At 36.9% G+C, this 138,654-nt stretch overlaps 19 protein-coding genes and 5 non-coding genes across 25 annotated transcripts; 6 read left to right on the forward strand and 18 right to left on the reverse strand.

Annotated features, from left to right (window-relative positions):
• Positions 1-10,667: 10,667 nt before the first annotated feature.
• LOC116116095 (40S ribosomal protein S15a-5) lies at positions 10,668-13,799 on the reverse strand. The gene is made up of 3 exons (XM_031402202.1): positions 13,636-13,799; positions 11,181-11,341; positions 10,668-10,993 (listed from the first exon to the last, which is right to left on the reverse strand). Exons 1-3 carry the CDS (start codon positions 13,763-13,765, stop codon positions 10,895-10,897), a joined length of 390 nt encoding a protein of 129 aa, XP_031258062.1. The 5' UTR covers positions 13,766-13,799; the 3' UTR covers positions 10,668-10,894.
• A 932-nt stretch (positions 13,800-14,731) lies between these two features.
• On the reverse strand, positions 14,732-24,072 carry LOC116116098 (zinc protease PQQL-like). Its single transcript, XM_031402206.1, has 21 exons — positions 23,687-24,072; positions 22,965-23,211; positions 22,768-22,893; positions 22,047-22,184; positions 21,819-21,953; positions 21,432-21,689; positions 21,187-21,324; positions 21,027-21,096; positions 20,710-20,923; positions 19,132-19,237; positions 18,812-19,045; positions 17,794-17,958; positions 17,559-17,708; positions 17,386-17,477; positions 17,158-17,239; positions 16,949-17,032; positions 16,751-16,867; positions 16,539-16,649; positions 16,239-16,319; positions 15,161-15,355; positions 14,732-14,849 (listed from the first exon to the last, which is right to left on the reverse strand). The coding sequence occupies exons 1-21, from the start codon at positions 23,893-23,895 to the stop codon at positions 14,772-14,774; spliced, it is 3,030 nt and encodes a 1,009-aa protein (XP_031258066.1). The 5' UTR covers positions 23,896-24,072; the 3' UTR covers positions 14,732-14,771.
• Positions 24,073-24,429: 357 nt separating this feature from the next.
• Positions 24,430-27,723, forward strand: LOC116116096. The gene is made up of 7 exons (XM_031402204.1): positions 24,430-24,944; positions 25,028-25,113; positions 26,261-26,339; positions 26,447-26,506; positions 26,650-26,771; positions 26,930-27,001; positions 27,428-27,723. The coding sequence occupies exons 1-7, from the start codon at positions 24,630-24,632 to the stop codon at positions 27,528-27,530; spliced, it is 837 nt and encodes a 278-aa protein (XP_031258064.1). The 5' UTR covers positions 24,430-24,629; the 3' UTR covers positions 27,531-27,723.
• A 1,069-nt stretch (positions 27,724-28,792) lies between these two features.
• On the reverse strand, positions 28,793-31,791 carry LOC116116080 (histone acetyltransferase type B catalytic subunit-like). Its single transcript, XM_031402188.1, has 8 exons — positions 31,600-31,791; positions 31,352-31,420; positions 31,172-31,210; positions 31,015-31,091; positions 30,806-30,893; positions 30,061-30,142; positions 29,773-29,933; positions 28,793-29,627 (listed from the first exon to the last, which is right to left on the reverse strand). The coding sequence occupies exons 1-8, from the start codon at positions 31,777-31,779 to the stop codon at positions 28,986-28,988; spliced, it is 1,338 nt and encodes a 445-aa protein (XP_031258048.1). The 5' UTR covers positions 31,780-31,791; the 3' UTR covers positions 28,793-28,985.
• A 1,117-nt stretch (positions 31,792-32,908) lies between these two features.
• LOC116116079 (histone acetyltransferase type B catalytic subunit-like) lies at positions 32,909-37,129 on the reverse strand. 2 transcript variants are annotated; one of them, XM_031402187.1, is made up of 10 exons: positions 36,943-37,129; positions 36,813-36,854; positions 35,716-35,747; positions 35,468-35,536; positions 35,288-35,326; positions 35,131-35,207; positions 34,922-35,009; positions 34,177-34,258; positions 33,889-34,049; positions 32,909-33,743 (listed from the first exon to the last, which is right to left on the reverse strand). In XM_031402187.1, exons 1-10 carry the CDS (start codon positions 37,019-37,021, stop codon positions 33,102-33,104), a joined length of 1,311 nt encoding a protein of 436 aa, XP_031258047.1. In that variant the 5' UTR covers positions 37,022-37,129; the 3' UTR covers positions 32,909-33,101. The 2 variants fall into 2 exon arrangements, with proteins under 2 accessions (XP_031258047.1, XP_031258046.1); XM_031402186.1 differs by having other exon boundaries at positions 35,716-35,825; positions 36,943-37,128.
• A 4,699-nt stretch (positions 37,130-41,828) lies between these two features.
• Positions 41,829-41,920, reverse strand: LOC116116110. The gene has a single exon (XR_004125765.1). It is a non-coding gene; the product is annotated as a small nucleolar RNA R24 (small nucleolar RNA).
• A 42-nt stretch (positions 41,921-41,962) lies between these two features.
• On the reverse strand, positions 41,963-42,054 carry LOC116116109. The gene has a single exon (XR_004125764.1). It is a non-coding gene; the product is annotated as a small nucleolar RNA R24 (small nucleolar RNA).
• A 168-nt stretch (positions 42,055-42,222) lies between these two features.
• On the reverse strand, positions 42,223-42,314 carry LOC116116108. Its single transcript, XR_004125763.1, has one exon. It is a non-coding gene; the product is annotated as a small nucleolar RNA R24 (small nucleolar RNA).
• A 137-nt stretch (positions 42,315-42,451) lies between these two features.
• Positions 42,452-42,544, reverse strand: LOC116116111. The gene has a single exon (XR_004125766.1). It is a non-coding gene; the product is annotated as a small nucleolar RNA R24 (small nucleolar RNA).
• A 951-nt stretch (positions 42,545-43,495) lies between these two features.
• TRNAP-UGG lies at positions 43,496-43,567 on the forward strand. The gene has a single exon. It is a non-coding gene; the product is annotated as a tRNA-Pro (tRNA).
• A 791-nt stretch (positions 43,568-44,358) lies between these two features.
• LOC116116076 (F-box/LRR-repeat protein At4g29420) lies at positions 44,359-47,378 on the reverse strand. Its single transcript, XM_031402177.1, has 2 exons — positions 46,873-47,378; positions 44,359-45,844 (listed from the first exon to the last, which is right to left on the reverse strand). The coding sequence occupies exons 1-2, from the start codon at positions 47,327-47,329 to the stop codon at positions 44,952-44,954; spliced, it is 1,350 nt and encodes a 449-aa protein (XP_031258037.1). The 5' UTR covers positions 47,330-47,378; the 3' UTR covers positions 44,359-44,951.
• Positions 47,379-47,458: 80 nt separating this feature from the next.
• On the forward strand, positions 47,459-49,428 carry LOC116116077 (60S ribosomal protein L31). Its single transcript, XM_031402178.1, has 3 exons — positions 47,459-47,581; positions 47,756-47,873; positions 48,929-49,428. The coding sequence occupies exons 2-3, from the start codon at positions 47,791-47,793 to the stop codon at positions 49,206-49,208; spliced, it is 363 nt and encodes a 120-aa protein (XP_031258038.1). The 5' UTR covers positions 47,459-47,581; positions 47,756-47,790; the 3' UTR covers positions 49,209-49,428.
• A 372-nt stretch (positions 49,429-49,800) lies between these two features.
• LOC116116094 lies at positions 49,801-52,630 on the reverse strand. The gene is made up of 7 exons (XM_031402201.1): positions 52,345-52,630; positions 52,070-52,131; positions 51,897-51,980; positions 51,415-51,469; positions 50,444-50,579; positions 50,283-50,333; positions 49,801-50,193 (listed from the first exon to the last, which is right to left on the reverse strand). Exons 1-7 carry the CDS (start codon positions 52,451-52,453, stop codon positions 50,094-50,096), a joined length of 597 nt encoding a protein of 198 aa, XP_031258061.1. The 5' UTR covers positions 52,454-52,630; the 3' UTR covers positions 49,801-50,093.
• Positions 52,631-55,566: 2,936 nt separating this feature from the next.
• Positions 55,567-58,966, reverse strand: LOC116116085 (asparagine--tRNA ligase, cytoplasmic 1-like). Its single transcript, XM_031402193.1, has 7 exons — positions 58,692-58,966; positions 58,170-58,618; positions 57,462-58,052; positions 56,520-56,776; positions 56,313-56,442; positions 56,127-56,185; positions 55,567-55,951 (listed from the first exon to the last, which is right to left on the reverse strand). Exons 1-7 carry the CDS (start codon positions 58,693-58,695, stop codon positions 55,768-55,770), a joined length of 1,674 nt encoding a protein of 557 aa, XP_031258053.1. The 5' UTR covers positions 58,696-58,966; the 3' UTR covers positions 55,567-55,767.
• Positions 58,967-65,501: 6,535 nt separating this feature from the next.
• Positions 65,502-65,969, forward strand: LOC116116068. The gene has a single exon (XM_031402166.1). It carries the CDS (start codon positions 65,502-65,504, stop codon positions 65,967-65,969), a length of 468 nt encoding a protein of 155 aa, XP_031258026.1.
• Positions 65,970-80,722: 14,753 nt separating this feature from the next.
• On the forward strand, positions 80,723-81,672 carry LOC116116102 (40S ribosomal protein S30). Its single transcript, XM_031402211.1, has 3 exons — positions 80,723-80,816; positions 80,947-81,084; positions 81,430-81,672. Exons 1-3 carry the CDS (start codon positions 80,813-80,815, stop codon positions 81,474-81,476), a joined length of 189 nt encoding a protein of 62 aa, XP_031258071.1. The 5' UTR covers positions 80,723-80,812; the 3' UTR covers positions 81,477-81,672.
• A 423-nt stretch (positions 81,673-82,095) lies between these two features.
• LOC116116093 lies at positions 82,096-83,365 on the reverse strand. The gene is made up of 2 exons (XM_031402200.1): positions 82,870-83,365; positions 82,096-82,787 (listed from the first exon to the last, which is right to left on the reverse strand). The coding sequence occupies exons 1-2, from the start codon at positions 83,272-83,274 to the stop codon at positions 82,740-82,742; spliced, it is 453 nt and encodes a 150-aa protein (XP_031258060.1). The 5' UTR covers positions 83,275-83,365; the 3' UTR covers positions 82,096-82,739.
• A 388-nt stretch (positions 83,366-83,753) lies between these two features.
• Positions 83,754-88,044, reverse strand: LOC116116091 (IAA-amino acid hydrolase ILR1-like 4). The gene is made up of 6 exons (XM_031402199.1): positions 87,551-88,044; positions 87,288-87,413; positions 85,346-85,660; positions 84,593-84,721; positions 83,938-84,404; positions 83,754-83,884 (listed from the first exon to the last, which is right to left on the reverse strand). Exons 1-5 carry the CDS (start codon positions 88,037-88,039, stop codon positions 83,997-83,999), a joined length of 1,467 nt encoding a protein of 488 aa, XP_031258059.1. The 5' UTR covers positions 88,040-88,044; the 3' UTR covers positions 83,754-83,884; positions 83,938-83,996.
• Positions 88,045-89,773: 1,729 nt separating this feature from the next.
• On the forward strand, positions 89,774-92,721 carry LOC116116084 (vacuolar protein sorting-associated protein 32 homolog 2-like). Its single transcript, XM_031402191.1, has 8 exons — positions 89,774-89,912; positions 90,062-90,172; positions 90,796-90,895; positions 91,093-91,178; positions 91,258-91,349; positions 91,943-92,057; positions 92,175-92,370; positions 92,496-92,721. The coding sequence occupies exons 2-7, from the start codon at positions 90,101-90,103 to the stop codon at positions 92,364-92,366; spliced, it is 657 nt and encodes a 218-aa protein (XP_031258051.1). The 5' UTR covers positions 89,774-89,912; positions 90,062-90,100; the 3' UTR covers positions 92,367-92,370; positions 92,496-92,721.
• A 952-nt stretch (positions 92,722-93,673) lies between these two features.
• Positions 93,674-94,013, reverse strand: LOC116116070 (arabinogalactan protein 41-like). Its single transcript, XM_031402169.1, has 2 exons — positions 93,889-94,013; positions 93,674-93,799 (listed from the first exon to the last, which is right to left on the reverse strand). The coding sequence occupies exons 1-2, from the start codon at positions 94,007-94,009 to the stop codon at positions 93,726-93,728; spliced, it is 195 nt and encodes a 64-aa protein (XP_031258029.1). The 5' UTR covers positions 94,010-94,013; the 3' UTR covers positions 93,674-93,725.
• A 327-nt stretch (positions 94,014-94,340) lies between these two features.
• LOC116116101 (meiotic nuclear division protein 1 homolog) lies at positions 94,341-98,747 on the reverse strand. The gene is made up of 10 exons (XM_031402210.1): positions 98,638-98,747; positions 97,828-97,908; positions 96,433-96,549; positions 96,115-96,153; positions 95,890-95,997; positions 95,724-95,786; positions 95,585-95,636; positions 95,447-95,491; positions 95,259-95,338; positions 94,341-95,153 (listed from the first exon to the last, which is right to left on the reverse strand). The coding sequence occupies exons 1-10, from the start codon at positions 98,638-98,640 to the stop codon at positions 95,067-95,069; spliced, it is 675 nt and encodes a 224-aa protein (XP_031258070.1). The 5' UTR covers positions 98,641-98,747; the 3' UTR covers positions 94,341-95,066.
• Positions 98,748-104,532: 5,785 nt separating this feature from the next.
• On the reverse strand, positions 104,533-105,530 carry LOC116116107 (transcription factor RAX2-like). Its single transcript, XM_031402215.1, has 3 exons — positions 105,353-105,530; positions 105,138-105,267; positions 104,533-105,047 (listed from the first exon to the last, which is right to left on the reverse strand). The coding sequence occupies exons 1-3, from the start codon at positions 105,486-105,488 to the stop codon at positions 104,537-104,539; spliced, it is 777 nt and encodes a 258-aa protein (XP_031258075.1). The 5' UTR covers positions 105,489-105,530; the 3' UTR covers positions 104,533-104,536.
• Positions 105,531-112,637: 7,107 nt separating this feature from the next.
• On the reverse strand, positions 112,638-114,092 carry LOC116116087 (zinc finger CCCH domain-containing protein 20-like). The gene has a single exon (XM_031402195.1). The coding sequence runs from the start codon at positions 114,041-114,043 to the stop codon at positions 112,931-112,933; it is 1,113 nt and encodes a 370-aa protein (XP_031258055.1). The 5' UTR covers positions 114,044-114,092; the 3' UTR covers positions 112,638-112,930.
• A 10,398-nt stretch (positions 114,093-124,490) lies between these two features.
• Positions 124,491-126,450, reverse strand: LOC116116069 (inositol oxygenase 1-like). Its single transcript, XM_031402168.1, has 11 exons — positions 126,432-126,450; positions 126,215-126,320; positions 126,046-126,127; positions 125,759-125,963; positions 125,592-125,651; positions 125,435-125,487; positions 125,191-125,313; positions 125,031-125,100; positions 124,865-124,943; positions 124,611-124,692; positions 124,491-124,517 (listed from the first exon to the last, which is right to left on the reverse strand). The coding sequence occupies exons 1-11, from the start codon at positions 126,448-126,450 to the stop codon at positions 124,491-124,493; spliced, it is 906 nt and encodes a 301-aa protein (XP_031258028.1).
• Positions 126,451-138,654: the final 12,204 nt, after the last annotated feature.

The raw sequence follows: 138,654 nt of genomic DNA on the forward strand, positions 1-138,654 counted from the left end.
ATTATATTTAAGATATAATTCTTTTACTTCAGTATGAAACATATAAGTGTAGAATGTTTACGTCATGCTAACATATAGGTTTATAATTCGTCTTTGTGGACTATGACCGTTATTATTTTATATAAACATATAGTTCTTTTACGTCAGTATGAAACAATAAAGTGTAGAATGTTACGTCTATAATAACATATAGGGTTTACGATTCGTCTTTGTGGACTATGACCGTTATTATATTTATATTAGATATAATTTTTTACGTCAGTATGAAACATATAAAGTATAGAATGTATACGTCTATGCTAAACATATAGGGTTTACGATTCGTCTTTGTGGACTATGACCGTTATTATATTTATATAAAGATTAATTCTTTTACATCAGTATGAAACATATAAGTGTAGAATTTTACGTCTCTGCTAAACTATAGGGTTTACGATTCGTCTTTGTGGACTATGCACCGTTATTATATTTATATTAAACAATAGTTCTTTACTCAGTATGAAACATATAAAGTGTAAATGTATACTGTCTACAAACATATAGGTTTACGATTCGTCTTGTGGACTATGACCGTTATTATATTTATATTAAAGATATAATTTTCTTTAACGTCAGTATGAAAAATATAAAGTGTAGAATGTACGTCTATGCTAAACATATAGGGTTACGATTCGTCTTTGTGGACTATGACCGTTATATATTTATATTAAGAATATAATTCTTTTACGTCAGTATGAACATATAAAGTGTAATGTATACTTCTATGCTAAACATATAGTGTTTACGATTCGTCTTTGTGACTATGACCGTTATTATATTTATATTAAAGATATAATTCTTTTACGTCAGTATGAAACAATAAGTGTAGAATGTTTACGTCTATGCTAAACATATAGGGTTTACGATTCGTCTTTGTGGACTATGACCGTTATTATATTTATATTAAACATGAGTTCTTTTACGTCAGTATGAAACATATAAAGTGTAGAATGTATACGTCTAGCTAAACATATAGGTTTACGATTCGTCTTTGTGACTATGACCGTTATTATATTATATTAAAGATATAATTTCTTACTTCAGTATGAAACATATAAAGTATAGAATGTATATGTCTATGCTAAACATATGGGTTTACGATTCATCTTTGTGGACTATGACCGTTTATATTTATATTAAAGATATAATTATTTACGTCACTATAACATATAAGTGTAGAATGTTTACGTCTCTGCTAAACATAGGGTTTACGATCTCTTTGTGGACTATGACCATTATTATATTTATATTAAACATATAGTTCTTTTACGTCAGTATGAAACATAAAAGTTGAATGTATACGTCTATGCTAAACATATAGGGTTTACGATTCGTCTTTGTTCAAAACATAAGGTACGTTTTGTTGGATATTCGTATAAATATTATAAATTTATTCCCATAATATTTCTTTGTTTTAATTATTTAGCAAATATAGTATTTTTTTTAATAATTTTAGACCCATTAACGATTAATTTCATTAATACCGCCTGAGAAAGTTTCAAAGTAACAAAAACACCCTACCCACCAAACTTCCAGATTCCAGCACCACCGCGCTACAACACCGAAAATAGCCGTAATTCATAGATTGACATTTTTCGGCCATAATCCATTTTGTGGCCGAAAAGGCACATCGGGCCGTCATCGACTTTCAAATGAAATGGCTAACGTTGACGTCAACGACGGCCACAAATCTTGAGCATCGTTGACCGAAACGATGGTCATATCTTGGCCGTCACAGACGGCCGATGTCCCATTTTTCGTCCACCGCCCTATAGGTCGTGATCTGGGCTTTTCTGGCCACATCCGTGGTCGATGTGGCTGAAAAGCCCATATCAATGCCCTATCAGCACTGATCCAGCCGCAATGCTCGTAACCCCTTTCCCGGTAGTTTCTAGCGTGGTGGCCGGATCTGGGAAGTTAGGTATGTGGGGTGTATTTGTCAAATTTTCAAATCTTTCGTTGTTCGATTAAGCATCGTAATAAAAGGTACTTCGTTTCACAGGTCGCTTAGCGATCATAGAAGGGTGTGTGGAGGACAAGGGACGGGGTTGAGTAGTTACTCGCCATCAAATCATCCACACATCCCGACCAACATCGGGACAACACCGTAATCACACTACCCGATTCCACACACAACCACACCCTGGCCCGGTCCACAAATCAGTCTATCTATAGATCTTAAATCGCCTTAGGGCGTTCTTTACTTTTTCAGTTGGTCGATTAAGCGATCGTGGATCGCTTAAGCATCATTGATTGACAGAACTCAAATCGCCCAGATGCATGATCGCTTAAGCGATTCTTCTCTTTTGTCTTCGCGATTAGGCGATCCTTTATATCGCTTAAGCGATCGCGCACTGGGCAGAATCAAATCTTCAGGTGCACTATCGCTTAAGCAATCTGAGATATCGCTTAAGCGATTCTGTCTTTTTTCTGGTCGATTAAGCGAACGTAGATCGCTTGGCGATCGTGCCCTGGGCAAATCATCTGCCTAGTTCCCATCGCTTAAGCGATCTATATCGCTTAAGCAATTCTTCTTTTTGTCTTTATCGATTAAGCGATCGTGATCACTTAAGCGATCGTACACGTGGGCAATCATCTTCCCAGGTGGACGATCGTTAAGCGATCGCGATACGCTTAAGCGATCCTGTTTGAAAAACCCTTAGTGCTGCTTAGTGATCCTGTTGAAAAACCCTAGTCACTTAAGCGATATACTTAGTTTAGCGATCATGGCGATATATATTTTTCCGCTTTCTCCTGAATTTTGACAAACTAAAATACCAACACGTATTAATTCCATACTTTCTCCTCAATTTGACAACCTATTCCAAACTAAAATCAACACAAATATTTAGGCCATGTAAAAGAATATAAAATATTATAACATCAATAATTGAAACAATAACTCATCAACGGTTGGCCTTGGCAACTCCTGAATTTCATCCTTCTTCGAACCTAATTTTTGGATGCATGTGATTGCTTTTGGCAACTGCTCTCTTGTGCCAGGTTACTTGAAATTGAGCACTATTTCCTTCCGGGAACCTCAAAGGCTGATGGATACACTTAACTCTTTTTCTCCCTTTCTTCTTCTTGAATGGCGGTGGATGATAATGTGCCACCTCTGCGCACTAGCCATCCTCTTCTGGAGCACTATATATCTTTCTGAATAAGCCCATGTAGTGATCTCATATAGAGAGGGAGCACAGTTCCATGTAAATTCTTAACCAAAATCCGGCTTCCGTTGGTGTTTCAGTGCTGTAGTGCATGAGGACAAGGTAAACGTTGATGTCAACACTTTACAGCTCAAGTTTTCTAACAAGGTTAACTAGGCATCGGACCTAGCGCGCACCATGAACTCTTGACATTAAGAGGATGAGCAAAAGTGCATTTGACAGTTCCATACGTTCTCGCAATAATTTTTCACGCTGACGGAACAAGGGTTGTAGTAAAATTATCTGAATCCGTACAATGCTCATGGAACCACCGCGACAGTTTCCTTTGGATTGCATCAAAAAGTGCAACTATTGGAAACTCTATTTCTATTAACAACTTCGAATTTATGGACTCAACTATGTTCGTGGTCATGACATCAAACCTTCTTCCATGAAAGTAAGCTCTACTCCATTGCTCGAAACCAACATCATGCTCAAGATACTTAGCAACTCTATCATCCTTGATTCGGATTTGTTGGAACTGCTCCTTGAACGCATCAACCTGATAAGCTTTTGCTGCCATGTAGTATGTCTGAAGGAGGCCAGCACACTTAAACTTTTGTTTTATGTTCTCACCAAGGTGTCTCATACAGAATCTGTGATGTGCTTGACGATAAATAGTGGCAATCCCCTTCTTTATAGAGTTATGCCTATCGGATATTATGCATAACTCATCCGTGTCAGGCACTATCATACGTAACTGCTGAAAAAACCAAGTCCACGACTTGTCATTCTCAAAGTCAACCACACACCATGCAACAGGATATGTGTGATTCTCGTTGTCCTGTGCAGCGGCCACCAACAATGTACCTCCATACTTTCCCGTCAGAAAGCAACCATCAACAGCCAACACCTTTCTTATGTTTACAAAACCCCTTATAGCAGAACTGTAAGCAACAAAAAAATATTTAAACATCATATTCCTATCCCACTTCAAAGCCGTCTTGTTACCTTGGTTTGTCAACTCAAGCATATAACGGTACGCTTCTAATACTGCGTACCCGTGCTTCGGCGTGCCCCTAACAAAATCTTGTACATGTTGTCTCCCTTTCCAGCATTTCCAGTAACTAACAGCACATCCCAACTCTGTGCGCACAAGTCTCTGAATGTCTTTAGGAGATGGACCTTTCCCTTCAACGAACCGACTTTTGACAAATTGTCCAATAACATCAGCGGACGCTTGTCGATGCTCACCTGAAATATGTCCCAAACCACAAGTGTTCTCACGGGTATATGTGCTAAGCATAAATTTTTTCGACTCCGCCAACCTTCTACAATAAATCCGCCACTTGCACTTTCGATCACGACATACAACCGTCACAGCCAATGAATTTGACTTTTTGGTGATGAACTCAAAATTACCTCTCACGGCAACAAGTTTTAGCTTCCTCACCACTTTCTCTTTGTTGTCAAATAAATACCCTATGTGTAACTCCGATCCATCTGTAAAAACATGAGCTGATTCACTATTACCTCCAATTGCCCTCTCTGAACCTGCATAAACGACCATAGTGTTCTCTTCCTCACAATCTACGCATTCTGCATAATCTGTATTTAAAGAATCTCTACATCTGTGGGAACATCTACGGGGTCCTCCTCCTCAACATTTTCATTCTACCCCCCATCACCATCCTCTTCTACAGTGTCCTCCTCACCACCCAATTGACCGTCTACTCTTGATTTTTCAACTAACAAATCATTGGCCTCGTAGTTCAAATTAAAACCAGGCAAATCTCTGCCTACTTCCTCGTTATCCCCTTCCTTTGAACCAACTTCGAACGGTTTTTCTACAAGAGAAACCCTTAAAATCGGCCTCTAACCATTATCGGCCACATCAATCATATATAACTTCACACTTTCATCCGACTTTAATATAACAGGAGGTACCTTATAATTTTCAGGAACTCTGCTTAAAAGATACTTCACAACTATATCACTACGTGAGCAACTCAAATTACCTCTTCTAATTAATTCATCAATCAACTCATCAAAACTAACCTCTGTGCTCCAGCAATTGGTATAGCTTCTTTGCTCTTCCCAATCCATTGCCAGCTACGTGCTCCCTCCACCCACTCACCAAAATATTCAACACCCAAAACAACTTGTCCCATGTGTAATAATAGCCAACTACCTGTAATGCAAGAAAAAAAAAATTCTTAAATGTTGTACTAAGGGTTCAAATATTTTAAAAAGAATTTGCATAGTGCTTATATGGTCTACTGTATTGCTAAAGTGATCATGGTTATTTATACTGGATCGCTTAAGTGATACAATTGATCGCTTAAGCGATCCAGTATAAATAACCATGATCGCTTAAGCGATCTTATGCCATTTACTAATCGCTTAAGTGATCTGCTCCTATACACCACACTTTTACCAGATCGCTTAAGCGATCTATTTGCTGCATTACCAGACCTACCAGATCGCTTAAGCGATATATCAGATTGCTTAAGCGATCCATCATACCTAGAACACATTTTCTGTCATCTCCACCTACAATTGATTCCATCATACCCAGAACACATACCCAGAACAAATTTTCAACAAATTTCACTCCTTTCAACTTGCATTACATCAAACACAACCCAACAACCTAAACAACTAAATCAAAATCATAACCCAAACCCCATCCATTATTAAATCTTTGTAAGTCTAAATATAAAATGTAAAAAGGAAATACACATACTTAGAGGAAATGTCGGGAGGAGGAGGAAGGGGATCTTTGGCGGAGAAGATGTTAATGGTGGAGGAAGAATAAAGTGTTAATGGCAGAGGAACAAGAAGATATAGAGGAAGGAGGAAGAAGAAGAAGATGCAGAGGAAGGAGAAGATGCAGAGGAAGGAGGAAGAAGAAGAAGATGCAGCGGAAGAAGAAGATGTAGACAAAGCTAAGAAGAAGAGAAGAAGATGCAGAGGTAGAGATGCATTAATGGCGGGAAGGTGTTTGGGTTTGTTTGCAACAATTTCAAGTTTGTGGGAATATAGTATAATTTTGAAAAGATTATATAATACTTCATTAATCCTAATTAAGCACTAATTACCCTTAATCAATAATATGGCTATTGAGTTAACACTTTAAAACTTGATAGCCTTTTAATTAAATGCAAACTTGAAATGGCCTTTTAATAAACTGCCCCGGCTTTATGCCTCTCTATGTATATGCTGTTAAGGCCTGAGGGGTTTTAGACACGTTTTCTTTTCTTTTTTTTAGCTTATTAATCTTCTATTTATTTATAGAAATATTATAAATACAAACAAATCCTACAATATTTACCCTTTCATTCATTTTGTGTCACGTCAATTTGTATACAAATCTTTGTAAATTTTATTTAAATATTTAGTATTATTGTATTTATATATATGATAAAAAATGAACAAAACAAATAAATATGATGTGTTTAACCTTTTATATTCACTCTTCATCTTTGTAAGATTTCTTTTGTAGGTCTAAGAGCATCTCCAATGATGCTCTTTATTTTAAAGAGTACATTTCATATAAATAAAGAGTATTTTTATTTATTTCTAAATATAAATAACAAATTTTTTATTCAAATCCAATGGATTCTTTAAATTAGACTTAATAAATAGGAGAGAGACTTAATATGAAAGATGATTAATAATAAAATGCATGAAAACTTGTAATTTATTAAATGAAATTGAGATAGAGAGTGAAATTTGACTCTCTAGATATAGAGGGTCAAACTCACTCTTTAATTTATATTTAAAGAATAAAGAATATGTTGGTCTCTTGTTTTTATACATAAACTCTTTAAGTTCATTTGGAGATGCTCTGACATTGTTGATTTATTTAGGATTAATAACATTGACACCCCTTAAGATTTTAATGCTTTCCAAGTGCATAGAAAATGTCATTAGGTTAACAGGTAAACCTACTCAGCTAGTGTCCGTTAAGCCACATTTAACAAACAAAGGTCATTTAGGTAATTTGAATTAAAGATATTGAGACCATAAATTAGAAGTTGAGAAATTATAAAATTTTGAGTATGTTCCATACACGTCTAAGAAATATGTTAAATAAGTTATTTTTGAAATGATTTGTTATTGTTATAGTTGATTAAACTTATATTTCAATGGTTATGTTGAAAATGGGTGGTTTAGGCGTAATCTGGGTAGGGTTTCGGTTAACTTTGAAGGATTCAAACAAAAAATTAGCTAAAGGTTGAAGGAGTTTTGGCCGAAACCCATATATTGCTAGATTCGACTGGATTCGACCATTTGGACAGAACTTGTCTTGACCGAATCTAGCCAAATACCTGGGTGTCAGCCAAAACCCGAGTTCTGCATGTATTGTATACTAGCCGACATCATCCGAATTCTTAGGTATTTGACCACATTCAACCTTTTGGACAAAACCATTCCTGACTGAATTCAGCCAAATTCGAGCGAATACCTTGGTGTCGCCAAAGCTCCAAGTCCTATATATATTGTATACTGGCTGAATCAATCCGAATCTTGGGGATTCAGACGACTTCGGTCAATACTTGACATTGTCTAAATTTTGAGGAAATCTAATCTATGTTTTATTTTGTTATATTTCAGGAAATGAAAGCCTTAACTCGAATTCTTGTAAAGTATGGAAGACGGTCAGAGTCTTAAAATGATGGTTCATACAAGTAGCAACCATCCAAAACAAAAGCACTCCTAATACCTTCACATTTGAAGCATGAAGGCTCATTGCAGTTGTTAGAGCATCTCCAATAGTGTTCTTTATTTTTAAGAGCATCTTTCATATAAATAAAGAGTATCTTTATTAATTTTTAAATATAAAGAACACAATTTTTATTTAAATCCAATAGACTCTTTAAATTTAATGAAGATACTCTTTATTTAAAAAAAAAAAAAAAAGACTTAATGGGAGAGAGAATTAATAAATAAAATGCATAGAAACTTGTAGTTTATTAATTAAAATTTGGATTGGGAGTAAAATTTGACTCTCTAAATATTGAGAGTCAAACTCACTCTCTAATTTATATTTTAAAGATAAAGAACTTATTGGACTGTTGTTTTTATAGATAGACTCTTTATAATAAAGAATTCGGGTCATATAAAGAGTCATTTGGAGATGCTCTTACTTGAAGAATTGCTTATTGAAAACAGTTGATATACGTTGAAGCTGATTGTGAAGTACGTCACTTACGGATATGATGAGCCTGTTGAAATCAACGAGGTTGCATTTTTTATTGGCACGTGATTGGAAGAGCCTACCTAATACCTTCCGTTGCATATTACCAGCAAACACATTTATAATATTGAAGGTAATTCAATAATGAATGAAGGGTTGGTAATGAAGTTATTGACCTGTTTGGGGTGACATCGTTTAAATTACCTTTGATCATTTAAGCAATTGTGTATTTGAGAAGGATTATTCTAAGTACAAAAGTAAATTACCCTTGATCGTTTTAAGCGATATCGACTCTTGCTTAAGCGATCCTATACAGATAAGTCATGATCGCTTAAGCGATAGCTTACGTCGCTTAAGCAACCAAGGCCAATTTTCTTTGTACTTGAGTATTCCTTTTCAAATTTAAGATCACTTAAGCGATGTCAATTCTCGCTTAAGCGATCCTGTACAGATAAGCCGTGATTGCTTAAGCGACCAAGGCTAATTTTATTTGTACTTGACATTTCCTTCTCAAATTCAAGAAAATTAGCTTAAGCGATCCTATATTAATAACATCTCAATATTGAATGAAGTTACATGCACAACAACATCTCAATATTTAATTAATTTAGTAGCACAATAACAACTAAATATTGAATGAATTTAGTAGCACAATAAGAGCAACAATTAAGTAACTAGAAGCATCCTTACTATCATCTATTCAAAACTTCAAACAAAAAGATATCCAATTGTCAACATAAAAAATTGAAAACAACAAAGCATTCATAACAAGTTCAGGAGACAAAAAATGTAATCTCATAAAGTAATCATCAAAACCATTAAAATTGTTTTATGATTCACTAATAAATCTTCAACGGTTGGCCTTGGCAACTCTCTCGATTTCATCATTTTTCTTGATGGCATAGCTAGAAATACAAGGATATAAAATCAGTTTAATGCACCACAAAAGATTGACTTACAACCAAGAGAAACTAGTGAACAAGTAAACGAAATAGCATCTAGCCACTCACCAAAATAGTCAACACCCGAAACAACTTCTCTCATGTCTAATAATAGCCAAATGCCTATAATGCAAGAAAAAAAAAAATTATTAACCGATATATTAAGGGTTGACAAATTTTAAAAAACATCTGCAAAGTAGCTTAAGCGATCTGGTGTATCGCTTAAGCGATTTTGTATAAATAAGTTTGATCGCTTAAGCGATCTGCTGTCATATACCAAACTTATACCAGATCGTTTAAACGATCTGCTATTATATATCAGACTTATACCAGATCGCTTAAGCGATATACTAAATCGCTTAAGCGATCCATTAGCTCCAGAATACATTTTCAATCATCTTCACCTATAATCGATGCTACCACCCCCAGCTGCCCACAATGCAAGAAAATCATCAACAAATCTCACTCCTTTCCACTTGCATTACATCAAACACAACCAAAGAACCTAAGCCACTAAATTGAAATCATAACCCAAACACAATCCATCATTAAATTGTTTTAAATAGAAATATAAAATGCAAAGAAGAGATACACATACCTGGACGAAATGTTAGGAGGAGGAAGAGGCAGATCTTTGGCGAAGAAGATGTTAATGGCGGAGGAAAAAGAAGGTGTTAATGACAGAGGAAGAAGAAAATATTAATGGTGGAGGAAGAAGAAGATGTAGACGAAGAAGAAAATGCAGAAGAAGATGCAGAAGAAGAAGAAAATGTAGACGAAGCTTAGAAGAAACAACAACCAAGGGAGGGATGCATTAATGGCAAGAGGAAGAAAAATAAGGTGTTTGGGTTTGTTTGCAAAAATTTTGGCTTTTTGGCAATATTATAATTTTTAAAAGATTACACAATACTTAACCTTAATCAATAATAAGACTGTTTACTTTAACAATTTCAAACTACGTAACCTTCTAATTAGATTTGAACTTAATTTGGCATTTTAATAAAATGCGCCGAATTTTGGTTTGAACTGGTAGATGGTGATTTTAAGGGAAGCGCAGTGTAGCATAGGCCGCAGAATAGATGGTGGAGAGGTTAATTAAAAATTAGTATTTCCTTAATTTTCATTAGTGACTTGATTAATGGAAATTACCAAATGGATTTTTGATTAATACTTGGTTAATTTTCATTAGTGACTTGACTAATGGATTTTAACTACCCATATATTACAGGATGGAAATTGGCCTGGTGCATCTGTTGCAACGAGATTTTTGAGATTTTATTATATTGCCGCAGAACTTGGCTAGAGTGTGTTTTGCACACTTTAACATGCCAGAAAGATGCAAACAGCACGAATCAATCATTAGTGTTAAATGTATGGAAAACATTGCATCGACAACCAGACCTGTTCAATTATGCTCTATCATTTATCGAATTCGACAATTGATACAAAACCCAGATAGATTTGAACTGAAAGTTTAACATATTCTTGCTGGTGAAGGTAGGCCGCCCGCTACTTCCAAACTATTCCCCACCCAAATGTTTTCAGATAGACAAGAAGGTTATCTAATGAAAATAACCAAGAACCTGACCACCTACATTTCGTCTTTGAGCCTCTTCATGATCCAAAACACCATCCGGAGTTGTTATCACAACATAACCCCACTGCATTGCAAGAAATCAGAAAAAGAAAAAGCGCACAAGATAAGTCCAGGATATAATCTTTTTTTTTTTTTTTTGGAAACATGTTAGGTTTCACAGACACACCCGGTAACACAGCATTTCTTACCAGTAAACCATTCCCCCCTAAACAGGCACTTAAAAGAACTTAAAAGGAGACATCTGAACAAACCTGACGAGTTGGAAGTGTACGTGTTGTGTACTCTTCAATATTTTTCGCCTTGATATCCTGCCTGTAAGTGAGCGCCCGGCAATCTTTAACCCTGCCTAGTAGTTGAACTGTTATCCTCCCCACCCTATGTGGATCATAAACTTGAAAATCCTTGATATATCCTAAAAGGAGAAAAAAGGTCAAGTTAACAAACTATAAGTCACAACAAATTGACCAATAGACTAACTACTTCAAAGCATGTAGGCCACAAACAAAATAGGATAAGAAAATGTAATGCACTACAACAAAACGTACTAGTTAGCTAACACAAGCCCCTTTATTTATCAAAAAAAGATCATTAGAGCAACTTCAGAGAATAATGTTTAAAATCCACTCCAGGACTTGGTGTTGGTGGGCATGCAGCCTAAACAAAAGCCAGGAAGCAGCCAAAAGATATAGAGCAATTTGCAAATTACTGATCTTCCCCAAGCAATTAGATATGGCCTAACAGATATACATAATAGGAACATTCATACGTCATAAATACTATTTCTGGAATCATACTTCATTCCAAAAATACAGGTACAATGTCAACCACTTTAAAGCAGCCAAATCTGGTTCTAGCAAGAAATACACATTAGTATAAAACCTTAATCAAATCTGACCCTTCAAGAAAGAAAAAAATCTATTTTCCACCATAAACTATGAAGAGTTAATAAATTTTAAAGCATGTCAACTCCAGTTATCATAAGGATCTAGTTATTACAGAGAAATCCTCGGATTTCCAAGATAACATTCATCTCCTCTCTAGTTAACAAACAATATTTAAGACTTTCCTCTGTCAAATCCTTTAAATTGAGACATTCCAAAAGATATTAATAAAATCATTATTTCATATACACTTCATAGCATTTAAAAATGATAAGCTGGTAACAGTTTCTCATAATAACAATAATAATAATTAATAAATAGCTCATCAGGAAGGCCCTATTTTATTTGCTCACATTTCTTTTTACTGAATACAGATATAGCCGAAAATAAATCCAAGCATATGATAAGTATATTTAAGAACGCTCAATAGCAAAAATTTAAGACTAGCAGTATTACCATGAGGTTTTGAACCCAACCACACCCATTCACAAAAAACCAACCACTTAACCCTTGAAAACTGCTCAAACATCTATGATAATAACTTCTAATACAGAAAACGCAAAATTTATTTGGAATGAACTGTAAGTGATTTGTAAATATGTAGACATTTCGGAAAGGATGTCATCTAAATTGATTTGATACTCATGTGGTAAGAACCAAAGCAGAGGCTTAGGCTGTACAGCTAGGAATTTATCTCAGCCCAAGCTAAAATAAAACTTCTTTTTCAACAAACCGCTTACTCATAAATGCAAAATAGAATTTTTTTTTTTTTTTTTTTTCTTTAGAGAACTTTCATACCACCTAAATTTGACTAATAAAAATGAAAATAAATTCCCAACTCTCTATATGTATATACTAAAAATTATAAAAATGATATATTGATAGTGTTTTACCAATTCTTCATAATTAGTAATGTCATTCAATTTTCTCAATGAAAATTAGGGAATCAATCTCAAAATTAACTAGAAAAATCAATTTAATCTCATGGATCAAGCAAATTCTAATTTCAAATTTAAAAAAGATGGAGATAATTGATCTTCACAAAATAAAATCAAAACAACTAAATTTCATAAAGAAAATGGAAAAGGATCTACAGTCTACACAGCTCATGTCAATATAACATACATACAAGTTAATGTTAACAGAACATGTTACTTAACATTGCGAGTTGGAAAGCTAATATGTTATCATGTGGAAAATCAAAGTTGGTTTCATTGTTCATAAAGAAAATTAATGAAGTCTATGAAACAGAAAATGATAACCTGGTCTTGACCATTATATTGCTTTTCAAGAATTTTACAAAGATTAGAGAGAATGTGATTAAAAGAGAGGATTACATTTTTCCAAAATTTATTTAGAATTTTTTATTTCGTGATAAAAATAACCAACATCTTTAAATTTTTAATTTTCCCAGAGGGCTAGCCCAGGCTACAACCCAGGTTAGTCCTCTAATGGATAAGCCCCTGAACCTGAACCAGAGCTATAAGCATGATGAGATATCTAATGTTTCTACTGTTGAGCTCCAGATCTTAAAATGGAAAAAGTACACCTATCTCAGCCATGAGTATCAACCCTCCTAATGAAAATTAAGTTGCATCCTTAATAAAATTAAAAAGAGTTCTCGAAAATATGCAGCATAGTAATAAGGTTTAGTTTCAAACAGAGATTCATGTAGCACTCCTCTTCCTCCCACGTATAGATGTTTGATAAAGTTTTATCCATGAACAAGGGGTGTGGTCTCTTTTTCTGACTATAAACACTGAATTAAACATGGTACATATACATCAATTAAAAAAGTGTTTAAGGGATAGAAGATTAGATTTACCTCGATATTTCATGATATTAAGAAAAGAAGACATCACAGTGGAGATTGGTTTCAGCTCTACATTAGATTTGCCTCTCCTCTCTCCATTCACTATTGACCGCAACGCGTCGTTTAATATCCTCCTCCCCATCTCTTTCTCTTTCTCTTTCTCTCTGCACTACAAAACCCCAAAGGCTGGCTTGCTCAACAAAAGGGTTTTTTGTCATAGAAGTGGCATTTTAGATACTTAAGGTAACCACTAGGAGCATTTTCATGCCCAACAGCTTGTCGGGCTTTTGTTATAGCTAGTTGGGCCTTCACTTCTGCGCCTCGTAGGCCATATAACATTATTGATGTTTGTAATATGAAAGTATTTTTTTTCAAAAAGTAACATTTGCGATATGTAATTTAAATTAAAATCCCCTTTAAAATTTAAAAAAGAAAAAAGTTGATTTTTAATAAGTCTTATTACATCTGAAAAATTATTCGTAAAAATATCCTGATTCAAACGTTTTTTTTCGTAATAATATTTGTATGCCTCGTTGATGGACACAAAAAAATATATATTTATCCTGATTGAAATCAAACAGCCGTCAGGTATTGGGGAAGGAACAGCAGTAGGTGCATTTTTCAATTGACATAATTTTGTTCCGAAAAGAAGCACGCTCCATACACGACAAGAAGAGTAGACAGTTGTTAATGCTAGTAAAATGAAGTCAATTTTCCTTTCTGTTTTGCGCTAGATGCCCAAATACATTAAAGGAAGAGAAAACAATGGCGGCGGAGCACTGGTCTTTCTGTTCGGAGTCAAAATATTCCTTATTATCAGCAGTGTTTTAAGTCTTTTTTACTGCTTCAATTACAAGTATAGTTCCCCATAGTATGATCAATAATACTCCACAACTTACATTTAAAAAATAAAAAACATCTCATAAGATCAGAAGACAAATATACAACGATGTGAGAAGTGCTTGCTAGGGATTGGGGAACAGCAGCTGGTGCTTTTATTGTTCTTCTTAAAAATCAACTATTTGGGAGCTAATGCCTCTTCTATCGTTCTTCATATCAGAAACAATGTATCCTAATTCCTGATTTCTTCTCAAGTATATTATCTCTGCTATAAAAAAAAAAAAAAAAAAAAAGAGCCTCCAATTATTTCAGCCTTTCAGGGTTCTCCGAGAATTTCTCCACAAACAAAGAGCTACAATCGTCAAACCAGCAATGCCTGCCAAAATCTGCCACAACCAACAACACTTACGAGTTATATAAATATAGCAAGGTAAGGAAATATCTTGAGTTTCAGTAATACCATATTGTGCATACAGAGCCCATGTAATAAGCAATCAGTGATTTTGCAGCAATAACAGCACTGATATATTAAGTGTATTATCAACAAATTATTACTTCAACTCAGTAAAAATGATGCAGAGCTCACTGAAAGCAAATTCACAGATTGGGGAGTTATAACAGCTGCTGCAATGTAAGAAATGCATGCTTCTTCATTGTGTCGTATACACACTAGTAACAAAACAAGCAGACAACTAACCTTTGGATCTCTAAAATTAATGGTCTGAGTGGATTGAAAAAATGATCCCAATAACTTAAATCGAGACGTCTGAGGCATCAGAATCACTACTGTGTACTGTCTATTGCAAGAATAAGGTAACATCCTTTGCAGTGCTGACTGCAATGTTGATGACGTCAGAGATGTTCTGACTTTTAATCGTGCTTCATCTTGAATCTGCAATGGAAACAAATTCAGAACTTGATAATCACTGAAATTCAGAAAACAAACAATTCAATATTTTTATGTTACTAAATCAATAAAAGTGATGCACAGAAATGAGATGCTTGAGTATGTTTCTGCTTTCAAAGCTTTAAAACATGAGTCCAACAAATGAGATAGTTGAAAAGCTTGAGAAATTGCATGCTAAAGCTATTTATTTTCTTTTCTTTGCTCTTATCCTTAACTTTAGAAGAGAAATGATAAAGGCAACACGGTAATTTTGAAATTAGGATTATCTAATTGCTGCAATTTTTGCTGCCAATGTCATTCATATGCTGAACTCTGTTCCAGTTATATAAAGTCTCAAAAGACGCTTGTGTTGAGAGTAAGGTTACCTCCAAGACAAGCACTTAGAGCACAAATCATAAAAATCATACTTGGACGCTTAACAAGGTAAGAAAGAAGAGACTGTACGAATATTGAACTCAATGACCAGACCTCTGTACTATATTGCATTACTATTGCCAAAAAAAAAAAATCTTGTTCAAAATAATTTTAAACCAAGAGAAGCAATAATTCGGATCAAGCCCTTGTACCAGACGATCAAGCGCTATCACACATCACTGAAAACACATCACAGGATAGACAAAATTTGCATGAGTTCTAAAACAACACATAGAGACAAACTACAGTTTCACAATGGTAGAATGATAGGAACCCACTCCAATAACTCAACAATTTGGGCTGGGCCATGGGTCTTTCATGGGCTTGGGTAGAACTCTCCTTGGAAAACCGGCTTGCCAAGGGAGGGTGCCCAAGCCTTTATAACCCACATGCCCACCCTTTTCCCTTTCAATGTGGGATCCCAACGTAGAATAACACAGTGAGAGCTACCAACCTCAAAAGAAGTCCCAACATTTCCAGAGTATATTCTTGACTGGTAGCTGCATAAAATTCTGTCCAGCCAGTGGTAGTTCTCCTGAAAGATCAGTAGCAATCAACAACAAAGATTAATGGCAGGGAATAACATTCATTTCTCATGTCAATGAAACTAAAATATTAAGCTTGATTTGAAGTATCACTAATACATAGGGTTCAAATGGTAGATGTAAGGTTCCAATGCATTTCTTTCCTTTATGACTTGCATTTGGCAACCAAAGGACCATAATTAGACACAAAAGAAATAGAAAATTTTAACCTGCAATCCATTTTCATGGGCTCTTTGCTCGAGTTCGAGTATGGTTGAAACATCCTGATCTGAAGGCCCTTCCTCTTGAAGATGTAAGATTTCATCCAAGGCAAGATCAACCTGTAGATAGATATTGTACAAACAAAAATTGAGCGGATAGGGTAATCGGCTACTATCATATTAACATTAAAGATGAAAAATGTACAACTATAAACACTTGCCAGCTTTGGAGAGATCTCTGGATCACAAGAAAAATTTATGCTAATATCACCACGTACATCACCAGTTCTTGAATGTTTATTACCACCAAGGAATACTGAAACACCAGCAGAATAGATCTGAAGAATAAAGAACATTAACAAAATTAGGCCAAAGAATAAGAAAATTAATAAAAACAAAATATAAGGGAAAACACATACTTGCCCATGCTTGAAACGAAGAACCTGCATCATCTTCGTTTCAAGAAATTTGCTCAGGAACCCAACATAGTTAATCTCTTCCACCTGCAATTTAATTTTTTCAAACAGAAATTCACATTAAAAATCATCAGTAAGCAACACACATGAAAGACCTCAGGATGTTACAGGACACCATTTATTAATTGATAAATCAAAAGAGAGCCACAAACCATTGTTCCATTCTTCAGCTCAACAGGAAAGCATAGTTGGACAGAACATTGTGCTTCAACCATGGGGCTGCGGACCACTTGCCTGCAAGTATACCCAATGCATTAGAGATTATGGATTGCAACAGAAAAAGGAACATATATCAGTAAATTAACCAAGATGGTATATACTAAAATAACCCCAGTAACTGCTAAAAGTGTCTAACCCTCTTGTAAATATAGACCACACACCTTATTATGGATGTTGGAAAGGTAAAAGGTAAGCCTTTGAGTTTATCACGGTTAAAATGGAGAACAGGTTCAGGAGGCTTTGGTATCCCACCCTGCATGGAAAATCACACCACAGATTAACATAAATTTCAAAAACTCTAGGCATAGATAGGTTAACAACAGTTTCAACTCACCAGATACTGCAATATCAGAGGAATTGCAATTGTAGGATCAATGTTGCCAACAATCACAACAGTGAAAGTTGATGGATCCTTAAAACAGCTGTTGAAATAGTCACAAGCTTTTATTGGATCAACTTTTTGAAGGTCCCTTATTTTAATGGGCTGCATTTTCAGACAAAAACCCACGTAAGGAGGGCATATCCATCATAAAAGCATCAGTGAATTTAAAACGGAAAATGATGCTTACCCTAAAAAAGTAAGAGTTTCCATAGTTGATCTCCTTCACCCGATTTGCAAATGCAGTATATGGATCTCTCTCTTGAGCATGAATTGCTTCTTCTGCCATTTGCATCACTATTTTGACTTCTTCTTCTCCTGGTGTTACATTTGTTGTGAATAGTTGATATACAAGCTGCCAGTACAATCACAATTAAGAACTGACAGATTGAGACACCCTTACAGTTAGATTCTTTAAAATATAGAATGTAGGCAGCGAAAAAGCATTTAGCATATTTCCAATGAGACAAAAGTGCAGTGGTTGCTTCAAGCTAAGTAGTAAAATATAGAAGAAGGAAAAAAAAAAAAAAAAGAACACTATATACTCAGCAATTAATTATAGCAAATTCTGAATATTCTAAAATGATTCCCTGGCAACAAATGTGAATAATCTTGGGGACTTCAAATCATTTAAGAAAAATTGTTCAGCCAAGAAAATTGGGCAGATGTTAATATTATGATCTCATTCCTTATGATGCACCTACAGATTTCTGTAGGGTGCTCAAGTCTTTTAAAAAGCCAACAAGGACCAAGAAAAATTATAAACTTCAAGAAAACATTTTGGCAGGAATTTAAGAAACACATCTACATAAGCATGGTGCAGCAAAGATGTTTGGAACACATGGACCACAGGATCTGAAAGGACAAATCAAATAGAAACACATACATCGTCGAGTGGTAAAATACAGCACTGCAGAAAGAAACTTGGTTATTCCATGTAGAAAGAAAATAGTAATTAATAGTGCATATGTAATGCATAAGTGACCTTATTTTTGGGAGATCAGAAAAGGAAAATGAAATAATTATAAACACTAAAAATTATTTACATACATAAAGCAAATATATTTCTTTTATTGGTTTTTACTATGTTATCAGAAAATATATTTCTTAAAGTAGATATTAGTATGTTACAATCTTATAAAATTTCAACCTCTAAAAGGAGACTATAATAAGGAAAATTTAAATGTAGTAAATCCAGAAAAGCAAACCTGCAATGCTGTTTCCAGGTCTGATGGTGAACAATCACCAGAAAAGGTTCTCATGTATGCTCCAAGCTTTGTACCAACTTCAACTCTCTTTCCAGCAAGCATATCCATCAGCACTGAAGGTTTATGACCAAATACACCTATTTCTCCAGCAATGGTTGATCCAATTGAGCACGAAACGTACTCCCTTTCTGGGAGTTCAGATAAACCCCCATATGAAAAACCTGTAAAAAGAACCTGTTCAAAGAAAGAGTTGATAAGAGTTCTATGACTCATGAACTGACACTAATCAAGGATTATACAAAACTTGCATGCCCATGTACCTGGTCATCAAGGAAGTCTGTACATTTATAGCAAACTCGCATGCCATTGGATAAAATCAATTCAGTAGCCCCAATATTTTGATATTCAAACCGTTGTACAATATTCCTGAAGCAAATCATTTGACCTAGCTTAGAATCATGTACGTCAAATAACACAAGATGTTTATGCACACTGATTATCTGGACCAATTAAGAATGCAGAAAGAAGACATAAGGTCATAAAGTTACCAAAAATTATTTGAAGTCGAAAGAAAACCAATTGAACCAAACACAGAAGAATAGTTCATTCAAGATAGAAGATGGAAGACATATCATACTATTCCCTAGCTGAGATAATTATCCATAAAGTAAAATGGAAATCTAATTACATTAAGTAATAATTTGACAAACTCCAATAATACCTTTCTCTAACACTATTTAACTGTTTTTTTTTTTTTTAGGGGCAATATTACACTTACAATCCAATCTCACAAACTTTCTCTCACAACTCCAACATGGCAGTTCGCAATTGGTTAGCTCGCAAATAGGTTTCATCTGCTTGCTATGGGTCATATCTGCCCACTTGTAAGCTAACCAATTGTGAGCTGTCATGTCTGGGTTGTGAGAGAAAGTTTGTAAGATTGGATAGTGAGTCAATTTTTATTGTTTTTTTAATAATGAAATCGCTATCGTATTGGCTATTACTAGGGTAAGTTTTCATCCTTTGCAACATATTTTTGAAGCCAATGAGCATCTCTTGCACCTTACAGAAAGAGAATAGACAAAAGGGTAGGCATACAATTATCACAAAATGAATTAAGAGAAGGAAAGATATAAGTATGCTGAAGACTAGAAATAAGGACATCATAAGAGAAAAGATCTAATAGGAAGAAGACAAAAGTTGGATTCTAAATATGGAATATAGATCACTAAAAATAAGTGCGTGCCAAAAGCAATTATTGATTTTCATGTCTAATATGGAGCATTCATAGTGCTATGTTGACACTTGCAAAAATATAACCAAGGAACTAACCAATTTTTCAACTAAAACTAAAGCCACCTACACTAAACTATATAGCAAAAATGTTCTAAGTGGTTTCTATTACAATTCAATCACTATAAATAATTTATGTAGTAATCACACTCAAGTGACAGTCAAACCCATTAAGGTTAAGAGAAGAAAAATCTACATTACAAATAAAACATAATGATCCAATAGATTTTAGAAAAATGTTATCTTTACAAAGACAATACAAAGAGGTCTACAAAGTTATGTCAGCAAGAAGGGAAAAAGAAAGAAAGAACGGAAAAAGAGAGAGACAGAGAGAGAAATCATGAAGATCAAATGTAGCAATTGTCTTTGTATGCCCCTTTTGTATTTGTCTTTATAAGACTAGCACTGCTCTAGATTTTATGACATATAATGCCTAGATTTCATTATACTGAATCATGCAACACTGAAGATTTGTGAAAAACAAATAGAATCTAAATAGGCAGCTAAGCAATAGAAACTGCGATGAATATCACAATCCTAGGATTTCCACAATGCAATGACTTAAATATGGACAGGTATTACTGCAGAAAAGGACCCAACTTTACCCTGGACTGGGTTTTGTACCAACAATTTCTTCAGGTATTTGTTCATCGTCCCAAGGAGAAATGCGCTTTTCATCCTCCAAATTATTAATCTTTGACATAATACTTTTCAAATCATCAACTTTTGCAAAAGTTCGAGGTTCAATTGTCTTTATGACACAACTGCATGATGTTCGTAACTTCTCTGAGTATTTTGATACTTCTAACGCCGATATCTCTATGGACATGAAACCCATTGTTAGCACCATGATATGTTAGGTCATCCTTGATTCATTAAAGTATACTAAACAAAGTATGTTTAAAAAGACATATTTACTCACGAGGTAGAATAGTTTTCTGGAGTCGAGCCTCGTGCTCAATCCCAATAACAGGTTCATTGCAGAGAAAATGCTGTAAAATGGAATATAAAGAACTATTTAGCAGGCCCGAAGAGAAGTTTCTTATAAGTAATTGGAGAGTTAAGGAAAGCAGCTAATATACTTGCAAAAGTTCATCTCTCAAGCTTGTTGATTGCATTTGATCGCGCTCCAGATAGGCGGATTCGATTTCAGACATCAGTAATGCCCGAACTACAGCTACTTCACGTTCTGAAAACCCATGTAGTCGCACCCTTGCAACCTAACACAAAATGCATTAGCAGCCATGTGTTTGTGTGCATGAGAGAGCGAGACAGACAGAGACAGAGACAAAGGCAACCAAGATATAAGATTAAGATAAAAGCACACCTCAATAAGCACTGACTCTAGGGCCTCCAAAGTCCCTCTTTCTTTACAGGCTGCAGATATTATACAAGCCTTTAATGGACGAACTAGATCATCAGCAGTAGCTGAACATGAGAAATAGGGGGGATCCTTTCTGCGAGATATTTTGAAGAACCTCTGGTTTAGAGCATGTAGGAACATGGATTCTGTAAGCATTTCCTTATATTCTTTTACAGTCTTCAACTCATTCACTGCCATCTTATAGCTAATCATCACAGCAGACTGGTAAAAGAAAGATTTAAAATGATAATGTTAGAATTGGAAATTTCCATGCAAATTTTATAAAACATGCATATGTTGTTAATTGGGAAATGTTATCATAGAAAATTATAAGACTCGAAGTATACTAACCCCGGCAGCTTCAGACTCAATAAAACTTGAAAAATGAGGCTCCTGATGAGATGGAACTGGAAATATTGGTAAAACTGGAGGATCAGTTGCTGAATTTTTCTGCCCAAAGTGAGTCTTTATCAAGTCCACTACACTCTGCATAAAAAGAGAGAAAATAAAGAATCAGAAATCTTGATTACAATTCATACTTGTAACTCAAATAGGAATTAACATAGGACAAATACAAACCTCTGTATCAGGAAAGTCTCCAATTGCAATCACTGCCATGTTATGTAAATGGTACCACTTCTGGTAAAAAGATTTCACAGTCTCAGAAGAAACTGTCCTAATTACTTTCTCTAATCCAATGGGTAATCGCTCAGCATACTGCAAAAAAAATAAACATAAAATTTATTGAAATCCTCAATGTAGGAATGACAATTCAAAAGACAAATCAAACTTATTTCTTACACTATTTGCAAAAACGCTTGGACACACTCTAAAAATGAGCCAAACTAGACAATTCTCCCACTTATAACCAAAGTAAAATTCTTATAGTAGAAGTCTGATGCTCAAAAGGCAAAACAAAAATACTCCAATCACGGTTACTCAAAAGAAAAAAAAAACTCCAATCACACCCTTCCCCCTCATTTCCTGGCATACACATATTATACCCTCCCACACACCATATTATAGATGGTACTGAAGTAATTTAATTGTTGGCAAATGTCAAAAGGCACAACTTAGAATGTGGTATGCACTATATAAACCTATACAAGAGATGATTGGGCACAAAATTTAAATAAAAAAAAAGGCCTGATCAAGTTAAGAAGGAAAGATACCTTAATTGTGATATATAACACTATAGCATAAAAGTGATATCTACAAGAAGAGACTAACAAATATGTAATAAAGTAACTAATAAATGAATATATGCAACCACTAAAAAGGTTTAAGCCAATAGCAGCACCTTTGATCCTTCAGTCATTAAGACCCAATGTGCATCTTGCATCCTTCCAGTAGCGTTTCGGTTGCCCCTGTACTCTTCCATTACAGCGCCTCTTTCTTTTTCCAAGTCATCTTTTGAGACTCGGACCTGTTTTTGCAAAAATAATTATCCTAAAAGCACACAATATCAGCATAACCAAATAAGGAGTTATTTGGTACCTCCGTACTGAATTCTGCCAAGATTGAAATGGCCTGAGATAATAGTCCAGGCTTGTCAACAGGAACAAACAACTCATATACAGTGTCATCAGCAGATGTTACCGCATTCTGGCAGGCACCAAATTCTGCTCCAACACTTTCTAGAAATTTGACAATATCATGATTTGTGTATTTCTTAGTGGCACTAAAAGCAAGATGCTCAACTATGTGAGCAACTCCTCGCTCATCCTCCTCTTCTAGAACTGAGCTGCCAAGAACCCAATAAGTTTAGCTTCATTCCAATATACATCTCTACGAATGCTATGTGGTTGCATGTAATAACCTCAAATAAGTCCAAAAGAAAAGTTACAGAACTTAGTGGAGAATAGGAACTCAATCACCACACCACATCGCCTAATTAAATTTAATAATGAACTCCAACCTAAAAGCAAGTTTGCGAGTTAGCCCTAATAAAGCATTCTGCAAAAGCAATGTCTACTAGTAATTGGCAAAGGAATTAACAGATGTTTTCAACCATCAAACAGGCCTTATTGAAAACAAGATTCACTATACCTCAATATCACTCTCTCCATTTCATAAGAAGTTAGATTTATAGGTTATCACAGAGTCATCAAAGGTAACGGCGCCTTGACAATTGACAACTTATCCCTTAAATTGTTTTGTTACAGCTGAATTGAATTAGACAAAATATGATGGTGAAATCAGAAATGTAAGTTGCATACCCGACTTTGACAGCAAGAGCAAGAGCAGCTCTCATTCTGGGCTTACAGTTACGACGAACGTAGTAAGAGAGGCCATTGTGAAGCCTGCCATAGTCCACCCCGTACGGTTGTTCGACGAGAACTTCGTCCAAGTCCACGCTCACCAATTTAAGTGACCTGAACCTCTGCTTCTTCGTGATCTGCGACACCTCACCCGCTATCAATTCCATCCTCCTCAATCTTTACTCTTTTTTTCTCCCTCAATAATCCAAAACACAAATGACGTTAGCTTTTGTTTTTCTATAAGTATCCAACCAATTAAATTCAATCACGATGGTGAATGGGTAGTTTCGTTTTAATTTTGCTTGATAAAGGTCCTCCGACGTAATCAAAGATACCGTTTGTCAATAAAGACAGACATTGTAACAGTGATGATAATAACAAAATAGTAATAATAAAACCAAAAAAAATAAAACATACAGATGATCGTTTTTTAATCTATCGCATCCAATTTTTTTCAAAGTAATCTGCAGATATTTATGACTGGAGTTTTTGCAAATTAATGGTGAATTTGAAGGCCTATTACAATAATTATGTTAGAATAATTTTTAATTTAATCACAGTAAATAAATGTCAGAATCTTATCAGGACCGTAAAGATAGTCGAATCGCTTTGTATAATTACGAATATAACCTTTACTCATTATGAGATAAAATATCTGGGTGTAGATGATTTCATTTCATTTTCAATAGTTGAGATTATAATTTATAACTATCAAAGTGAATTTGTGGAATGACTCGTAATTTGCATAACTCATTTTCATAGCGCTAATCAGATATGGCAAACCCTCCCTAAAACCCTCTCAAGGCGCACGATTACGAGCAAACTCAGTCGCTGACAATCCAAGCTTTTAACTGTCACTCTCTGCTTCTTCCTAAAATACGCCCATTCTTTCAATACTACAATGCTTGTCCTGCACAACTACGTACCTGCTCTTCCATTCACCCAAATAACCCGCCATTCCACCAACCGTTTGCCGCTATTTTCGACCGTTAAGCTCTCCATACAGAGCAACACGCCACCCAGGACTTCGGTTTTTTTTACGAAAGGCAAAAAATTGCAGAGCGAGATAGATAAAGATGAGGAAGAAGAAGAGGCTGAAACGGTGTCGCCTAGAGGATTTAGAGGGAAAGAACAAGAGAAGGATTACGATAAAGACCCTGAATTTGCGGAGATTTTGGGAAGTTGTCTGGACGACCCGCAAAAAGCGCAATCCAAAGTGAGTTAATAATTCAATGGATTTTGTTGCTTTTCAAGTTATCTGTTGCTTATAGTATGGAAATAACTTTGTGTTCTGTTTAGATGGAGGATAGAGTAAAGAAGAAGAGAAACAAAATATTGCATACAAAGACTGGCTCAGGGACTCCTGTGAAAGTGACTTTCAACAAGTAAGTTTGTGGTTCAGGACATTTGCGCTTTTGTTTGCCGTTAGCTGTAGATAGAAATTTGGAAACGCTTCTTTCAATCTTTTTAATTAATTTTGGCGCTCGAACGATAATCTGTGCTCACTTATATTATCTTTGAGTTCTTTGTGGATTGCATAAACGCCAAGCTTATAGGCAATTAAACAAAGATGTATAAAATGTGGAAGTGCTCAAACTTAAAAAATCAGTTGTTCGACATCTTTGTCTGATCTCGATTGTCTTGGCAAGGCAAGGGAAGTCATTTGAAAATGTTGTGACTTATACTTTCGTAGGAGTGCATAATATGCAATAATTCCATTTCAAATTGAGCTTGTCTAATATCACTCAAGCTTTCACATACCTGATGGACTCATACTAATATTAACTTTCATATGTAGTCTGAAATCTATAAATTGGTTTTTGTGGTGGCATTGGAAGTGGGAGGAGTTGTGAAGAAAAAAAATAGCTTGTTTCATGTTGTAAATGCACATGTTGACACTTATGTAGAGCTGTTTTCCATGATAGAAAGACACATATGGAATTGCAAGGAATCATGTACTTCGGTAGTCTTCAAAAAGTTTTGATCTGTCAAGTCACAGGCACTCCAGAAAATTTGTATGCTTTCTATTAAGTTTTATTAAACCACTGATTAGTTACACCCAAATCTGAGTATGTTTATCTAAATATAAAATTCAAAGTAAACACATGGCATATGCAACTGAAATTTACAGAGCTGATCTTTCTTGCTTTTGGGAAGTATATACCTCTTGATGTTAATGTAGACTTAAATAGGAGTTATCAGTTGCATCTAGCTGATAAATTTACTTGATACATTTCTACATCTTGCATCTGTGTTTGACTGAAATCAAGTTGCTTGTTAGCTGATTCTCAATTTCCTTGAATGGCCAAACACTCATGAAGTTCTTTCTCTCATCTTCTCTATCTTATCAAATGTTAGGTTATTTTTTATTCCAAAGCCTAGAGTAATGGCAAGTTTTTAGCATGATATGATTTAATTGCTTTCATTTCCTGTTTCTGACATATGTTAAGTTTCTGTTGGATTTTTTTCTTTTCACTTGGAAGCAGTTCATTAATTCTCTTGTTATGTTAACTTGCTGTTATGTATTGCCAGATTTGATTTCTCAAACTCATACATATGGTTTGAATTCCACAATCTTCCGTTGGAGAAAGATATTTCCTTAATTTGTGATGTAAGTAACTTCTCTGAAACACAACAAAAAATGATATTCACAGTTGAAATCCAGCAATTCATTATTGAAAACATATTTGGATGATATCACTGGTTTGGACTTTGCAGGCAATTCGAGCATGGCATATCATTGGGCGTCTTGGTGGATGTAATTCCATGAATATGCAAGTAATTTTCCTGTTACTCATTTGAACTGCAAATAGGGACTTTTCATGCCATAATCCTGTAGCAAAAAAACTGTTGAGCTACATATCTGGTTTAGTTTCTGGATATATACATATGTAAATCCTAATACTTATGTATCATTGCAGTTATCACAGTCTCCTATGGATAAAAGACCCAGTTACGACGCTATTGGAGGAGCCAATGCAACACCAACCACATTTTACAACATTGGGGATCTTGTGATTCAAGAAAACTTAGCACGTATATGGTATGGAACTTGATTCAGAGGTCCAGTAAATGTGTTCAAGTGTCTTTCTCTTTTCCATTTCCGTATGATGCTTAGATTTTATGTGCCCATGCTGTATATTAATTAGGAACAGATAATTCAAATATTCGTGCTAATGATGTGATCAAAACATTAAACAGGGTGGATATTGGGACCACTGAACCACTGCTTCTGGATGTTTTGATCAATGCCTTGACACAGATAAGCTCTGAGTAAGCTCCCACATCTCTGTTTCTCTTGATAGTTTATTATAACTTCTTGAAATCTGTAGCCAAAAGTTATGATCTGAATTAAACATCTCCATCCATGAATTTTTGAAGCCACTCCAAATGGAAAGTGGCTCAATGTGGGCTTCCCTGGAGGATACTATCTGAAGGCTGCCACAGTGCATTGTGCCATCTGGTTCCGTTATACAACATCTAGTTGTATGTTTATGTAAACACTACATTGATAGCTGGTATTTGCCTATGCAGTTCATGTGCTTTTAGCTCATTAAGTGATTTTGACGTTGCTTTTGGACACTATGTGTTTCTGGTGGTCTTTTTCAGTAGTTTTTGTTGACCCTAATTTGTGTACATGCAGTTTTGCTTTCTAAATTTATCTGCTGACTGTTGGACATTTGATTTTTCATCTGACAGCCATGTTGGAATAAAGCAATTGGTGTTTGGTGGATCTGAATTTGAGAATTGGAAGGAGAACTTGACATCAGAAGATGCAGGTTGCAGCGTTCACAAGATTTAAGCACTTGGAAAGACGAGATCGAAATGCTGAGACTGATAAAGAAATCTTGCAGATGTTTGAATTGCCCGATGATGGTTTAGGATGCTGAAACTGATAACCAATTCAAGGATGTAAGCACTATCTAATTAGTTTGTGAAACTTGTGATCTGTAAATTAATATTTTTGATTCTTTGGTAGGATATTTTTTTTTTTTTTTATTTCAGCAGGGTAGCTCTTACCCAATTTTCCAGGTATGAAATTGAAGTAGTTTTAGTAGCGTAGGCTCCCAGTCCCAAATGTCTTCCAGTATGAAGCTCATTGCTATATGATTATGACCATAGAAAAAACGAAACTTGGAGCATTTGTTGGAATTTACAAACATCGTCACATTGACACATGGTCATGAAATTAAGGAATGTATAACTTAACTGTATGAAAATGAAAACAATAATTGCTAACACTATTGTATGACCTTATGATTTAAATGGTAACTGTAGTCTTGTGGATGAAGAAGAGAATTAGTAAAATCTACTACATTTTTTTAGAGTAATATTAGTCTTACAAAGAGGCATACAAAGAGTCATACAAATAGTCAAATCCAGTTCTCCCTTTTTTTAAGGGTTGGATTTGACTCTTTGTAAGGCTAATATTATTCTTTTTTTAAGGATGAACAAAGCAGTGGTATAATTGCAGTAAAGATAATGCAGCCAACAGGACTTTGTAAGGCTGTTCGGCATGTGAATTTGCATTTGAATGCACCCAAGCTGCTACATTTGAATGCAGTACATGTACTATGAAAGATTACTTAAAACATGACAAGGATCAAGTCTAGAATTCAGTCTGATATACCAGATTTCGGCAAGTAGATGTAACTGTATTCCATAAAATTTATACCAATGGACCGACCGTCAAATCGTACTTTTTAATCTGTAACTTGGAATTTAGATATAAAATTCATACTATTATTATCAACTAAGATTAATCAGCCTATCTAAGAAAGATCACCAGGATCAAGAGAACTGATAACAAGTCTCAGAATGGCCAGAAGAAGGGATCACTTTTACGAGAGCTAGTGATATTAACGATAAAAAATACACTAACCACCTGAAACTGCTTGTTATCTGCTTTGCAAGTATCCGGCCTTCTAACGATGAGCAAGTTTGAAGTCACTTCCAAATTTGAAAATTGGGAATTTAATATGAAAGTCGCCAATCTCAATCCAATCCTCTTTATGTAACATGAGCGAAATAACAATTGCCACCAGAATTGAAGAGGAAAAAAAGCAGGAAATTAAAAATAACTAATAATTAAACCATTGCATTGTAGAAGTTTGGATGATCGCAAAGTCAGTAACTATTCTTAACACAGCAGTAGTGCAAGTACAGGTCGATGTTGGTCGTCGTTTACTTACAAACAAGTCTTGGTTCATGTTAACCTACAAAAGGACCACAAAGACTATTCTTTAGCAGTGACACTTCATGCACAGGGCGGAGAAACCTTCTGTGCAATTAACTTGATCTCTCTGATCCTTTCATCAACCAACTCTTGCAGCTGCTGTTCTTGATTTGTCTGAGTTGTATCCATCTGGACGCTACTAGGTTCACCATCCTTTGACCTGAACATGACAAACGACATATCCTGATCAAAAGTGGTAGGGACATCAATCACTCGTTTCCCAGCAGTCCCAGAATCTTTTCCTAAGATATCAGCCCTCACACGATTTGAAATGATGGTAAAGTAATCCTCAATACACTTGTCAACAGGATGAAGGCTAAGATATATCAAAATCTCCCAACACTGGAGAAACTGTTTCTTGTTGATTTTCAGTGTTTTCCGGACATCATCTACTGCACTGAGGGGTGGCACAAATCGAGGGGCACGGATTTTCTTGGAAACTTTTCCTTCCTTCAGACTCAAAACAGCTGAATCAATTGCAGGTTGGATTGGTTCAAAGGCAAGCAGGTGTTTTATGTCAACACAAGTGCGCACATGCTGAAAGGAATCTAATGGCTCTTCAACTGTAAAATCGTAAACATTTTCAGCTATTGCAATGTTGCTGAGCACCTCTACAAGGTAACTGCCATAACCCTTGCGTTGGTAAGGAGGCACTATCAAAATCTGCAATCAAGGACGCAATTCATTATCTTGCTTAAGAAACATTTATTAGCATGCAAAATATCTGAGTGCTTCAGAAAAAGAGACCAATTGGGCTCCTTCATTATGCTTCCAAATTGACTGAAACAGAGCAATAAGAGAAATGAACCTGACTGAGACGAATGCGTGTACTATCAGGATAGTGATAAAAGCGATATAATGCTGTAAATCCAAGTAGCCTATGTTGAATGTCTCCTTGCTGATCCTCTGTTTTCTGGATCAAGAGATATAACTCCCATCTTGGATCAGTAACATCAATAGGATTGCTTCCTAATTCAGATAATAAGGATTATCAGAAATCAGAGTTAAATTCAGACTACAAAAAATAGTAAGAATAAGAATATAGAAGAATGCAATAAACATTGCTTTCCTAAGCCTGTATGGTTGAGAAATTTACCATCAACAAGAAGAAGAACAAGAGGTATCAAGCGACTGTAAAGGTGTCCTGTTGCCATATTGCCCACCACCATGCGAACAACCTGACCCAGATTAAGGCACATCAATTGATGGAATTCATTTACAAACACACAATCCTTGCAAATGAATATGCTTAGGGCAGAAGAAAGAGAAACTAATTGTATCATGAACAATAATCATGTCCAAAAACAAAGCACATCTAACCAAAGGATCCAAGAGCCAATAAGCTGAAGGCTTCCATTAAAATCATTTTTCAAAAATCCCCAAGATCCCTTCTCCAACATGTATATCACAGTGAGTTGATCATCAACAACAGCATCCCAACCCTAGTACCCCACCTCCAAAAAGCCACACAAAATAGGGAAAGTAAAAAAAATAAAAAGTTTTCCAGAACCTCACTTTGCGGTGATGCTGCCAGATGGGACTGAAACTGGTCACAAACTGACAACTTTGATCTATATAAGGGCAGCTGTGCTCCCCATGAGGTCAGTTCCAATGCTTCTTTTGAAACTTGACATAATGGACTAAGACCACCGAATTTCCACATGGGGGAACATTGTCATTCACAGTGGAAAAAGTTTAATTATTAATCACCAATGTCTTCGAAAGTGTAGAGAAATTATGAACCAATTGCAAAGTAAACACAACTGGCAGTAGACGAAAATCATCCTAGAAGATTTTTTTCTCAGAATTATAAAACTTGAAAAAATATTTATATCAATTACCTCCAAATCAGAAACAGCCTCTTCTAAATGACTAACGTGTCCATTGGAAGCCTTGTGTTGCATCACTTCCCCAGTTGAGACGGCAGATCTGATAATAGCAATATGAGGAAATCTCAACTCACAAACAAACCACAAAGCCAACAACAAATGAACAAAAAGATAATTGATATTTGGGACCTAGATAAGCAAAGATCTCCAAGGCACAGTACCTAATAAACTGAGTCTCTGTTGAAAATGTTTGAAGGAACTTATCTTTACTCTCAACAAGTGTCTCAGCAAAAATGCTCTGCGGAAAATCACTATTTTATAAAGACCCAAGGATATAAGCAATCAAATGAAAGGTTTAATTAGGAAATGAGCACATACCTGAAGAGCAGATTTCAAATCCGTAATCCCTTTGCCCCTCTAGCAATATAAAAAATAAATTTAAAGATTAAAAGAAACAGTAAAACACTATCAAAAATACACAAACAAGCAAACCGAACTGAATCAGACTTTAAAAAGTAAAACCAATCTAGTTGGCCATGGATAAATTTCAGTACTTACATTAGATGTGCCCTTAAACGTAATATCAGCATATGAATGAAATGATATAATGTTAACCCAAACGGTTATCTACACAAAAAGTATCAAAAAAGAAATCATGTTAGGAAATAAAATTCATGACAGAGAATTCATCAACTCATTAAAAATTGATACAAAATGATAATTAACAATAAAATTATTAAAATCGTTATAATGCAATGCAGCATGTATAATACCAGTTACTTCAGGCTGAGAAAAGTATTAGTTACCTTCAACTCTTGGTAACCATATATTTTCCCATCTTCATCAAAAAAGCTATTCAGGTCAACTGGATCAATGCAGAAACTGTCTGAAACACCCACTTCTTCTTTGCTAGACACTAGGATTTGAGCAATCAAAATAAAAATATGTGCCAAGTCAAAACTTTGACAAATGAAAAGGACCATCATCAGAATATGTACGAAAATGCAATGAAAAAAGCAAATTAACTCTTCATCTTGTGCAGCTCATTAAAAAATGGTTGAATTAGCAAGCTAAAGATGGCTAGTTGAGAATCAAGTATTACTTAAAGTGGTGTATTTCTTTAAACCAGCACGAATTAGTGCAGGGGGTCCAACTGAATTCTTCCGTAGACAGACCCATGAGTTGAACCAAAATTAACTGAATTTAAGATTGGGTACATGACATATTCAAATAGATCTTATTGGTGGCAAGTTATGACACTTGTTTACCCTATACAACTAATCCAAATAGCTTTACGAAGATTAAGCTGGCACCAAACTTGGAGAAGTTAAAGCAATGTATAAATACCCAGTAACCATAACTTCTCATTGGCACTAATTATTCCGATTAAACAACTTGGAATCGATTAAAACTCAACCACTCCTATCTTAAATACCTATACATATTACCTTAGAGGAGAAACAAAGTCGGAAATAAAAAGTTAGAACTCAATTTATCTCAACAATAATGCGAATCATCCTTGCAGTAAAGATAATGCAGCCAACAGGACTTTGTAAGGCTGTTCGGCATGTGAATTTGCATTTGAATGCACCCAAGCTACTACATTTGAATGCAGTATATGTACTATGAAAGATTTCTTAAAACATGACAAGGATCAAGTCTAGAATTCAGTCTGATATACTAGATTTTGGCAAGTAGATGTAACTGTATTCCATAAAATTTATACCAATGGACTGACCGTCAAATCGTACTTTTTAATCTGTAACTTGGAATTTAGATATAAAATTCATACTATTATTATCAACTAAGATTAATCAGCCTATCTAAGAAAGATCACCAGGATCAAGAGAACTGATAACAAGTCTCAGAATGGCCAGAAGAAGGGATCACTTTTACGAGAGCTAGTGATATTAACGATAAAAAATACACTAACCACCTGAAACTGCTTGTTATCTGCTTTGCAAGTATCCGGCCTTCTAACGATGAGCAAGTTTGAAGTCACTTCCAAATTTGAAAATTGGGAATTTAATATGAAAGTCGCCAATCTCAATCCAATCCTCTTTATGTAACATGAGCGAAATAACAATTGCCACCAGAATTGAAGAGGAAAAAAAGCAGGAAATTAAAAATAACTAATAATTAAACCATTGCATTGTAGAAGTTTGGATGATCGCAAAGTCAGTAACTATTCTTAACACAGCAGTAGTGCAAGTACAGGTCGATGTTGGTCGTCGTTTACTTACAAACAAGTCTTGGTTCATGTTAACCTACAAAAGGACCACAAAGACTATTCTTTAGCAGTGACACTTCATGCACAGGGCGGAGAAACCTTCTGTGCAATTAACTTGATCTCTCTGATCCTTTCATCAACCAACTCTTGCAGCTGCTGTTCTTGATTTGTCTGAGTTGTATCCATCTGGACGCTACTAGGTTCACCATCCTTTGACCTGAACATGACAAACGACATATCCTGATCAAAAGTGGTAGGGACATCAATCACTCGTTTCCCAGCAGTCCCAGAATCTTTTCCTAAGATATCAGCCCTCACACGATTTGAAATGATGGTAAAGTAATCCTCAATACACTTGTCAACAGGATGAAGGCTAAGATATATCAAAATCTCCCAACACTGGAGAAACTGTTTCTTGTTGATTTTCAGTGTTTTCCGGACATCATCTACTGCACTGAGGGGTGGCACAAATCGAGGGGCACGGATTTTCTTGGAAACTTTTCCTTCCTTCAGACTCAAAACAGCTGAATCAATTGCAGGTTGGATTGGTTCAAAGGCAAGCAGGTGTTTTATGTCAACACAAGTGCGCACATGCTGAAAGGAATCTAATGGCTCTTCAACTGTAAAATCGTAAACATTTTCAGCTATTGCAATGTTGCTGAGCACCTCTACAAGGTAACTGCCATAACCCTTGCGTTGGTAAGGAGGCACTATCAAAATCTGCAATCAAGGACGCAATTCATTATCTTGCTTAAGAAACATTTATTAGCATGCAAAATATCTGAGTGCTTCAGAAAAAGAGACCAATTGGGCTCCTTCATTATGCTTCCAAATTGACTGAAACAGAGCAATAAGAGAAATGAACCTGACTGAGACGAATGCGTGTACTATCAGGATAGTGATAAAAGCGATATAATGCTGTAAATCCAAGTAGCCTATGTTGAATGTCTCCTTGCTGATCCTCTGTTTTCTGGATCAAGAGATATAACTCCCATCTTGGATCAGTAACATCAATAGGATTGCTTCCTAATTCAGATAATAAGGATTATCAGAAATCAGAGTTAAATTCAGACTACAAAAAATAGTAAGAATAAGAATATAGAAGAATGCAATAAACATTGCTTTCCTAAGCCTGTATGGTTGAGAAATTTACCATCAACAAGAAGAAGAACAAGAGGTATCAAGCGACTGTAAAGGTGTCCTGTTGCCATATTGCCCACCACCATGCGAACAACCTGACCCAGATTAAGGCACATCAATTGATGGAATTCATTTACAAACACACAATCCTTGCAAATGAATATGCTTAGGGCAGAAGAAAGAGAAACTAATTGTATCATGAACAATAATCATGTCCAAAAACAAAGCACATCTAACCAAAGGATCCAAGAGCCAATAAGCTGAAGGCTTCCATTAAAATCATTTTTCAAAAATCCCCAAGATCCCTTCTCCAACATGTATATCACAGTGAGTTGATCATCAACAACAGCATCCCAACCCTAGTACCCCACCTCCAAAAAGCCACACAAAATAGGGAAAGTAAAAAAAATAAAAAGTTTTCCAGAACCTCACTTTGCGGTGATGCTGCCAGATGGGACTGAAACTGGTCACAAACTGACAACTTTGATCTATATAAGGGCAGCTGTGCTCCCCATGAGGTCAGTTCCAATGCTTCTTTTGAAACTTGACATAATGGACTAAGACCACCGAATTTCCACATGGGGGAACATTGTCATTCACAGTGGAAAAAGTTTAATTATTAATCACCAATGTCTTCGAAAGTGTAGAGAAATTATGAACCAATTGCAAAGTAAACACAACTGGCAGTAGACGAAAATCATCCTAGAAGATTTTTTTCTCAGAATTATAAAACTTGAAAAAATATTTATATCAATTACCTCCAAATCAGAAACAGCCTCTTCTAAATGACTAACGTGTCCATTGGAAGCCTTGTGTTGCATCACTTCCCCAGTTGAGACGGCAGATCTGATAATAGCAATATGAGGAAATCTCAACTCACAAACAAACCACAAAGCCAACAACAAATGAACAAAAAGATAATTGATATTTGGGACCTAGATAAGCAAAGATCTCCAAGGCACAGTACCTAATAAACTGAGTCTCTGTTGAAAATGTTTGAAGGAACTTATCTTTACTCTCAACAAGTGTCTCAGCAAAAATGCTCTGCGGAAAATCACTATTTTATAAAGACCCAAGGATATAAGCAATCAAATGAAAGGTTTAATTAGGAAATGAGCACATACCTGAAGGGCAGATTTCAAATCCGTAATCCCTTTGCCCCTCTAGCAATATAAAAAATAAATTTAAAGATTAAAAGAAACAGTAAAACACTATCAAAAATACACAAACAAGCAAACCGAACTGAATCAGATTTTAAAAAGTAAAACCAATCTAGTTGGCCATGGATAAATTTCAGTACTTACATTAGATGTGCCCTTAAACGTAATATCAGCATATGAATGAAATGATATAATGTTAACCCAAACGGTTATCTACACAAAAAGTATCAAAAAAGAAATCATGTTAGGAAATAAAATTCATGACAGAGAATTCATCAACTCATTAAAAATTGATACAAAATGATAATTAACAATAAAATTATTAAAATCGTTATAATGCAATGCAGCATGTATAATACCAGTTACTTCAGGCTGAGAAAAGTATTAGTTACCTTCAACTCTTGGTAACCATATATTTTCCCATCTTCATCAAAAAAGCTATTCAGGTCAACTGGATCAATGCAGAAACTGTCTGAAACACCCACTTCTTCTTTGCTAGACACTAGGATTTGAGCAATCAAAATAAAAATATGTGCCAAGTCAAAACTTTGACAAATGAAAAGGACCATCATCAGAATATGTACGAAAATGCAATGAAAAAAGCAAATTAACTCTTCATCTTGTGCAGCTCATTAAAAAATGGTTGAATTAGCAAGCTAAAGATGGCTAGTTGAGAATCAAGTATTACTTAAAGTGGTGTATTTCTTTAAACCAGCACGAATTAGTGCAGGGGGTCCAACTGAATTCTTCCGTAGACAGACCCATGAGTTGAACCAAAATTAACTGAATTTAAGATTGGGTACATGACATATTCAAATAGATCTTATTGGTGGCAAGTTATGACACTTTTTTACCCTATAAAACTAATCCAAATAGCTTTACGAAGATTAAGCTGGCACCAAACTTGGATAAGTTAAAGCAATGTATAAATACCCAGTAACCATAACTTCTCATTGGTACTAATTATTCCGATTAAACAACTTGAAATCGATTAAAACTCAACCACTCCTATCTTAAATACCTATACATATTACCTTAGAGGAGAAACAAAGTCGGAAATAAAAAGTTAGAACTCAATTTATCTCAACAATAATGCGAATCAATAAGACTACATTGACCGACTGAAATACCGACTGACATATCCTGACTGACGTGTCAGTCTACGTGGCATATGCCACACGTCAGATTCGCGCCCAAAAGCTTAAAAAAAAAACTGATACGTCAGTCAGGATATGTCAATCGGTATTTCAGTCGGTCAATGTAGTCTTATTGAATGCGAATAACAAGAGAATACAAAAATTTAACTCCACCCATTTAGAAAAATTTAAACGAAAACAATTTGTGTGGTAAAAATGTAAGTGATAGGTTCAAAGTCAAACGAAGATAAAAAAAAAAAAAAATGCCATGAAAAGTAAAAACATATTTATCTTCTAAGCTTAAAGAAGGGTTTGTAATTGTAGTATTACTGTTAATTAAATTAAAACCGTACCCAGATAAATTTTGATGCAGTCTTTAGCCTCAACTCCAGCATCTATAACAGAACAAGCAGCAGAATTCAGCTAAACCCCAAAACAGCATTTTTGCAAATAATAAAAAAATTTTGAGGCTAGTATACTGACCAACGTCAGCGATGTCGACACGCCTCCTCTTCTTCGGTTCGGCGACGGGATCGGTGGACGGTTGCTTCTTTTGGCCCATATTTGGAAGAACTAGGGTTTTGCAGAGCGGGAAATGAGAGAAATTGAGGCGGGAAATTGTAGTGTACAAAAGGAGATAACTTAGAGCTAATATATAGTGGAGTTATGAAAGTTACTGTCTCCATTATGGACCACTTTTCTGCTTCCGGCCCAACCTAGTTACATAAAGCTCTTCATTTACTTTCTAAAAGAAAATTATCTTTGTAGGATTGTTTATTATGAGATATATCAAATTTTTCAAAAATCATTAAAAAAAAACCCCTTATAATTATTAATACCCTTAAAAGTTAAAATCTTATGTTATTAAAAATCTCACTCTTAAAAGTTTCAATAATTATAAGAGATTTTTATTAGTTTCCAAAAACTAAAGGATTTTTAATAGTTTCCAAAAACTAAACGTGTGCTTAAATTAAATTATAGGGGTTTGAAATAAACTTTGGAACTATCTCTAGATGACCGAATTCGATAGGAGCTTTTAAGTATACTACTCAAGAGGTTCTAAGTTCAAATCCTCCTTAAGTGCTAATAAATATATACACTAAAACTCTTACCTGATCGATAGTTTCAAGATTACGAGAGATTAGTCGAGGTATGTGTAAATTGTCAAACACCGTAGTCATTAAAAAAATAATAATAATAATAAACCCTGTTCTAAATAGGAAACTTTGGTGTAATTTGAAGGCCGAACGAACATGCACTCACCCATGGTTTATCGTAAAGACAAATTGGTACCCTCAAAGTTTGGAAATGATAAACACCAACCTTCCGTTAATATTTGTTGTTAAATTTAACTGAATAAGGTTAAGATAGTAAATTCAAAAACAAATGAAGGGTAATCATGTCATTTTATCCCTTTCTTATTCTGTTAAACTCACATTTCTTCTCTCCTCTTCATCTTCCACCTTGCTTCTTCAAAGCCTCCGCCGCTGCCAGCATTCTTGCTGCGGCTTTCTTTCCTTCTTCCTTCACATTTTCAGTTGATCTCACCTCCCATCACCATCCTCCTCCATCCCCAGCCGGATTTGACCCATTTTTGGCTGAAATTTCCTCTTTGCCGTAACCCATCTTCACCCTAGCAACCGCTGGATAATTTCTTCTTTTTCATTATACCCTTTAATAATTTCTTCTTTTTCATTCCCAAAAAAGAAAGAAAGAAAGAATTTTCCATAGAACTTCCAAGAGAGATTAAATTATAAACCGCATTCATAGCTTACCCTCCAACACCAGAGAAAAAGACAGGAACAGGAGCCAGATTCTTCAAAGCAGACATGAGACGAGAAGCAAAGGTGTCCCTAAAGACCTTTCCTGCTACTAGGAAAACTCTTAGTTCCCCATCTTTAATGGCCATGTCAACTACACTTTTGCTTGAAGTTGACATCCATTTTCTCTGTAATTTCCACAAAGCCGTGGTAGTTTTACTGCTCCTACTAAATATCTTGTTCAATATCATCTCCAATATTCCCCGATCGAGAGGAACACGGTACCTTTTGCTTGCTTTAACACAGTGCAGGTTCCTATTTCTTCTCGTCGAAACTGTACTAGTTCAAGCCTCTGAATTCTCTAATTTGAGTTTGGGCTGGGCTGATTGTTCATTATTATTGGGGTTGAATACGGCGGTTGCTAGGGTGAAGATGGGTTATGGGAAAGAGGAAATTTCAGCCAAAAATGGGTCAAATCGGGCTGGGGATGGAGGAGGATGGCGATGGGAGGTGAGATCAACTGAAAAGGTGCAGCAAGAATGCTGGCAGCGGCGGCAGCTTTGAAGAAGAAAGGTGGAAGATGAAGAGGAGAGAAGAAATGTGAGTTTAACCGAAGAAGAAAGGGATAAAATGACATGATTACCCTTTATTTGTTTTCGAATTTACTATCTTAACCTTATTCAGTTAAATTTAACAACAAATATTAACGGAAGGCTGGTGTTTGTCATTTCCAAACTTTGAGGGTACCATTTTGTCTTTACGGTAAACCATGGGCGGGTGAATGTCGTTCGGCCGTAATTTGAATAGGAAACAATACAGTTTCTATTTCCTACTTAATATTATTCTCCTTCAATAAGGAGATTTGATCCGGATCCTACTCGGTCAAAACTTAAACTTCTGTATACATATATAGCAATGATTTCTTCTTCAAAAATCATATACCCCGTTTCCCTGGAAGCCTACGTTCTTTCTTCGACCTTCTTCTACCTTTCTTTCTTTTCTTTGACCTTCCACCTTTCTTCGGCCTTCTAACTTTCTTTCTAATCAATAGTGAGATTGTCACAATGTCGACTCATCATATCGGAGTTGGTATGATCTCTGAGATTCTGTCAGACTGTCACGCGGTTCTTTGCAAACAATTGGAAAGTGGAGGCTTCTTTCCAAAGAATACAATAGTCCCACCTATGAATCAATTTTTTACACAACTTCATTCTCTAAAAGAACCAAAACAGTACGTTGATTTTTTATTCGAATTAGTGGAAAAGATAAATACACTTCAAAGTTTGTGTCGATAGAGAGCCCCCACATTCTAAATTGTCTCTTAATTTCTTGCCCCATCCCCTTGAGATCTTAGCGTCCACAAACCAAGGTCTTCTGTTATGTAAGAGCACAAATTACAAACACCGCCGCATACCCCGATTTTACGTTTGCAAGCATCTTACAAAAGAGTGGCAACAGATACCTAATCCAAAGACTCGCTATTTCACTGAAAGAATTGCCATGGTAGTTACAAAATCATGCGTATATCAGATCATAGTAAGTATTGAATGCTCGTAAGTTATTTTAACGTACTATGGTAGTTTTCGGTGTGACATCTTTGATTCAGAAACTTTGAAGTGGAAGTTAACGCGTGAAGAAATATTGACGTTTAGACCAGCGATATCAGTATGCGGTGCATTTAATTGGCTTACCAGTGAAGACAATATTTTTGCATTCAACGTAACTGATGAGACATGGACAAAATGGTTTCACTAGCGGAACATCTTGATGTGAAGAATCCAAAGATGGAGCTACCTGAGTTCGAAGGCAAGCTTGCCCTTGTGTGCAAGGAGAGTGAAAACTATGATGGCATGGAATTGAGGGGTAATGGATAACTATAGTAAAAGAATTTGGAAGAAGAGACCAATGGCAATGGTGATTACCAAACCTCTTGAAAAAGAGTATGATTTCGTTCCTGGGTTTGTAGCTTTTTGTAACGCGGATGTTACATTCATGGGAGGGCGTATATTTTCAACTTTAAAAAGGGCACTTATGATGAGGTAGAGGTGGAGGATATGGGTGGTTATTCTGAAATATTTACCTCACAATCGGACATGGAACCAAGCAATTTGAGCTTCAGAAGATTAGAGAATCAATCAGGAAACAAAAAACAGCAAAAAGTAAGCAAAGATTTGGTACTACTGGAAAATTAATGAAGTTGATAGATGTTTATATTAACTATGAACACGATTACTTTTTTAATTTATATTGAGTCTCTGTGCATCTTTTATTCACTGAGGACCTAATCAATGACCGAATGTATAGTAATTGAAGTATGGATATCTGATGGGAATGGAACCTATCTATGATATAGACACATGATAATGTTGCCTTGCTTGTAATCCTTTGCAAGTTTATTTTTCGGAATTTATATGGAAGGAAAATGTGGAGATGAGCTTAAAACCTATTCAATTGAAAGAATTATTGAAGATCAAGAAACGACTAATAGAAGTGAATTTTAAGCTGAAGAATAAACGTTGGTATTATTCAATCATAATCCCATTGAAAATCATAATCTGTGAACTATGCCAGTTCATTTTCATACGTTCAGCCTTCAGGCAGTCTTTCATTCATCAGTTTACCAGAGTAGAAACCTTCCATAAAACTTAACCACTCGCTCGCAATGCCTCAGCAAAAGCGATGATTTAATGCAAAAATTCTTCATAATACAGTATTAGGAATCTGTGATTTGAACTGATTTGGGCATCCCAAACTTCCTGGCTGAAATTGCACACAACAGATATATCCCACGCATTAAAATTAGAACTAACGTATCCTTCAATATATTTTTGAAGAAGCAAAAATAGAAAATACTACAGTGAAATACCAAATGGGCAGAACTCATTTTGTTCAAAAAACACTGAATTAGATTGAAAAATAGCACACATTCTCGTATAACAAGATAAAGGCCCATTAAACTTAAAACAAATATAAGTCAAAATCTAGATTCTACCCTTCCCAGCATAGTAGAAGGGGATAATCTCTCCAACACATTGATAAATTTAACATAAATGAAAAACTGTCTTTTTTAGCTCTAAAGACTAAATAAAAACCATCTGACGAACAAAGACATCCTCCCGCTACATTCACTTCCTACCACTGATCTTCACAGCCTGTCTGTTTCTCTTTTTGACACCAGATTTCGCAACCTTGAGGCTCCTGTTAACGGCACTAAGCCTTGCAAGGGCTGCCTTCTTCAAATCGGGCCTGTAGTAGTTATTAGCAACCTGAAATATTGGCAAGCAAGAAAAAATTAATAAAGGCAGCATAAACCAGACACTTGGCAAATTAGTTACAAGCACATAAAACTCAACTGCTTCTCATGCAACACAATACATCAGACATTCAGATAGCGTAATCCTTCAGGTAAATAATGAATCCTACTTGAAATTAGACAACATTCAATCCTCCGAAAAGATTACAGTCTAAATTTCAACGGAACCAGAAATATAACTTTTCTATCAAATCTATCTACTTCTGTTGACTTCTAGTTCTAGGTAAACTGTATATGCCTCTTCAGGTCCTCAGAATACTAAGAACTGATGCTCAATCAAAGGAAAAAGTCCATAGTAAGCTCAGAAGCCAAGCGTAACAAATTATATTTCATAGAAGATCCACAAAAAGAGGGGTCTTCTTGCATGTTAACTTCTCATCATAGCTTCGAAGTTAAATTTCAGTAATTCCCCATACCCAAAGAATTCTTTAAAGCTCAGAAGCCAAGCGTAACAAAGTATATTTCATTGAAGATCCACAAAAAGAGGGGTCTTCTTGCATGTTAACTTCTCATCATAGCTTCAAAGTTAAATTTCAGTAATTCCCCATATCCAAAGAATTCTTGCGTGTCAATTACAGCTCAGAAGCAAATCATAATAAATTACATTTCATTACATCTTAACTCCTCAAACTGGTTTGAAAGTTAAATTTTGCGTAGCTCTTAAATCCATAGAATACCTAAATGCCATGTAAAGCTCAGAAGCCAAGCGTAACAAATTATATTTCATTGAAGATCCACAACAAGATGGGTCTTCTTACATGTTAACAGCTCATCATAGCTTCAAGTTAAAATTTTAGAAATCCAAAGAATTCATACAAGCCAATTAAAGCGGGTCTTCTTCCATGTTAACTTCTCATCATAGCTTCAAAGTTAACATTTTAGAAATCCCCAAATCCAAAGAAATTCATAAAAGCCAACTAAAGCTCAGAAGCCAAGCGTTAACAAAATATATTTCATTGAAGATCCACTGCAAGAGAAGTCTTCTTACATGTTAGCTTCTCATCACAGCTCAAAAGTTTAAATTTTAGTCTCAAAAGTTAAATTTCAGTACACTAAATCCAAAGAACCACAACATAGAAGCCGCCCATCACGCCCAGTTAGCCAGGACACTTGTCTCAAGTTAGTAGTTCATTTAAAAAAAAAAAAAAAAAAGGCAATAAAAAGTAGAAACATTTTATAACAATTAAACCAATTATTGCACAACATACTTAACACGGACAAATAATTCTCAAAAGCAAAAAAATATAATAAACCAAGATATTAAACACACGAAGTAAAGTAACCTGTTTCACCGCCTTGGCCATCCTAGGGAACTCCTTCCTCATGACGGTTTGTGAAGCAAGCGAGCAGGCTTGTTCTGCTTCTTGGTCTTAGTGGTACTAGCACCACCACAGATCCTTGCCACCTGGCTGAATAGACACGTTTTGCGGTTGCCACCCTAAGTTCATGTAAATTAAACAAATCAGCAATAAAATCTAACAAAAACCGACGCTTTGAACAGCTAGTTGTGGGCGTACCTGAGTGCTTGTAAAGTTGAGATTGTAAAGGTTATTTGGTTCCTTGCTGAACCGACGCCGGCGTGCCATTGCCGAACTGTTTCACCAAGAAACAGTTGTTCTTCTTCACGATCTCCCAAATCAACTGCACTGGAACTGTCGCCATTCCTCTATATTCTCCGTTACACTACTGAAAAAAATAAAACATCAGATATTGTTAATCATATAATAAATGAACAACATCATATGCTAGATACAAGATCATGATATGGGAGATTTAATCGTTAGATAGCCTAAAGAGAAAGATCGACCTACGGTGGCTGAGAGAGCGAGAGGGTTTAGGGCTGCCAAGAACTGCATAAGCTCTATGCCAGTTATATAGTGTTAAACCCTAATTACACTAGTGAACCCTATCAATTTGAGAAATAAATTAAAAAATTAATTATTGATTATGAAAGTTAAAAAGTGGGCGTTTGGTCTAGTGGTATGATTCTCGCTTTGGGTGCGAGAGGTCCCGAGTTCGATTCTCGGAACGCCCCAGTTTTAGTTTTTTAATATTTTAATTTATATTTTTCACGATTTTATTTTAACAATCAATTTTATCTAATCATAATCCTCAAAGATAATCAGCTATAGTAACTAAATGTTTAATTTAAATTCGTGCTATTAATAAATAATGAACTAATGTAAATTATTTTATATCAATTTAGTAACCCTTCAATCATTAGTTTAGTGTATTATATGGATAAATGATCTCACAAATTTCTGTTTACACTTTTAAAATAGAATTATTTTCTTTATATATATATATATTAAGAGTTTTCAAATGAATGTTATTTATAGTTAAAATATGAATTATCATAAAATAGAGAAAAATTACATTTTATAACCACATAATTCAATAATATTTTAAAGTATTATAACCAAAATTTTCTATTTACTAAAGGGTAAGGACATGGCATTCTCAGTAAATTTAAGCAATATAATCAACTAAAACTTAGTTATAACTACTCTGAATGGTTAAATGATTTATAGATTTTTGTTTATTATTCAAAAGATCTTAAGTTTGATATTTAGACCTTGAAAATTATTGAAACATTGATATACATATAAATTATTACTCTTTTGAAAAAAAAAAAAAACTATGAATTCTGTTTTTCCTGAGTCTTAACTTGAAAAAGAAGCAAAAGAAGAATGAAAACATTAAATTACTAATAAATTTTGCTTTCTAAATAAAATATTTGACAAGGTATACCGTGTGATTTTTAAACCTTACCATGCCAATGTCAATTCACTTGGTTAACTACACAACATATTAAACAGAGAAAAAGAAGATTACATTGTTTCAGTATTTAATATATAATTGCTACAATCAAAATAACATCTTCATTGTATGTTGATAAAACTACATGAAAGGTAATAACTAGGAATATATAACAAATATACAACTATACAAAAGTACAGAAATACGACAACCTTTTGGTTCCTTTTTTACCTTTATCTTCATCCACTCTCTGCAAAAACTGCAAACAAATAACAGTGAGGCATACAGTTGAATCATTCATATGGCTCCTTTAGAGGCAGGATGCACTGTGCGTGAGGGTTTCGGACATAGATGTATATGAAAAAGCCAGTAAGAAAGCATCCATTATCTCTAATTGCTGGTAGGAGGCTAGATATCTTCCCAATCATCAAATACAATTTCCTTCTCCAAGCATTTGATTATTCTCACGGCCATATAATCCATAGGTCTTTCCAGGTCAACTGTGATTCAGCCAATTGTAATGCATTCAGGGTTGCAGAACACTACTCTAATCAATTCTACTGAAACTCCTAAAATACAGATACCAGAAGCTGAAATATAAAGCAGCTCTAACAGATGAAGCGTCATTCATTTTCGTCTCATAGAATCGAGATGCAAAATCAGATGTCATCAGAGAGCCAAGTGTCTTCTGTTCCTTCCTTCCACATTCCCCATTTCCATCTAACTTGTGGATAATCAACTGTACACCTAGAGATGAACTTGCTAGCAGTGATGGAATCTACTTCACGGTGGATTAACAAGGCCAAAGAAGACAAGTTGGTGCATTTATCCAAAATGCAGTATATGATTGACAGTGACACATCAATATCATCTATCACCAAGTGTGCCATAATTTCTTTAAGCTCCTTCATTTCCGTCCGATTTTCTAAACCTCCTTTGCGAAAGCAGGTCTCCACTTCTGACCAAGCCCTGGGGCCCAAAGAAAGAGAGTTCACATTTGGAAAGACATTGAACAATGCCCCCAGGTCAAGTTTTCTTATTGTCTCAGGCTCAGTTGATTTCAACAAGTCCACCTTTAACTTCTTAATTGTATTACCAAGAGGAAATGCATCAATGATGCTACAAAAACTTGAAGATTCAAGCTGAAGGTTCTGCAAATTCAGAAACTCTTTTACTCTAACATTACCTGCTTTCTCAAGTGAAAGATGGAAATCGGACAACAAGGGAGTTTCAAGAACAAGGAATTTTGGTTTTATACATTTAAGTTTCAGTTCAACGAGGTTGGGTGCAAATATAGACAGCGAAAGGGGAGCATTTGATACTGTCCACAGACATGTTTTAAGGTGCAAGAGATGAATCTTTGGTTCTTTAAGTCCTCCAACTCCGACCAAACTGAGAACTTGTAGACAAGGGAAGCATTCATTAACCTTGTTTAGGTCCTTGTCTTCAAGTCTTACAAATTCCAATGTCAAACTAGTAAGCCTGGGCATAGGATTTAGGCCATCCACTGAGAGCCAAGCATTTTTCACCTCAAGTTCAAGAAGCCTATGGCCTGAACATGCATAATTTAAAAAACAATAGTATACAAGATAAAAATATAAATCAGAAAGAAAACCTTCAAAGCAATAAACAATCAAACAGAAGCCTAGTTGGATGGTCAATAGTAAATCCCTAGTTCATAATGAGCAATGCCCTAAGCTTCCATGAGGAATACCCATAGCCAAACAATTTATTTCCCCTTACTCTTTCCTTTCTTTTCCTTTTCCATTTAGTGATCATCACATTAATTATCTTCTGTATGCAAGGAATTAAACAAGTCCTTAAACTTAAATTTCAGCTGCATTCTACAAACGATTAATTTTAGACATCTACATAATTAAAAACGAGAAAGTCTTCTAACCGTACATATGTTTGTGCAGGAACTCTAGCCCAACTCATCAAATAGGATTGAATGTAATTGCAGAATTTATACAGTAAGTTTATGTGTCTTTTCAACAATTATTACATAAAAAAACATTTAATCTGTATACATAAGGGTTCTTTCACTTCAATGGAAAATCAAATAATATTGACATCAATGATCCAGTAAATGCAAGAAAACAATCATTCTCCCACCATGCTAAATAATTTTGCCCTCTTCTCAATAATAAAGAGTGAAAAGACCCATGGAAACTGCTCCAACATCCTTAAAAGATGATCTATATCCAATTTCCCACGAAAAATCATATACAATCTTTGCTGTAAAGCTGTATTAGCTCCTTATTTACTAAAAGCAAGGCCCCTTCTGCATGGCTAACACAAGCCAGATTAATAATGGAAATGGATTTGACTTCAACGCCCATACAACAGGCATAATACTGAGCAAAAACTTGTTGATCAACGGGATCTAACTTTTACTAGTTAGCAAACCTACTTTGTAACAAATAAACATAGCGACGCATCATTTCCGTAGTTTCAGCATGTTTAAACCAGCAAAAATACACATTTAATTTCACAAGCAAAAGGCAGGTCCAGCTCTGGCAGCCAAAACAACAATAAAAACACTTCCAAAAGATAGAAAGCACGAATCCGAATACTCACAGCAGGAAGAAATCAAAGCCAAAACCTCGGACTTTCTCCAACAAGACTGAAGCCAAAAATCTGAAATAGACAAAAACCTCAAGTCTTCACAAACCCTAGGCAACCAATCCTTCACAAATTCGATATCGTTCATGTAAAGATCATCATACTCGTCATCCAAGTCGTCAAACGCGATTCCCGCCAACGACCTGTCCACACCAATCGATATGGACTCGAGGCGCCTGGTATTTTGGACGAGTTTGCGAAAGATCGTCTTGAACGGTGTGACTCGGTTTCTGCCCTCCTCTGACCGAGATTTTTGGTAGCGACATAACGTGCATATGAGATTAATGTATTGTACATCTTGAGCGACAGAGTGTAAGGTTTTGGAGGCGACTTGGCACCGAGCAAGATCGGAGGAATCGGTGAGTCGACTCAGGATATCGAGAATCAGAGAATCTGGGAGATACTCCCCCATTTTGATCTAACACGTGATCTCACGTGCACCTCTCGGCAAATGTTCCTTGTGATCTCTGAAATACCTAAAATGCCACGCACAAGAAATAAATAAAGTCAAGGCCCAAAGTTAGCCCAGCCCAACTAAACGACGATTATAGAGCTTTATTAGTGTATGCAAACTAGGGTTTTGTCCTTCATTTTTAGTTCAGCTTTCGTCTCCACATTTGCCTTTCTCTTCTCAGTGTTGAGTTCCTTCAACTTCAATTCTAAGGTCTTTGTCTAAGCTTTGGTTTTCTAGCACTTAAAAAGCTTAATCATCTGTTTATTTTTTTGGCATAAGATCTCTCAGAAAGCATGTTTAACTATTGAAAATACGTTATTCTAATTGATGATTACGTGATGTTTTGTGGTGATTTTGATGTGACAAGTGGGTGACTGAATGCAGGTACGTGCAGTTGAAGAGAGAGAAGGAGAGTGAAAATGGTGGAGAAGGTCAAGGGAAGAAAAGAGGAGGTGGTGAGCAGAGAGTACACCATCAATCTTCACAAGCGCTTACATGGCTGGTTAGTGATTTCTATTTTTTTGTTCAGTCTATCTATTGCATTTGACGCGCTAATTAGCTTCATGTTTGGCTTGTTTTCTTTTGGCCTTTTTAAAATATATTATTGGCTTGTGATACAGTTTGTATGCATTACTTTGAATGACAAGTTGATGAGTCGGGGTAGTGATTGACCAGAGAGACTTGGAGGGACATGGTGGTGAGTTACTGGTTCAAGGATTTTGTATTATGCAGGATGTAAGGGTTTCTTGGTGATTATCGTGGTCTATTTGCAATAGGGTATTTGTGATTTGCAGGTCCACTTTGGTATTGGTTGTTAAAGTATGGATCGTTAGGTTAAGCTTGGTTGATTTAGGTTTTGTTTTTTAGTTAAGAGTCAATGGGGCAGTTCTCAGAGGTTTCAGAGGGAAAGAGGGATGTGGTAGCAGTGGATGTCTCTTTGAGTATTGAGGTTTGAGTGGAGCATCAGAGCATGGTGTTTATAATTGGTGCAGACCATGGTGTTCAGTTTTGTATCAAAATTGGATCTGAAAGATGTCTTTTGATTAAAACAAAAAAGTTTTTACTTAATTATTCTTTTCATTATCTGTCCATTTATTCTCTATATAATCTTTATTTTGTAAAGGAAAGTAAATAGAACAATATATTGCTAGAATGAAAGAGAAAAACAAAAAGATATAGGATTTATCAATCTCTATTCCATCCATTATCTGGAAAAAGACAACTGTATTCTGAAGTTGCTGGAGCTGTAGGATGTAGCGGGATGATATTGAGGAAGTTCATCAGTACTGTTTTCTTAGATTGCTGACTTTTATTTTGTTACCTGTTCATTTTTTATGATATGAAGATTTTTTTATTTTTAGCCTTGTGTGTGATGCCATTGACAGACTATGTCATGGTGATATACGGCATAGATTTCTTGTCATTTTTGCTTTTTTACATTATTGTTGTGTGCATGTTAACTTGTATATTGTTTCATTTCTCCAGTTGGTTTGATAATTTGTTAGAACATTTGAATTCAAAAATTGACTAATTCTTGTGCTTTCATTCTGGAAACAGCACATTTAAGAAGAAGGCGCCAAAGGCCATTAAGGAGATAAGGAAATTTGCAGAGAAAGCTATGGGGACTAAGGATGTGAGGGTTGATGTGAAGCTAAACAAGCATATCTGGAGCCGGGGCATCCGAAGTGTTCCAAGGAGGATCAGAGTTCGCATTGCTCGCAAGAGGAATGATGATGAAGATGCTAAGGAAGAGCTTTTCTCTCTTGTGACTGTTGCAGAAATCCCAGCAGAAGGATTGAAGGGACTTGGCACCAAGGTCATTGAAGATGATGAATGAATCATCAATCTTTGTTTTTGATGGGCAGGATAGGTTTACATGGGATTTTGGCCATTGTTTTAAGTTTTATGTGGACTAGTATTTTTCATTTTCTGGTTTTTGTTGTTCAGATTTTTATTTTGACTTCGTTACTTTGGGTTTTACTGAACACTGTAACTTTAGAGTTTTACTTTGCCGTAACTTTGTTTGTTTGAAAAGGTAAAGACTGAGTTGCTCTTGCCATGCTGCCTAGCTCAAGGCTATTGCATAATCTTCCATATAAGTTAAAACCGTCAGTCACAGTAAATTATTTTTAGTTCTAATAAGTTCTCTTTATCCGAACAATTTACTCCACATTTTTTATTTTTCTTTTGATATCTGATAGAGTAATTCATTTTCTAAATCCTAATGAAATAGTGATAACGAGGAAATCCTTATTACAAAATAGTTATTTAAACCTCAGGGAAAAAATTGCACTTTTGAACATTTTAAAAAAAAAAAAAAATTGAAATGGCAGTTATAATCTATCCCGATGCTCCGTTTGAAATGTTGGGTTGGCGAACAGAATGCCAAAAAGTTGAATGATTTAACTAAATTTACTATAAAGTATAAACACTGAAATGAGTAGCAGTCAACTACCATGGCATTATGGCATACAATATACCGTCAAAGATATCTCACAAAAAGAGAGGATAAAAAATTTAAAATAAATTCCCTCATGGTAGAGGTGTCTTGTCAACTTCTTCCGCCATTAAAGATGAAGATAAAAAGTTCACCACAGCATAATGGTTCCCCTCTCCAATTTCTGTCCCAGTAGCCCAATTGTATTCTTAGATCAAGTTTGAAACCATACCCCGTCTGTCGTCCAGCTCCGGTCAAATTAGAAGATAAGAGAGGAGGGAACTTTTAGCTCACTTTATAAGCATACATATAGCCTCGTAGTTTTCTTACTTCCTCTGATGACTCGTTCAGTAAGTGGTCTACATACAGGCAAATTCCAGCTCCACTGCAATTTCATCAGATGAAAGTAAATCTCCAAGTTGTCTTCTCAGTAATAACAAGATAAAAGACAGATGCCTCAAATTGAAAACATACCTAAGAGGTCCAAAAGGAAGCCAGATAACATCCCACCGAAATTTTGGCAACCTAGCTCATAGATTAGTATTAACATAAATTGCATAACAATGTTTTTATACTCAACATCAATTATAGAAACACAAAACCATCAAAAAAATTAATCTAAGAGTTCCATGTACCTTAGCATGTAATATGACCAGAAAACTGCAAGTACGAAGCCAACAAAACATGAGTACCAAATCCATTGCCTCCGATCTTTTGAATTATGAACAAGCCCTTTGATGGCCAAGGAGCATGCTAAAACAGCCATCCAATCTGTTAAATACTTAATTAGTGTACAGAAGATGATGAGAACTAGAAAGAAATCTCATATCATTTATGTCGGAGACACACAAGCACCCAATCCACCATTACTTGTACCATAGTTTGGCAATACTAATCACAACAATAGAATCATATGAACTATTTCAGCTTCTTAGCATCATGGATTCATCAAGTCAAACAATGAAAAGAAATTAACACCTCTCCCTCTTAATGAAACTAATTTTGGGTCCAGTTGATTGAGATTTTAAACATAAGTAAAACTGGCTCGATTCTTCAATTGGTGAGAGAAATATAATCATATTTTCCAAAGTTACTGGAAGTACTAATTGTTACCCGGAAAATTAACAATTTGGTAAACATAGGAAAATGATCCCAAAATTTATATTTTGCAAACAGTTACTTGACTTAATTTGTGGACATGAACTAGAGAGACACTATATTTTGCACATAGCAGTTCCAAAAATATAGGTAGGAAGATACAACTTCATGTATGAATTTTAGTCAGTTTCCACTTCTCTGTGCTAGTACAAGTAGAAGCTATAAGAGAATCAATGAAAAAAGTAGTCCTAGAGTATCATTATTTAATATAGAGTATCTATTTTGATCCATTTTTTCTACAAAATTTGTTAAAAAACAATTACGATTTCAAACATGATATCATCCATCCTTGCATCAAAATAGTCCAAACAGATACTTCCCGCAGCTAGAGAGAAATGACAGTAAAAATTGGAGAGATACATTGGCACATCAATCTCTGAATTCAGGTGTCAAATACAAATCAGCTCAAGAAAAACGGATACCAAATGAGAACAGTAAAGAATTGAACCTGCAGTTATGATCATCCATGAGTCAATTTCTTCCATGAAGTAAGCATGATAGCGCTGGCACAAGTCACAAGTGCTCAGAAATGACAATATCAGTTGGCAAAAAGCAGAAAGTAAATCATCAAAGCACAATGCAAACAATAGCCCGTTACTTCCAAATTTGAGTTATGATGACTATTTCCGTAAGGTAGTGTATCTCAGTACTGTTAGGTCAAATTAAACTTCACTAATTCTACCTATAACTCTTACTAATAGGATATACGCACTTAAAACAAAATGATCTGAAATTTAACATAGTCACTGAATTCTTCACCGGCACATTTAAGACAGGAGATAACCGTTTAAAAAATATTTTAACTAGTACATTCTTTCCACAACTTTAATATAGTAGCTTTGATCAAATACAGTAATGCAGAAGATAGTAGATTAATGGAGAGCAAATACAGAGATAAAAGTTCAATTGGCACAAGAGATTGATTCATACCAGTTCCCAGGGAGACAAAACCTGCTGAAAGATAGAGTAAACAAGAAACATAGCGAAACAAAAGACAAATGCTGCGAACGCACTCTATTGAAAACAAAACAGAAGAATATCAGATAAATATTTCAGAAAAAGGTTTAATCTAAAATTATTTTTATGAAGGGAACTTATAATACCCTCCAAACCAGGCTCTGCTGAGCTTGACTCCTTTCCAATGACCGAACAAGCTCCTCTTGTTCTGTTAATTCACAATAATGAATAAATATTTGAAAATTGAATAGACAGAAATCAATAAAAGAGTGAATGAAGGTAACCCCTGCTTGGTTGATGAGAAAATAAATTTTAAAATGCCACTTTTAATAAGAGGGAATGTCTTAGTAATAAGAAATGAAATTTTAATATATATATTGAAAATGAAAAGTAGAACTCCAATCCGGGGAAGAGGAGAGACCTTGGGTGTCCATGGGACGAGAATCGTCGAGAGTTGGGAGAGAGAACTTGTCTTCCTCCCGAGAATTTCGCCAGTTTCTTGTTAACTTCCTTACCGTCAACATATCCATCTCTGCTAAACAAAACCACTATTTGCCGCGGTTCAGAATTGAGCAAAGTCAATCAACAGGATCTGGTAGGTGAATTACAAACGCAGTTGGCTCACTGTTCTAATGTAACATGGCAAAACGCAGACCTCATTACCGTTTTACCTTACGGAGACTAAAAATTTAGCTCCATTATAACACGATCCGCACCGTTTTTCATTTTCTTGCTGAGTCTGATTTCAGAGCTGGGCGGGCCCAAGGACCGGTCCCTCCTTCGAGGCCCGGGCCTGGGTCTGATTAATTTCAGAATACCCCTAACCAAATAATGGAAACCCCCCTTAGTATATACAAAAATAATAAATTTAACGATTAAAATTAATTTTTAAATTAAAAAAAAAAAAAAGACCGTTGAGCAACAGTCAAATGGACCGTTGCGCAACGGTCAATTCGATCAAATTGACCGTTGCTAGGGGGAAAGTGCAAAAAAATTTCCCACCCATGCCTAACCTATAAATATGCCTATTTTCAACCCATTTTCCTCACAACTCTCATTCTCTCTACTCTAAATTTTAAACTCTCTTCAATTTCATCTATCATTCAATTCATTATTCAATTTCATTTATTATTCAATTTATTATTTATATTTATTCATTATTTAATTTCATTCATTATTCAACTTCATCTATTATTAAATTTATTATTTATTATTTATTATTTAATTTCATCAATTTTAGTTATTTATTATTTTATTATAATGGATTCCTCAAATTATGGATTTGGAGGATCATCATCATCATCATGCGACTCTAATGAGTATTCGGAGGAGCATGGTTCAAGCAAAACCGGTAAGCAAATTCAAACTCAACTTAATTTTAATCCACAATCTTCAACTCTGTCAACATGGCAATACAATGCACTCCAAGCACAAGAGGAAATAGCAAGATACATAGTTGCTACGGACTCTCCAATTTCTTTATCTGAAAATCCTTATTTTATTTACATGATTAAAAAAGCATTTTGTCCAACATATACCCCTGTTAGTAGAGATATAAGCAGAAGGGATATACTAAAACTTTATAACAAAATAAATGTTCAACTTAAAAACGAATTTCAAAATTTAAGGAATATATCTATTGCACTTACTTCAGACATATGGGCTTGTAGATCAAAAACAGATTTTTTAACTGTCACAATACATTATTTAGATCATAGTTGGGGTTTACAACAAAAATTGATAGGTTTTAAACCATTATATACTGCACATAGTGTTGACACTGTTTATTTTACAATTATTGAAGTTTTGCAAAAATATATATTAACTGATAGAGTTGTAGCATTAACGCTAGATAATGCAGCTGCTAACACCGTGACTATCTCTTTATTTGAAAAGAGATTGGATCCGTGTGGTGAAGGCAAATTTTTTCATCAGAGATGTGCTTGCCACATCATCAATTTGATTGTTAAAACAGGTTTAGAAGCTATAAATTCGAAGATTGACAGAGTGCGCGCGGCTATCGAATTCATCGCTGGCGGTAGCAACAAAAGATGGTATGAGTACGTCAAATATTGTAAGCAAGAGGACCCACCGGTTCGACCTTTGAAGTTATGTATGGACATACCTATCCGTTGGAACTCCACTTACTTGATGTTGGAAAAAGCTTTGCCAACCGCAAGACAAATTACAGATTTCGTCAACCAGAAGAACTATCCGGAGGAAGTTGTTAGCTATGATGATTGGACAGTTTGCGAACTTTTTTATTCATTTCTTAAAGTTTTTTATGATTCCACTAATACATTAAGTAATATTTATTATCCTACTACTAATTTAGCGTTAGATGTTTTACTTCAAATTTCTATAAATTTTGCTAAATATAGATATAATGACATCTTAATGGAAATTGTTTCAAATATGGAAAAAATGTACAAGAAATATTGGTTAGATATTCCATTCTTATATGGATTAGGTCTTGTTGTAGATCCTAGGTTTAATTTACATGTAGTTAATTGTATAATTACTGATATGGGTCAACATTTAGGACATGATTATACGTCTTATTTGACTAACTTTAAGCAAAAATTGGAAAGCCTTTTTTCTTTATATCAGAGCAGGTACAATGAAATTGGCACGTATAGCAAAGACGACCAGCAGGACCCTGATAAAGACATCTATCAAAGATCGGGCAAGTGGGCGTATATAAAACATAGCGGAAGTAGTAGCTCCAGCTCATACATACATATACCAAATGAGCTGAATCGCTACTTACAAATGGACATGTCCTACATGACAATCAAGGAGAAACGTGAGATGGATGTACTTCAATGGTGGAACCAACATCAAAGTAGATTCCCCATTGTAGCTCAAATGGCACGTGACATTTTATCTGTGCCAGTTTCAACAATTGCAACCGAGTCGACATTCTTAACGAGTTGTCGAATTATTGAAGACAGAAGATGTTTTTTAACAAATGAAATGATTGAAGTGATAACGTGTTTACGGGATTGGACTCATGCAGAGAGAATATTATAACAATATCCTGAAGATCCCAAGCAACTCAAACTCTTCAGGATCACAGATTTAAATGATGTAAACATTGTTGACGATGTGAATGAATAATTTAATAAAAACAAATTTATTTAATTATTTATTTGTGAAGTGTGATTATGTGAATATTATATTTATATTAAAATTATTTAATTAAATTATCTCTTTAAAGTATACATTTAAAACACCCTATTAATTATAATTAATCATTAATTTATTATTTTTTAAAATTAATTAAAAATTTACTAATCTCTCTCTAAAAATTACATAAACCCCTTTACATAATTTTTTTATCCCAAATATAAAAAAATATAAAAAAAGTTGGGGGAGGGGAGAAAAATTTTTCAGGCCCATATGTGATTTATCCCAATCAGTCCCCGCTAGGTCTATTAAAAATTAAGGGAGTTAATAAACTTACTGACCCGTGGGACTGGTCCCAAGACCAGTCCTATGGTCTAGGACTGAACTAGGGACTGGTCCTGGCCCTCAAAATTTTCATGAGCCCGGACCAGTCCCATGAAAATTGGGCCTCCAACTAGTTCGAAGCATAAGCAGCCATGGTAATGTGCAGCATGAAAACACCAAGTAAATCATCTGAAAAGACAAATCCAGCAAATATTTATAACATAAACTGCAATATCACAAAAAATACAATAATTTCAGTGCGAGCATCATGTAAACGCTTTGATTACCTTGTTTCAAAAATAAAAAATAAAAAAGTTACTATGATGATGAGCACAGTAACTACCATAATTTGAATACTTCAGGTAAAGTACTTTGTATAATAAACTAAAGATTAGAGATCTGCTCTCCCGGGATATCTGGGGAAGGGAATAACATCTCTAATGTTGTCGATGCCCGTGGCGAAGAGAATCATTCGTTCAAAGCCTAAACCAAATCCACTGTGTTTAACTGTGCCAAAGCGTCGCAGGTCAAGGTACCACTCATATGGCTCAAGAGGCAGCCTCATCTCCTCTATTCTGTAATGCATCACACCCAAAAAAAGATGCTTGTTAATAAATCATATTGCAGATTGTGAGAACTTGTACGGCTTGGTAATTAAAGAGCAAAACCCCCCCAAGAAAAACAAAAAAGCAGCATATGTATTTCCAATGACTACAACACAGACCAACAAAGCACAGTCATTTCTCATACCTGCTCTTAATAATATCATAACGCTCTTCCCTTTGGCTTCCCCCAATTAACTCTCCCACCTACAATATAAAAGAACCAAGTAACATATATGCAACCAAATAATATCTTGGAGAATCAGTTCCAGTTAATTATTAGAAGAAAGCAGCAGGAAAACAATGCGAAAAACGCTTAGAAGAAACAGATCACCTTTGGTACAAGAACATCCATAGCAGCCACAGTCTTTGAGTCATCATTCACCCTCATGTAAAATGCTTTGATTCCTTTTGGGTAGTTATACACAATAACAGGCTTCTGAAACTTGACCTCTGTTAAGAATCTGCAATAGTAGACGAAACCAAGACATAACTTCCCACACTTAGAGCTGGAAAAACACATAAGCCATGACTTGCATACCTTTCATGCTCAGATGCTAAATCAATTCCCCACTCCACCTTATTCTCAAACTTCTTTCCCTCTTTCACAGCTGCTTCTAGTATTTCCACCGCTTCGGTATATGTTATGCGTTCAAAGGGAGTTGAAGAAACCATTCTTAGACGATCAATGCAACTTTTATCATAGTTTTTAGCCATAAATTCCATATCATCAAAGCATTTGTCAAGTAACCACTGACACATAAATTTCACATATGCCTCCGCACAGTTCATATCATCCTACAAATATAAGATAGCTGTTTTGGTCATCAACTTAAATGTACTTAAAAACCGCGAAAATAGATTGCTACCAGTCCATAGCACCAAGCATCAGCAAATCAAGAACAGCAATGAGACTAATCTCAGCATAGATCACATAGTCACAGTTAAAACATAAAAAAATAGTCAAAGCTACGAACATAGAAACAAGTTTATTAGCTTACGTCACATGCCTGAATTCAGGAAATACAATAAAAATTTTAAATCCTATTAGTCACTGAAAGAACTTTTCCACATCTGGTGTATACATGAAAAAGATGTCAAGAACAAATAATCCATCTTGTATCAGAAGTTTTTACATTTTCCTCAGTACTTCTCTTTGTACATCTTCAATTATCCAAACTAGCTGAAAAGGCCATTCAAATCAAGAACTCATAATTTTAGCCTTCCCAACTCATAAATCCTGTTTTCCACCAAACATGTACATGCAACTGATGTGAAGTTTTTATGACAAACCCAATCACACATTAACACAAACATGAATTTGGAATTTGGAATTTGGTTATCAAATAGCACTATGATATATATCCTAATTAGCTTAGGACAGATTTTTCATATAAATACACAAAAATGTAAAGGCTCATATAACATATAAACTTCTATCAAACTTCAAAGCTTCTCAAAAACCTAACATAGCGTAATATACCTTAATATCCGCAAAAGCTATTTCAGGTTCCACCATCCAGAATTCTGCCAAATGCCTGGAAGTATGGGAGTGTTCAGCTCGAAAAGTTGGCCCAAATGTATAGACATTGCTAACAGCACATGCATAAGTTTCAACTTGGAGTTGTCCTGAAACAGTCAAAAATGCCTGACGGGCAAAGAAATCTTGAGCATAATCAATCTTTCCATCTTTTTGAGGAATTCCAGGCTTAAGCTTCGATCTCTCCTCCAATTTGGCAAGATTCTCCTTTGCTTTTGTAAGCTCAGCAACAGAAGCAGTTATGGCCTCCTTGTTGGCTTTATCAGATTTTAATTTTGCAACAGCCTCTCCTTTCTCCTTGACAACAGCCTTGGCAGCCTCAACATCAGCTTCTGACGGAGGAGGATTCTTGATGAGCTCCTTTTCTATTTTCTCAGCTTCACTGATCAAAGTTGTAACTTGAAACATTTCACCAGCACCCTCACAATCACTGGTGGTAATAATTGGAGTATGTATATAGAGAAACCCATGTTCTTGAAAGAACGTATGAGTTGCATAAGCAAGTGCATTTCGAATTCGCGCAACTGCAGCTATCTAAAAACATACATAAATTAAAAATAAAAAATAAAAAAAGCACAACAAATTTAAAAGAAGGACAAAAACTCAAGACATTGATTCTAAGATATTATAAAGATGTGGAAAAATTCATACTGTGTTTGTCCTGGGCCGAAAATGAATACGATCCCTCAAAAACTCAAGGGTCAGTTTAGTCTTGGGAATTGGGTACTTTGCCGGGTCAACGGTGCCCACGTCAATGACTTTCTCAACCCGAAGCTCAATCTTCTGCTTAGTCCCTTCAGGCGGGTTTTTAAGCAGCCCCTCAACGGACACGGATGTGCCAGTTGGCACCAGCTGACCCAGATCCGCAACAGCCGCGTCTACGATAACTTGTAAATTCGCCGGGCACGACCCGTCATTCACCTCCAAGAAAGCGAACGAGCCTTTGCCTTGTTCCCGGCCAGTTTTCACCCAACCTCCGACCCGCACGCGCTGCCCCGCTAGGCCAGCGCCTCCATCGGGTCGGCTTACGATGGAGCGGATCAATACACGGTCAGAGAAGGGATGTTTTTCAGCCGTGGAGGTGTTGTCCGAGGTGGTCGCTGCAAAAAATGATGTAAATTAATAACAAAGTTAAGAAACAAAAGAACAGAGAAATTAAAGCTTAGAGTTTACCCATGGTAGAGGTTTTGGCGGCTGCTCTCTTTTCCCGCTTTAAGCGATGGGGGAGTGGAGGAACAGAGTAAAGGAGGGTTAAGGTTTTGGGTTGGAAGGGTTTACGTGGCTTCAATCAAATGGTGGCGTAAGTATGGAGTGATATGAAAAATCAAAGGTGTTTGTTTTGGTTAGTGGGGGGTGACCGGTGAGAACATAAACAGAAATACGATATTTTTAAGATTCCAATATTGGATTTGTGAGCTTTATTCTTTGGCCGACCAAAATCTAAATCTGATTTTGTGCTAAATGATGTCTCTTGTTTTTCATGCTAAATTACATAAATTATTTTATCTTCAAAATACATCATCCCGAATTCTCATTTTTCTTTATTCATTTAAGAGAATGGTTATGGAATGATCCCTCCATTTTTTTTCTTTATGCTTAAAGTGTAAAGCACCAAATCAGTGGTTTTATTTTTTTTTTTTTTTTTCCACAAAATGCACTCAAGCTTGAACTATTAAGGAGGGATTAATGAAATAATCCATAAAATATAACGCCAACTAGTTCATACTATGTATAATATTTAATTCACAACCCAATTTAATAAAGACAAATAACACGTTTTTAGGAAGTTATTTTTGAGTTTTAAATGCTCTATATAAAGCATCTAAAACTTTAAACTATAATTTTTTTTTTTTTTTTTGGGAACTTTTCAATCATATTTCATACTTCTAAGATATCTCTATATTTATTTACTCAAAACAATTTATTGGGTGTGACCCGAGACTTGCAATGGTCAACATGAGACTTGCTCCTTGCAGTGCACTCCAAGCAGATTTATTTACAGAGGTGTTAGGGCCAAAAATCGTCGTTGACCCAAATAGGAAAACGGGCCTGATAGTGAAGAAGCCAAGCCCAATCTCGATCCGGATTAGGTCCATTTGGGACAAGATACAGCCGGTCCAAACCACCTGGGTACGAGTCTCCCAATCCTGGCCCATTTCCTAGGTCCATGGGCGAATCCAGGGCCCACGGCCCTCAGAATATTTTCCTATTCCTAAGCAATCTCCTATTCGAGGTCACCTTCCTGTTCAAAGCACTTTCCTACTCGAAGTTACTCTCCTAATCAGAATCACCTTCCTATCCGGACACTGGCAAGACAACTTACCACGGCCCTAATTCTTCTAAGGTTTGCATCAGAGTCACACTAGGACTCCTACTTCTACCAGGATGGGGAGACCACACAGCCACTATATAAGCAGAGGCCAGCCCTCTCACAAAGGACACATTACATTACACCTTCACACTGAAAGCTCTGACTTGAGAGCTCCACATCACCGCCGTAGTCATAGTCCCCGACTAGACTTCCGGTAACTCTTTACTCCCTAGCCCTCACTATACTAGCCTTTTTCAGCCTTGCTGACTTGAGCGTCGGAGTGCCTACGGCAAACACCACCCTGGTGTTTCTTGTTCGCTTCACGCGTTTGTTTCTCTATGTGTGCAGGTGCAGCGGATCTCTAGTGGCCTCAACCTCATGAGATCAGACCCCCCTTCCGTACAGGTAGATTTTTACGTCTACAGTTTGGCGCCCAGCGTGGGGCCTCTAACAATCATTCGGCTCGATGAACCCTGCTACGTAAAAGAACTTTCCATGGCTGACAACTCCGACAATGCTAATCCCGGCCTCGAGGCCAAACTGGAAGCTCTAACCGCTCTCATGCAACAGAACTTGGACAAGGTAGCCGCATTGGAAGCTGAGAACAATGCAATCCGGACAGCAAACGCGTCCATCAGGTCAGAAAACCAGTCTCTCAAGGAGAAGGTTAGTCAATTCTACGATCTAGAGTTCCTGCCTGGCCAGGCACCCCCCAATCGGTTCCTCACCCCTGTTCCGTCCATGCAACCTTTCCTTACGCCAGAGCACTAACCCTCGGTCTCTGGCAAAAGGCCGTGTCTGCTAAACCCATATGCGGTCGACGATTCTGTCCTAATTCATGGAGATAAAGATATGCCTGTAGAACATCATTCAACCGATTCATCCCAGCATCAAGATCAAGACGATCCGGTGGCAGAAAGCCCTCATCCACAAGATCAACCCAATCTGACCATCCCACCTTACATCCAGTCAACCATCCCAACACATACCCCACTCGGCTCAGCTCATCCTCACAGGATGAATGACCAAACTAAACAAACCACAGCACCCGAGCCCATCTATCCTGACCAACCGAATGACTATCAGAGGACTCTCCTGACCATTCATGTGGGGCGAAACACCAAAACAGTTACCATGGGAGTCATCCAACCGAAAGGAATGAACGAAGATCTATGCTACCAGGGAACGCACGAAGGAACAACTCGTCAGACCACCCCACGAGGGATGACCCAACGGAATGTATCAAAGACAATTGCAAAGGTTGACCCGGTCATGCGAGATGACCTAGTGGCGTCCCCTTCTCCTATGGAACAGGTACTGGCCAAGAGACTGGCCGACGTGGAGGCAGTGATGAGGCACATTCCAGGAATGCCGGTCCCAACCAAGAAAAGCAGGCTATACTGTTACATTGATTCACCCTTTGTGGATGAGATCGCTCTGGCCGACATGCCCTAGAAATTCACCATCCCCAACATGAAACCATACGACGGTACCACCGACCGGGACGACCACATAGCCTCGTACAAGCAACAGATATTCACAGTCTCAATACCCCGACCGCTTAGGGAAGCCTGCATGTGCAAAAGTTTCGGTTCTAGTTTATTCGGCCTGGCACTCTAGTGGTACACAAACCTCCCGAACGGATCCATCGACTCATTCGCCCAGCTTACCGACACCTTCGTGGAACAATTCGCCAGCAGCAAGAAACTAGAGAAACTGTCAGCCGACCTATACCGAATATACCAGAGAAGGGGAGAGCCACTGAGAGAATATGTTAGCAAATTCAACAAATAAAAGATCTTTATCCTGTCATGTAACCCCGAGACAGTTGTGGACGCCTTCAGGAAATGCCTCCTCCTGGACAGAGAACTGTACAAAGAACTTACGAAGCTGGGTTGCACCACAATAGAAGACGCTCTGGCTCGGGCAGTGATCCAAATAAGATGGGAGGAAGATAAGATGAACCGAGCAGCTCATTCCAGATATGAATCAAGGCGGAATGACAAGAAACCAGAGTACCGGCTGGTAGAACACCGCTACCAACCCCCAGCACGTAATATAAGCCGAGTCAGGAAACCATATGATCGCCAGCCCGCGAGAAGCGACAGTAGGCAATTCGGATCAAACCGGTACAAAATACCGGAATGCAACCTCAACGTCGAACCAACCCAGGTTGTAGCAATAATGAAAGGAATGGGATCCACTGTCAAGTGGCCTGACAAGCTCAATCCCGAGGCAAGAAGAGACACAACCAAGTGGTGCGAGTTCCACAGCGACCATGGGCATAATATCGCAGACTGCATCGCCTTACGGCTAGACGTCGCTGCACTTCTAAAGAAGGGACATCTCCGGGATCTGCTAACCGATAAGGGGAAGAGCACCATTAGCCATAAAAGTTCAAAAGAACCATCACCACCTCCGCGAGAACCTACACCAAAAGGTTTATGTTCGCTCATCTCCAGAGGATCAGAGATTGGTGGGGTAAGTTACTCATCGGCCAAACGGTATGCCAGAGCCAACCACCACCATGAAGTCCAGTCCAGTCCATCCATCTGGTCTCGCGGTCACACACTCATCAGGTAATTCAGTTTGAAGATGACGAGTCGGTCACCTTGGCTACTCCTCATCACGATGCCCTAGTCATCTCCCTGCAGGTTGCCAACATCCTAGTGAAAAGAGTATTCGTAGATGGAGGCTCTTCAGCAAACATCCTATTCCTCGAAACAGTGAAGGCTATGGGATTGGAAGAGGCAAACATCAACAGGCGGCCGACGCTGCTAGTTGGTTTCAGCTCTGAGCAGAAGTATACTATCGGGGAGATCTTCCTCCCTATCTACGCCGGTGGAGTGAACAAACAAACTATTTTTCTAGTAATCAACTGCCCTTCGCCATACAACATCATCTTGGGTCGACCTTGGATCCACAATATGCGGGCAGTCCCATCTACCTTCCACCAGATGATCAGATTTCCAATCAAGTGGGGGATACGAGAGATCAGGGGTGACCCCAAAACTTCTAAGGATTGCTACAAGAATGCCTTCAAAGACAAGGGTAACTCTTCGTAGTAATTACAGTCTCATCCAACCCCACCGACCGATCTGAATCAACCATCTATAGATGAGTTGGATGAAGTACAGACACATCCGAATGATCCCGAGAGAAAGACACACATAGGGTCCCGCCTCAACCCGAGACAAGAGAGAAGCTGATAGAATTCCTCAAACAGAACCAAGACTATTTCGCCTGGTCCCACGCTGACATGATCGGAGTCAATCCGGAAGCAATGGTTTATCAGCTCAAGGTAGACCCAGATCACCCACTAGTGAAACTGAAGAGAACAAAATTCACACCAGAGCATAATCGAATTGTCAAAGAAGAGGTCGAGAAGCTCTTGAGCAATGGTATGATCAAGGAGGTCCACTACCCCGAATGGCTGGCGAATGTCGTGGTCGTAAAGAAGAAGAACGGGAAATAGAGAGTGTGCATTGACTTCACGGACTTAAACAAAGCCTGCCCCAAGGATTCCTTCTCGCTCCCACATATCGACATGATAGTCGATGCAACCACATGTCACGAGCTCCTTAGTTTCATGTATGCTTTCTCAGGGTACAACCAGATCTTGATGCACCCGGACGACCAATAGAAGACATCTTTCATCATGGAAAGAGGAACCTATTGCTATAAGGTGATGCCATTCGACCTGAAGAACGCAGGGGCCACCTACCAGCGGCTGGTCAACAAGATGTTCGTCGAGTACCTCGGAGACACCATGGAGGTGTACATCGACGACATGCTCGTCAAGTCACTGATGGCCGAACAGCATCTCGACCACCTCAGCCAGGCATTCGCCATCCTCAGGAAGTACAACATGAAGCTAAATCTAGTCAAGTGCTCATTTAGGGTCTCGTTAAGAAAGTTCTTGGGCTACATAGTGACTCAGCGAGGGATAAAAGCCAACCCCAACCAAATCAGAGCAATCATTGGTATACCATCTTCGACTTGCGTCAAAGACGTCCAATGCCTCAAAGGACGTGTAGCCGCCTTGAGCCGCTTCATCTCCAGGTCAGCCGACAAGTGTCATCTCTTCTTCCATGCTCTTAAGAAGTCCAAGAAGTTCGAGTGGACCGCCTCCTGCGAAGAAGCCTTGCAATAGCTGAAGAGATACCTAACCTCCCCTCCGTTCCTCTCAAAACCGGTGGACAGGGAGAAGCTCTACTCTTACCTAGCGGTCTCCGAGACAGCCATCTCAGTAGTACTAGTTCGGGAAGAAGAAACGAAGCAGTTGCCGGTCTACTATGTAAGCAAGTCACTCCTTGATGCGGAAACACGATACAGTCAGCTGGAAAAGTTAGCCCTCGCCCTCATCCATGCATCCAGGAAGCTCATGCCGTACTTTCAATGCCACTCAATAGTTGTACTCACCTCCTTCCCACTCAAGAAGATAATGCACAAACCAAAGCTATCAGGCCGACTCCTGCAGTGGACAGTAGAGCTTAGCGAGTTCGACATCTCATACCAGCCTCGCACCGCCGTTAAATCCCAGGCCTTGGCCGCCTTCATTGCTGATTTCACCCCGAATACTACCACCCAAGCAAAAAATGAGTTATTATGCATGAACGGCGGATCACCATCCCAGTGGACCCTCTTAGTGGATGACTCGAGTAACATAAATGGAAGCGGACTTGGAGTGGTACTGGTCGTGCCAGAAGGAGACATCATCCAGCGGGCAATACGATGTGGGTTTAAGTGCAAGAACAACGAAGCCGAATATGAGGCCCTCATAGTTGGACTTTCCTTAGCCAAGGAAATTGGAGTAAAGAAAATAGAAGTGAAGTCTGACTCCCAGCTCGTGATCAATCAACTGCAAGGCACATATCAAGCATGCAACTCAAATATGACATCCTACTTGAGCATGGTCAAGGAGCTGCAGGCACAATTCAATGAGTTCTCCATCATCCAAATCCCCAGAGCGGAGAACTCCCACGCTGATACTCTTACCAATCTCGGCTTAGCCCTCAAATGCTCTTCCCTCTCGTCTATCCCTCTATTATTCATGCAGTGGCCTGCCAACTGGGAGGGACAACAACCAAACAAGCCGCCCGAGGAAGCCATGGGAGTTGAACTATCCGACTGCTGGATGACTCCGATAGTGAGATACTTGGAGCATAACGAACTCATTGCTGATAAGAACGAGGCACGACGACTAAAAGCAAGAGTCGCCAGATTCACCATACATGAGGGCCAACTTCTTAGAAAATCATTCTCGAGCCCCTACCTCAAGTGCACAAGCCCAAAGGAGGCCCAACGTGTCCGTGCTGAGTTACATGAAGGCGAATGTAGAAACCATGCTGGGGGACGTAGCCTTGCATTCCGAGTGACCACTGCTGGATATTATTGGCCAACCATGCGTGCCGATTTGGCAGCTTATGTGAAGAAGTGTGACAGTTGTTGGAGGTTTGCTCATATCTTACACCTCCCACCAAAGCGACTACATTTCATCCTCACACCCTGACCCTTTATGAAGTGGGGAATAGACATCATGGGAAAACTATCTACTGCACCTGGACAGCAAGTCTTCATGTTAGCTGTGATAGACTACTTTACGAAGTGGATTGAAGCCGAAGCCTTCGCACAAGTCAGAGACAAAGAGGTAAAAGCCTTCATCTAGAAGAATGTCATTTGCAGGTTCAGGATACCGAAGGAGATCGTCACCGACAATGGATCCCAATTCATCAGCTCAGGCTTTAGAGATTTCTGTGACATGTGGGGGGATAAAGTTGAGTTTCTCAACCCCCCGAAACCCCCAGTCTAACGACCAGGCCGAGTCGTCAAACAAGACCATCATTCAGACACTGAAGAAGCGATTACAGAAAGCTAAGGGCGCATGGGCGGATGAGCTACCCGAAGTCCTCTGGTCATACCGAACCACGGCTCGCTCGTCAATGGGTGAGACCCTATTCTCCCTCACATACGGTTCGGAAGCAATAATCCCGGTCGATGTGTCAGTCCCGTCCACTAGGCTCCAATGGGAAGACGAAGAATCAAACGACCAGAACCTTTGCCAGAACCTGGACACCATCGACGAGCTACGCGAACGGGCAAGCATCCGTAACACAGTCTATCAGCAACAGGCCGCCTGACATTACAACTGCAACGTGAGGATCCGGACTTTCAAGATAGGCGATTGGGTCCTCCGTAAGGTCTTTTAAAACACTAAGGAGGTTAACTCTGGCAAGCTCGGCCCCACTTGGGAAGTCCCGTACAAGATAACTAAAGAAGTAGGGAAGGGTGCCTACAAACTCCAGACCCTCGGGGGCAAAGACATCAGTAATAGTTGGAATGCCGTTCACCTCAAGCGCTACTACTTATAGGTGAACTTAAATCTTTTTTCTATTTTTTCCTTGTTTATTTTTAAAGGGATTAGTGGGCCTATCCACCTCCTCTTAGACAGTCGGCCTCATGGCCAAATATTAATAAAGTACTATTCAGAAATCTTACATCTCCAAATCGACACTGGTCGATCGATTATTGTTTACAACTTCAAATCGGCCATGTCCGATCCGCGATTTCACACCTTCGAATCGACCCAGTTCGGTTCACAAAAACACCTTCGAATCGACCCAGCTCGGTTCACAAAAACACCTTCGAATCGACCTAACTCGATTCAACACCTTCGAATCGACCCTGCTCGATTCACGATAACACCTTCAGATCGACCTTGCCCGATCCACATACTTACACCTTTGAATCGACCCTGCCCGATCCACATACTTATACCTTTGAATCGACCTTGTTCGATTCACGATAGCACCTTCAGATTGGCCCTGCCCGATCCATGTACTTACACCTTCGAATCGACCCTGCTCGATTCACGATGATAGCTTCAGATCGGCCCTGCTCGATCCACGTACTTACACCTTCGAATCGACTCTGCTCGATTCACGATGACACCATCAGATCGGCCCTGCTCGATCCATATATTGACACCTTCGAATCGACCCTGCTCGATTCACGATAACACCTTCAGATCGGCCCTGCCTGATCCTCGTACTTACACCTTCAGATCGGCCCTATCCGATCACGAGTTTACACCTTCGGATCGACCTTGCTAGATTCACGAGTTTACACCTTCGGATCGGCCCCACTCGGTCTACGAAGCTCAACACGATTTATGACTCACACCACTTAGTCGGCCCGATCTGACTCAAGAACTGACCTACTCGTTGACTTTGTTCATCTAGGGGACTACATACTCGTCGGCCAGACCGAATGAATAGTCCTTACACCTTTGATAAGCAAAGCGCCAACCCAACCCAACCCAACATAAGGCCTACATGTCTTAGCCACTGGGCCACTTTGAAGTAATATACACGACATAGTGCACCTATAAGTAAAGAAACAACAAACAGTTTATTCATCCACGAAGACAACATCAAAAGTCAAAATAGCCAAGTGTAATATATATAGCATCAAACGGCCCTGTTCAGAATACAAAAATGGCACACACGCCAGGAAAAAGGGCATCGCAGGCCCCCAAAATAAACAAAGAAAAATGCTAAGTATCCTCAGCGCGAGTCGCCTCCTCCATCGCCGACTCGGTCGCCATGTCTGCACCGCCAGCGCTCAGCCCAGCAGCGTGGTCGCTCGCATCCCCAGCACCCAATGGCCTCGGCTGACTAAGATTAGACATTTGCTCCTCGTCCTGCCCCCTCGGATGACCATCTCCCTCTTTCAGCAACTCCTGCATGAGCTAGATGTCTTCATCCGGATCCTAGTGAGAGGTCTTCCCTTCCTTAAACTCGAGCATGAGCTCACCTCGGGCCTTGATGATAACGTCATCAGCAATGGAAAGGCACTGCTCCCTGAGGGACTCGACCTCTGCGGTTCTCTCGGCCAACTCCCGCTCAATCTCTCCACCTCATGCTCACTATCCCTGAGGCACTGCTGACTCTCCTGCTCAACCTTTCGGGATGCTGCCTCCCTCTGGCGCAAGCTAGCATTAGCCTTGGATATATCCAGTATCCGTTTCTCCTACGCCACAACAAACTTCCTCAAATGAAGACTGCTAGTGAGTACCTGCAAAACAAAACATTGCCATCAGAACAAAATTCAAGGACAAGTATAAAGAATACCACTATCATACCTGAATGGCGTAGGATACCCCCAATCAGCCGCAGCAACTGCACCCATCTGCTTCAGATGCGCCTCGTCCATCGGGAACAAGAAAGAGTCGGCCAGTTTACTCATGGTAGTTGCATCGGAGTAAGTCGACACAGTAGCAGGAATCGTGAACGTAATAGTCCCAGCCTCCTCATCCACGACAGCGGTATGGGATGACCCAGCTCCGGCTATAGGCTATTGACTCAGCGGCGTCACCAACTCATCCTCTACTCTCACGTCCCCCTTGGCCAAGGACTCTCTCCTCCTCTTTTCTCGACGTCGGGCGATGGACTCGCTCGCACTCGGAACGGTAAACTTCTTCATCAGTGATTCTGCAAGTGCAAACTCTCCAACGGTTAGTGGGTTCAGCTCGGACTCACCAAAAATGAATTGATTGCAGTATCGACTCAAAAGAACATCCCACATTTGCTTCAACGAAAGGAAGGGAGTACCTCGCCGGATCGCCTCTACACCAGCCCAAAGAGTGCTGGTCCTCAGGTTGGACTCTGCTAGCAGTACCCGCCAGTCCCTCTGCTTTGACGGGATGGCCAACACCTTCTGGGCACAATGTCTAGGTCGTCTCTACTTTGCCCGACCCGATTATACTCAAGCTCTGTAAACAAAAAACACTATCAAGATTTAGTAATCAAAGCACAAAAGAAACAACTAGGTTCTCACCAGTAGCTTGCCAGCTGCCCGGGATCTCACCCTGCCCCCTCTCTCCAAAGATAGTCTGACCCCTCAGGAAGAAGTAGCGGTCCTTCCAGTTTTTATCACTGGACTGTAGATCGGTCACCAAGTGAGACCAATCATGCCTCAAGTTCAACAGATACCGACCCCTCTCCTTATAATTCTCCTTCAGAAAATACGAGTACAACAGCTCGTACAGCCCAAACCTCACTTGGTTCCAAACATAGAGGTCCTCCAAAGCCATCAGCAATCTCCAAGCATTTGGCATAAGCTGAGAAGGGGCAATCATAAAGTGGTTCAACACCTCCCAGACGAGGCGAGAGACAGGTAGACTCAACCCATCATGAAACCACTTCTCGTAAACTCTAATCCAACCTAGTGCCTCCCAGTCGACCCGTTGGTATGACCGCGGCACCCGGATATCAACTGAACCAGGAATGTGATACAAGGTCCGGATGTGCCACACATCATTATCCTTCAGCACGGGCGGATAATCTCTGGTCAAGATCTCACTGCCCTGATGGCTCGGCTCTTCCTTAGAGCTACTACTGGACGAAGATGGACTACCAGCCCCTTCGGAGTCTTCCCCACTTCTCCCATGCCTGTCCAAGCCACTCGGGCCAGCCTCACTCATACCAGGGGCAGCTATTCTAACTCCAGTTGGTACGTCCATCAAAACGCCCCCCTCAGGCATCATCACTATGGTAGGGGCACGCTCATATTCATCCCCTGCGTCTGCCACAATCCCGCTCAAGCTAGCTGATTAGGTGTCTGACATGCTGGCTCAATCGTCCAACCTAACCGAACGACTCTAGCCTTGCTCCAACTCAAAAATTCTAAGTGTCAAACAACTACTCGGCCTGAGCTACCGACCGAACAAGGGTATAAAACCCAGTTGTCACTCACCTCCACTACCGACCCAGCCAATCCCTGATCCAAGTTCCCTTCGCTTGCCCCGGGCGACCGACTCATCTTCAAGCTCAACCTATAGTCTACTCGACCTGGCTCACCGACCTAGCAACTCAAAATCACCCATTCGGTTCGGACAACCGATCACCCTATTTAATCCACTCCACACACCACTCCAATAATGGCATACTCCGGATCGACAATGGATATCGAACGACCCCGGGACAAGGATCACATGCAAGATTAGCTACACAACCGATCATCCCGAAAGGATGACCGAGCGCCCATCGATCGCTTTCTACTCTCTGACTTAAAAAAACTCTTAACTCAGAGAGTGGGGGGCAAACTGTTAGGGCCAAAAACCGTTGTTGGCCCAAATAGGAAAACGGGTCTGACAGTGAAGAAGCCAAGCCCAATCCCGATCTGGATTAGGTCCATTTGGGATAAGATACAGTCGGCCCAAACCACCTGGGTACGAGTCTCCCAATCTCGGCCCATTTCCTAGGTCCATGGGTGAATCCAAGGCCTATGGCCCTCAAAATATTTTCCTATTCTTGAGCAATCTCCTATTCGAGGTCACCTTCCTGTTCAGAACACTTTCCTACTCGAAGTTACTCTCCTAATCAGAATCACCTTCCTATCCGGACACTGGTAAGACAACTTACCATGGCCCTAATTCTTCTAAGGTTTGCATCAGAGTCACACTAAAACCCCTACTTCTACCAGGATGGGGAGACCACACAGCCACTATATAAAGAGGTCAGCCCTCTCACAAAGGACACATTACATTACACCTTCACACTGAAAGCTCTTACTTGAGAGCTCCACATCACTACCGTAGTCACAGTCCCCGACTAGACTTCCGATAACCTCTTTACTCCCTAGCCCTTACTATACTAGCCTCTTTCAGCCTTGCTGACTTGAGCGTCGGAGTGCCTATGAGAAACACCACCCTGGTGTTTCTCGTTTGCTTCACGTGTTTGTTTCTCTATGTGTGCAGGTGCAGCGGATCGCTAGTGGCCTCAACCTCACGGGATCAGACCCCCATTCCATATAGGTAGATTTTTACGTCTACAAGAGGTAACGGCTTTTTCTCACCCAAATAATTGTTTAATGATATTTCTCACTAATAAAATTTTAAAATACTATTTTATTATTTAAATTTATATTTCAGTGGCGAATAAAGAGCAAACTTGATCTAGGCTATTGGCGCTTTTAAGAGGAGAGACCTATGAGTCTTTTGGTAGTAGAAGATTAGATTTTGATGGTTGGGATTGATCAGAATTTGATTTAGAAATGACAATTACGTAAACCCTAATCGCTCGATTGCCCATAATTGATAGGGTCAGCGAAAGTAGAGTTTGAAAGGTTTTGGTAAATGATGATCAGGGAAGAGAATGATAGTGATGTAAGGTTGCAAACGATGTCAAAATTAGAAACAAAATATAAATTTTAGTGATAAAATTGTATTTTAAAAATCGGAAAAATATCATTAAATGGGTAGGAAAAAAGATGTTTACTCTTATTTATATGCATTTAATTTTATCTGACTTATGTATTCGTATTTATACAGTCACACTCAGACGGCGCTACCAAAATGATCTTTTATTTATTTCCACAAGCCATACAACTATGCAATTACATAATTATTTTATCTTCTCTTGTCTCCCAAGTAACAAAAATCATGTCATCTAATAACAATTGTTTGAATTTGAATTTGGTTTTATATGACATGTTACAGATTCAACTCGTCAACTCCTTTTTGCTTTACCCTACTTCTTGATAATGATGGAGTTGTATGAAGTTCGAACTCTTATCAAAGTTTTAGTTTATAGTATAAATTCAAGCCAACCTAATATTTTGAAGGTGATAATATTAATGAATTGTCGTATAATTTATATCTAATTTATTTATCTATACGTTTGGGAAGGTGTTTAGTTAACGCTAATGTATAGTTTTTTCCTATAAAAATTGATTTTACACTTCATTAACTATTTTGTTTTATTTTATTATTACCTTTGTGGACTAAGAAATCTCCACCATTCTCTCTCTCTCTCTCTCTCTCTCTCTCTCTCTCTATATATATATATATATATATACTCCGTCATGATCATGCATACAAAATCTATTCGAGTAATACAAAACAAGATATGAATTCTTAATCGTTTTTCATATTTTAATTCTGTTGCTACAGAAATCTGCACCAACTAGAGTGATCCAATCGACTTTGATGGAATCGGAACTGATGTGCATGTGATTACGAATAATCAGTAGTGAATGAATAGTGAATGCAGTAGGGTAAATGGCAAAGAGATTTTTAAAGTGGTTCAACGAGATAAACTCTTGAGCCTACGTCCACGGTTATTAGAGTTGCTGTAAGAGCTTACAATGATAATCCTAGAATAAATTTTCAACCCTTTCTCATCGTTGGAGGGGGTTTATATACAGATGTTGTACAAAGGAAAGAGCAAAAATAGAAGGATTACAATTAAAATTGAAATGTAACTCCTGTATTCTTGCGATTGAATGTTGAGATTGCGCTAGGATTGTTGTCGATTTGATCCCTTTCGAGATATCCAAGATCTGGAGTTATCTGTGTGCTGGTTGAACAACTGTAAGGATTGGTCATAACTAGTTTATGCTAGGTTGAGCTATAACTCGACAAGCTTATGCTGGGTCAGACAATCGGTGGAGTCAAACTGATTTTGGGTTGAGCTATTACCTTGCAACTCCTCGAGCTTGATGGAAACACACACAACATCTGCTCCCTAGTGTTCGATGCTCGTTTTGAGCTTCAAAGACTATTACTTAATTTGATATCAAGCTTGGTATTATCAGTAAAGCGTTGGATGGAAACTCGGTCGAGCTTCAAGAGTCAAACTCATGCTCAGTCGACGTACTCCACACTTGGACATTTTTTCTTCTGCGACACTCTTGACAAACTTGGAATTTGAAGAGAGAGGATAGTTGTGTAAATTCCAAGTGATCATGTCACATTAAATGTGGTGGCCTTTGTCAGTTACTTTTCATCGCGCGTGGATAACTATAGCTGTCCACGCGCGGAGTTAAGGTGACGTACGGTGATGGTTATGATTATGGTAATCTGATAGTTCATCACCCTTGCAGATGGTTGACACGTGGCCACGTCCAAGGGTCGAGATTGCCTAATGAATGGAGGGTCAAGATTCACAGTAGATCAATGGCTACGATCAAGCCTCGCCCTTTCGTCTCCCATGCAAACCACTATAAGAGCGAGCGGAATCGTCAAAAAGCTTACTCATCTTGTAAAAACTCTCTAACGTTCTCCCTCATTCTATCACTGCTTCTTTGTCTTCATGATGCTTTTTCCGGTGAGTTCATCCCATTCTCTTGTTCCGGTAAGGATTTTTTTCCCTTTCTTTTATTGTTTTCTTGATTTTCGCGGTTGAGAGTGGCCATTTTTATGGCCACATTGAGTCTTTTAGGGCTTTATTAAGTCTATTTCCAACAGTCTTGGGTTTAAGAAGGTTTTTATCATGGTGGCTGTCAAAATCCTTGGTAGGTCGCATGTATTTGTTGTCTAACATGAGCTATCTCGAGTGCCTAAACTGAAAGCAAAGTGTGGATAGGTCGCCGATTTTTTCGAGCTCTAACACTTGTTTACTTCTATTTCAGGTACCCAGAGGTAAGCTACAGTCATGTCTTCGTCCAGCAGCCACAAGATTGATCGCATGTTTGACTCCCCCCTGGCTCGACAATCTTTGGGGGCGTAATCTCTAAGTTTCTGAGGAGGTCATCGCACAGAGCTTGAATCCTAACGTGGCAGGCTTGTCCGATCACGCCTTTATGGAGTTGGCTCAGTCCAAGCAGTCTCTAGCTCATAGGCTGCATAGGGAATCGCAATCCTTGATTGATATTGAGGATCTGAGGCGCATAAGGGACACTTATGTGCCTTAACTCAACTTGAGGGTTCCAGGGAACCTTTCTTGAAAGAATCCCCCCACAGGATGGGTGGTGACCATTGAGACCCTTTTGAGGTGTGGGATGTTTATTCCCTTCATCATTTCATCGATAGAGTTTTGAGATGGTTTGACATCATTCCTCTCCAACTGTCCGCAAACTTGTACGTCATAATCGTAGGTTTATATATAATATACATGATTGCCGAGCTGGGTGAGCCGTATGTTGAGGAGTTTGTCCATTTGTATAAATTAAAGGAGAGTCAAGACCAGACGTATTACATTTCCAAGGCAAGGAATGTACGTTTCAATGGGTTGGAAGACGTCCCAAAAAAGTCCCGCATTGGGACTCTCAATTTTTCTTTTATGAGGCTGGGGAGATCGACGTCTCTGCGTCGGAAGCTAGTAAGATTTTGACCCCCAATGTGTGTGAAGATCATTCTCAAGCTTGATGGTTAAGCTAACCAAACTTCTTTTCTTTGCAGTTAACGTCGAGCAGAATTTTCTCCCCACTGCGAGCTTATAAAAGCTTCAACGTTTCAGTGACCTTTCTGACAAAGAGTGTAACGTCAACGAGATTATCTCGCTTCCTCGCTTGAGGGCATATGACTTTTGTGAGGATAATGCTAAATTCCTTAGCATTCTCGAGAAAGGTAAGTGTCCGATTGCTCACGCTTCTTCCTTTTTTGTAGGCAAGTCGTTTATTGTTTGTTTCTCTTTTTGTAGAAATGTGGGCTGAGAAACTAAAAGGCTTTAAGAAAAAGGCGGCAACTTCCATGGTTGCCAAGAAACCTTTGGTTACTTTAGCGATGAAGTAGCCTACTAATGCTGCTGGCCTGAAGCGAAGTGGGGGCGAACTTGGGGAAGACCCAAGTGCGAAAAAGCTTGCGACTACCTCGAAAGCAGTTAGCAGGAAAGGTGCCCCCGAGCCCTAAAAGGGGTTGGCGAATAAAATACCTGAGCCGATTGGGGGCTTGAGGAAACAAAAGGCACCCGAGCAACATGATGGCTCAGGTAAGAAGAAATCGACCAAGCCTTAGGGGGACTTGGGAAGGCAGAAGATAGTTGAGCAAATAGTTGGCTTGGGCAAAGAGGTCGTCGTGCAGGCTGGCGGCCTTAAAAAATCGACAGCTAAGGACTTGGCAAGAAGAAGTATGTTCCCACGGGCGAAGCTACCATTACCGTTGGAAGTAAATCCAGCTAATCTCAGCAAGGAGACAAGAAGACAGATGAGGCAACTCGAGCTATGATTGATGCATTAATCGATCAATTCCCTGATCATATCAGCATCGAGGCCGCAACAGTCAGGGATGTTGTCACCCTGCAAACCTTTGCGAGTGTAGGGATTCATCTTCCACACAGATGCTGGCTTGGGTGTGCAGTTATACGGCAAAGGTACTAGTAGTTCGCCCTCTTTCCCCTTTTATACATGCTGTCATTATTTCTCGCTGGCTTTCACTCTTTTGTTTCTTTAGGTTGCCATGGTGAGCTGCCTTTTCTACGATGAGTACTATCCCATGTTGGAGGGCACTCATCGAAAATGGAAATTGGCAAAGACGGTGAAGGAGAATGCCTTGGCCAAGGCCCAAGTTGTAGAGAATGAGAAAGAAGTGAAGCAGGTCGAGCTTGAGTGGTTGAGCGAAAAGATGGCGACTTTTAGGGTTAAGGGAATGAAGTTCCTTGACAAGATTAATGTGAGTGAGGCTGCGCGGGCAAATGCTAAAGCCAAAGCGGCTGAAGCTGAGAAGGGTTTGGCATAGTAGTGGGGTGCCAATAATAAACTGAACTCCGAGCTCTCCTCATTTCAAAAAATTGCCTTGGATTGGGATGCAAAGTTCAAGCAAGCCTCGCTCAACTTTGCCGAGGAAGCAGAAGGTCGATGAAATGCCGAAGCTAAGGTCGGGCAAATCAAGCTTCAAATTAGGGAGTTGAATGAGGCCATCACTAACCAGGTTTGGGTGACGTCGGTCTTCCTTGTGCAAAAATTGTGGGAAGCTCAACCCTCAATCAACCAACTATATCTCCCACTTATCACTAAGACTGGTTCTTGTGGAGCAAAAATGCTTAGACTTGGGAGGAACTTAACTAGTACCGAATCAGTTTTCTCTTGGCTCATTACAAAGGCTAGGTGAGCTAGAGCATTAGCCACTGAATTCCTTTCCCTTGGAATCTAAAGAACTATGAAGGATTTGAATTGCTCAAGCTCGGATTTTGCCAATTAGAGGTAGGATGTCATTCTATCCTCATTCGCCTGATACTCATTGGTAATCTGATGGACTACGAGTTGGAAGTCACTATAAATCTTGATGGACTCTGCCTTCATTTTCTTGATGAGACGGATCCCCAAGAGCAATGCCTCGTACTTGACTTCGTTGTTGGAGGTGGCAAACCCGAACCTTACTACGGGTTTCCTTCGGGACTTTCGAGTAAAAGCCCCGCTCTTGCCCCATTCTCATTTGAGGACCCATCTACATACAAGGTCCAATGCCATAACTCGTCGAGCTTTGGCTTTTGTTGTTCACTTTCCCCAGAGGTGCTTGCCCCTGACGGGCTTATGTCCCCTTCTAGCTGATAAGAAAATTTCGATATGAAATCTACCAAAGCTTGACCTTTGATTGCCGTTCTCGAGATGTACTTAATATCATGCCGACTCATGAAATCTACGAGCATGTAGTTGATGTATACCTCCATAGTTTTGCCAAGTTGGTCGGCGAACATCTTGTTCACCAAGCAGCATAATCCTGTAACAATAATCTTATGGTAAGTAATAAATGAGGTATTTTTTTCATCGGGCTAATGCATTAGGATTTGGTTATATCCCAAGTATGCATCCATGAAGCTGAGTAATGCGTTTTCAATTGTCGCATCTACTAACTGGTTGATCCATGGCAGTGGAAAGCTGTCTTTGGGACAAGCTTTATTTAAATATGTGAAGTTGACGCAAGTTTTACACTTGCCATTCAACTTCTTAACCATGACTAGGATGGCGAGTCAATCCGGGTGCTTCACTTCACTGATGAAGTTAATGTTCAGAAGCTTATCAACTTCATTTTTGAGCACTTTAGAGTGCTCTGCATCCATAGACCTTTGCTTCTATCTTATTGGTTGAGTTGTTGGGTCGATGTTCAATCTGTGGCACATTACCTCGGGGCTAATCCCTACCATATCTACATGCACCCATACAGACACGTCGAGGTTTTTCTTCAGAAACCCTACCAGATTATCAACCATTTCTTTGCTCAGGCTGCTGCCAACCTTCAGTATGCGAGTTGGATATTCCTCGCTAACACATATCTCTCTCAGCTCTTTTGTTGGCCCTACTACGGGCTCTTCTCTATGGATACAAGGATTTATGGTATCCTCGAGAGGTCCAGGGTGTGGCTCGAATTTTGTAATGACCATTGTCCTCGGGAGCGGTCATTTTAGTACAACATTAATGGTTCAATTTTAACATTCCCACGATTTCTTTCTGTAGCTTCTGATTGTCGTGACTCTACCAGGAGTTGGGAACCTCATTGCTTGGCAACACACTCAAGTGACTACGCTCAAATCATCCAGGATCGATCTTCTGAGGATAACATTGTATGTGGTCGGGCAGTCTACCACTAAGAATTCGGCCATTACTGTCTTGATCTTGGGCTCTGCCCCTAGAGTCACGGGACGGTCGATCATTCCTTTGGAGACCAGGTTGTCCCCAGTGAATCCATAGAGCAGTGAAGGACACGCCTTCAAGTCTCTCTCCATGAACCCCATTTCTCAGAAAGCTCCCAAGAATATGATGTTCGTTGCATTCTCATTATCGACCATCACCCTCAATACTCTAGCATTACATATCCTGGCTGCGATTACGATCGCATCATGATTATGGTGAGGGGATTCTTCACATTTCTCGACCGTAAATCCTACTATCTCGCTCTCTTGTCTGGGCCGCTTAGGTGACTTCTGTTCACAACTCATTATTCGGGGGATTTAGTCTTTTCTAGCCTCTCGAGTGTATTGCTCGCGGGCACGTCGTGAGCTCCCTGCGATATTGAACCCCCCATAGATCATGCCCACCAAAACATCATTGTTGGCGTTGGTTGGGGCATGTTGGACCTGGTTATTTTGCTCGCCAGTATTTTCGCGAGCTAGTGCCTCCTTAACAAATTCCTTTAGATGGCCCCTTCGTATTAGGTCTTGGATGACATCCTTTAAGACCTAACACTCGTTGGTATTGTGCCTAATGTCTCAGTGGTATTGGCAATATTTTTGCCGATCTTTTCTGTCCGAAGCCTCCTCATTCTTTTCGGAGTGGGCAGTCTATCCGCCTCATGGGAGACTTCGTATATGTGGGCTATGTCTTGCATGAGGGGGGTGTATTCTATGTATCGCGGGAATAGTTGTCTGTCCCCGTAGTTATCTATTCTTTGTCTTTTTTGGGCCTTGTTCCTATCTCTATCATTGGGGTCTTGGCCCCTCCACCTGATGGGCGATCTTGTCACCTGTCCGGAGCTTTTCATTGCAAGCTTCTAGCTAGGGTTGCTAGCGAGCTTTCTACTTGCTGGTGTTTTGCAGCCATCTAGTAAAACTTGGTCAGGCTCACATGATCTTCACTTTGGAGCTCTTTCATAGCTCCATTTTCACCTTGATGCCTACAATCAACAAAGTTTGGATTGACTCTTTAGGTGCATTCGCGACCTTTGCTTGCTCGTTTTGGAACCTCGTTAAATACGAGGTCAACATTTCGTCTCTTTCCTGACGAAAGTTGCTCAAGTAACTGAGCGGCATTGCGAACTGTCTCCTTGTTTGGAATTGCTGCAAGTACAATGTGGAGAATTGTTGCCAAGAACTGATGAAGTTCACCTTGAGTATTTTGTACCACCTCTTGGCATCCCTTACCAATGTGACCGCGAAACAGTGACATTTCACCAAGTCACAGACCTAGCGCAGTTCCATCAAGTCATTGAAAGTGTCAAGGTGGTCTTTAATATCTCCTTTCTCATCGAACTTACTTTCTGGCGCCTTGAATCTTTATGGAAGCGGGCTCTGGTGAACCTCCTTTGTGAAGGGAGAGCTCACCATTTCTTCAGCCGCATTGTTCTGGCGGGCTCTTAGGTCATCGAGCATTTCTTCACACTATCCAAGTCTTTGTTATGATTGCCCTAGCTGGCTCTGTTCAGTCTTACCTCGAGTAAGTGAGTTCATAAGTCTGTTGCTTGTGAGCCCCCTCTAATTTATGTATTGATGCGCGAAGTTGAGTCATGATGGCTTGGTTGATAGGTGTTATTATGTTCGTTAGTGCGCTACTCGTAACATCGGTTATAGCTGGAACATTGGTCATTGCCAGATTAGCGCGCATGACTTGTTTCGCGAGCTTGCGAGGATCTAGCTTGTCTTAGGCGTGGGTTAAGACTGGCACATTGACGTTGGGGATATTGTCGAGCAGGTTGAACGTCTCGTGGGCGACCATTACCTTTGCTTTCACCCATTAGTTGTTTCCCTGGCCGCCTCCCGAGGTTAGTTTGCCTACAAGACTCATGCTTATGAGTAGAGTGTACTCTGTGATGTCAGGGGTGTCGGTTGCCCCTTGACACCGATGATCCAGATTGGTCACCAGCTGAATTTTGACTTGTCGAGGTGATATCGGTGAAGTGTGGTCGGTCAAGGTTTTGTGCGGTTGGTTGCTGATTTCTCAGCTCAACCACGTTCTGTTGCACCGCTTGTGCAACCATTGTTCTGATCATCTCCACCATTTGGTTGTTTTCGGGGTTTGACGTCCCTGCTCCTTGGTTATTTGCGGTATGCTGAGTTGGCAGCATAGGTGGTCAACGCCCAACAACGTCCTATTACACTTCCTGATGGGTGGTCTCCACATTGTCATAGTTTCCGGTGGTGTTTTTTAATCTTGTATGCACCCTTGTGGGCTTGGACTGATTAAATCGCTATGGTTGTTTGCCAGAATTTCTTAGATATTGGCAGAGGCCCTCCTTCTAGCACCAAAATGTTGATATAGAAATCTGCACCAACTAAAGTGATCCATTGACCTTGACGGGATTGAAACTGATGTGTGCATGATTACGGATAACTAGCAATGAATGAATAGTGAATGCAGTAAGGTAAATGGCAAAGAGATTTTTAAAGTGGTTCGACGAGATAAACCTGTTATTGTATTTGTTGTGAGAGCTTACAATGATAATCTTAGAATAATTTTTCAACCCTTTCTCATCGTTGGAGGGGGTTTATATACAGATTATGTACAAAAGAAAGAACGAAAATAAAAGGATTACAATTAAAATTGAAATGCAACTATGATATTCTCGCAATTGAGCGCTGAGATTGTGCCAGGATTGCTGTTGATCTGATCTCTTTCGAGATATCTGAGATCTAGAGTTATCCGTAAACTGCTTGAACAACTGTAAGGATTGGTCATGACTAGCTTATGCTAGGTCGAGCTTACGCTGAGTCGGACAATCAATAGAGTCGAACTGATTCTGGATCGAGCTATTACCTCGCAATTCTCTAAGCTTAATGAAAAAATTATACACAACAAATTCAAACCTTTGAAGAATTTTTGAGTTAGCTACATTTATTAATGATATTATATTGGTTCAATCATAGTCTAACTTTGTATTATATTAAAATAAGAAAACGAATCACATAAATTTGCGTTGAGAAGTGTATTTTCGTTTTGATAAGTTTAATCTCGATGATTTAATAATTTCTAAATTTACTTATTTTTTATTTTTTGTTTTTGTTTTTAAGTTTTAGTTCTTACCTAAAGCTTAAATCTAAAATTCCTAAATCAATAAAACATTTTTTTTTATTTCAAATAATTTTTTGTTTGATGAAAATATATTATTAAAGTTATAGAGAAAATAATTGCACAATAAAATGATTCTAAATCAGAAGAAAAAAAAAAGTTTCAAATTTGAAATTGAGAAAAATAGATATAAATAGAAAAACCTAATTTAGAAATTAAGTTTGAAATTGGGAGGAAATTGGTGCAAATAAAAACCCTAATTAAAAAGGATTCTTTTGGTATTAAATAGGGTTTAACGAGAATTTTTTAAAATATAATAAGCAGAGAGCCCAGGTCCAAATTTCATGGACTTAAATGAATTACCGACTTTGTTTGAGAAAACTCATATTGGGCTGTAATCCGGCCCAATATACTCAATGATACTTTATATAGTCAGCCAAAACCCTAACCCTAAACTTCTTGTTTTCCTGCTCAACTTAGCCTCTGCTCAAAGCGAGAGAAGAGAACGATAGCAACTAGCAGCAGCAGCAGATTTCAGCAATCACTAATGGGTAAATTCAAAACACCAGGATACTTTAACTTTTCAGATCCACTGTTTACTATTTTCATGGTGTTTGTCGTTTGAATCACGAACTCGTTGTTCTGATCATTCTGTTTATGTTTTACTTGACCTTTTATCAGGTAAGGTTCACGGTTCTTTGGCCCGTGCCGGTAAGGTGAGAGGACAAACGCCAAAAGTGGCTAAGCAAGACAAGAAGAAGAAGCCACGCGGCCGTGCCCATAAGCGCATGCAATACAACCGCCGTTTCGTCACTGCAGGTGATTCTTCCCCTCTTTTTATACAATAAATCGTTAATTTAGCATGGACCGTTTATTAGGTAGTTCTGTAGTTCTAAGCTGTCGTTTTTGCTCATTCAGATTTATGAATTGATTTTTAACTATTAGAAATAGAAATAAAGTTGAACAAGTCGATTGAATGATAGTTCGGTTTATAATCAAGCTGTGTTGTGTTTATAATCAAGTGAATATGTTTTATGTGATTACGGAAAAATGAAATTTGTAATTGAGATAGTACTGTTAGTCAAACGGATCCCAGATGAGAAATTTTTTAGCAGGCAGGAGTTGTTTGCATATGCTGATGATTATTCTTTGTTGATTTTGCAGTTGTTGGTTTTGGAAAGAAGAGGGGACCCAACTCATCCGAGAAGTAAAGCTTGAAAGGGTGAAGGGTTAGATAGGTCTAAGCATTGCTTACTGTTTTTGATGAGTTTTCATTGTTGTTTTAAGACTTATTATGGTGATTTAGTTACTGATATAATGGTTTAACGTTGTTGAATTTGTGTTCATTTTGGTGTTAGCTATATATCATGTGATTTTACTTTCAGAATGTTATGGGTTTTCTTTTCATTCCTTGCCAAATTGCTTAAGTTAAAATGGCATCTGTGTGTATGAAATTCAGAAGCTTTCATATGATGTACTTATCAGTAGTTTCTGTCGGCTCACAGCTCACTGATTGATGATTTCCTTTCTTCTGTCCTTCACTAGAGAGCCAAAGGAAGCGTTGAGCTTAAGCTTAAGAATCTTCTGTAGCGTCCATATTAGAATTTGGCTCTGTTATATCAATGTCAATGAAAACCTAATTGCCTTGCAAGAACACATTAAAGAGTAACAGTTTCCACTTATATTGTCATGGATTAAAGACCAGATGCATTTTTCGTTACTGTCAACAAAATACAATGTAAGTTAGCAAAGCAGACAAGTGATAAACCCATTTTTTGTTGAATTTCAACCTCTTGACCTATCAACTCAAAAGTTAGTGTACCCCTGGCCTTCCATTTTCACCCTTTTCCTTAAAATTCTTAGACCCGTACAAATCTCTCGACTGTTTGCATATCCTTGTAGTTCTTGAGCGGAAGGACGGAAATACAATAACTTTTGATTGTTGGTTCTTGTAAGTTGTAACCCGTGCATTGTGAAGAGATGTTGAAGATGAGGACTTAGTAAAATGTTGTGGCTCTGCTTGTTGAAGACCGGAAGCCTCTGTATCTGATTTTTTGCCTTCATTCCAGCGTGAGGTTGACTGTTTGATATCGAAGCTATTCGTATTGGACCTGCAAATCATTTAAGCAGCTGCTAGACATACTTAATACAGTGATTAAACATCTTTTATGACGTGAGGGAAGGATAGTTGAAATTCTGGGGTGTTTGATAGATGAAGATCTTTATAGAGCACTAGGCGTTCATATGATAGAGCTTTAGGTGATATTCGAACAAGTTGATAAATTAACATTGCTCTTTACTTCTTAATACCCAGATCGTTCAAAATCGGTTGAAATTAAATCAAATAGGACATTGTTTGCGAGTTTAAACTGTCAATTTTATGATTGACATGAAGCTGATTAAGTTGTGTACATAAAATGAAGTATTTAACTCCCTGTTTGGTGTCATTTGACTATAAACAGATTTCATAATTATCAATGGGAACGAGGACTTAGCTTCTGCAGAGATAAATTTTGGTCACCCTGGATACACGAACAAAAATACCAATGAAAAGAAAGTCTCATGCGAAGTGCAGTAAAAAACAACTAGAAGAAAGAGAATTACCTGATCCCAGGAATTCTTGCAATAGGAAATGACTTCTTTTAGATGCTCTTTACGATCTTCTGAGTCCATTGCACTGTAACAGCTGCCATGAACTGGTGAAGATCTCACTGATTCATCGCTACAATTCCTTCTTGATGCCTCTGTATTTTTAGGCTTCGATTTTCTTCGACTAAAGAACATCAAAAAAGGCCTCAATGATTTCCAAAACCGTTCATGATTTTTATCATCATCATTGCTTCTATGTTTTGTTTTATCAATACAGGGCGAAAATAATGGTACAGTGGATGGTCTGCGATTTGGAGAAGAACTCTGGAGTCTTGCATTAGCAACATCTGCAGAAATGGTGTGAGTTGGAAGTCTGTGATCTGAAGTAAGATTCAAGGATTTTGGTTTAAAGTATTGCATGGTGATAAGATCTGTAGATGTGAAACTAGAATTAGTATTATGATGTATGGACTTGAAATTGAAAGGCTCCGTTTTGCTATATACTAAATTCATTATATGAGGATTAGAAGTAACTATAGATTGCAATTAATATGCTGGTTTTTAGGCCATGATTATGCATTAAGTACCGTGTTAGGCTTTGGGTGAGAGAAGAGAGAGTTGACACAATCACGTAAAGAATCATTTATTTAGCACTTTCTTTTATTTGTTTGAGATTTCGTAATGGCAACTGTATTTCCTTTATGAAGATGGCGATAATGTTCAAAGAGAATCCAATTTCGGCAGATTGCTTAATTTTGCCAGAATTGAACTCTGATTTTTATGGTAAGCACTTTTATCTAACTTCAACGGCAAAGGGAAGAAAAAAGAGAACTTGATGCCTATTGTTTTTCCTCTCCACATTTTCATCTATAATTGGAATAGTTGGCCAAAGAACCCGGTTTTTGAGCAAAATCTGAGAATAGACCTGGATCAAGCGTATTAAGTTCATTGCAACTACATCAATAGATCATACTTATCATATTTAAAGCGAATTCAACATAAAGTTGATTGGTTGAAATTACTTGTAATAAGTGAAATTTACAGATGGCAGTTGTTTCTACTGGTCTTAAATGCAGTTCAATATCGTGGTAGTGCTTTGCATAAGTGAAATACTTGACTCGTATCAATAATGTATGAGCTCCTTACAACTCGTCATGAAGGGTTCCCTTTGGTGAAGAAGATTTGGGTCGATTTTCCAAGAGGTATCTTGAAGCCAATGATGCATGTAGGGCAGCACCATACGGAAGTGCATCTTCGTTGATCCTGAAGTAAGGTGAATGTCCTGTTTCAAACTGCCCTTTCATCTTGTCATCCATACCAATGTAGAAGAAGTATCCTGGAACTGCCTCGGCAAAAAATGAAAAGTCTTCCGCACCCATCCCTGGTTGCTTTTCTTTGATGTTGTGAAGACCCAGCATGTCTCTGGCAACACTTAGGAAGTACTCATGCAACTCTTTGTTATTTACCGTCACTGGGTAACTGGTCATATTATTTGCATTAAAGTTGACTGTTGCATTGCACCTCTGCACACTAGCTTGTTTCATGATAACCTGTCACTTGAATTGTGAGAGAATTAATACCTATGGGAGACTATTATTAAAAAAAATAATTTGAAGAGTTCTATGACTCCATCTTTCACCACCCAGAGGGAAGAACGAAGAATAATGAAAAGACTGCAGAACTTTTCAACTTTAGAATTGAAGGGAGCATGCAAACCAGAATCAGTTAACGAGTATACCTCTTCAATTCTTTCCTTAAGTTGAACGAAGCTTTCTTTTGTAAATGCCCTGTACGTACCACCAATTGTAACAGAATCAGGAATAACATTGAAGGCACCACCTCCTTGGAACTTTGCAACTGTTACAACCTGCAAAATTACGCTTTAATATTGGAATCACTAATTGAAAAAGCATTGCCATGCGTTGGGCACCTCAGAAGCCTCTTATTATTCTATTTCCATTTGTTTAGTAAATGATTTGACAGAACATGGAAATGAAAAATGTTTATTTATTCTTTATTCTCCAATTTGGAAGCAGTGAGCATTCTATATGGAAATGTCTATCTTAAGCTAGAAATTGAAGACAGAAAAATAATTTAAAACTATTTACCTTTTGACTGAACCTGAGGACAAAAACATGTAAATGATACTACTTCCAAATGGCAGTAAAATCCCTTAGTCAACTATTGTTAAATATAGCCACAGATCTTTTAATGGAATGTGATCTACAGTAGATGTATTTTGTTTTAAATATTCAAGTTTGTTCTCTAAGGCGAATAGCAAGATGGTATAACTATAATCATGAAGAAACAAAAATCAAACTTTTCAATTAAACCATAAGCGTATCGAATCATAGACTATAGGGTGTCAAAGACTTGATGACAAAACTAAAACAGGTTTAAAACAATGCGTAAAATCATGGGATGTAGGATAAAAGACACTTTTTTTTTTGCTTATACAAATAAGACTTATAAGAGAGAGACTACTGACTACCTTTGCATCCAAGGGATCAGTTTCACGTGAAATTAGATGTTGTAAACTAACAATCACGTTAGAAGCTGCTAAGATTGGGTCTATCGTGTGCTGAGGAATGGCAGCATGCCCCCCTTTTCCACTGATTATTGCCTCAAAGAAACCACTTCCAGCCATAATAGGGCCAGACCTGGAGGCTACTGTGCCAATCGGGAATTTTGAAGAGACATGAAGCCCAAAGATGGCGTCAACGTTCTCTAGCACTCCAGCATCTAACATTTGCTTTGCGCCACCAAATCCCTCCTCGGCTGGTTGGAAAATTAGCACGACTGTTCCCTATCAAAACAAGAATTTTTCACAATATTTTCTTCTGAACAGAGTGGATACTTGCATTATCTCTCGTGGGCTAACAGATAAAGTGACATACACACCCATACATGCTGGTATTTTCTCTTCATATGAGCTTTCATTTGAGAAAATATAGGCTTGTAATTGGTATGAATAAAAAGGAAAATAGTAAATGAAATATATAATGATCAGACATGATTTTAGATGCACATGTTACATATCCTTAAATTCTCATGTAAAATTAGATCAAGAAAGGATTGGAGTATGTATATGATAGCATAAATGTTATTCTTTTTTGGGCAAAAAGGATGTTTCCCAGTATAAATGACATAGCACAAGGGCAAAGAAGGGACAGCAAGAACTTCTTATACATGGGGAATCCTTGAGTAGTGTCCCTACCTAACAACACAAAATGTTACATTTGAACAATATTATTACTGCAGCAACTGTGAAATTTATGCAAGTGACAGTTGCAGCGGTAGCAATTCACTCTTTTACAATAGGCACGCAAGACAAACAAGTGAAGAATTAAACAGAAAATGCAGAGTGAGATATTCATACTGAATCTGTTAGATTTTATATTTTCAAGAAGGTTCCTAGTCCACAACAAGCAGTAGACTTCCTCTAGGTGAATTTGCAGTTTGGATACCCACATACAAAATAGATATAAGTTTATAGTTATATTTGTCCACACACCATCACCACTCTTTCCCACAGTTTATCAAGTGCAACAAATTTATAAGCACACTGATAATCATTTACCATCAACGTGGTTAGGAACAACTCATTCATGAGGCAAAACCTGCAGATCACATCACAACAGAGTTCATGATGTGATATACACTGTAATGTCTGTATTAGTCAGCAATTTGAATAAATAATGATTTCCAAAAACTAAAATTACTAAATTATTCAAAGTCCACCGATAAAGGGAACAAAAAAGTATATAGCGAAACAAGTTGAAAAGATAATGGTTGAGGATAGACCATTTGAACTGTTTGGTTGGAAAGAGATGATGAAAGGAAAGTGAATGAGAAAGATTTGCAATCCCTCCAAACATACAAAACACAATCACCCCATAATTGGATGGATGAGAGACTGAGAATAGTCTATTATACTTGAAAATCAGTTTATGATTTTACCCTTATCACACATAAATATTAAAAGATATGGATCAATATAACATTGGCCTTTCTCGCTTCCCTCTTCAAGGATCACCAAAAAGTTAAAAAGGAGAGACGCTCTCCTTTCCATCCTATCAACCAAGTACAATAATTTTTTTCTTCACCTCTACGCTTCCCCTCCCATCCCTATCTCTTCCTCCAGTCAGAGAGCTAATATCCACAAACCAGAATAACTATTCAAAAGGAAGATGGTTTAAATTCTTCTAGGAAATCAAAATAATCCATTCAGTTCAGCATGTCAGACGTGTCAAGAGAGCATGCAACAAATTCTAATGGGACTACTTAACACTTTTTAATACAAGTGATCACTATGTCCACGCAATTAAACAATCCCATGTCATCAAGATATCAAAAGTTCTGTAACTGGAGAATCAGACAATCAATAATCATACTATCATATATAAAGAGCAATAAAGGAAAAAGAAAAGAACCTTCAATTCGCGGCGAAGCTCTTGAAGCATCTTTGCAGCACCAAGAAGCATAGCAACATGAGCATCATGCCCACAAGCATGCATCTTACCAGGAACTTTACTCTTGTGCTCCCACTCTACAGCTTCCTGTTTCAACACTAACGCAGTAACATAAACATCTATGTTTCAATGATCACCCAACTCCAACACAAGGTGTGTTAGCAATAGCAATTTACAAAGGCAGTAATAAAAGCAATCAAGAAGTAAGTAAAGTTTAAACAGACCTCAATAGCTAGAGCATCCATATCAGCTCTGATTGCAACAAAAGGCGGCTCACCACTCCCAATATAACCAACAATACCAGTAACAGCAATTGGGTATTTATAAGGGATGCCCATCTCATCAAGCTCAGCTCTTATAAGTTTACTAGTCTCAAATTCCTCAAAACCAAGTTCAGGATTCTCATGAAGTTTCCTTCTAATGTTCACCATCCAGTCAAAAATCTCAGGTTTCTTGGCAAAGTCGAGGAATTTGACAGGGATTTTAGACAAGTCTTCTGAGCTTAAAAAAAGAGAAGAGGAAATGGGTGTTGGCATAAACAAGTAGAGAGTTAAAAAGAAGGAGAGAAAATTGGAGAAAGCCATGGAGGATTGATGGATTGAAGGAGATAAATGAGGAGTTAGAGAGGTAGAATGGTGCTTATAACTTTGGGGAACACACTCAACATGAAAAAAAAACAACAAAGAAAATCCAACGAAAGGTGAGATCAGCATGTGCAAATTGAAGGTAACATTCAGGTGGGGACTGGGATTTGGAGTGTGATGTTTCATTAATGTTCATGGAATCCGAATGTTTCTTTTCCATTTTGGAAAATAATACAGGCTACCGAAGGTAGTGTATCGAATTTATATACCAAATGACATAATAAAATTCTGACCATTAATTAATTTTAATTTAATATTAATTAACAGTCAGGATTTTATCATGTCATTCGATGTATTACTGTCAATGATTGTAGCATTACTCGAATTAAATTGAACTACATAACTAGTGAAAATGTTGTCATATGTCCAAATTATGCATGACTGATTTCCCATGATAGAGATTGAAATCAATTATCTTTAGATAGCTTGATGATTTATTTAAAACTCTTAGATATATTACTCAAAAGATCTTGAATTTGAATTCTTATAACTATTAATAAAAGGTAATTACTGAAGACTTACCTGACCGCTAACTTTAGGATCTTAAAAGATTAGTTGAGATGTTGCAAACTGGCCAAAACACCCCCAGATACCAAAACAAAAAAAGGTTGATTGAAATCGTTAATCTTTCCTTCGTATGAGACCGGACATGCCAGCGAATCGAATAGCGTAGGAAGTAAACAAGTCTTAATGGTGGAAAGCTAGCAAGGGAAAAAGCATTAGTTTCAGGTGATAGAGGTGTTCAAAAAAATACAAAAACTGAATCGAACCAAAAAACCGATTAACTGAAAAAACGGTTTGGTTACGGTTTGAAAAATTCAAAAACTGAATTTTCAGTTCGGGAAAAAATAAAAAGCGGTTAACTGAAACCTTTTTTTTGAACCGGTTTTACAAATATATATATTATATATTAAATAAAATAAGAATTATATATTAAATAAAAAATAATAATATAATATATTATATATTAAATAAAATAATAATAATATTTTTAATGTATTGTTAGTAGTGGTCAATTGATATGTATGAATGTTTAATTTTTTTTTAGATATGTATTATTTATATTTACAATTTAATTTAGGAAAAAATAAAAAAAAATAAGTTCTATAAAGAAAAAGGGAAAACCGGTTTTCCCTCCAAACTGGTTTGATTTCGGTTCAGGAATTTTTTCAAACTAAAAAACCGGTTTGGTTCAAAAAAACGGTTAACCGACTTTTGAACACCCCTAACTAGCCCCATAAAACTAGTTGAGGTGCATGCAAGTTGACCCGGACACCCTGGGATACTAAAAAAAGAAAAATTACTAAATTATCCTTTCAAAAGCTTAGAGCCACTGGCTAATACACCAATGGGCCATTTTGTCATTCACATTCTTTTATGTAAATTAAAAAAAAAACTAATTAAAAAATCAAATGGTTTTAGATTTATAATCTTATTTGAAAATTCATTTTGAAAACATTTAAAACTCGTTTTAATCAAGTTTTAAGTTTTAATAGAATGCATTAAATCTTCTATTTCCGAAATCGAAAACCAATAAATAAATTCAATTTTAAAATGCTGTTCCATTTTTTTTCTGTTATAACTTATAGGGGTGCTTTGTTTATCCACCAGAATCTGAGCATTTTTACAAAATAATCCCACAGTGACAGTATACAGCCCACATTAAAACGGCAGCGTATTGTAGTCGGAGGAAGTGAAAACATCCGTCCACTTAATTTTATAGTAAACGCCGCATAAAGTCATAAACCAATCAAGTGGATGCCACGTGGAGAGTCAACGTCGTGTAGAAAAGGCAAAGCAACTTCCCCTCTCCATCTAAAACTCCAAAACAACACGCTTAAGAAAATACCAAACACAACCTCTTTCACTATCTCTGTTATAATTCGCAGATCTCTCTCGCGTATCTTTTAATCGAATTTCCGAAATTAATTAATTTTCACCGGTACTAATTTTTTTTTTTTTTTTTTTTATATTTATACACTTTATTTGTGGTCCGATCGTTCGTTGAAATCAATAGTTTCTGTTAGGGCAGAACTTTGTTGTTTTAGGTTATGGAATTTTGAAATAGGTTTTTGGATGGTATTCTAACAGGGAAGATCGAGGGTTTTTTATATTCGCGGAGGATCAACCATGTTTAGTCGGCTTTTTGGGAAACCTCAACAGGAAACCAATGCTCTAACTACGCTTGACAAATTAAATGAGGTATTATTTTCTACAATCGGTGTCTCCTTTCTTCTTTACCCATGAGTTTCCTTTTTTTTTTGGGTTAAATCTATTTTGTTCCGATTGTTTGTTTATTTATGATTTTGTTATGATTTTGGAGGAATTATTAATTGATTAGAGGTTGTTGGTTGATCAGGAGAGAGTAACTGTTTATTGCAATCGAAACTTTGATGTTCTCTTTAAGTGTTTCTTGTTGCATTTATTAGTTGAAGTAATTTTTGGAATAAAAAAAGACCAAAAAAAAAAAAAAAAATTGATTAAAGAATGATGTTTCTAATTACACAAGACAATACTTTTGTTATTCACCCGGCAACATTGAGGAATCAAAACCAAGTCCAACTTTTCTGATGGTAGTAACTAGAAATAAAGTGGGGTATAATTATGAATTCTTAAATGCAATTGAATCATATTGTTTAATTTGACTCTAGAATCTAGTCCAAATTTTAGCAGTAGGGATATTTCTTTTTCACTTGTATCTATTGTGACTTGTTTTGTTCATATGATTTCATTGAGATTATGACGCTGCTATTGTCTGGTATGGTTGTTTCTATGTTGTTGCCATTGTGCGTAGTGTAAAACTGTATCTTTTGTGCATTGTGTAGACTCTTGAAATGCTTGAGAAAAAGGAGAAAGTACTCCTGAAAAAGGCTTCTGCAGAGGTTGAAAGAGCTAAGGAATACTCCAAAGCAAAGAACAAAAGAGGTACGGCTGAGAAGTGCAAGGAAATTTTTATGGGATTTTTTTTTTTTTTTAATTGTATTAGTGTGAGAAATTGGTCATGTAGTTTCAGTGAGAGAAATTTCTGTTATCTTATTTGTTTGCTTGGCTAGTTTGTAAATAAAATCTCCAGTGCATGTATGATTATTTGCTTACTAATTACCTGTGTTGCATGCATGCAGCTGCTATACAATGTTTGAAGAGGAAGAGGCTATATGAACAACAAATTGAGCAGCTTGGGAATTTTCAATTGCGAATTCATGATCAGGTGAGCATGAAACTTTTAATCAATGTTTAGTTTTTGCGCATCAGCTTATACTAAGTTGCTATTATTTATAATGTCACAGATGATTATGTTAGAGGGTGCTAAAGCCACAACTGAGACTGTAGATGCATTGAGGACAGGAGCATCTGCAATGAAGGCAATGCATAAAGCAACGTATGTATCTTTTTAGCTTGATAAAGTGTATATTTTGTTACCAGAGTTTTCAATTCCATCATACATTCTATTGGTTTTAGCATGTTCATTGTGCATGTCATTGGAATCAGTTACCATGGTATATGGCATGTTTTCTTTGTTTCAATTTTTTTCCCCCTTTTCCTTTTAATTATTTTGCATTATATGAGGGGAAAAGTTTGTGTTTCCTGGAATGTTTTGGAATTTGGTACATGGTCTGTTATGCAATTTGCCTTTCACAGTTTAACTGGAGAAGTTGAAAATGTTTGTAAATTTGTTGAAACCTTCGTTAATGTGCATATCAAAGTGCTTGTTTTCTTGTGAATCTATGATCAAGTTTCTCTTTTTGACCAATGTTCATTTTGGAAATCCATTCACAATTATTTTGCTTAGACCTGGGTAGGTGGTGCAGTTCTATTAGTGAAGGCAAAATATATCTTCAATTTTATCATGTTTTTGGTTTCATGAAGGACATGGAGAATCATATAATATATATCACCAGAGAATTTAGATAATGATGATAATAATAATAATAATAGCGGCTAATGTGTGTGAAAATTATGGGTTGTTTTCAGGAATATAGATGATGTGGACAAGACCATGGATGAGATCAACGAGCAGACTGAGAACATGAAACAGATCCAGGAAGCATTGTCAACTCCTATTGGCGCAGCTGCCGATTTTGATGAGGTTATTATTCTCTTGATGTGTATTGAAATTCTTCTGAGAGAAATTTTATTTTATTCTCTTTTCATCCATGTTCTCTTAATGAAACTCTGAACATTGTTGGCATTTTTGGCAACACAGGATGAGTTGGAAGCAGAGCTTGAAGAACTGGAAGGTGCAGAGTTGGAAGAACAACTTCTTCAGCCTGCAACCACAGCTCCAGCAGCTCCAGTGCAAGTTCCTGCAGGCAGGCAACAAGCTCGCCCTGTTCCACAGAAGCGGACGGCTGAGGAGGATGAACTTGCTGCGTTACAAGCTGAGATGGCACTTTAAGCAGGTTCTTAACTCTTTCTCCCCTTTCTTTAATTCAATTTTCCATTTTAATTGGTTCTTGCGAAAGCTAGTAGTGGTCTTAACACTTCATCAGCATCTAGCATTGACTTATCATCTGAACTAATGCAGGTGTTGTTGCTCAGATATGAAGATAATTTTTTAAAGACTGGCCATATTCTGTATGGTGATTTATGCTCTACTCCGATTATGCATCGGGATTTCTTTGTGCACTCAGTGAATAGACTGTATATAAGATTTGCATAATCTAAATGAAGTACCATTCATTATATGTATTATGCTGTACTATGTTTTTTTAAACCTTTTAATTGAGTCCTATTGTCTTGCGATCCCTCCCTTTTTTTTTTTTTTGGGTCAATGTACTGAGAGGCTTTGGTAAAATTTATATCTTATGAAATACTGCAAAGTTAAATATTTATATAAAGGAAGGTATTGCAAATATTCAGTTGGGTTGTTAGTTGTTCATAATACATGGTTGTATTTTGGAAGTCAAGATGGTGTACTTGCCTAAGTATTTAAAATCACTATCACTTTGTTATTAATTATTATATTAAGACAAAATGAGAGAAATTCCAGCTGATGAGATATCCCTTACTTTTTTTTAAAAGAAATTATTGCTTTACTATTTTCATCTGCATGCACAAATTTAAATATATTATTTTTGGGGAATTTAAAAGGTCAATTTGTATAAAATCTAGATGGTTGAAAGAATTTGTTATAATCTCATCTGTATTGAACAAGTGGTGCCTCTCGATTGAAATGGAAATTATGAAATGCCTAATTTTACATGAGAAATATTGAATTTATTTTTTGTAATAAAAAGACCGTTCGTCAAAAATTAATATTATTTTCGAATATATGGATTTTCAAATGAATAGTATATTATTTTGGAATAAATAAATTTACTCAGATTTAAGGTTGAGTTGAGTTTATGGAAGAAGTTCTGTAGATTGGCTTTTAGCCGCCCTCGACCATTTTGGATTGGATTATGGTTCTGCAATTTTGTTCTTACCCACCCAGGATCAAAGTATTTCTCGAGAGTATGCAAAACCGGAGCATAAATATAACTGACAGAAACTAATTTATTTGAAATCATTATCAATTTACTTCTGGCAAGATTTTATGGCTGTTAATAGTTTAATATTACAGACAATATAGATACAATCTAATGAACTTGTGGTTTTTGTCAAGTGAAGAGTAAGAGTTGTATCAACACAAATAAAATAGTGGGTAGCATGAAGTTATAATACTAAAATTATGCCATTCCATCCAGACATTGAATTACAAATTTGGATACTTAATGATATGGAAGAAGAAACAAGAAAAATAGCAGATTATCCGTCAGTGAATGATATAAGTAAGAACCAAAGCAAGCAGCATTAGAACGTAAGCAATTCCCTGATCAATTGCTACCCCTGCCAAACCAAAATTCAATTCATTCTACATAAAATGAAGATTTAAATAAATCCCAATTGCAAAAAGAGGAGAGAAAAAGAAAACAAACCATCACTTGTAGGTGCAGGTGCCGGTGAAAGGTTCTGAGCATTGCTCATACCTACTCCTAATACTACGAGTGTGGAGATGATGATGCCCATTCCAATGAACTGCAATTTTAACGTATCCATCTCAATAAATTTTCACCCTGAGACTTCTCTTCCTGACTGGACAATTTATTGGCCTTTTGGGCTTAAAAGAAGGCCACTCTGGCTCACAAATGCTCTACTGTAGCTTTGAGCCGTTCATAATGACACGTGGACAACCAGTAACGGATGCACGTTCATAGTTAACGTAATATTGAGCTGTGGACAGTAGACACGGTCCAACCAATGATGGGCATTTTTTTTTTTTCTTTTTTTTTTTTGAGTTTTGAGTTGAGTTGGATAGGCTTTGCGGTTTTCAATTTTGAAGAGTTGTTGGACGGTGAATTCAGATTTCAGAGAATTTGGGAACAATACTACATGACATGCTACCACGATTTTACGGCATTATTTGGATACAAAAAAGTTGTTTAGTTACTCTTTGTCTTCTTGATAATCCTTAGTTTTTATCACTCACTTTTGAAATACGAATCTAAATATTGTTAAATATCTGTGAGATCTTACGTAACACATAATACAATGAGCTCTCCGTCCGCACTTTAAAACAACTGGAGTTGTTTAAAAACCAGAGTTTGATAAGCACCATCAGTTTCCATCACGTTTTATGTCCTTATCTTCATTATAAAACAAGCTTTTAAAAACCTTAAAGAAGCCCAAGAAATGTATGAATTCTTTGACCTGAAGCATAAAGAAGATTGTTAATTTGCTAGAGTTGGCTCATCATTTTACACATTCAACAAATTTGCCGGATACCAAGAAGGGTATATCACAAACGCGTAGCTTCTGACGAAATCTCCATTTACTGTATCAAAGACTGATGAGCGAATCGAACCATAAACTGAGGCTGAAAAAAAAATCAACTCAATACCTGTTCTTTCTACAGCACACATGACTCAAGTTAATTTGAATGAGAACAGTTTATTCAGCATACGGCTGGCTATGTATAATTATTTCACACATCCTTGAACAACACATCTGCGTGCAAAGTATGTAATATGGAGTTGACAGGCTTTACACGTATTAGTCATTGCGAGTGTCTACTGATGAATCATCGAGTTCCACCCCAAAGGGAAGATAAGTCATACTAAGGAGTACCTTCCAGCTTATCGACTGAGCTGAGTGGAACAACTGGTGATGTCTCCAAATAGTCAAAATCATCAGTTATTCCTACCTGCAATTAGATTTAAAGAGCAAGATCTCAGTAATAATAGAAACCTGTCAAACAAAGGAAACTGGACTAGATACTGAAGGGAAGATGAAGGGAGTGCAAACATACCTCTCTGTACAGGTGTTCAAGCTGCTCTTTAGCCTGAGGAAAGTTATTTGAACACCACTGTCGCAGAGTGAAGATGTTGTCTGTAGAGTTGTTTGCTCAAAATTATTAGAATCACATAGAATGACATTACAGTTCAACTGGAACTAGATCAAAGAGAGGGGGTTGTGAAAATGTGTAAAAGGTAAAACCTGTCCATCTGTTTGCTGCTGCATGAGCGACTTCAGTTGCATTTTCTGCAAATGTCAAATCCAACTACTCAGTTCTGAAACGTGTAAAATCAAGCACTGCTACTTTCCAGAGAAGAATGTTTCAGACAGAATACTAACTCATTGCCTCAAAGGCAGCTGGATCATTGTCTGCATATTGTCCCATCTCGTCCTGAAAAAGTAACTAGGGAGATTACTACACACTTGAACCAACCATTATATCTCTCAATGCATACATAGGATCTGGATGAAACACAACCTTCAACTCATTATGCTTCAGTTCGATGTCTTTCAGCTCCTTTACAGCCTCCTCTCTTTCATCCTGGACCAAGTTTGAAAAACAGACATCAAAGAAGAAAGTAATTGTGCTTATTTAATAAAATTCGGATAAAGCTTCCATAAGAATTGAAGTTTGATATACTTACAGATTCTTCTCGGCCCTTCTTTAATGCATCACACTGATCAACGAGTTCTCCAAATCGCTTTTTACTGCTTTGCAGATCAGATTCAAGTTTTCGATAGACATTCCTTAACTGTTAAATAATTACATAAAAATTAAATGGTTTCGTGTCAAATGATTTTTCTTTTTAAATATAGAAGAAGAAAACTACATGAAATTCATGCTAAAATATAAGGCATTTGAACATTACCTGATTACCAGCACAGCTAGGTAGGCTCCAAAAGTATACCTGAAAATTTCCAAATTATTAGCATTATTAGGTGGCTGGACATATCTGTTATGTAATATTTATCTATGTAGCTCATAAATTTATGAGAAATGCTAACAATATTCGCTTACTCACTCTCCCATATCCCTCTTGACATATTTACAAAAGACAAATTTGCTACTTTATTATATTATATTACCAACTTACCACTATTTTTTGTAATTTGTATGTATTATTAAAAGGAGTGAGAGAGTAAAAAAGAGAATCTTGCTAGTGCTCCTTGAAACTTCAAATACTCACAGAAGTCCCAATCTTGTCCTTTGAAACAAGATCATCATCTACTAAACTTTGGACAACATCTTTCACTGACTGGGTAATCACACCTTTCTTGGGACCCAACTTCTCAAGTTCCTTCAGCTGAAATAGAAGACTTATGCTTTAATACCAATGCTTGGATTCATGCCATTCAAACCTTCAGCTAAATGTTGTGCTCCAAATTAGTAGAGCATTAAATGATGAGGAATAACCCTCCATTATTGTTGTTCAAATTGCAAAACTAAAGAAATTTGGACAGGGATTGAGAAATATATAAATAAGTATATCTCTTTTGTTTCATACTCCAAATGGCACTTGGCCTTTTGGCAGAGAAAATGTTTGCTACAATATCACAACTGATACGATAGGAAGGAGCAAACAGAAAATTTTCTAAGAAAGTTTGAGTGAAGAATCATCAACAAACCACGCAGGAAGTTCCACAAATGTAACAATAGCTTGTATATTGACTAAAATTAATCATAAAAGCACAAGTTGAAAACACTGAGTATTTCTGACATGTAACCTTCATTGCAAGAAGTAGAGAAGTTAATAATTCAAAGTTGCATCTAAACTCAAAGAACTAAATCCTGCAAACCAATATATGCCTTGCTTAATGCTTGAAGGAATGGAAGTTAAATAGATAAAGCTCTAGCAAGCAACCAAAAGTTTACTAAAATCTATGTGGCTAAGATACTGCACAGTAACTCTGGAAGCATGAAAGTACTCTTCATGCATGTACTTCATCATTGACAGGTGAATTATGGTAAGGGTGGTAGCATATATCATTCTTTCGTATCACCTCAACTTGTAAAATAAACAGGGGTTGAGAATGAAATGATAATATTAAAAACTATGAAAACAACACATTAAAACCTTGTTTAGGTTCTCAAGAGGGCACATGCTATCCTCAGCATATCCTTATCCCAAGCTGCCAAACTAAGACCCTCGAGCCATACCATAATCCTTGAATCCTAGATACAAGGATATAGAACACTTCTAAGAACAGAATCTCACTTGTTCAAAACCACGAAAGTCTCAAGAATCTAATTCCTGTCGCATTTCGGCGCAAAAAAATCCATGGAGTTATTGAACAACATGCATCCATTCCTTCACAAAATTGACACATCGCTATCTTTCAGTGGCAAGGATTATACCATCCCTTATCCATCTCTTCGCAACATTGATGCATGGCCCCTCAGTTATTTCTTTTTATATCACCCCCCAGACAAAAATCCTTAGCTCATCACCGCCATCTATGTTAGGTCACTTGAACAAAGTGGAATAGAAGTTGCATAAAAGAAGCTAACATGATGGAAACAATACTATAAGTATTAGAAATGCAAACCCAAAAAGGAAATTGGAACCATAAAGTGTACTCACCAGAAAGAAGTTTTGAGACTCGTAAAATATTTCAAGAATCTTTCCACGCTTCTCTTCTAATGAAAGACCTCGTTTCTTAGACTGCAACACATTTCAAAAAGTGAAAAAGTAAACTTGCACAGGCACACCATCTTGTTCAAACTATTAGTTCGAAGGAATAGATGACATGAGATAGACCGAAGCTACTAAAAAAAATACAATAATAGATCTACATTCTTGAACTTCAATTTTCATAAATACAGAATTTATTTTCTTGTGAAAGGTAATTAATCCCAGAACAGCAACTGTTTTTTTTTTTTTTTTTTTTTTTTTAAATATAAAAACTGCAGATATTAACAAAATATTCAAAGATTTTCTTCAGTCATCTGGTCTACGTTACCAAACAACTGCATTCAAAATTCCACGATCCCTCTGTAGGGCGACTGAGAAAATGGTGTGGAAATAAGTTTCTCATCTCCGTCAATGCGTTTTTCGGCTTCTTAAAGAATTAAAAAATAAAAAATAAAAAAAAGTCCGTATATCAACCAAATCAAGTGACATCAGATATTAAAAATTACCAGATTCAAATTTCTAATTATCTTTCCTTTCATATATTTTCTCAGCGGTCAAAGATGTCCCAGGGTTCATAAGTGATAGTTTTAAAGAAAATCATATAATCGTACAAGGTGTGATTAATCAAATTACACAAGTAATCACAATTTAGTAAAAAGGATCGATTCTTAAAGAAAGTTTTATTAAAAAAAATTGGAGAAAACAGCCTAAGCATGATTAAAATCTAAGAAAATTAAGAGTTCAGAGGGATTAATTTACCATCGGGACGATTCCACTTGAAGCTAAACTGTCTCTCCCAAAACTCAAAATAAAAAATAAAGCTGAAATGTGTGAGAAGGGTCCAGATGATAATTAATAAATATTCAGGTTTTGGGCGGGAAATAAGTGTTGCATTTGACTATTAAATTACTCAAATGCCCTTTTATGTTTACGTGTACATTGCTCAAGTAGCGGCAGCGCGGCTTGAAAGGAACCAGTCCACACAAGGAAATTCAGCCTATCCTGCGGCAGGAATCCACTGGATCTTTTATTCATGATTACTTATGTGTTTCCATAGTATCTAATTCAAGAGCCGTGAAATTCCTATATGTTATCAAGCATTGGAGTTGTAATAATACAATTAAGAACAAATAAAAGAAACAATTTTTATATTAGCAGAAATTTACAAGGCAACAAACTGTCTGGCTCTGTTCCCACGGCTCATACAGAAAGATCAAGGAATGGATTACTTACACTGAGGTATTTCTCCCATGTGAAATTAACCCTTAATTTATCCAAAATTTCATATCAAGGCCATTGTTTATTTTCCTTGATTGGTGGTGCCTAGTGTTGGGTAGGAAATGGAAATGCTTTAAATTCTGAATATGATATATGTGAAAAATATGCTAATTGATTACATTCATCTAATTTCTTTCTCGTTCCAGTTATCTCATCAGCATTGGTCCTTCCAGTTGGGTTGATTAATCTATGGAACCTCAAGCTACAAAGTAAAAGAAAGTCAGGTTCTTTTCTTATATGCAATCTTCGGTTAGTGTAAAATTGAGCTACAGAAGCAGAATGAACAAACAAAACCGGTTGTTTAGTTAGGCTGAGGTTTTAAACATTCACTAGTTCCAAACTGTTATTAGCAACGGAGGTTTTGGGAGTGTGTAGTGTGTACCAGGGGCACGAGAAATTTTGAAAATGGCACACAAGTTGCCATCAACATTCTCTCTGTCTCATCATCTCAGAGGCCTAAGGAATTCCAAAATTTGGATGACATTTTTAGTAACAGTTAAATACAATGATCTTAAAAGAAACAGTGCAGGTAGAATTCCCTTTATCAAGAGTACTAAAAAGCTTTTAATGAATACTTTGTTGATGTTCAGGCTCAACTTTGATGAGGGCTCACCATAAGAACTAGGCCTTCTTCACTGAATATTGTGATGTTGGTAATAATATGGCACTTATCCATGACTAAATGGTTAATGGTTATCTAAAGGACTATCTCTTTGCCATGCCATTCGTCTACACACTGTTAAATGGGTGATATGGATATGATAAACATGAACGTGTCAAGAACTATTACCTGATAATTTACGGTTACATGTTTACATACTTAGAGTAGAGAAGGTAAATAAGACTTCACATAGTAATTGATGCCAATGGTCTTTTCCTTAATATTTCAATGCTTAAATTTAGAACATGATATTTGCTTTTATTTTGTACTAACGATAGATCTCTGCTTGCAGCACTAGAGTCTTTGCATCATGGATAAAGCCACCAATAATGCACACATTCTGTTGGGTCAAAATTTGGATGCTAAAATTGTAGATTTTGGCCTTTCCAAGGCCCATGGGCACAACAGCATATCATAATCCAGAGTACGCTCTTCCATGTTTCAATTAATTAGTAATTGCATACTCTTATCAGTAGATTGCATTTTAATTAAACTAGAAAGTTGAATATGAATAGTGATTTCTATAGTTTGGGATTGTTCTGTTGGAGCAAATCACAAGCCGACCTGCAATCATAAAAAGTGAAGACCAGATTCAAATAAATTCAGTGGATGAGTCCGTTGCTTGAAAGAAATGATAGATATTAAGAAGTGTTGTTATCATAGGTTTTTGGATAATTGGGTATCCGGTCAGTTTATGCATACTTTAACTAATCCAAGGTCTATTGTATATCCACAAATCTAAAAGATCAGTTATTGTGTAAGTGTCCTCAAGATTTGAACCTAAAAATAAAAAAATAATCAACTCAAGGTTTGAAATATTGGTACGCAACTTCCCCAATGATATGCATTTAGATTAAAAATACAGTAGTAGTAGTAAAATAAACGAATTCATTCAATGAATATGTTGATTTTTAGAATCTATGGACTTGTGAGACTGTTGTTTTTCTATTATTATCATAAAGAGAAAAGGATAATACATATGAAGATATAATAAACAATGTTCTTTCTTGATGACTTGATCAACATCAACTTAGATAATTGAGGCTCAAGGATCCAAAGAGATCTTGAGTCAACACATATATAAACATAATGGATTGTTCTTCTCCTTTTGAGGAGGTTTGTCCCTTGTAGGTTGGATTTAAAATCACAAAAGTTCACTTTTCTTTGTTTGTGTCTGCCATAAATGACGCTAGGTGCATGCATTCATATATAATAATTAGCAGGTCCGACTTCAAGTTCAAGGCAGCTAATTTTTTGATTTTGTTGATGATGGCGTTCAGACTAGTTTGTGCGTACTCAACTAATCTTTTGAAGCTCTAAAGTGACGTCAGATAAATCTTCATAACACCCTATTAGCAATTCAAGTGATCGAATTAAAATTTTTTGAATAATATACTAAAATCCTAATTGATTACTGGCCACCCGATAGTGTTCAAGACACCTATTCACCTGCTAATTTATATTATAAATCTGATGTTGAGAGTCAAAACAGGATAATAATTATGTGCCCTACTAATTCAAGTGTTAATCTATAATTAAAGTGGTTTTCGTAGAAGTATATGATCTATTTTGATTACGCAACACTCTATTGAAAAAAAAAAAACCTGCAGCTAGCTGCAGACACCAGGCCTTTACTCCATTAATCTCTATTTTTTTGACTTATTCGTCAAATAAAAAACTAGAAAATTCATTCTAGCTGCTTTAGAGACAAGACTGAAACAGAACTTCAAGGAGATTTACGTTAACCCTAGTCAAATCCTTCAAGTTACAAAATACACCAGCATATATATATATATAAACACGTACATTTATGTATACCGTGCGTGAGACGATTTGAAAAAGGGCGATCTTTAAACAAAATCCAGGGAATTCTTTCTCTCTTTCATATTGATTTTCTGAAGATCTGCAAACAGCAGGAAAGTTCCAGGAAGCTGCAGAAAACTAGGGTATTAATAAATTCACATGGACATTCAAGTCTTGAGCATTGATCAAGACCATGCACGTTATATATAATAGGTACAGGAAACTTTGCATATATATATATATATAAAAGAAAAAGCAAGCTAAAGCATTCTGGGGATTTTTCAAGTAAGATTACCTATAAAAAGAGACATCGATGACTAATTTTCACCAAAGTCTAAAACAACTGAACTCTCAAATTCTACATCGAAAAAGCTAACCCCACATGGCCTTTTGACGAATCACACTTGAGATTTAGTTCAAACTTCAATCTGACCATTCCACACCTTTAATAAAAACTTGTCGCGTTTATTAGTCAGAACTTTGAAATAGGGGATTTATATAACTCTAGAAACGAGGCTATTCATTATAGTCCCTGTGGTTTCAGTTTAGTACCGTTTAAGGATAATGGTTTCAAACACTACAGTTTTGGTCCTTCTCAATTCAATATACAAGTAAAATCTCTCTATAGTCATAATAGTGTGATCAACTAATTTATTACCATAAAGAGATTATAATTTAATAGATATATAGTTATAAAAATTATTGTTTTAATTTTATAATTCATGTTTTAGTAGTATATAATAAGATTTCAATTCGTTATTGTAGTAGTCATTGCTACAAGCTATATAAGAAGAGAAAAAAAATAATTTTGAGGATGATGGTATAGAAATACAAAAAAATTTATGCTAAGAAGCTATAAATATTTTAGCTTCAACAAGAAGTTGTCCATGCTAACAAATTATTATATACCCGCAAGTTAAAAGATGTAGTAACAACTATAAAGCATAAATCATTATTGCAAACAATTTTAAATAAAAAATTTATTTTATCTTATACCTTTAATAAAACATAACATATATTTTTTTACAAAATATACAGATAGTTATTATTATGTGCAAGCAACTTTCTTAAGACGAGATTTAAAAAAATTATAATTTATTACAATGCGAAAATTATTTTTAGTTATAACAATCTTGAGTTGGGACTAGAATTTTTTTTGATTATCTAGAGGTTATTCCTATATAAGGTATCATTATAGTGAAGTTTTACTATACTATTGTTTTAGTCATTAAACTCAATAAAATATTAGTTGGTTGTTAAATTTATAATGAAATGACAAATAAAAGTCTTAGATATATGTCTATAATAAAATTTGAAACAATTGTCCTTAAAGTAAGTACAGTGAAACCACAAGGACTAAAAAGAATTAAGTAAAGTTTGATAAAGATATAAGAAATGTAAAAGACAGCCGCCGGGCAAATGGTTAGTGGACACATAATTATTGTTTGAATGTTTTAAAATCTAAAGTTTTGATGATCCATGAAGACGACACTGTTGAAAGTCGTTTCGATTATAATTATTTGTGTACTTATGTGAAAATTGACAATGATTTGTGTGTTATATAATGCATCTATGAAAATTCTTATATTTTGAATATTTTGGCACTCGCTCCTTGACAACAAAAACATGCCAAACAAGATGATAATACTTTTTTTTTTAATCCATTTTTTCAACATAAAATATAAAGTTTCCATTAAATCTGAAAGGATTTGTCGTACTCGTAACCACATTGACGTATGGGTGTAATTGGTGATGGCGTAACAAGGGCATTAGTGGGATGAAATTAAGTGGTACTGATAAGTCTCCACATACAGGCAATATCTTCGGTTAATTGTCAGAAGGAAGACGTTTTCTTAATCTTTGAATAGGCAACCCAGTATAAGTTTCGTGACCTCTGACCAGTCTGTATTCAAGACAAACAACATTTTTCTAACCACATGTTCCCACGTTCACCCATTCACGAGCATTTCACCCCTACTTTTATTCAAGAATAAGACAACCAATTAATTATAAAATAAGTACTACATAACAAATTAATTAAATAAGTTTTGAAGAAAAAAAATCTAAAATAACAAAATCATGAATCTATAATTTTGTTTTTCGTCTATTTTTACAATTGATGTGATAAATGATTATTAATAAAAAAAAAAATTATATATATATTAATGTAGTACATGCGCCAAAGGTTTCATTTGAGAATATATATATATATGGGTGTCCTTAGATGAAGAAAAGAGCTTCTGTGTATAGAAATAACCTCACCGTCTAAGAAGTAACCACAGAGATGATGGAACTTACAATTTCTTTATCTATTTTTATTTACTACTTTATTTTATTTCCAATGCGCCTAAAAAAAAGGAAAAAAGTGTGGTCGAGAAGATTATGGTAGCAAAAGTCATTAGAATTTTCATCCTATAAATTGGAGGAATCTGTTTTGTTATTAATAGATTAGAAAAGGGGAAATGAATAACTGAAAGAAAGGAAATGACCGGTTTGTCCCGCCTCAATTAATCTCTAATGCTCATTGAACACCTTACAAACTCAACATTTCAAGTAAGCAACAAATGTATGTGATAAGTGACCCCAAAATGGTCCGAACCCAAGAAGTCAATGAAGAGAACAAACACGCTTGAGTGGCATGCCAATAACATTCACATTATTGAAAATTTGAATGAATATCATCAGGCTACACATTCAACAAGGCCTCATAATATATGCATCTATTTTAAGAATAACCAATTATAATTATACTTAGATAAATAATTATTTCTACTTATATAAGTCCTAATTTCATTCGATTTACACATTGAACAATTTATATTTACAACCATAACAAAAACCATAAGGTAAAATAAACACTACTTATAATATTGTGCATTAGTGCTTTAATTAGTAAAATGTTAGATGGCTAAACTTCTAGATTAAGGGATAATTACCTAAATCTTGAGCAACTTCATGACTAGTTGGAGTCTGAAAACCAAACTCATTTAGAAATTGATAAGAGGAATCGAAGCCAAAGTTGAGTAGATTAATTCCTAATTCTTCAACATTTCCATTGGCAGACCACGAGACGGCAGAAATATTGCTTTCTGAAATAGAAAGACTTGAAGCTTCTTGAACTGATGACATGGAACTGTAATCAGAAACCTGCATGTGCCCTGGAAAAGGAACTTGACTAATCCCTTGATGCTGAAGCTCAACATGTTGCTGTTGCCAAGTCGTGTCAATCACATATGGCAATGTAGAGGAACTTGCATTTGCATAATAAAAGGGTTCATCTTTGGGAATTGAGGCAGAAATTTGTGTGGAATTGTTAGGGATTATATTATTGTTGGCTGCTAAAAGCTTTTTCTTCAACTTGGTATTCCAGTAGTTTTTTATATCATTGTCTGTTCTTCCTGGTAGTCGGGAAGCTATAACCGACCACCTTAAAATTCAGAAACAAAAGTATTTATTAAGAAAGGAAGTAATAAGAAAGCACAAACAAACAATAAATTTAAGTTAACTAATGACTTGCCTGCTTCCTATGGTGCTGTAAAGAGTGCATATGGCGTTGTCTTCCTCGTCGGTAAACCCACCATGCTTAATATCTGGTCTCAAATAATTCAGCCACCGTAGACGACAACTCTTCCCACAGCGCCTAAGCCCTGGAATTAACATCAAAAACTATTTAATTTGATTCAAAGGATAGAAAAAAGGAAAGATTTTGCATTATTATTTAAAATAAAATACCTGCTTTACGGGGCAAAGCAATCCAGTTGCCACCAGTGCCATGTTTCTCAAGGAAATTCTTAAGGATGGCATCTTCTTCAGGAGACCATGGACCTCTTTTCACGTTAGCTTTGTCACAACACGGAGCTCTTCCCATCCTCAGTATCTCTGTGTTGATAAGTTGCTTAATTGTGCTGAACTATTAAACTAGTACAATAGAAGGAGAAGAGAAGTAAATATATAGTTGGGATTGTGTTATCACGGATAAAGAACATTTCAGAATTGACTTCGTCTTGACTCAAGATATAAAAACGATTTTCTTAATGGTTTCTTGTTACTTAAGACAGAGAGCCCAGTCAACGAGAGAATGTGGAGAGCACGGAGATTTCATGCCGCCTGATCTGAGGTACTATAACTGCAATTGGCAATGGTACCTCTAGCTCGTGCTAGTTTTCTCTGCAATTTACAGCGGACCTAGAATCTTGATTATTAGTATGATAGGTATCAGACATATGATCCGATATGGATCTCTAATTATACGTATTAGAGAGTGTATCATAAACATTTTAATATATTAATATGTATCATATAATATTATACATATTAATTCGTATCCTTAAAAATATCGATACGATTTTATTAATTTGGGTCAAAAGCTTAAAAAAATTTTGGGTTGGGTCTAGGTCACCCAACCCGGTTCACTAAAACCTGTCTAAATATACCTATTTTATATAGAAAAAGTGAAAAGGAATATGTATTGTCTATTTTGCATAATAATAATGATACAAATGAAGATATAGATATTGACAGTGATCTTAGAAATAATATTAATGATCTAGAGAAAATGATATAGATTCTTAATTTTGTGATTAATTTTGATTACGTAATATCATAATTTAAAGCTAATAATATCGTAAAACTTTTTAATTAATCTTTGAAATGATATTAATTTTTAGAAATTTTTTATTATTTTATTTATTATTTTGAAAATGATCTATCCTACTATACATACGCGACATACAATTTGAAAAATTAGGTTGTTTATACAGGATATATTACGCAATTGACAACCATCGGCCAGTAATTGAAGTTTAACGCGTTTTCTTGTTGACCTGTTTCAATAACGCATGCTTTGGTTATTGTGAAACTAATTGACTATTCAGCGTGGTTGATTTTTAAATCGTTCATTTTGGCGAAACTTCGTTTACAGCTTCCTGGACATTTACTTTTTCTAGTTACCGGTTGGAGAATGCCATGACGATCCCTATCATTTTATTTGACAAACTGGAACTGGAAACAATCAAATATAAACATTCAAACATATCAGAGTCAAGAAAAAATTATTAGTAAGTGCTCATTTTCTTAATCAAAATTAAATTAGTGGAAAAAAAGAAAGTCACGATCCTTCCATAGTAATTAAAACACTTAAAAATAGGTTAAATTTTTCCAATTTGAGACATTAATTTTTTTTTTTTTATTGGCCGATGATGTTCGAGTCAGTGTACGCGCATCTTAACACCCACAAGACCCTGAAGTTAACGATCGAGACTTGACAGACCTGGATCTTGAAGTTAACGAACGAGTATACCTTTAATAGTTATCTCTATTAACAATCAAAATAACTCAAACTTAAGATATCTTAAATAATGCATTCAAGAGTTTTTATTACACAAGTGGGCCGATATTAAAAAATTGGTTTGTTGCTCAAGTTCTGTTTTCAGAATACAGTTCGGAATCCCATCATGTCACACAACCCAACATCGTCTTCTCATGGCCCAATAGACACCAGCCCATATATCATAGGCATGGTTCAGGGTAGTTGGAGATAGAGTTCAATGAATTTTATATTCTCTTCTTTCATAATATAAAGAACAAATGTCTTTCAAGTAATTTTAAATTAAAAAAGTATATATTATTCTATGACAAGGTTTAAATAACACAACTTTTTTATAACATTCATTAAATAATTATACATTCAGTCATATTACATAACTAATAGGATGTATTTATAAATAAAACATGACCACAGACCAAATAGAAAATTGTTAATAAATACAACATTGTAAATAAAGCAAACTTCTAAATAGACTGTGATTGATTAATCATATATGGAAAAGCGAATAAGTGAAGAAAAAATAAATATGCTCACAAATTATCTATTTATGTGCAATGACCCAATAGTGAACCAAATAGGGAGAATTAAAGAGAAACAAAAACTCTATGGTAGCTAGTGTCACGACCTTATTCCGCAATGTCGTGACAAAAGCAATAGGTGTGGTGACAGGGGCGGATTCAGCCCCCTTGAGGGCCTACCCTCAAATTTGAAAAACAAATTTATTAATATGTAGACCATAAAAAATTGTTAATTAACATATATACCTAGGCTTACCTTCAGATTTTTAAAAAATCAGAACTATTGTACATATCATTTTTTAAAAATAAGAACTATTATACATACTGTATATCTAGGTCTATAAAAAAACTTATATATATATATATATATTCCAAGCCCACATCATATTAAAAGTTTAAAACTCTCTCCAGTGTTTTTTTATATGGCTTTACCTGTTTTTTATGATTTTATCCTCAAATTCTTTACTCTCTCTTTCTCTTTCTCATGTTATTCGCTCTTAAAATTTTTGAAGACTGAAATTGTTAAATTTTCAATACTCAAGGTGTCATAATTTGCTCCGTTTTCTATTTTATCGATTTTAGATATGTGTATTTTTCATTTCAATTTAGTTTATTTAAGGATTGAATCATTTTTTTTTTCTTTTTGAGGTTGTTTATTCTAATTTGAGAGAAAAAAATATTAATATTGTGAGTTTATTTTGTATTTTCTATCTAATAATGAATCTGCTTTCTCAAATTAAAACTTTAACTATATTTTAAAGGACATTATTCTTCATCCTTCACCCACCACTTTTCTACATTTTAAACGTCACCGTTCAGTTGTTCAAAATTATTAAAGAAATTTGAGTTACCATTTATGTTTATACTAAAAAAAAATTCCCTCTTTTATTAATTTATATTAAAAGTCAATTTAACGTTAACTTGATTTAAGTTTTTGTTAACTTTAGCTTAATTAGGCTAGATTTGATCAACGCTGTAGAAATTTATATTATAATCTTTGAAAGCCAAAAATAAAAATATTAAAAGAAGGTTTTGTTCAAGGTTTACTCAACATTTTTACTCAAAATTTTGCTTTCATAGATTTATTCAAGTGAGAAAATATTGTGTTATTGTATATTCTTTTTTCTCAGGTTTTTAATATTATATTTTTTTTGTTTTTATTAAGGTTTGGTGATTTTTTAAAGTTTTCACTAGTTATTTGGCAAATGATGGCGGAGCCACGAAGGCCCCTTTTGGACAAAAATCTTGGATCCGCCACTAGTGGTGAGCATATAAGGTTGAGGGGTTTCGTAAAACATACGTATGGGATGTGACAACTAAGACGTCCGGTGTGTTTCCTCTTGGCACATTGGCAATGATTCATAAAACTCTTTAGGGGGGAGGTGCTCTATGAAAGGGGAGCGCGAGAGCTATTCTTCATAGTCGATGATGAAGAAGGAATTAGGCCATCACTACACGAACTAGTTGGGAGTTGGAATCGCTTCCTTGATGAGTCCATGGTAGAACGAAACCAAGTAGACCTCAAGCCAATGAATGACATACGTGTAGGTTTACCCCTTCTCTAGTGAGACGCTGGGGTGTTACGCGGACCGCTTCACTTCGTTGCAACTCTTGGCCTGTGACAATAAGCATTAAATTAATTTTGTGTGGCTAACAACATTAAATTAATGTTACATTATTTTATGGCAGTGTTAGGTTTGCTACAAATATATACGAAATTCAACAAATTTAATTTGATCATTAATCAAATCGTTTTCTCAAATTAACATTTCATGATCAATAAGGGATTTATTTTTACGTTGCATGTCAAATTTTAAAAATATAATCAAACGGAGAACAGAGAAACATAGAAAGGAAGACCGATTATTCATAAGTCTAGCCAAAATATCAATTGAGAACATAATTGATAAATGCAAATTTCAGTTTCATAAACTAAAGCAGAGAAGTATTAAACGGGTAATGCAAAAGTCAAAACTCAACCAACTCCTTAATCCGTTGGCCGTTGAGATTTATTTAAAGTGAAATAAAGCCAAATCTGCTGAACAAAAGCCAACAGTGTGCACTAAATTAAAGCTAGAAGAAGAAGAAGAAGAACGCTTAAAGTTAAACAAATATTATATTATTAATGAAACCATTGGTGGACGAAAACGACTGCCTGCACTAAAGAGTTACTTAATTTGACGGTAACCTAATGTGCCGGGTAATCACACTACATTTCGCTTATTTCAATGAGATATTGTCATTCACAAATTCCACATCACCTTTTCTTTTCACCTCCGTTTCAATCAAATGGGCCACTGCTATTATTTTTTAGATTGGAGAGATCAGGTAAAGTTTATCTTTATCTCCCATCTTTCGGATTTTTGGTTGACATTATTAAGATGTTCATGGACCTTATTCATCACCTACCTTAGCTAAATTCTAATTAAATATGATAACCTTTCCCCAGTCAAACCTGTCAAATTATGCGATTATATTTCTCTTAAATACACTAAAACCACTATTTATTATGTAACTATCTGCTGTGATTAATTGACAAATGATTTATAGAGTAAAGGCTTGTGGATCGAATAGTGGTGATCAATTGAATATTCGTAGTCAGAATTAACTGAAAATCAGCTAAGAATAGAAAACCTTAACTTTATGATGACCGACAATCAACGAAAAATCAGATATCAAAATGATGGAGATTTTGTAAAGAAAAGAGTTGAGGTTTAAATGGTGGTAATGGAGAGAATTTCAACTTTTGATATTAATGAAATATAAACTTTGGGTGAGGAAATGTTATTTTGAAACTTTTTAGGTGAAAAAGTTTCACTAAGGCAAACTTTGGGAGGAAAAAGACGTTTACTTGAACGAAATTTATCTGGAGACTCGTTTAAAATGAAATAAACACCCAAAGGGTCTAGTCTTATCACGCCGGGGAAGAAGATGACATGCAATCTCTTCCAAATCTTTGAAATTTCCATAAACATTAAGTCAATCTTTAGATATCAATCTATCTGCAATCGACATAGTCTAATTATAGTCAAAAGTAAGTTACAAAATTACAGAGGTTAATTTAATTTTAGGTGAATGGCTGCTCGATTTTCAACGACATAATCAATTTTTTTACGTTGGTTGTCTCATATTTTAACAGTGGTCTTTCACCTTATTCAAATTGTATAAACTTATTGAAAGATGTTGGTGTCGTTTTAATACATTAGATGGGGGAAGAAGACAGCCAAAATAGGATGAAAATGAAAAAAGAATACACAACCACCCTTGAAGTCAAGTTCTTTGTATTTATAGATGAATACAATGGAATGAGTTAGACAGCACATGATTTGTGCCTTAGATTTCTATCCTGTTGGTTAAAGCCTAAAGCAGCTAGCAATGTCGCTTTAAATGGCGGGTGGGGGAACTATTATACGAATACAACATAACCTTTTCATCTCTTACATATCAATAATGCTAAAAAGAAAGGAGATTTTCAATACAAAGACACGTTCATAACTTTGCACACTACTTGTCAGAGAATTCGAGATTCAAGAATATGGGGGGCCAGCCATGGCCATGAATTGAATCTGAGAATTAAAAAAAAAAAAAAAAAAAAAATATTGCATTTGCACTCAAATGGCGAACATGCAGTAGAAGACGCGGCCTCTCGATACGGCTGCGGAAAACTGCATCTACATGACCTCTCCTTTTTTAATGCTTTGTGTTTTCGTCCTTGCGTTTCGCTGATAGCTAGTCACTCTCTCACTATTTTGTCAATTATTATTTTTTCCAACCAAACCAAAATTTCTAAACCCAACTAATAAAAGCATATCTAATATGATTAATTTTTTTTTTTAATTGAAGTGTTTGGACTTTATACACACCCAAACTAATATCTTAAAATCCTAAAACTAATAAAAACTTCTATAACTATTCTTATTAACCATAAAGAAAGATTTTAATTCAAAACATCTTAAATAATATATTCAAAAGTTTTTATATAATTAATTAATAGTTATGAATTATTTAAACATTTCAATATTACTGAGTACCGTGACGTACAATTCCTGTGTTTGAAAAATTCACGTCATATAAGGAGTAACGAGAACGTTCATAAATGACTTGGCCGATGAGAGATGACCATTTTTTTTTCCAAGTCTTTTTGTTCTGAAAACAACAATAAAGCTATTTCTTTTATTTTTTCGGGGCAACACTAGATACTATTTAACTCGTCACTTATTGAAAAGCTTCCACTAACAACTGTGCAGCTGAGGATTGGAGAGGGAGACATAATATCATTGATAAATGCCTACTTAACCGCACTGCAGAGTTATATTGAATAACAATACCCCATGTCTAAATCCATCTTACCATCATAACATAATTAACATTGTCTTTCACTATCACCTCTACATCTGTGCACCTTTGGATAGTCTTTATGAAAATGAGATGGAGAATGATCCAACGGTGGAGGACCCGGTTGTCTTGTCCATCGTCAAAAGGGACGTAATTCAACCTTTCTTTGTAAACAGGGTGAAGACTTTTGAGTGCGCATGATGTTGCGAGTTGCGTGTTGCAAGGGTAAAATATTTTAATTATATCATCCCAAGTAAAGTTTGATAACGCGGACGGACGCTGTCAAACTTTACCCCCCCTTTGTCAGAGATATTTATTTACCCCGTCGACGGTGATGGCAACTAGAAACCGCACCGCCTTCTCTCTTCGTTTTGGGTCCAAGTGAAAGACTTTTCAAATATGAAGTAAAATCTTCTGTATTTACCCAGATTGTTGATTAACGATGAAATTAATTCCCCCGTCGACGGTGATGATTGACTAGAAACCGCACCGCCTTCTCTCTTCGTTTTGGTTCCAAGTAAAAGACTTTTCAAATGTTAAATAAAATCTGTATCTACCCAGATTCTCGATTAACGATGAAATTAATAAAAAGAAATAGAAAGAAGAAGGGTACATTCTATTAAAAATATACATTATATTGCATTGATCTGAAAAGGGAACAAGAGCATACGTAGTACTGAAGTTCTTACATTAACAATAATAAGATCAAAGCGAATTGATGATGATGATAATAATAATAATAATAATAATAATAATAGTAATTATTATAACAGCAATAAACAGCAGAAATCAAATAAAATAGGGAATCACCCATGTCCCCAACCTATACAAAAGACGATTTTTTTGGTTGTTCTTCAAATTAGTCTTCTGAACTCCCCAGAAAATTAAACCAAAATGAGATTCTAATCTTCAACCATAGCTTGATAATAATTCCTAATAATATTTACACGATCTTCAATTTGTTGCTTCCAAAATTTTACTCCATCGTTTTATTCCTCTCCTTCTTCTCCTTCAGATACTATTCACATCGAGAGGAAACAAAAAAGCCCATGAAATAAAAACCCAAAAAATCGATTCAGGAAAAAAAGCATGATCAAACCTTTCCAACCACGCCAGCCACTTCTCACAGGCTCAGTTCGCACCGTTCAACAAATCCGAAACCCAATCAACATCCGGAGCCCCATTAAACTGAGACGGGTCGCCCCGCTCCAGAGAATTCTCTTTGCTTAATTTCTCAAACATTCTTGCACGTAAATCCCTCCCTGACTCAACCCTTTCCATTACAGGCTCTTCCTCACTAATATTTTCAAACGGATCCAAGTAACGCATACCGGGGCGGGTCGGAGTGCCAGTTGGTGTTGAGGGAAGGCTAAAAAACCCGGGTCGGAGCATTGACCCACGTGGAGATCCGTACCCGGGAGAGCCACCCATATGAATATTCCATGAAGATGGCAAAGACTTCACCTTCCCCAACTGCAGATTCCTTAGAGAAGCCACCATCTCGCTGATTGAACTCGAACCTAGTGACCGACTCATAGATTGACTCATGGGCGACTCAGCAGTTGGACTCACAGGAGGAGAAATCGACTCTGGAGAAGACAAAAACGGCAGCGTCTTAGCACAGGAAGAAGTATCAACACTTCTCGGGCTCTGACGAGGTAAGATTCTAAGCTGCTCCGGTGTGTGGGCGAAGAAACACACCCGTCTCCTACAACCAGGTCCGTCCTTGCAAGGCTGAGTACGGTAACGGGCCGGATGGAGCCAGCACTCGAACACGCCATGAGCGAACTCACAAGAGTCGCCTTTCTTACAGCTTCCCTTACGGAACTCGGGGCATGCCGTACCCGAATAGTGATACTTTCTCGGGTCACGCCTACGTGCCTTCTCCCCTGGATGAGCGTACGGACATTCCGTCCAGTCATGAGACCTGCCACGTGCACACTTCCTTACCTTGAACTCGAACATGCGAAAATGGTCGCATGAGTAAGCGTCGACGGGAGAGTCGGAATCCAGACCCGAAATATCAGTATCCGAATCGAAATCCTGATCATTAGATGGCATATATGGTTGGAGAGCCGCTAAGGCTTCTTGGAGATAGTATGGGCAGTTAACATCAGGGCTGCCGTTTGCATTGCCGTTAAAGGAGTGAGGAGATATAATATCAGCCGTTGGATCTTCGTGGAGTGGAGGCCACGGAGGGACGTGGACCGTCGGATTCGGACGATGGCGCTCGCCGAGCATCATTTTCAGTTTGTTGCTTGGTTGTGGATGCCGTTGTTTCAGGGAACACTCTCAGGCTTTGCTTCTGTTTATAAACTGCCAAGTAGGGGAGTTTAACTATGGTTTAGTTAATTTTTAACCATGGTTATGCATTTATCTAGGAGCAGCCTTTTGTACTGCAGTTAAAAACTTGAATTATTGGGAAACGTTTGTTTTACAGGGCTGTTATGTAAGGGGCTAAGAAGGTTTGATTAGAATAATCCACATTGTTGTGGAGGAGAATTATCTCGCCGCGTGGCAGATAGTCATCTTAAGTTAACAAAACTATGACACTGCCTGTCATTCTTTAATTATCGGGTTGGAATATTTATTCTGGATACGCCCGTAGTGTTCCAAAGTCGGTGGAAAATAAGATGCGTAGGATAAAGATGAAAACAATGAGTTCAAAAAGACAAATTCTTTCTTTATTTCTGGCCAAAAAAGAAATTCGATCATTTAGGCAATTTTGTAAGTCTTTTATTGACATTTCATATTTGTAATTAATTATGTCCATTGTGACAAAAACGTATACCTTGTAACATTTGTTAAAGAACCTCTTTAACATCTAAAGTTTAAACATGTAATTATTTTATTTAATCACTCTTTCAACCATTTATGTTTATACTTGTAATTGTAAATAAAAATGATTTGGTGAGACATGTATCACATCTCCTAGTGGAACCCTTTGATATTATCTTATATCAAACTATTTTATTATTATAATGTTTCTGACGAATATATATGTAGTGGACAATATTTAAAGTAGATTTAACATTGTGATTATAAACAATTTTATGTATTTTTGGAAATTAAAAGATTCTTGGAAATCACTTTTAGAAATATATGATAACTTATTTGTATAAATTATCTTTAGATTATTGAGTAGTTCGATAGAGACTCTTTGATATATTATTCAAAAGATCTTGAGTTTGATATTTTCTGATTGTTAATAGGAGTAGTCACTAAAGATCTTACAGGATCCCGAAGAATTAGTTGAAGTACACGTAAACTAATCCGAACATCCCACTCATAAAAAATAAAAATAAATAAATAATTTATGTATATTAGTTTGTTGGATATGTTCATTATACTAAAAGGAATAATTTCATTTTCATTATTTATAAATTTCCAATAGATTATTCTTAGGTCACATCTAATTTCCTTTCATTTTACAACTCGATAATAAGTTTTGTCTTTTCCATTGTCTCACCATGTGTGCCAAATTATGCTTTCACTAACAGGGTGTGTAAAAAATAAAATGATATCTGATACTGTTGTCTAGATATAGTTGATGATTATGATGTAGAAATATTCTTTGCCCGATCAATAGACAGAATAATTTAGAAAACTTGTAAAATAATTCATGCCCTTTTAAAGCTGAATTGTGGTTTATGAAGAAACCTCATACTCAATAGTATTAATTACCTCTTTCTTAATTTGTTAAATTTTTACTCTAATCATAAATTCGTTTTCAGTGTAATTAACGGTGCAAATATGGTGGATGAGATCAGGACCCACCTAATAAATGCCGTTAATTCTCTAATTACCTTGACACTGCTACATTTTTTGATTCTCCCAGAGGGTGGTATCACGGAATTTAGTTTTATTGGCCATCTTCTAGGGATCAGTTCCTCTAATATCTTATAACAAGAAAAATAGACCGATAAGCCTTCTCATTAACTATTTTCCACCAAAAATTGGTTAGCTTATAATTGGTTATATGGGATTGTTGAGTAGAAAAAATCTATTATAAATTAATTAATTAATTATGAATTGTTACGTGAAAGGAAGTTAATAAGAACCATTTATCAGTGTAGTATTATTCACATCTTATTTTCACGACAACTTCAGATATTATTCAATTTGTTACTGTATATTAAGGATAAATATCTTGGTGTATAAAAAAACTCCCATAAAGTACTATTAAACCCTCTAAAATATAGCAATAAGCCCTCTGAAGTATACAAAATCTCAATAAATATATATAAAAAAACTTAACTTGTTAAAACTTTAACATATCTAAATGACTAAATAAAGTATATTTATTTATAAAATGACACATATATTATTAGAACCTTTATATACAATTAAATCTCAATAAATTGATATTTTTTGGACCATGAAAATTTATTGATTAATCAATATATTTTTTAGTCATACAAATTAATAAATTATAAATTTATTGAGACATTTCTGATTTTCTTTTTCCAAAACATCAAACTTCATGCATGTAATGTCATTGCTACATTATACAGTGGCTTCTCATCTCAAAGATGTAAAGAAATCAATAATCAAACCTTTGGAACTTAATGCAACAATCACATCGCATAATTTTCTCTTGCAACACGAGAACACTAGGCAGAGCTTCTTAATGCACTAAGAAACATTAGAGATGAGGTTCAAGAAAACATCAATTTCAATAGGAAACAAGTAATATTACAGTTATATTTTACAAAAAGTCTCGTAATTGAGTTATATATATATATTGTTATTGTTATTGTTATTGTTATTGTTATTATTAATTTACCACATCGGTCCCAAGTTGGGATCGGCAAAAAATATTATTTAATTAAGGTTATTAATTTATCGAGTATAAGTTCATCAAGGTTTAACTATATGTATATATTTTTATTTACCTCCATTTAACATATTAATCAAGCATATAAGTAGTTTTGCATGTTGGTATCACATGTGTTTTCTTGAAAAGAAAAAAATAACAAAGTTAAAAATTTTGTAAATGCACAAATCAATTGAAGGTTATAAACTATAAAATATGATAAAATAAAAAGTTGACGATTTTTTCCCATCCAAATAATGACTTCATGACACTTTCCCACTTACAGAATACCGTTTTACTACCCAAATTTATATTCTGGCAGTGAACAGAGAGTAAATTCGGTCCAGGATATTGAGGTTTTTGAAGAGAGGAGGTCATTGAGTCTTTTGGTGGTGAAATGTTGGATTTTGGTGATTGAGATTGATCAAAATTTTACTTGAGATGGGGTAGCTGCGCAAACCCTAATCGCTCAATTGTTGACGATTGGTGGGTTTGGCAAGAGTAAGGCTTTAGGGGTTTTGGTGAGCGATGATCGAAGAAGATAATGGTGGTGGTATGATGTCGTAACGATACTAGAATCGGAAACGAAATATAAATTTGCATAATAAAGTAGTAATTTAAAAGTAAGTGGACGAGAAAGAGTCATTAAATCATTATTTGAGTGGAAAAAAATCATTTACTCTAAAATAAACCTAAAAAATTTTAATGCATATTTGTTTTTGATCAACCTTATTTCATCTTAATCATTTCAAAATAAAATTAGCTTTTATGATGTAAAAAAATGAAATAAAATTTTAAAATAATAGCAAAAGATTTATTCTAAATAGATTGTATATAATTTTTTTTTTTGAGTCTTATTTGTCATAAAGAAAAAAAATAATAATAATGATTTGGCTCAATTAAGATGAAGGTGAGGAGCCAATAACATCGTTCTTTAAACTATTATGTTAAAGTCGGTGAAATACTTACACATATTCTACCGCATTCATTGATATTTAATACGAACAATATTATGCTTCTCAAGTTCATTGCCGACTAACAACAGAGCAAAGGTGTTAATTTTATTTTCTTACTATTTACTGTTAAAACGTTGATTCAAACGTTGTATTGGAATATAATGTGATGTAATGAACAATATTTAATCGGATAAGAATAGTTTTAATTAATTAATTCGACAGGTTGAACAAATCAAATGCTAAAAGTTAGCCACCCACTAGTAATAGTGCAGGGCTCATGGTAGACAAAAACCATTACAACAGGCCACACAGGGTCAATAGACACATGAAATGAATCTCATAATAAGGATTAAGTAGCTGCATCACACATATTGCAATTAAAATAACAACATTGAGAAAATGAAAATCAAAGCATAAAATGAAGAAAAAAAACAAAAAAAATCAACCACCCTTGAGTTGTTTGATGATAAAAAAGTAAATGAACATCTAACATAATTTTCTCAAAAGAATAATTTAATATTATTTTTTAAATTTAAATTATTTTAAAAATAAAAAGAGAATTTAACAAGATCTCTTGAATTTAAGTTTTTTATCCTTATTAATAAGGATAGCTTTAAAACTCGTATGGTATATTGTATTTATAGTTTCAATGTTTTAAAAAGATTAATTGAGATGTATCTCATTAAAAAAATATATATATATTATTAAAAAAGTGTTATAATTATAATTAGGTATGGTATGGGATAAAATATATAAAGGTACACGTGTACGTAAATATAAGGGATAGGAAGGGAGAAGGCATGTGCAAGAGATGACTGCAATTCAGGACAAGCATCAAAATCTCTGCCAACTTTATCAGAAAAAATCTTCTGAAAAAGGAAAATAGATAACAACTGATGGAGGAGGTTTGCTCCAAACACCTGGCTGTCTGGGCTCGACACTGACCTAACTTTGCAGTCATTTGCCCCTTCCGTTGCGGCACGTTACATCCATTTTAACTCCGTCTCTAATCCTAACAGTACACCCGCTTTGCCATGGTTTATCCGCTGCTTCCTGCGCATTCTAGAACCCTAGCGACCATCGACTGCTGTGCGTAAATATTCTCGCATTTATGACCCCAAATGGTTGGTGTAATTGGTTGCCTCTTTAAGATCTCACTTACTCAAATATTTATTTATTAAAACAATTATTTGATAAATTAAATTCAATTATTTCATAATCATCTAAGTTAGAGCATGAATATTTCTTCCAAAACTCATAACTGAGTATGGTTTTCAAGTTTTCAACTATTCTCAATCGTGATTAACTATGTTTTCTTTCTTAATATAATCTAATCAGTAAGCAGCTTTTAATAGTTTAACAACGTTTTCTTACTCTAAAACTTTTAAAATATTACTTTCTCACTTAAAAAATACATTTAATGACAATGTGTTGTCGACCACACCAATCTTCAGTTGATTCCAATATCATTGCGATCACACACCATTATCATCATTTTTCACGATTATCACTCATCAAAACCCGTTAAACTTTACTCCCGTCGATCCCACCAATCTCTGCAAATCAAGTTATTAGTATACAATCGCTTATCCTAAATCAAATTTTAATCAATCAGGACTATGAAAATTCATTCTTCTACCACCAAAAGACTCATTGACTTTTCTTTTTCAAAAGCTCCAAAAGAATGGACTGAGTTAGCTATATGTTTGTTATCAAATAAGAAAATGTATTTTTTTAGTGAGAAAGTGATATTTTAAATGCCTGTTAGTGGGAGAATGTCATTAAACCATTACCTAGGTGGAAAAAAGTCGTTAACTCTAATCTAATTACCTATCCCACGCATAAATTGGTGCAACATAATTTTCCACCACTACATCGAGTCCTACCAATCATGTTTAAGTAAACAAGGAAAATCATTAACAGAAGGGCCCATTACATTTGAATGCATTTGTTCTATTTTTAGAATAAACGGAGTTACGAAGAAATGCTGTTCAACCACAAATAACATCCATAAATTCAGTCATATTAATGTAGTCCATTTGATCATTCCAGGTTCCACTTAGGGATGCACTAAATTTGATAAGTAGGAGATTGACGTGAAGTGTGGAATAGGATAAGATTGTGTGATTTAATGTGTATGGGGAAACACAGTGAAAATATTAAGTTTATGGTCTCAGAATGTGTGACCATCCACATGTTGGTAGGTAAGGTGTCTCCAAAAGCGTTTCCCTTTTCCAACTCCATTTATATGTAACTTTTTTTTTAACAGATTGGACATATTTGAGTAATTTATAAGGTTTTTTGAATACCTTATTAATTTAAAAGTTTAGATAAATTATAATATTAGTGTAATAAGTAATTTTAAGATTTAAATAAAAAAATTTAAAAAAATCTCTTTAATCATCATATTTATTAAATATCTTATAAATTAAAAAAAAATAGATAAATCATAATATTACCTAACCTTTTTGATCATTATATTTATTAAATATCTTATAAATTTAAAAAACCTAAATAAGTCATAATATTATCTAACGTTTTCAGTTTGTTTTAGGTACTTGAAATCGGAATAATAGCTGGGGAGAAGAGAACTGACGAGTCACGTGAATAGTGGGAGGAAGAAGGGCTGAAATGGTGCCACAAATGCAAAAGATACAACGCATGGCCGGTGCCACAAGTGCAAAAGATACGACGCATGGCCTCAAGTCAAGACAAAACACAAAGGGAGCTCGTCGTACTAAAAAAATCTTTCCCAAATGAATGCTATTTTGTACGGACAACTTAACTTGTCTCCTCTTTCTTATCTTTGACCAAACACGTGTCCTTGTCCTTATCCACCGTTGTTGACAAGACTCCTCTATATCAACGGCACGTTTGTTCATCTCAATACGTGGCTTTATCTCCTTGTTTTTATGGTTTTGAGATTCGTGTGATCTGACGTCACTTTATCTCTTCCCATTATTAATTTTTTATTATTATTTATTTTCTCATATTTTATTGATAAATATTGGAATATCACTTACAAAATTATTTTATATAACCATATATATAAAATAGAGTAGATTGCTTTCGATGCTTTCTTCGTCCATAATGTATTTTTAATTAAGACCCTTTTTTTTTCTGTTTTTATTTTAGCAAAAACTGTATTCCAGACTATCTGATTTTGTTGTTAATTAATCTGAAATATAAACAGATTAAGACTATATAATTAACAATTAATGTTGAGTCTTGAACTTTATGATTGTTATCTATTAATTTATGCGGTGGGTTCATATATAATTTAATAGAGTGTAGTACATAACTGTAGATTAGAAGAATAATATAAGCAGTAGCCCTTCTTTTTAAATGGCCCACGATTGATGATAATCAAGAATAAAATGTGATTATTATATTGCAATAAACAACTGTTTATATATTTTGCCATGTGTGCAAAGCAATTACACCTTCACGTGAATACAAAGGGGATAATAACAGTTTCTTCCCCAAACTTTAGTTTAAGTAAGATTTTAATCCCTATTATAAATATTATTAGCGAACCTTAAAAACCAAAACTAATTGAATATGTGTTATCTGGTATCGGCCCTTTTAAAAGTGGAAATGTTTTAATAATTAATGGGAAAAATTTTCAAAGTTCACAACTCTTAATTGAAAAAGAAAGTCATGAAAAGAATGGTTACAAAGTAATTGGGTGGGGTGAATGTAACAATTTTTAATTGTACCAAGGAGGTGTCAATATTGGTCAGATTTAGAAGATCTTGATGGCTTTTCAAGGGAAAGCAAAAGATAAAGAGGAATAAGTAATCGCTCTATTTCATATACTTTTTCTTTGTTTTAGTAATTAAGGATTAGGAGATTATTGTATAAATAGAAGGCCACGTGGAAAGCATATCATCAGCCCCCACCACATGATTTCCCCTCTCAAATAGGTAAACATCTCAGCCGCTAATTTTTTATATTCAATAATATACACATAACTTTTTTTTTTTTTTTTTTTTATCTTTTTCTCAAACATGAGTATGTCAACATCCACATATTAATATCCTACTGAAGATTATATTTATGGGTCCACTCCTACTATGATTAATTTCTACAGCTTAAACTGATTTGAAGGTTTTATTAAAAAAAAAAACCATGTTACCGTATGATTTGTATTAATCTATTACAATTTTATAAATAATCCTAAATATTAAACACAGAATGTCATTGGAAAAGGTTTAATATTTTTATTTTAGCAATTAATTATTATATATAACTCTGTAAAAGATTCTAATTAAAAAGATTTAAAAAAAAAAAAAACGAAAAATGAGCATTCTGGAAATACAATGGACCTGAGTGGTGAATGACAGGGCCCATGTTTGCCCCATTATGGAAGATGAAGTATTGAAGGGGTTTCTTGTTTGAACAGTCAAAACAATTGATGCTGACAGCCTTGCACACTACTTCAAATTTGACTCCGTAAAAGAAATCCGATTTAAACTTAAATGAAAGAGATTGCAGGAATAGAAATTCGTTTTACATGTGTTTAGATTTTTTCAAGGAGAGAAACATTAAATCCATCATCAGGTTTTGGTTCAATTTTTCAACATCGATCGGTTTTTCAACTACTAAGAAATGCCCTCCTAAAACTTATAATAGTTAATCAAATTATAACTCTAAAACAATGTTTTTTTTTACACATAAACGAGTTAATTACCCCTTTTATCTTTATGTATACAAGTGAGTTATCCATTCTGTCCAAGCACGAGTTAGCGTCTATTAGTATCGGGTGATCTATCCAAATAGTTTAAACAACAGGATGTGGAGTGCGTGGAAAGAATATTGATGTCGGGTTCATATTTATGTTTCAGGTTCACGTACAAGGGCAGTGCTATAAAAAAATGTCATATTTTCTGGTAAATATTGAAATTTTGTACACTATGCTTCACGTGTAGTAGGGGCACTACCAATTCAACTATTGAGATTATTGGATAAATATGATTTTATATTAAATAAGAAATGACAAAAGCAAGTAAAATGATATAGCAAAGATTTTGCACCGTTGAATGTCATAATCATAAAAGAATAATAATATATTTTATATATATATTACTTTAAGTTTGGCAATGTGTGTCCTAGGTTTGGTTCGATTGCCTTTGTTCAACATCAATTGACAGGGATGTTTGATAGATACTTTTTCTTTTATTTATTAATCCTTTGAATTTTTGGCCAAACTTTGATGTAGTTTTTTTTTTTTTTTTTTTTTTTAATGACTCGTAAGTATTTGGACAGTTTAATTTTTCGAGACTCTGAAACTATCAAAAGGAAAAGATTTCAATGACTACTCCTATTAGCAATAGTAAAAACTTGAACTCGAGAGACTATATTAGATACTCCTCTTGTTCTTTTACTCTCAAGAGAGACTCAAACTTTCGAAATCGTAAACTGTGTTATATCCTTCCCTTACTCTTTTATCTTCTTAAAAAGTTAAGCACAGTTTAGTTACTTACTCACCAAGATATCTCCATTTTATCCCTCTTCACAAAATCATAATTTAATCAGAGAATATAGTACCTAATTAAGCAGCATGATTAAATTAATAATACAAATATCTCAAAACAATTGACGGAATCAAGTGTCTGACCATCGGAATTGGATGTTAATCCTCCAAGTTGTGTACTAATTGGGACCCAAATTCAACCCCACAGTTTGTTAAAAAGCTTCTTCTAAAGATGTTAGTTTTGTTTTATAAATTAATATTAACCCCAAGGTTTAAACAAAACCGGATGAAATGAATCTTATAAAGCTATCTTCTGTTGTGTGTTAAGATTGAAGTACCTGTAAAGTTAATTAAAATCTTATCGAAAACCCCTAACAGAATGATGAGCTCGTGGTTCAACCAATTGGTGAAGAAACAAGGATAAGGGTTTCTGGTTTTGAGTATTAATTTAAATGGAGACAAGCATGGATTCCAACTAAGCCAAGTAGGTATATTATAAAATTAATTGACCTTTTTATGTTTCGGGTATCTCATTGAACTACCTTCATGCTGCCTAATTAATTCACTAATGTTCTAGCTTTCCCTTTATCTTGTCCGCCAACAAATTCTTTGCTTTGTAGGTTCAATTGCATATTCTTCTACGTTATAATAACTGAGACTGAGAGAGACATGTCAGTGTATATGAGATTTGAGTTCAGGTTAAGAGCCTATAACTCCAGGCCCACCAGGCTAGACTTCTTGGGCTTTGTCTGAAGCCCAAGTTCATGCTTCTTGTAGGCCCTTCTTCTTATTTGTGTGTGTCTGTGTATATATATATTCTTCAATATAAAACCGAAATCTAGATCTCAAGTTGGGAGCATGCATTCTGCATAAATAATGTATTAAGTCTTTAACCCTAAGAGGTTGGTCACTGAGGTTTGCTCATTTTTTTGAGTTTCTAGATTCAAACTTTGGGATCACATATCATAATAACATTATTGTGGTTTACCTGATCCTTTGAGCTTGTAAGATGTTTAAGGGATCCATTAAGCTATTGTAACTTACTTGGTTCTTTGAGCTTGTAAGGTGTTTAATGGACTCGGAGATTAGTCGAGGTCTGTATAAACTGGCCCGAACACCCCGGTTACCAAAAAAATGATAAAAAAAAAATTTATAAGTCTTTAGAACCTGTTTGTCATCATGGAGTTAATATATTGGAACGAATCGAAAGATTATTATGTATAAATGTAGAGAAGATTAGAACGGTACGCTTTTGTGAAAGAAAAGTTCATAAAACATAAAACATTACAACAAAAAGAACACCATCAGGCGGTGCCTGGAATATTATTTCTATTCCTTATTACCACACTAAACTTAAACTACTACTGCTTGCTGCAAAATAAACAAAGTTAGTGGCATGGACAACCACTGTTTCATTACTTTCTGCTAACACCACCCTTCCCTTCACCACTTCAACTTCTCTGGAAAGTACTGCACCAAAATTAAAGAGATGAAGGCTCAGAGAACTCATTTTCACTGCATCATATTGAAATTACTACTTAAAATGATAGGCGTTTAGAATACCTTCTTGATGAGGGAGAGATAGTATGACTTCACTTCCTCCTGGTTGATCTTAATCTTGCTCTTGCTGTACAGGTCATACTTGCTACTCCAAATCAATCAAAATAAACTTTATACGTCAGTTTTAATTTATAATTAACTAAATTGTCAGGCTATTATGAACTGTATCTCGTTGCTGATTCATTTACGGTTTATTTTGTGTTGAATTTTTATAAATTAACCATGATCGTTTAATTTATCCGAAAGTTTATATTTACTTGAACACATGCAGCCAATTGAGCATCTCCTTGTCCTCATCATTCATAAGGAATGAGTACGCTCCTGATCGATGCATTGCTTCTCATAAGGAAAAATATTCTAATTAGTAATTGCATGACATTGAATTATATATAGCTACTGGAGTTTATAGGAGACATGACTCACCGTAGAAGGAGTGGAACCTGATGATGAAGAGAGCAGCTGGTGGAAGAGTAGTCTTATTGCCCTTTGCCACCTTTCAGAATAATAAATGTGATTAGTTAATATAAAGACAAAAATAATCTCTGAGATGACATGGGAAAACTGAAGTGATAACCACACATACCAGGTACATGTATTCATCATGGCCCCAGGACATAGTGATATTCTCAAGTCCACAGTTCTCAGTGTAGATACCCAGCTTGGTTTTCAATGCGGGGTTTTCAGAATCTGGGTTGTCCTTGAAAAACTGCAAAGAAACAAATTAAATTACCGTATTTTTTGTTACTTATTTATTTGGTTCTAAATTAGAAAGATTTTAATTTCCATAGATCGGAACGGCGCAGTAGTTCTGGACAGTATCACGTTACCTGGTGATGCACAACGGACTGGTCAAAAGCACATCCCAACGGAAACGTGTCACCTGAGGAAATTTACAAGTCATAAGGAGAGAAACAACACTTATTTGCATGAGCGAAATCTGGAGCCAGAAAATAAATGAAGATTCTAAAGAATATTGGAACGTACCCACAACAGACCACTGAGGCTGCTCACCGAATGATGGGTGCAGGAGAACTTTTCCCAGGTCTGCAACCGGCGCACGTTTCAAATTGAGTTAGTATATATACGTGCATGTTCATTTGAAAACATTTTTGTTATATATATTTGCATGAAAGAAAGTGGTTGATAATTGCCATGAATGAGTGCAGTGAGATGCAGCCAATCTTCATCAGGATAATCTCTCCTGATAGCCTCAGCGCTCTGGAGAAGATGCTCGATTTGGGGCTCATCGAGATCTGGGTCACTCTCGTCCACATATTCGTTGAGGAGTTCACAGCATTCCCATATGGTCATTTCGGCCTTGTCAAGTTTTTCATACTGTTCTTTCTTCTTCTTTGCCTGTCATAATTATTTATTGTTGTAAATCTGAGCATGCATGATATGTATTGCAAATTGAAAAGTAATGAAAAAAATATTTTACAAATTCGTAGGTTTGGTAAATGTGATTCTGTCTATAGAATTCCTGGACGACTGCTTTTCTGACACTCTCTTTTTCATAGTCCCTGTGTAACACATTGATGAGTCAAAATCAGGACATTGATTGTTTTATGTAAAGCCAAATTATAAGGAAATATATGCAAGAGTGAAACCTGAAATTGTGGCCGAAAGCATTGCTCTCCGGGACAACAAAATCGGCGTCAAGCTTTAAATCCTCCGATTTTTCATTCCCCCTCACATTCTCATTGACAACAGGCTCTGGTCAGAAAGATAAAAAGTCGAAACAAGAGATGATTATGAAAGTAAGAGCACATTGTTATAGAAACATAACAAGACTTGGAAGAAATTAAAATAAAATGAACGATGTACCATAAGCAATAATCGTCATGGTATAGCAGTGGAAGAAAGGCAAAATGGAAGCTGCGATGACTGATGATGAGTTTAACAAAGTCTTAGGCTCTTTTTATAGGCTAAAACCAGGCCGGGTTGCATAAAAAATTACTAAAATAAGGGCCTGCGTTTCTGAGCAAATTACACAAACACCATTTATTTCATTTATGATCAAGTAAATAGAAGAATTTATTAGTTGGGTACATTCAAGGCACACATTAAGTTAATTTTACTTTATATGGAATTGATATTTAATGTATTTAAAAATATGGTAAAAGTGGGATCCTTATTCATCTTCATTATCATATTTAATTTAATAAAATAAATTTTTTAAAAATAATTTTAGCTATCATAAAACATTGTAGTGTTATTGAAATTACCCTCATATCTTTAACTTTTTAAATGGTAAATCCACCGAATATAGTGTTTCGTCGTTAAATTGATATGATATTTACTTGTGTTCACAACAAAACAACTACATTTAGTTGACCTGTCGTCAACAATACTGGATAGATAACTTTATAACAATTCCAACAATATTGATAATATCGTCATGTTTGAAAACATGACCGTTAATCGACGACACGACTGTAGTTTGTTTATCTTAATGGATGACACATAGATTTCAGAAATTTTAACTTATTTTTTTATTCAATTTTTTGATAATTAATATTTATTTATAGTTTAAACTTTTTATCTAATAATTTAAATATAAGATTGTTTTGTCTGACCATTTAACAATGGAATTCATCCGGATTTTAATTCCAAATTTTATAAAGATTTTTGATTACATCAAAGTATTTTATTTACTATAACATATAAACACAATTCTCATTAATGTTACTTTGTCATTAATTTTAACATATATTTTCTACTTTTTTTTTTTTTTTTTTTAAATGAGTTGATGTTATATGAGAACACATTACATGAGTTGATAATTTTAGTATAAGATATACAGACTATGACTGATGGATATTTTCTTAAAAAAATTACTCTGACTTCATATGTCTTCCTAGTTCTATCAATAATAATAAAAAAAATCTATAAATTATAATAAGAAAAATGAATATTTCGAGTATATTTTTGTCTTCGCAAAAAGTCTCACCTCGTTTTCATCAAAAAAATTTAAATTAAAGTGTACATGGTAATTATACACATTAAGAAACAGTTGTTATATTGGCCAACCAATGGAAACTTTATATACACTTAATTAATTATAAAAAAAAATAAGATTCTCATATCCTAAAATGAATTTGTTTGGACAAGGATGGCATTGTTGTAGTTTTAAGAAAGAAGCAGGGGTAAATAAAAATAGAAATAAAAAAGGATATATAGAAGAAGAAGAAGACAAATACGGTTTGAGTGGAATTAGGAAGTAGAAATTAAAAATACACGTAAGATATTTGTTGTTATTCAAAAAAATGAAATAAGAAATACGTGTTCAAAAAATAAATAGAAGGGTGTATCCAACGCTGTAAACGTTCTGGCACGTTGCAATCACCACTTCTAACCGTTAACGCCTGGCAATCTTCTTCTTTCTTTTCTTTATACAACATTTTTCTTTTCAATTCAATATCATGTTTAATTAGTATTATCATTATTGAAGAATCTTTTTCATGTTAAACCAATGTTTGATGAGATAATAATAACTTGTTTAAGGTGATTGTTGATGCATGATTTTGACACCAACTAAACGCACGTGAAAAATACTAAGCTGACTCAGATGACACACGTGTATGGGGGTATTGAACTGAATAAAAGATGACGAACGGTGTTTAAAGTGGTTCAGATGCTTAAGAAAGCAAATCATACGTCCACTAGTATCGTATTAATATATTTGAGATCAGGTCGCGATCAGCGAACTGACTTACAAGAGATTACAAGAGAGAGAGAGAGAGAGAGAGAGAGAGAGAGACAGAGAGAGAGAGAAATGAGCTAATCCCACAAATGGGAGAAATGAGCTAATCCCACAAATGGGAGAGGAATCCCCTATTTATAGTGGGATGAGTTGAGGTAATGATTACTAAATTAAGGAGTGGGTCAGATTGCCGTGCAAATCCTTCCTTGCGTCTTGTTGTTCACTTGTTCGAGTGATTTACTCGACTCTTGCAGGGATTGGACACGTGGATCGCCTCCAGCCTTTCACCAGCCTAGCGCACACCCACTGCATTGGCAAGAGCATGCCACTTGCATCAGAGTGCGACGTGGCTGCGTCTGAATGGTTGTTGGACTTACCTAAGCTCTGACCACTTACGCTGACAGGGCTCTGCGTCAGCCTTACTTTTCCAGGCATAACATAAGTCCCTTAGTTTTTAAGGTTTCAGAATCGAACCTTGGAAACTATATATTATGCCTTGATTTGATGTGTTTGAAGAGATACTAGTCGATCCGACCTGGCTGCAAAGAGGTCGAAGAAACGTTTCCATGTAGGTGACCTGACATGGCTTACTCTTAGGGTCAGCGACCTATTCTTAGACCATGTTCAGTGCCATAACGATGACTGGTTTTCAACCGAGATCCGCGACCTTATTGCACTTAGCGGAATTTTTCGCTGAAGACAAAGAATTGCGTCGCTTTGCAACTAACATAAGATGAAGAGTGTTTTATACAACGACCTCTTCAGATGTTATCCGTTGCACTTTTGTAGCTGATACATTTAATGAAATATCTTTTGCTTTGACAGACGTGTCCTGTGCGCAATAAGTGCCAGCCATGCGCATTAAATGCTAGCCATGCTGAAATGACATTCCCTATCAGAGCATTAAATGCGGATGTGGGCGCATTTAATGTGGAGGAGGGAAACGTGCTGTCGCTTGAGTGTTTCAATGGAAGAGAATGACGATTTGGTTTCTCGAAGCTTGACGGTCACTCTTCTCTATTGATTTGCAACACGTGGTTGTGATCAACGGTTAGATGTGTTTTCCGTCCAAACGTCGTTTGACTTGGGGAAACCAAAGCGCCACTTCCTTCACTATAAAACCCCAAGCTCACTTTAGGTAATGCCACAATACTCACCTTCTCAGAGAGAGCAAAAATTTGTGTGAGTCCTGGTTCTTTGGCTATCAGACTGGTGCGCGCTTGATATTTGAAGTAGGAGGATTCATCTTCTCATTCCAAGAGGTAAAGATGGTTTCTCTACCACTTATTTTTATTTCTTGTTTTCGATAGTCTGCCGTTAGTTGATCGGAGATGAAATATTCTCCTTGGGTTTGAGCCATTTGATGGTGGCTCTAAAAGTATTTTGTTAAGGTTTTTCTAGGGTTTAAGGGAGAAGGTTTTTTACTTTCTCCTCCACGTCATCGTACGAAACAGTGTACGTGGACTGAATGATTCCTTGCATGTCGCATTTTTCAGACCACAGTAGAATAGACATCCCGAAAACCAGAATTAAGAAGGGGACCAGCTCGCCTGTGCAGGATGCTCATGTGGGTCCCCCTCAAGAGATCCTGTCGATGATTACTATCGAAGACATTCAGATGGTGGTAGACCAATACGCTCTCAGCGTGGAGGTCTTCCAAGATAGGATACACATAGCTCGGAATCCGCCACAAGGGATGGCTGCGATCTCCGAGAACATTTTTAAGAGTGGAGGGTTGATCCCTTTGCACCCGTTTGTCAGGTCGGTCCTCGATCATTTCGGGATCGCACTGTTACGCCTAACGCCTAACGCATATATGATAGCAGTGGCTATTTATATCGCCTGCGGCGAGAACAGATTGGGCAAGCTAACCACGCTAGAGCTCGGTTGCTCGTACATCCTGAAGAAGAGTAAGGACAAGGATTCCTTCTACCTCTCCAAGCACTCTACGATAGAAGCGGGAATACATAGTTACCCCAGCAATGTAGGAGCATACGAGACAAAGTTCTTTTTCTTTCGATACGATGGCATTTGCCACTTTCTGGAGCCGAATAGGTTCTCATTTCTTTTGAGGTCGCGAATTTCCCTTTTGGTCTTCGCTAATGAGCTCTTTGTTTTTTCACAGTTAACAAAGAGCTGGTCCCCTCCTCAATTCTGGTCGTTGGGATGTCCATTCTAATGCGGTATGAAAAAAGCGACATATAGGGAATTATTCAGTCCTCGTACACTGTTTCATATGATGACATACAGGATGCTCCTGTGGGTCCCCCTCAAGAGATCCTGTCGATGATTACTGTCGAAGACAATCAGAAGGTGGTAGACCAATACGCTCTCAGCGTGGAGGTTTTCCAAGATAGGATACACATAGCTCAGAATCTGCAACAAGGGATGACTGCGATCTCCGAGAACATTTTTAAGAGTGTAGGGTTGATCCCTTTCCACCCGTTTGTCAGGTCGGTCCTCGATCATTTCAGGATCACACCGCTACAGCTAACGCCGAACGCATATATGATAGTAGTAGTTATGTATATCGCCTGCAACGAGAACGGATTGGGTGAGTTAACCGCGCTAGATCTTGGTTGCTTGTACATCCTGATGATGAGTAAGGACAATGATTCCTTATACCTCTCCAAGCGCTCTACGATAGAAGCGGGAATACATAGTTACCCCAGCAATGTAGGAGCATACGGGACGAAGTTCTTTTTCTTTTGATACGATGACATTTGCCACTTTCTGGAGCTGAGTAGGTTCTCCTTTCTTTCGAGGTCGTGAATTTCCCTTTTGGTCTTCGCTAATGAGCTCTTTGTTTTTTCTGAGTTAACAAAACGACCAGGTTATCGCTCCTCGAGGATCCAGACATAATCACTACCTTCGGTTTTCTGCCCGAAGAGAGTTGCGACGCAAGGGTACTCATGACAACCACAAATTTGCGAAAGTACAATTTCTTCAACCCTGAAGCGACCTTAGAGACCTTATCGAGTAAGCTTCTTAACCTTAGCTTGCTTTTTGATTTTTTATGCAGCGAACTGTTTTGCTAACGATGTTCGCATGCAGCGACCATGCCTCCCAAGGTGCCCAGATCGCCATGACCGAGGCAGTTCACCTTCCCCTGAGTAAGCGCCACCGGACTGACTAGAGCAGCTCCCAACGGTCCCCCCGTCGAAGGGACATTGGCGGGTGCTCCAATACGACTTGCTAGGGTTCCCCAACCTTCAGCTGTTCGCCTGAAACATAAGACCATGGCCCAAAAGTCCAAGAAGCGAAAGCAGCTTCGAACCAAAGAGTCAGAGTTCGAACCGGAGGGCCTGGGCGTTCAGCCCGAGAGGTCGTAGCCATACTAAGCATTCCACTTGGTAGGGCCTTCCAAGGGTGCGACTAACATTTCTATTGCTCTAAGGGAGCCGCGAACAAGGTAGAGTGAGGCCGCGGACCTTGGGACGAGATCGGGCAAGGAACCAGCAGGCGATACGACTCCTTCTGGAGGTGTGGGCACGAACACACCAGTGCTGGACTCGATGGGGCAACTTTTGGATCATCTGCAACTGGTGGTTTTTACCCTGCTGGAGTGCGGGTTCGTGGAGACTTTTGAGAAGTTCGTGGCTTCCAACCCTGTGGACCTGATGTCCATGTCCCTTCAGCACTTGAGCCAGGTAGAACGAGCTGTCCTCGGCGAGGACTTTACATTTATTCTTTTCAGTAGTAAGGAAACTAACTTGTTACTCTTTTCATTCATAGGCTCTGCTCTCCGTGCAACTGTCCTTACAAAAGGTCCAATTGGGAGCTGCCGAGGGGATGGTCGCGTTGAGAGAAGAGAACATGCGACTTAAATGGGAGTTAGAAGCCGTTGAAGCAGAGACAGACTTATCCACCGTTTCAGCGAACCAGTACTTAAACAAAAGGAATGCTGCTCTTCGCACGGTGGACTTTCAGAAGGCCGAGCTAGAGAAGCATAGAGAGGAGGTAAATGAGCTCTAGAGGATGGTGGCCAGACTCACCAAGAAGGCTGACGAGAAAGAGCACGAGCTGCAAACGACCTCCCAGCGGGCCTTACGAGTAAAGCAGGAAAAGGCGGAGCTATATGAGGCCACCAAAAAGCATAGGTGGATGCTTGAGGCTGAACTCTAAGTTAGCCAGGGCCGAGTCACTTCGCTGACTGAAGAGATGCAGCGACAAGAGTTGGAGATCGAGAAAAAGGTTGGTGAATGGGCAATTCAGTCCATCTATGCCCTACGGCAGAAGAATCCTAAAATGGATCTATTTGACCTTCCAGAGGAATACCGGGACATCCTCAGATCCATGGCACAGATTGACGATGAGGATGCAGTGGAGGCTGCTCGAGGAACTGACCTGGAAGAGCATCCGGAGTATGTCCCAGAGGAGCCCACGATCAGCCAGGTAGTCGGTGATCAGCCTGGGGACGATGAGGTCACGCCTCCGAGAGTTGGGGATGAGGGCCAATGATTACTTTTAGTTTTTGTACTGCCTTTCCTATGCTCGCTTTTTGTACTTCTTTTTTATTTTATAAATAAAGACAACGCTTTCTTAATTTGTTATGAATACTTACAATTTTCGTGCTTTCTGTTACACATGAGATCGCATTCTAACTGTTTACAATATCATCGATACAAATCTATGCGAACAGAATTATACACATGAAAATATAATTGCAAAAGGACGTCTTTTATTTACAAGGACTAAGAAAAGTAAAATCTTTACAAGGAGAAACTGAGTTCAGAATTACTGATAATATGGTTGGAGATGTTCAACATTCCAAGCTTGCAGTACTTCAGAACCATTCAGCCTTTTGAGATAATAAGTCCCTGGTCTTATCACTTTGGCGATGCGGTATGGGCCCTCCCAGTTCAGTCCCAAAAGTCCTACACTCTGTTCTCTAGTACCAAGAAGGACTTCCTTCAAACGAGGTCCCTGACCTGGAAGCTCTTCTTCTAACTTTAGAGTCGAAGAACCTTTTCACGCGTTGTTGATAAGGTGCTATTCTTAGCTGAGCCTTGTTCTAATGTTCTTCAACTAGATCCAGAATTGCGCGCATAAGCGCCTTGTTGTCTGTCTCGTTGAACAGGTCCCTCTGAAGTGAACAGGTTCCTCCGAAGTGAACAGGTTCCTACCTCCACAGAGATCATTGCTTCGCAGCCATATGCTAGTGAAAAAGAGGTTTCTGAGGTAGAGGTTCTCGGAGTTGTCCTGTATGCCCACAGAACTTTAGGAAGGTCGTCGGCCTAATTTCCCTTGGCTATGCCAAGTTTGGCCTTCAGAGTGTGCTTGATGGTTTTGTTGACAACTTCAACTTGACCATTTGCTTGCGGTCTTGTGATTGAGGCAAATTTCTTATGGATACCCAGCTCGTCTCAAAAATGTTAAACTCCTCGTTATCGAACTACTTCTCGTTATTAGAGATAAGGGTATGAGGAATCCCATAGCGGCACACAATATTTTTGAAGACGAAGTCCTTGAGCTTTTTGGTGGTGATCGCGGCCAATGGCTTTGCTTTGACCCACTTGGTAAAGTAGTCTATCGTGACCACTGCATACTTGACTCCCCCTTTACCAACTGGCATAGGTCCGATGAGATCGATTCCCCACATGGAGAATGGCTAGGGGCTGGACATGGTTACCAGTTGGTGGGAAGGAGCCCGTGGTACTTTTGCGAATCGCTAACACTTGTCACACGTTTTAACAAAGTTGTAAGTGTCTTCTTGAATCAGTGGCCATTAATACCCTTGACGAACAACCTTGTTGGCGAGGGATCGTGCGGCCGTGTGATTACCACAGATTCCTTTACGTATCTCCCTCATGATATAGTCTGCTTCTTCATTGGTTACACATCGGAGAAGAGGGGCGCTAAACCCTCGCTTATACAGTTGATCTCTTATGAGTGTGTAACGAGCAGCTCTTGTTCGCAGGGTTCTTGCCTCGACCTTGTTGTTGGGCAAGATCCCATCTCGGAGATATTGAATGATAAAGGTCATCTAGGAGATTGACTCGGTCACATTCACGACTTGTTTGGGCGAACTGATATTGGGGGCCTCTATAAATTGAATAGGAATGTTCTCTGGCACGTCAGAGTCCAGCGATGAGGCTATCTTTGCCAAGGCATTCGCGACAGAATTGCTGTCCCTAGGAATCTGCGTGATCGTGAAGTGCTTAAACGGCTCGAGTGTGGCCTTAGCCTTCTTCAAATAGCCAATCATGTTTTCTTCCTTGGCCTGATATTCCCCCAACATCTAGTTGACAACTAGCATAGAGTCGCTGTGGATGCTGATTGCGGTTGATCCCATTTCACTTGCCAACCACAATCCAGCGAGCAGAGCTTCATACTCGGCCTCATTGTTGGTTGCTTTGAACTCAAACCGGAGGATGCCACGAATACGAGTCCTTTCGGGAGTTAAGAGAAGAAGGCCTACCCCGACTTGTTTCTTGTTTGATGATCCATCAACGTACAAGCTCAAGGTCGACAGGTTCTGAATGGTTTCCTGGGTGACTTCGCCGGCTTGCTGCTCGGATTCCTTCATCGGGTGATATGAGAATTCCGAGATGAAATCTGCAACAGCCTGCCATTTGATGGTTGCTTTCGATCTATACTGCAGATCGAACTGACTTAGTTCCATGACCCACTTGAGCAATTTACCCGATACCTCTGGCTTTTGGAGGACTTGCTTAAGCGGGTAACTAGTCATTACATGGATTGTGTGGGTATGGAAGTAAGGTCACAACTTTCTAGAGGCGATCAGCAGGGCATAGGCCAATCACTCTATTTTCGGATACTGCATCTCGGCATCCAGCAGACGCTTGCTCGTGTAATAAACTTTCCATTGAACCTTACTCTCTTCCCAAACTAAAGCTGCACTGACCGCATACTAAGAGACGGACAAATACAGGAGGAGAATTTCTTGTGGGAGAGGATTGAACAGAAGAGGTGGCTTTCCGAGGTGCTCTTTAATGCTCTTGAATGCCCGTTTGCACTCAGGAGTCCACTTAAACATCTTATTGGCCCTGAGTATATTGAAGAATGGCAAGCAGCGATTTGTTGCCCTTGATATGAAGCAACTGAATGCCGCTATTCGCCCGTTGAGACTCTAAACCTGTTTCGGTTGGTCGGGTTTTTCATGTCGAGAAGAGCTTGGATTTTTTCAGGGTTAATCTCTATTTCCCTTTGGTTAACCATGTACCCCAGAAATTTTCCTGAGGATACTCCAAATGAGCATTTGAAAGGATTGAGCTTTATCAGGTGCTTCCGGAGGATGTCGAACATCTCGGCGAGATGCGCTACATGATCTGAAGCGACATGCGACTTAACTAGCATATGATCAATATAGATTTCCATCGACTTCCCGATTTGCTTGGAAAACATTCAGTTAACCAGCTGCTGGTAAGTTGCTCCAGTGTTTTTCAGGCCGAAAGGCATAACCATATAGCAATACAGCCCCAGATTTGTAACAAATGAGGTATGCTCTTCGTCTGGTGCATACATCGGAATTTGATTGTATCCCGAGTATGCGTCCATAAAACTCAACAGCTCATGCCCGGAGGTGGCATCAACGAGCTTGTCGATCCTTGATAGGGAAAAACTGTCTTTTGGACAAGTTTTGTTGAGGTTGGTGAAGTCAACACAAGTCTGCCACTTGCCGTTGGGCTTCTTTACTAGAACCGGGTTGGTAACCCAGCTCGAGTAGAGTGCTTCTCGGATGGACCCACTCTAAAGGAGATTATCTACCTCGATTTTCAAGACAACATATCGTTCTGGATCCATCACTCTTCTTTTCTGGCGAACCGACCTGGCTTCACTATCGATGTTTAAGGCATGGCAAATGATGTCTGGGTTGATCCCGACCATGTCGGCATGCGTCCATGTGAACACATCAATATTTTCTCTGAGGAAGCTGGTCAGATCATTAGCGAGCTTAGGGTTGAGATTGCTTCCAATCCTCAACACTCAGCTTGGCTTGTTCTAGTCGACTGACACTTCCGACAGATCCTCAACAAGCCCACTGGAAGGGCATTCCTGGATACAAGGATCCATATATTCCTCGGCTGGGCCATGCTGTGGTTCGATCTGACTGATCGCCATTGCCTATTCAGGAATGCCACACGGGATGCCTTTCCCCTTGCAAGCCATCTGCACTGCCCTTACATAGCAGTCGCGAGACGTGCGCTGAGATCCGCTTACTTCCCCTATCCCCGTCGGGGAGGGGAACTTCATCTTGAGATGGTAAATCGAAGTGACTGCCTTGAAGTTTCTTAGTAGAGGTCGCCGTAGGATGCCATTGAAAGCAGAGAGGCAGTCCACTACCAAGAATTTAGTGACCCTGGTCACCTCGTCGGAGTCACCCAGTGTGACTGGAAGTGAGATCGTTTCCTTGGGGATCAGGTGATCCCCTGTAAAACCATATAGGGGAATAGAGACGGGCTTCAGGTCGGCCTCATCCAATTTCATTTTTTCGAAAGCTCGCTGAAACAGGATGTTCACAACGCTTTCGTTATCCACCAACATTCTGTGGACGTCGCAGCTCCCTATTTGGGGCGTGATGACGAGAGCATCATCATAGGGATGATGCAATCGGACTGCGTCTGTTTTGGAGCAAGTAATTTCCTCTTCCTTGCGAACCTTTGATGGTCGCTTGATAAGCGTATTTTACACTATGATTTTGCATTGAATTTTGATAGGATTTAGGATACTTTTCATACAATTTGGGCCATAATTGCTACCTAATTCTATTAATTTGTTTTTGTAGGCCTAAACGATGATTTTTAGCATAAATGACAGTTTTGAGCGTAAATTGTGTAACTTGAGCTTGAAAACTCGGAATAACCTGAATTTAGAAGCTTTGGAAAGCTAAGAAGAAGAGCTACAACGTTCATGTTTTGGGTTTTTCCTAATTCTGACTGGACAAAGGTAAAAACTTGGCTTGAAGTCGTGAAAAGGACGCTGGGAACTGAAGAAAAACGTCTTTGGACGTGCTTCAGTATTTCTGCCATAACTTGATCTGTAGACCTCGGATTGTGCTGATTCTTGAACGACCAGAAAGATAATTGAAAGGGCTACAATTCATATGTTTTACACTTTTCCAGATTCTAACTATATCATGCTCAAATTGGGCCTGTAAGTCTTCGCCGCGGCGAGGAAAAAGCTTCGCCGCGGCGAAACCTGCGTCAGATGCAAAAATAAAACGACGCGTTTTGGCTTGCTAGGGCTTCGTCCTTAAGTGAGAGAGGTATAAATTAGAGCGAAAAGGAAGAGAAAAGAGGCTTGGTTCGTGATTTGGGAGGCAGCTCATGGAAGGAGAAGATTATTGAAGATTTGGGCTTCAAATTAGAGAAGATTTCTCCATCTTTTGCTTGCTTTTCAATGATGAATCTTGATTCAGTTTGTTTTTGTTGTTTTATTTCGTTTTTGAGTATGAACTGAGTTGTTTAGCTAGGGTTTGATGTAATCTTGATACAATGATTCAAATTTATATGGATTGAATTACTTTGAGTTTTAATTTCATGATTGAGTGTTTATCTCTTTGCTTAATGTCTTTTGGATGCTTGATCACCATTCAAATGTGTGTTGTTCACAATGAGACTGAGAAGTGATTTGTGATTGTGCCTCTTGGGATAAATACCATAGATTAGCAAATGCTAGAGATAGGTTTAGCGATCTATGAAATCTAGATAGAATTCCACAAAGCTTAAAATCCTTTGAACTATTAATCTTCATTTTGTTGGGTGCGGAAGCTTAATAGGGATAAGTAGGGAAATGTAGCATGAGAATGTATGTTTTACAACTTAGGGAATTCGATTTTCAATCAAGGAATTAGAACTTGGGTAATAGATTCTATGATTTGGGTTAGCGTATTTAGGTGAATTCAACACCCTAGCATTTGTTTTAGAATTGTTTAATTAGTTAAGTTGTTGGGTTTTGCATTTATATTTAGTTTGTTAATCTTCCATCAATCCAATTTATTGTTGCTTCAATTAGGACTTAAACTAGAAAAATCGGTAATTAGTAACACTATCCTCGTGGGAACGATACTCACTCATCACTTTATTACTTTTTGCGACTAGTATATTTGCTATTTTTGCATGTTGTAGTTTCAACGCATCATCGCTGCGTTGTGTTCATCACACAAATAGGGTCGTGATGGGCTACGTGAGCATATCTTTCTTATGGACCTCGCGAATTCCCTCCGAGGTGTGGTCCCCCAAAGATTATCCCCACACTATAGATACCCTTGCGATCACGACGCTTCTTACCTGGTTCCTCTCGATTTTTCTCCCTTATGGGAGCAGAGTCATCAGCATACTCTTTGAAGTGCCCCTGTTTGATAAGGTCCTTGATTGCCTA

Source organism: Pistacia vera, unplaced genomic scaffold, assembly GCF_008641045.1.
Source record: "Pistacia vera cultivar Batoury unplaced genomic scaffold, PisVer_v2 Contig760, whole genome shotgun sequence".
In the NCBI taxonomy this organism is placed as follows: Eukaryota; Viridiplantae; Streptophyta; class Magnoliopsida; order Sapindales; family Anacardiaceae; genus Pistacia; species Pistacia vera.

What these genes read in the sequence shown, in the direction of transcription:
- LOC116116076 (XM_031402177.1), bottom strand. Translation starts at nt 47,329, where the DNA reads ATGGGGGAGTATCTCCCAGATTCTCTGATTCTCGATATCCTGAGTCGA. An exon ending in GGCTTTGATTTCTTCCTGCT is followed by an intron (nt 45,845 to 46,872) that starts GTGAGTATTCGG and finishes ATGCATGTTCAG; the next exon opens with GCCATAGGCTTCTTGAACTT.
- LOC116116093 (XM_031402200.1), bottom strand. Translation starts at nt 83,274, where the DNA reads ATGCAATACTTTAAACCAAAATCCTTGAATCTTACTTCAGATCACAGA. An exon ending in GCAAGAATTCCTGGGATCAG is followed by an intron (nt 82,788 to 82,869) that starts GTAATTCTCTTT and finishes TCGTGTATCCAG; the next exon opens with GGTGACCAAAATTTATCTCT.
- LOC116116084 (XM_031402191.1), top strand. Translation starts at nt 90,101, where the DNA reads ATGTTTAGTCGGCTTTTTGGGAAACCTCAACAGGAAACCAATGCTCTA. An exon ending in CGCTTGACAAATTAAATGAG is followed by an intron (nt 90,173 to 90,795) that starts GTATTATTTTCT and finishes TGCATTGTGTAG; the next exon opens with ACTCTTGAAATGCTTGAGAA. An exon ending in CAAAGCAAAGAACAAAAGAG is followed by an intron (nt 90,896 to 91,092) that starts GTACGGCTGAGA and finishes GCATGCATGCAG; the next exon opens with CTGCTATACAATGTTTGAAG.
- LOC116116102 (XM_031402211.1), top strand. An exon ending in CCGCCGTTTCGTCACTGCAG is followed by an intron (nt 81,085 to 81,429) that starts GTGATTCTTCCC and finishes TTGATTTTGCAG; the next exon opens with TTGTTGGTTTTGGAAAGAAG.
- LOC116116079 (XM_031402186.1), bottom strand. Translation starts at nt 37,021, where the DNA reads ATGGGCCAAAAGAAGCAACCGTCCACCGATCCCGTCGCCGAACCGAAG. An exon ending in TGTCGACATCGCTGACGTTG is followed by an intron (nt 36,855 to 36,942) that starts GTCAGTATACTA and finishes GTTCTGTTATAG; the next exon opens with ATGCTGGAGTTGAGGCTAAA. An exon ending in CACGCATTCGTCTCAGTCAG is followed by an intron (nt 33,744 to 33,888) that starts GTTCATTTCTCT and finishes CCTTGATTGCAG; the next exon opens with ATTTTGATAGTGCCTCCTTA.
- LOC116116094 (XM_031402201.1), bottom strand. Translation starts at nt 52,453, where the DNA reads ATGGATATGTTGACGGTAAGGAAGTTAACAAGAAACTGGCGAAATTCT. An exon ending in TCGTCCCATGGACACCCAAG is followed by an intron (nt 52,132 to 52,344) that starts GTCTCTCCTCTT and finishes GTGAATTAACAG; the next exon opens with AACAAGAGGAGCTTGTTCGG. An exon ending in TGGTCATATTACATGCTAAG is followed by an intron (nt 50,334 to 50,443) that starts GTACATGGAACT and finishes TCTATGAGCTAG; the next exon opens with GTTGCCAAAATTTCGGTGGG.
- LOC116116095 (XM_031402202.1), bottom strand. Translation starts at nt 13,765, where the DNA reads ATGGGGAGGAGGATATTAAACGACGCGTTGCGGTCAATAGTGAATGGA. An exon ending in TAATATCATGAAATATCGAG is followed by an intron (nt 11,342 to 13,635) that starts GTAAATCTAATC and finishes TTCTCCTTTTAG; the next exon opens with GATATATCAAGGATTTTCAA. An exon ending in GTACACTTCCAACTCGTCAG is followed by an intron (nt 10,994 to 11,180) that starts GTTTGTTCAGAT and finishes CTTGCAATGCAG; the next exon opens with TGGGGTTATGTTGTGATAAC.
- LOC116116070 (XM_031402169.1), bottom strand. Translation starts at nt 94,009, where the DNA reads ATGGATACGTTAAAATTGCAGTTCATTGGAATGGGCATCATCATCTCC. An exon ending in ACCTGCACCTACAAGTGATG is followed by an intron (nt 93,800 to 93,888) that starts GTTTGTTTTCTT and finishes TTGGTTTGGCAG; the next exon opens with GGGTAGCAATTGATCAGGGA.
- LOC116116077 (XM_031402178.1), top strand. Translation starts at nt 47,791, where the DNA reads ATGGTGGAGAAGGTCAAGGGAAGAAAAGAGGAGGTGGTGAGCAGAGAG. An exon ending in CACAAGCGCTTACATGGCTG is followed by an intron (nt 47,874 to 48,928) that starts GTTAGTGATTTC and finishes TTCTGGAAACAG; the next exon opens with CACATTTAAGAAGAAGGCGC.
- LOC116116096 (XM_031402204.1), top strand. Translation starts at nt 24,630, where the DNA reads ATGCTTGTCCTGCACAACTACGTACCTGCTCTTCCATTCACCCAAATA. An exon ending in ATATTTCCTTAATTTGTGAT is followed by an intron (nt 26,340 to 26,446) that starts GTAAGTAACTTC and finishes TGGACTTTGCAG; the next exon opens with GCAATTCGAGCATGGCATAT. An exon ending in GAAAACTTAGCACGTATATG is followed by an intron (nt 26,772 to 26,929) that starts GTATGGAACTTG and finishes AACATTAAACAG; the next exon opens with GGTGGATATTGGGACCACTG.
- LOC116116068 (XM_031402166.1), top strand. Translation starts at nt 65,502, where the DNA reads ATGTCATTTGCAGGTTCAGGATACCGAAGGAGATCGTCACCGACAATG.
- LOC116116080 (XM_031402188.1), bottom strand. Translation starts at nt 31,779, where the DNA reads ATGATGGTCCTTTTCATTTGTCAAAGTTTTGACTTGGCACATATTTTT. An exon ending in ACAGAGACTCAGTTTATTAG is followed by an intron (nt 30,894 to 31,014) that starts GTACTGTGCCTT and finishes TGCTATTATCAG; the next exon opens with ATCTGCCGTCTCAACTGGGG. An exon ending in TGTTCTTCTTCTTGTTGATG is followed by an intron (nt 29,934 to 30,060) that starts GTAAATTTCTCA and finishes TATCTGAATTAG; the next exon opens with GAAGCAATCCTATTGATGTT.
- LOC116116069 (XM_031402168.1), bottom strand. An exon ending in GCCTCAGTGGTCTGTTGTGG is followed by an intron (nt 125,488 to 125,591) that starts GTACGTTCCAAT and finishes AAATTTCCTCAG; the next exon opens with GTGACACGTTTCCGTTGGGA. An exon ending in ATCTCTCCCTCATCAAGAAG is followed by an intron (nt 124,518 to 124,610) that starts GTATTCTAAACG and finishes ATTTTGGTGCAG; the next exon opens with TACTTTCCAGAGAAGTTGAA.
- LOC116116085 (XM_031402193.1), bottom strand. An exon ending in TAGCTTTTGCGGATATTAAG is followed by an intron (nt 56,777 to 57,461) that starts GTATATTACGCT and finishes TTATATTTGTAG; the next exon opens with GATGATATGAACTGTGCGGA. An exon ending in TATGATATTATTAAGAGCAG is followed by an intron (nt 55,952 to 56,126) that starts GTATGAGAAATG and finishes GATGCATTACAG; the next exon opens with AATAGAGGAGATGAGGCTGC.
- LOC116116087 (XM_031402195.1), bottom strand. Translation starts at nt 114,043, where the DNA reads ATGATGCTCGGCGAGCGCCATCGTCCGAATCCGACGGTCCACGTCCCT.
- LOC116116091 (XM_031402199.1), bottom strand. Translation starts at nt 88,039, where the DNA reads ATGCTGATCTCACCTTTCGTTGGATTTTCTTTGTTGTTTTTTTTTCAT. An exon ending in AGCTTCGCCGCGAATTGAAG is followed by an intron (nt 85,661 to 87,287) that starts GTTCTTTTCTTT and finishes TTGTTTTGATAG; the next exon opens with GGAACAGTCGTGCTAATTTT. An exon ending in CTGATCCCTTGGATGCAAAG is followed by an intron (nt 84,722 to 85,345) that starts GTAGTCAGTAGT and finishes GTAATTTTGCAG; the next exon opens with GTTGTAACAGTTGCAAAGTT.
- LOC116116098 (XM_031402206.1), bottom strand. Translation starts at nt 23,895, where the DNA reads ATGGAATTGATAGCGGGTGAGGTGTCGCAGATCACGAAGAAGCAGAGG. An exon ending in TAATGACTGAAGGATCAAAG is followed by an intron (nt 22,185 to 22,767) that starts GTGCTGCTATTG and finishes TTTTTTTTGCAG; the next exon opens with TATGCTGAGCGATTACCCAT. An exon ending in CAGACTTCCTTGATGACCAG is followed by an intron (nt 19,046 to 19,131) that starts GTACATGGGCAT and finishes TTCTTTGAACAG; the next exon opens with GTTCTTTTTACAGGTTTTTC.
- LOC116116101 (XM_031402210.1), bottom strand. An exon ending in AGTCTCAAAACTTCTTTCTG is followed by an intron (nt 96,550 to 97,827) that starts GTGAGTACACTT and finishes CTTCTATTTCAG; the next exon opens with CTGAAGGAACTTGAGAAGTT. An exon ending in TTGAACACCTGTACAGAGAG is followed by an intron (nt 95,154 to 95,258) that starts GTATGTTTGCAC and finishes ATCTAATTGCAG; the next exon opens with GTAGGAATAACTGATGATTT.
- LOC116116107 (XM_031402215.1), bottom strand. Translation starts at nt 105,488, where the DNA reads ATGGGAAGAGCTCCGTGTTGTGACAAAGCTAACGTGAAAAGAGGTCCA. An exon ending in TGCTTTGCCCCGTAAAGCAG is followed by an intron (nt 105,268 to 105,352) that starts GTATTTTATTTT and finishes TGTTAATTCCAG; the next exon opens with GGCTTAGGCGCTGTGGGAAG. An exon ending in TACAGCACCATAGGAAGCAG is followed by an intron (nt 105,048 to 105,137) that starts GCAAGTCATTAG and finishes CTGAATTTTAAG; the next exon opens with GTGGTCGGTTATAGCTTCCC.